This window comes from Mustela erminea, chromosome 7 (genome assembly GCF_009829155.1).
Source record: "Mustela erminea isolate mMusErm1 chromosome 7, mMusErm1.Pri, whole genome shotgun sequence".
Taxonomy (NCBI): Eukaryota; Metazoa; Chordata; class Mammalia; order Carnivora; family Mustelidae; genus Mustela; species Mustela erminea.
The window spans coordinates 20,888,540-20,996,581 of NC_045620.1; the positions used below are offsets into that span (position 1 = coordinate 20,888,540).

General features: G+C 44.8%; 2 protein-coding genes and 1 long non-coding RNA gene across 6 annotated transcripts; 2 read left to right on the forward strand and 1 right to left on the reverse strand.

Moving 5' to 3' along the window:
- Positions 1-1,358: 1,358 nt before the first annotated feature.
- RPRD1B (regulation of nuclear pre-mRNA domain containing 1B) lies at positions 1,359-52,346 on the reverse strand. The gene is made up of 7 exons (XM_032350702.1): positions 51,782-52,346; positions 46,782-46,911; positions 39,421-39,554; positions 31,030-31,142; positions 29,101-29,227; positions 23,332-23,507; positions 1,359-4,011 (listed from the first exon to the last, which is right to left on the reverse strand). The coding sequence occupies exons 1-7, from the start codon at positions 51,930-51,932 to the stop codon at positions 3,862-3,864; spliced, it is 981 nt and encodes a 326-aa protein (XP_032206593.1). The 5' UTR covers positions 51,933-52,346; the 3' UTR covers positions 1,359-3,861.
- On the forward strand, positions 14,012-16,406 carry LOC116594978. The gene is made up of 2 exons (XR_004287495.1): positions 14,012-14,085; positions 14,930-16,406. It is a non-coding gene; the product is annotated as an uncharacterized LOC116594978 (long non-coding RNA).
- Positions 52,347-52,367: 21 nt separating the features above from the next.
- Positions 52,368-99,581, forward strand: TTI1 (TELO2 interacting protein 1). Of its 4 annotated transcripts, none has more exons than XR_004287493.1 (9): positions 52,368-52,469; positions 68,802-71,125; positions 76,496-76,693; positions 80,862-81,010; positions 83,826-83,966; positions 85,916-86,120; positions 86,413-86,500; positions 87,687-88,805; positions 98,858-98,940. XR_004287493.1 is itself a non-coding variant. In XM_032350700.1 (8 exons), exons 2-8 carry the CDS (start codon positions 68,836-68,838, stop codon positions 99,039-99,041), a joined length of 3,255 nt encoding a protein of 1,084 aa, XP_032206591.1. In that variant the 5' UTR covers positions 52,368-52,469; positions 68,802-68,835; the 3' UTR covers positions 99,042-99,581. The 4 variants fall into 4 exon arrangements, 2 of the variants coding, with proteins under 2 accessions (XP_032206591.1, XP_032206592.1); XR_004287494.1 differs by having other exon boundaries at positions 87,769-88,805; XM_032350700.1 differs by lacking the exon at positions 87,687-88,805 and having other exon boundaries at positions 98,858-99,581.
- Positions 99,582-108,042: the final 8,461 nt, after the last annotated feature.

A 108,042-nucleotide genomic window follows, 5' to 3' on the forward strand; every position in this document is an offset into this window, starting at 1 on the left:
CAGTGTTTTATTCCCATCTTCCTAGTCCCGGTCCTGTCTTATGTTCTGATCCTTATAGACGGCAGTCTCCAGGGTTCCGCATATGCACCCCTCTTTTTTTTTAAAGCAACTGTATATAGCACAGTGGTGGTATTAACCTATCTAACGAATGCTCCTGGGAACCTAGGATTTGCCGTTCAGTGTTCTCAGACTTCGGTCCTGCGCTTTTCTCCTGCAACACAACCACCCCAAGATTTTAGAGCTGGCAGAGAACCCAGAAATAATTTAGTGCAATACCGTGTTTCAGAGATAAGAAAACGGAGACCCAGGGAGGGAAGCACGTGGCCCGGGAAGGTCACAGGGAGAGTTAACGACTCTAATCACAAAAGTTAAGCATTTTGACAGATTCATGAACTCTTAGGCAGTTCCATCTTCAGCTGAGAATCTTTCAGTCATATTTTGTAGCCTGAAGTGCTAATTAAACCCGAGGAATTATGGACTTACTATTTATAGGTAGGAGTGGAGGCATTAAGTAGGCCATGAAACCTGCGGACACAGGAGATTCTGTCTCCTGAGACTCATGTGTCACAGTCAACCTTTATATTTTAAGGCAGAACTTCAGCAATGCACGGTTTCAACTCCCCTGATTCTGGACTTGGCCTTGAACCGCACTTTAGTCTTGAAGGACCACAGCTACTGCAGCCTTCTTGCATTCCCAGATGGGGAACCCCACTTTTTCTGGCCAATATTGCCATCACCCAGTGGAGAGGTTAAAATCAGCCTTTCAAACCGATCAGTTATTTAGAAAGGCTGTATTTTCAAACTGTTTTTCATTATTTCAAGTTCTTGCCAACGATGCTCAGCCAATGTGCTTTCACTGAGAGTGAAAGGAAAAGAGAAAGGAACATACCACCTGGATTAATGATTACCTCACATTTCTTCTTCTTTTTTTAACTGTTCAGAGCAGCTTTCATTGGATTGCCAAAATCAAATCTCTCTCTGGAGGCCCAGCAATGTGAACAAAAGTGCTGAAATCAAAGAACTTCCAAGTCTGAATCTGTCAGACTCTGGTACTGGGGAAAAAGTCATTTAACCTCTCTCTATCGGTTCCCACTTCTGTACAATGAGGATAAAACTATGGAGGTACCTCTCCGGGGCACTGTGTAGATTGGCTAATTAAAGCTAATTAAGCCCCTGGAAAGAACTAGAAAATACTATGTAAGTGCCGAGTATTTATGGGCCACTAACAGTCACAAAACTCCTAAGGGACAAGATTCTGTGCAGACGGCGCTATCCCTATTGGTGGATCCTAATTACTGGCTGCTTAGGAGGAAAGCAGCGGGTGTTCTATAACAAGGCAGGGAAAAGAAACATCACACAATGTCGTTCAACAACACCATCTTTATTCAAAAATATATATCTATGAGACATTTCAGAATATACTGCTGCCGCCAATGACAGCCTATACTTCTAAATAAAGTCCTAAATTAATATACAAATTTAAGCTTTAAAAATATTCTTTAAGAAAAAAAACAAAACAAAACAAAGAAGAATGAAGACTTTCTGAGGAATATGACCTAAAGGAAAGGTCCTTTGAGGCCTATGGATGCCCTAAAGAAAGAAAAAACACAAAACAAAACCACCCACCCCACCCCACCAGATCACCTCATACATACAAGGAGAAGAAAGGTTCATTTAAATTAAAAGAAGTAATAAGCACACTTGGGGAGGATAAGGGGAGAATTAAGATTTAAAAAACAAAAGTATTTCATTAAAAAACAAAACAAAGCCCCAAACTAACTTCCTCATAGGAAGTCCACTAGTAACAGGTGTTAGGAGGCCAACACATTCATTTACATAATTGCTACAGTTTCATTTTTTGCTCTTGCTGTATTCATTATGCACCAATTGCTGGTCAAACTCAATCAGATAAAACATAGCAGTGGGTGAAATCCATCACGTTACGACACTTTCATCTAGCTGATCAGAGCAAATATCTACTATACCCTTTTGATTCATGGCTAGTAAAATTTCGCTTCCTCGGCGAAAGCCAGAGAATGTCCGAGATGGGTCCGTTCCAAAGCAAGCTCACACGCGGGACTAAAGCAGCGCACCAGATGGGGAGCGGGGCGCATGTGCACACACAGCGAAGACTAGACTTGATCTTGCGATTTTAGTAAGGTCACCTACTGCCCTATGGCCTCTGGGAAGAAAATCTTTATAGTTATAGAGACTCATTAATTTAATAATGACAGGACAACAGGCAGTGTCAATAAGCAAACAACACACAGTCCATATTCAAATCCAAAACACAGCTTAAATGCTACTATGTTCTACACAGAGTTAAACTGAACACCTGCTACGACTTTCCTTCGTTCTCACTTCATGGCAGGCGGGAGAGCTTCTTAAAGGAAAGCCTGCCACACGTTTAAAACACAGGCTATGTTTCAACATGTTTAACATGTAAAACCACAAGTAATTGGCTTTTTGGTAATCCTGAAAATAGCAACTCAAAATAATGGAGATTCTGCGGCCCCCACCACTGAATTCCTTCTTACAGCTTCTGGATTTCAGCCTCTGGGCTCTACTCCTATTATACTACTGGGGCAAATTGTTTTCTGCCCTTTCCAATGTCAAAAATAAGCCTGCCAAATCAGAATGATTTACAGCTAGCAGGCCTAACCTTCACTAAAAGCAAGGTAAAAATCCTCTCTGACTACGATATATAGTCATAATGTCAGCTGGCATGATAATGGAATTAAAACCCCAAATTAAAAATCCCTGACTTGCCCCCTTCCTCTGCCCGAGATGAGCTATCCCGTGACAGCCCATCAGAGGACCCCTCCCTCTTCCGGGCACAGGGGCGTGCGGTGGCCAGGGGCACGCGCACACACACACAAACAGGCACAGTGTCGTATTTGCAAGGGACATACTCAAGTTTACTCACCATACTGCAGACACGCGCCCAGCGAAGTAAATGTTAGTGTGAGCCCTGCTCCCCGAAAGACATGGGTTGAAAAAGCAACACCACCTGTGCAGAGCCCAGACTCTTAATAAGTCTTAAGCTTTTGGGGCCCACCAGTGCCATTTCTAATAATTGCCTTCACAACCAATCAGGGCCAAAAGATCAGGTTTTTAGGAACGTTTTCTCTGACAGTGGGTGGCTGGGAAGGTTGTTTGTAGGAACCTGGAGCAAATAACTTATTTTTAACTCATGCTTGTGATCCCTGTTACTCTTGTTTCTGAACTGTGGCTGTGTTCCAGATCAGCTTTAACTCTTACCGCTAGATGCCCTAGTCTGCTCACAAAACAAGCGCACCTCACTTCTGACTACCCATCACTAGAAGGAAGGGAAAGGAAGGATGAGATTTGGCAAACTCTTTATGGCAAAGCTACTTGACGGTTGTGCCTCCAACCTTTGGGGTAGATGGTAGCCAGGAAAAGTCCATGACTCCAGCGCGAGTCCTTCAGTGGAGGCCCGGACTGAACTTGAACAAGCCCAGCTCAGAAAAGAGAAGTTGCTTTCATGACACAATGCTGTCATGAGCGACAAGATTCTTCTGAACGCTTCCAGAAGGACACATGATTTTCGTAACTTCTTGGGTGTAAAGAGAGAGCTAAGAATGGAAACCCAACAGGGGCATGAAAACATGAAGTGGGAGAGCTTGTACTCCTTGCCCACACGAATCTAAACTGGACTCCACTCGCCACTGTTCTGAATTGTGCTCGAGAGAGGACGGAGAGGAGGATCAGAGTCTGTGGTTCTTGAGGCTGCGGGACCGGGATGGAGGGACAGAACCAGGGGCCACAAGGTTATTTCCAGCCATGACTTGCCCTCTTCTTTCTGCTGGTCGAGATGGGATCTGGGGCATGACACCTGTCCTAGTCAGTTGAAAACAGGTCACCAGCAGAGGGCAGCGGGGCCAAGCCTCCCGTGACGTTGGGCAGCAATGAGAGGTCTGGCAAACTCTGAATATGGGACTTCAGTTCCTTGCGGACCTGGGTGACCCGAGCAAGCTTCTGTTTATATTCCTAAGGAGGCAAAGAGAAACAATGCGGTTAAGTCCGTGTGTGCTTACGGCCCGGCTTGGGGAGCCAACAGAGATACTCTCAGCTTCTTGCTCTACGTTCCTCCCAGCAGACCACCCCTCCCCGCTTCAGCCAAACTACAGTGTTTGGGTTCTAAAAAGGAAAAATACTCGACATAAAAAAGGAAAGCAGAATTCAATACCGGCAACAGTGAATTAAATGGTATTTAGCTTCACACTTGATATTTGGAAGGAAAAACAGTGACACTTTGTATTTGCATTCTCTTAATTGGTTCTTATCTATTTCAAAACACCTTATAAAATAAAATACAGATTCTCAGGCTTTCCAATTATCTTGAGGGCTCCACCTAGACATCCCTAGAAAACTCGATATAAAGCAATACTTAGCGTTAAACTGAGAGAGTAATCCAGTATCAGCGAGCACCACAGAAGCTCGAATCCCCACTGCCACTGCCTGCGTCCAGGACTTCGTCATTCCACGCCTGAGCAACTGCAGCGAGGCCCAGAGGAGGCCTTCTGCGAGGCTCCCCCAAACATGCCAGGCTTATCTTCTGGAAGGCCAGCTTTCATCAAGCTACTTCCTTAAGAAAGAGAAGTGGGGCACCATACTCTCTCTGTGACTGCTCAGAGCTCCAGATCTGCTAAGAATAGCTCCCGCCTGCATGTATTTCCTGTAGCTTCCCAATCCCCTGTGCACAGGCCGCTGCCTGCGTGCGCCATTGGTTTGGGGTTCCCCTCAAGCCTGGAGGGGGATCTTTCTTCTCCTGGTCTCAGGGAAGTTCTGCCTCCCTGTCTCCCCAGGAAAAGCTTTCCTCCTCATCCAGAAGACTGGTCCCCACGTCCACCAGTCCTGGAGCCCTCCCACGCGCAGCGGTGCGTCTGAGCCCCGAACAGGCTGCTCTGAGGTGCTCTCTTCACACAGGTTAGACTCCTCGGCTCCTCTAAAACAGGACTTCCCTGATGACAGGAACCTGGTGCACTATTTTCTTTCCTCCCAGCGAAAGGCACCCTTGGTAAATCTGGCTGCAGTAACAACTCTGAGCCTTGTGAGGTGTTTATGGCCCCTCTTGGGGCTGGTTTTTTCCCTTAAGAACAGCTGTGTCACCCTCCTCAGTCTTTCCGCAGAGACAGAAAGTTCCTGAGAATGGATCCCTGTGGACTAAAGCCTCTCCTGCAGGAATGTAACAAAAGCCCACAGAACAGGCTATGAGGCAAAGACTGGGTTAGTTTTGGCTCTGGCTGTAACTTGCTCTGTGATTGTAGGTGTGGCCTTCCGCTTCCTTTGTCCTCACCTTCCTTATCTGAAAGTGAAGGAACTGGCCCACTTACAAGATTGTTCTTCAAGTTCTAGATTTCTTTGTACCAGATATGTTCTACACACTTACAGAGGCAGAGAGTTTGAGGGCATATGCTTAAGCACTCCTGGGAAGAGTGATAAGACAGGAAACAGGTTAAATGAAGAGGTCAATCTGTAGACAAAGTCCAGGCGAGGACAGGGAAAAGAGATATGGAAGCACAGGCAGGGAGGCTCTGTGGCTACATTAGTGCCAGCAGTCAAGGCTTCCACCTAAAATGAGAGCTGCTCACACAGCCATGGGATGAAGAGACAGGGGCAGAAAGTGAGCTCTCCTGGCATCCCATTTCTTTCCTTTGTAGACCTAACGCAACTAAAATAATGGCTGACATAAATTATGATGACACCCCCATCAAATTAGTGAGCTTCAGGAGGCTAAGACCAAACCCATCTGCTTTACCCATCATCCACCATGACCAGCAGTACCCTGGAAACAGCAGGTGTCCAACAGTTGCCCAATAAATTAACAATACATGAAACATAGCATTCCAAGCACGTCACATTAAGTAATCAGCTTTCATTCTTGAAACTGGTAACCACTTTCAGGTCTGAGGATCTAAAATGTCAAGATTTCCTTGCTCTTCCCTCTGCAAACATTTTTTTCCTTTGGTTTTTTATACTTCAAGGGAAATTAACAGAGAAGACTAATTCTCTATTACTGAACATGGATTCACTTAATAAACTTCTCCTGATTCTATGTACAAAAAAGGAAAAATAGTTACTAAATAGTTATCCCTTGCTCTCTACCCAAATCCTCTGACCAAATGTGAGAGACAAAAACCACCCTGACTTGGAGCCATCACTCCTGGCAGCTACACAGGACTTCAAGTGAAGGCATTCCTTAAGAACAGTCTGAAGATCATGAATGGACCGGGGATCAGAATCCAAGGCTCTGGACTCTGGAGTTACGCTCACACTAACTTAGCAAGTCCATCTGAGTTTAAAAGGGAAGGCAGGTGATCTCATTAGATACCACCTTAAGTTCAAATAATCTTCTCCTAGGCAATCTTTTAAAAACAAACAAACAAACAAACAAACAAACACCATTTGTTCCTGTCTGGAGGTCAGGAGGTTGGGAAGAGGGAGGCTGCAATTATATCCTAAATATCATCAAAGAAACTTCATTTTAATTTTAAAGGAAACATGTTCCCCATCAAAGTCCCCTCTCTGGGCCAGTCTAAACGCTGATAAATCCCGTACACACCTCCTCATGCCACTGGGCTACTCTTTCCACAGGGATTTCTACTTTCAGAGCAGGTGCATGAGCCTAGGAGGAGGACATCACTACAGAAAGGACGAAAGTAGGACTGTCAATGAAAAAGACTAAAAAGCAGGGAGTTTACATTAGTAGACAAGACAATGAAATACTAATCAGGTGTAAATCTAACAAAATATGTACAAGACCCATATGAGGAAAACTACAAGACTCTGATACAAACAAGAACTAAATAAATGGGAGATATTCCATGTTCATGAATAGGAAGCCTCAATATTATAAAGACGTCAGTTCTTTCCAACTTGATCTACAGATTCAGTGTAGTCACAGTCAAAAGCACAGCAAGCCATTTTGTGAATACAGACAAAGTGCTTCTGAAATTTACATGGAGAGGCAAAAGACTCAAAATTGTCAACACAATATTGAAAGAGAAGAACAAAGTCTGACAACATTCAACTTCAAGACTTACTATGACGCTACAGTAATCAAGACAATGTGATACTGCCCAGAGAACAAATAGATCAATGCAACAGAACACAGAGTCCAGAAATGCACCCACATCAATACAGTCAACTGATCTCTGACAAAGGAGACAAAGGCAATACAGCAGAGCGTTTTCAACAAAAAAGTTGGAACAACTGGACACTCACATGCAAAACACCAAATCTAGACACATCTTATACCTTTACAAAAATTAACTCAAAATGAATCACTGGCCTAAATGGAAAACACAAAACTATAAAACTCCTAGAGAACAGGAGAAGTCAATCTAGATGATCTTTGGTCTGGTGATGACTTTTAAGATACAACACCAAAGGCCTGACCCATGAAGGAACACACCAAAGCTAGACGGTACTAAAATTTTCTGCTTTGCAAAAGACACTGTCAACAGAATGAAAATGACAAGACACAAACCAGGAGAGAATGTTTTTATAAAAGACAACATGTGTTATCAGAGGAATGCAAATTAAAACCAGATACCACCACACATCTATTAGGATGACCAAAACCCGAACACTGATGCCACCAAATGCCAACAAGAAGTGGTGCAAGAGGGACTCTCATACATTCTGGTGGGGATACGAAATGGTACAACTGTTCTGGAAGACAGTCTGGTGGTTTCTTACAAAACTAAACCTACTCTTACCATACAATCCAGCAATCATGCTCATTGGTGTTTAACTCCAAAGGACTTAAAAACCTGCACCACACAAAAACCACCACTTAAATGTTTGTAGCGACATTTTCCATAATTGCCAAAACTAAGAAGCACCCGAAGCTCTTTAGTAGGTGAACCGATTAATAAACTCCAGTACATCCAAACAACAATTTTGTGGCATTAAAAAGGAGGGCTTTATCAAGTCATGAAAAGACATGGATAAATGTTAAATGCATATTCCTAAGTGAAAGAGGCTAATCTGAGAAGGCCACATACTGTATGAGCCCAACTATATGACATTCTGCAGAAGGCAAAACTATGGAGATAGGGGTTGTGGGGATGCACAGGCCAAGCACACAGAATTTTTAGGGTAGTGAAAATACTATAATGATGGACACATACCGTCATACATTTGTCCAAACCCACAGAACATATGACACCAAGAGTGAGCCCTACAGTATGGACACTGGGTGATTAGGACGTATCAGCAGAGGTTCATCAATGGCAGCAAATGCACCACACTGGTGGGGGGCTGGGGGGATGGGGGGGAGTATATGGGAAATCTCTGTACCTTCCTCTTATTTTGCTGTGAACCTAAAACTGCCCTAAAATATAAGCCAAGAGGTCTAAATGCATCAGCAAGGGTAATTCTGAACATCCAAATACAGGTGAAGATCGGCTTGAAAACTGTTAAAACATGCAGCTGGCTTAGCTGAGATAGCTGAATGACCTAGTTTAATGCTTTGAGGAGAAACAAGTAGGTAAGAATTCATGGCAAACGGACTAGGTCAAACTGAATAATGATAGTAATTTTAAAGTCCCCTAAATAGATCAGGTAGTAACAGACTCTGATCTCCAACCCGTCTTTTTTTTTTTTTTTAATATATTAATATTTTTTTTCCCAAAGTCATCTATAAACGTCACCACAGACAAACAAGAAAAATCAAGATTGAATCCAAACAAAACTATCCCCCAACACAAATCCAGCTCTCACTTGCCTTCCACCTCTCCCGCTCCCAGACCCTCACTGGTCAGGCAGTGGCACTTCCTTCCCCACAAGCTGCCTTCCCAGTTTTTCTCTTTGGTTCAGGACAGGCAGGGGAGAGAGATCATGAGAACCCAAGAATCTTTCTTCTCAACCTACCAGTCTGTCTTCTAACAAAAGTTTGGTCCACAAGCTCTGCTGGTACAAGGTTATAAACTGTGCCCTCAGCAGAAATCCAGCTTCTTTTCATGGTATCACTAAAATCAACGTGATGAGACCTGTTCAAAGTCTTCTGACTCATTTAAGTACACTATATCCCACAACCTCTTTAGTACATCGAGTACCACTCAGCTAGAGAAATGATGTGGCAAGGCGGTCACATGCTCCTTGTTTAAAATACCTGACACTTGTGTGCAATAGAGGACTAAGCCTTTACTCTAACAGTCAACGCTACCCCGCCTGGGAGAGGAATGCGCAAGATCGGGACCTGCACGATTTCTATCAGTAGGATGGCGGGGCTGCCCGGCCTTCTCCCTCTTTCTTCCTCTCCATCACAATTCACCATGGCTCCTCTTTGTACTCTTGTCTTCAGATACTTGCCGTTCCCCCACTACCTATCTTCAGCAAGAGGAGAGAAGGCAAATCCAAGTGGTCCTGTGGCTAGCCCTTTCCTGCTCGTGCATAATCTATACCAGGCTGGTGGCAGAGACGAGGGGCCGGGCTACCACTCGGCTGCACGCACCTACCGCAGCAAACCCTACCTCTCCCACGAGAGACTGCAGGGAGCCGTGAAACAGGCGAGAGTTCTATCAGACTTGCTGCTGCTACCTTCTGTGTCAGGATCCTTGAGAAGGGGAGAGGGAAGTGGGCACCTGTGATAAACTGCCTGGGTTTATGTGACTGCCAAGAAATGTTTAAAACGCAGAGGGTGAGGCCCAGTGTGCAGTTCTGAGATAATGCCTAGGATTTATGGTCCTGGCAAAGCTCTGGAATCCTGCCCCACAGACTCTCTGAACTTGCAGCAGAAAACGCGTCCAACACCCCCTGCTTCCTGTGGATCCAGCTGACACTGTGCGAACACAGAGCATCATGGAGCACTGAGACAACCGGCTGAAGGGAGCAAGCCCTCCACATTCTTTGCCTTTTTTGGTTAAGAGCAGCAGGCCAGACCTGACATGCTGCAGATGAGCTCTGAGATAAGAGGGTTAGAAATGACAGGGACTGACACTGCGGTGACCTTTCTACAGGAATTTCATTTTCAAAACAAAATTATAAGCTTCTCCTCTAACCAACTCCTATAAGAAATACTGATCAAAATGTAAACATTGTCAGATCTATTTTTTTTCTGGCCAGGAAGTATTTATGTAAGAAAAATTAAGTTAGAAAGAACATCACAGGCAAGGGCTTGATTTGATGAGACAAGATTTCCAGTATCAAGACCAATGTTTTCCTTTATCTGGCCCTGTTGAGCTATAGGACATATGGTATATAAAAACCACCCACTGCTCAGCTACTCCCAATTAAGAGTCATAAAGGGTTATTATGCACGAAGAAGTTTATGAAGGGCCCTGTTTTAAAGGTGACCCGCCATACCGAATTTAAGTCAAAGAACTGCTTCATCACATGAAGACTGAGAGCCATGCAGAAAGGGGAAGCTGCCCCTCACCCTAAAATGATTTCACACCCTGAAGTCAGACCTCTTCATCCAGCCAGGAGGCTTATTACTTCTCGCCAATAAAGCTCAGAGGAGCTACACTCAGAAATCACAGCCTCTACTTAAACTACAACACTTCTCTTTCTTTCCGTCATTTTTTTAGGGAAAACACAGACATCTTCAGACTGAAAATGAGAATGCCGCTCTTAACCTCTCTTCAAGAATCTACGCAGGAAGAAAAAGCCGTAAGTGATCTGCACCTCTCCCCCAGCCAGCTCCCTGCTCCCACATGACTCAGTGGCAGCTGCAACATTTCAAAATGATACATTCTAGGGTGTCACAGCAGGGTTGGAGCTGCGGAGTAAGATGCTGGGGAAGACAAGAAAAGGAGGAAGTTGTGGCTCCAGCTCCAGTGCTCACGGCCTCTCGTCTCCATGACTAAACCCATAAAAAAGGTAAACACAAAGTATTTCCCAGAAGGGAAAATGACAAAATGGCTACAATTAGAGGAATGTTCTCTGAGCGATCCAACCCATCCATTGGAGAAGTCAAATGGGAAGGGGCTTCACAAACTTAGAACTATACCACAATGTGTCTTCAGGGTATTTCTTTCTCCCCAGCAGACCCTCTCTACACAAAAGGTTCAAGGGAGCTTCTACTGCTACAGCAAAATCTCCCCTTTTTTTTTTTTCTTTAAAGATTTTATTTATTTATTTGAGAGAGAGAGAGCATGAGAAAGGAGAGGGTCAAAGGGAGAAGCAGACTCCTGCCGAGCAAGGGGCCTTGATGCAGGACTCCATCCTGGGACTCCAGGCTTATGACCTGAGGCAAAGGCAGTCGCTTAACCAACTGAGCCACCCATGTGCCCCAGAAACTCCCTTCTGACAGGGATTTGCAGAAGCAAGAGAAGAAGAATAAAAAGACAGTGTCTATATATAATTAAAATTAATAAAAATGAAACAAAAAAAGTGAATTTTAGGACTGGGCAAATTTCCCAACTTTAATGTAATCATAAAGCTAAATATTTACGGTTTAACGGATGTCCACAAAATGCTTTAAAAAGGATTTATTTTGGGGCATCTGAGTGGCTCAGTCAGTTTAGTGTCCGACTCTTTTTTTTTTTTTTTAAGATTTTTATTTATTTATTTGATAGAGAGAGATCACAAGTAGGCAGAGAGGCAGGCAGAGAGAGAGGGGGAAGCAGGCTTCCTGCTGAGCGGAGAGCCCGATGTGGGGTTCGATCCCAGGACCCTGAGATCAGGGCCTGAGCTGAAGGCAGAGGCTTAAACCACTGAGCCACCCAGGCGCCCCTAGTGTCTGACTCTTGATCTCGGCTCAGGTCTTGATCTCAGTCATGAGTCTGAGCCCCGCAAGGGAAAGATTTAAGAATGCACCTGGGTCCTCCAAAGAGAGAGAGAGAGAGAGAGATTTATTTTAAAAATGTACCTGGGTCCTCCAAAAATGCTTACATGCATACCATGGGTCCCTCATTACATAAAACCAGGTAAAACCATGATACTAGTACAAGAACTATTTACTATTTATAGTTAAGTATTTTTCTTCGGGGCGCCTGGGTGGCTCAGCTAGTTAAGCGTCCGGCTTTTGATTTCAGCTCAGGTCATGATCTCAGGGTTGTGCGACTGAGCCCCACATCTGGCTCCAAATGGAGCGTGGAGCCTGCTTAGGATTCTTTCTCTCCCTCTCCCTCTGCCCCTCCCCTCCATTCGTGCTCTCTTTCAAAAAAATAAATGAGTTTTGGGTTTGTTTTTTTTTTAAGTCAAATGTCAAAAAAATCTAAGTTTTATGCAAATAACAAAGCCCCCACAAGCTGGCCTTCTTAACAACCATTTCTATGGAAAACCACGTTACCGATGTTGTGCAAACATCAGATATGCAGGCCTTCCAATCGTTTCTCCTTCTGAGCCAAATGCTGACAGAATCAAGTCTTCCTGGAGGGCAGCTAAGAAGCAAAGGGTAGAAAGGCAAAGGACAGTTTCCACATGGAATAATTTTACGCAACATTTATTATAATTTTAAGTGCTAGTGGGTCTGCCTGGGGCAAGGCAGTGTGTAGATTACTGCACTGCAACTGGATATAGTTTTCTCTACAAGGAATGAAAAGAGCAATTTCTTTCCATAAGCAAAAAAAAGAAAGAAAGAAAGAAAGAAAAAAAGGAGGGAAATAACGTTTCCTGGCTCCTCCAAAAGACTAAGGGTATATCGCCTCTCTCCCACCAGGAGGTTGCTGTGATGGAAAATATGGAATCAGAAAATCCAAGTTCAAATCCTATTCTACCACTTGCCTGTGGTGCACCACAGAACACCTTGCTGAACGAGGCATCCTTACATTTAGGATGGGAACGGACACCCTGCCTGCACCAGAGGCGATGCCAGATCTGAATGAGACCAGGTACACGCTAAACTGTTCAGTGTGAATCACCACATCTCAGGGGGAAAAGAACCACCACCACTCCCACGTTTTTGTGTTATAAGCAGTCCTTAGTCTTCCTGACCTACATATTCAGAAAAGTCATGCAGAACGGAAGAAAAAGAAAAGTGCCAATGGGATACAAAGATCCATCCTCTTACAAGCCATCTGAGTATGTCTTGAAAATTTGGCACCTTTACTAGAAGTTGGTTTGAGCCAATGAAAGAGCCTCTGGGGGCACCTGGGTAGCTCAGTCTGTTAAGCGTCTGACTTCGGCTCAGGCCATCGTCTTGCGGAGCCCCACACTGGGCTACTCTGTGCTCAGCAGGACCCTTTCTTCCTCACTGTGCTCTAATAAATAAAATCTTAAAATTAAAAAAAAAAATTGAGCCTTCAACCTCCAAGCCCATGGGTAGAAAAGTAACATACTTTTCTGTCTGGGTAATACTGAAGTCCAGTCCCATCACTCTAAAGGCTGAGAGAGAGGAAGAAATGTGTCTAAGCAATAAAATCTAGATCTCACAGGAGCATCATCAATGTGAAAGGAATCCCCCTAGCAAAGACACAGCGTCTGACCTAGCCTAGAGATGAACTCAGTCGCAACCGTACCTGCCACCTGAGATGAAGACACTGTGTCGAGCGTGAGGAGAGGGATGGGGATGACACAGTGACAATCCAGACAGGATTTTATGGTCTGGTCAGGGAAATAACGAAATCATCCATAAACAGAGTAACAAACCATGTGGTGCTCTGTAGGAAGAAGACAGGGAGAAAAGACAGTATTTATGGGAGGAGGGAGGGAGAAACCTGGTGTTACAGGGTAGGGTCTCGGGGAAATATCGTTTGACATGGAATATAAATGATGAAACAGGAATCAACAAGGTAAAGAGCAGGAAGGAAAGCGGGCAGAAGGTTCTAAACAGGGGGAGCAGCACATATAAAGTCGGAGACCAGATAGGCCAGCACAGACAAAACGCAGTGGAATGTGTTAAGAGATCGAGCTGATGAGGTCAGCAGGGGCAAACCATGCGGGGGGGGGGGGGGGGGGGGGGAGCGCGGGGAGGGGCATGGAGCATGCGGCAGGAACGGGCAAGGATTTGAGCTTATATTCCCGGAGCCAGGGGCAGCCATTTAAATGTCTATACAGGGGAATGACCTGCTCAGAGCTCCATTTTGGAAAAGAATCACAGGGCTGCCATGTGAAGAATGAGTCACAGAACACAGAACAAACACAGGCGGGTCTGCAACGAGGCTACTACAGGTGAGCAGGGGAGGAGTGGTGGCAGTGGGGGCTAAGGTGGTGGGTGTGGAGACACACAGGAAGAGAAGGGGACAGATTCAAGAAAAACAGAAATGAAAATCAAAGAGGCTGTCAGGCAGCGGTGCAGCACAGGGGCTGAGGGAAAGACTGGGACAAGAAGAGGCTGAACTGACCCATCTTGGAGGCTGGACGGACAGGGAGTGACACTGGATGAGCTCCGGTGTCCACTTTTGACAAATGGCCATGCCATTCTCCAAGAAAGGGAGAGAAGGAAAGGAAAGGTTAGAAGAAGAGGACAGTCTGTCTTGGCCATATGACATCTGAGGGGGTCTGGGCTAAAGATCTAGATTTAAGCCATCTGTCTTGGCCATATGACATCTGAGGGGGTCTGGGCTAAAGATCTAGATTTAAGCCATCGGCACGCAGGTGGGAGCTGAAGCCACTTTGTGTGTCACGCAAGGACAGAATGAGAAAAAGGCTAAAGGAATACCAACATATATAGGGCGGGGTTGGAGAAAAGCTTACTAACACACAAAAAAATAAAGACTGGAACAGAACCCAGAGAAGGAAAACACATAAAGGGTAATGAACAGTTCCAGAGCTCCAGAGAGGCCCCAAAAGAGCAAAGGAAACAAAAGACAGTGAGGGGTGGGGATAGGTATCTTGGCATCTGAGTCTGGACCCAGTGGTGGCAGACTCTGAAGGTGGCCACTTGAGCAGAATGTAGATATGCATGCCAGGCTGCAGTGGGTTCAGAAGTAAAGGCAGCGAGGGAAAATCAGCTAGGTGGAAAGGGACAGTAAGAGTGTGCCCATGTGAATGTTGTTGTTCTGTTTAATATTAGAGAAGCAAAGCATGCTACCTGTGGAGAAGAGCACCTGTAGCCACTCTACTGGAGAATTCTTTGCCAGAAAGGAAAATAAAGTGCCCCTGAAGGCTCCATGTGATAAGGAAAGGCAGGTTCCAACAGCTTCAGTGTAGACGTGTTAGTAGAGCCCATCTGCCGCAGGTGAGGGTAACGTCGCAGTTTTATAAATGACAAACCACCCCAAAGATTATAGGCTTCGAGGACCACTGGCCTCAACAGAGAATGCCAGAGAAAGCCTGGAATGGTGACTACAGATCCTCATCACTGCTCTGTAACTGGGGTAAAGGATACCCACGGGAATAACTCCCAGCAAGTCTATGCAAGTCTATGCCTCACAGAACAGAAACATGATGAGCAAAATAAAAGGACCCAGAAAAGCACCAAATACATCATCCCAGACATTTTGAAGAAAAAGTGGACCGAGTCCATTAATCACATCCAAACCCCAAGAATGCTCAGAAGGCTGCTGGTAAATTTTTGTTGAGTGTAAAATTGCAAAGTTACCCTGCTTAAAGTTCTCCAAGTACTTAATGAATGGATTAAGCAAGAGAGTTGTCCACACTTTTTCCTGAAGGTATTTAAGGAATCTGAATAAGGGCAAAAAAAAAGGAAGCTTGCAAAGTCGTAATGACAGCTGGTATCTTCCCCTCTTCACAGGAAGCACGTCACACCTTTGGGAGCTCATGGGCTTCATTTGCAAAGGTTTCATTCTGCCTCCTGATTACAACCACGAACACTTTTAGCTGTAATCGTAGGAAAAGACTTTCTAATCTTAATTCAAGCCCTGTATCTTACAGAGATAAAAACAGAAGTCAGAAATGGAACTTCCAAGATTGCAAAGTATGACACAATCCAATTTTATTTTCTACAAAAATTGCGACTTGAAGTGGGTGAAGGCCTACCTTAACAGTAGTAGGAACATTCCTAAAGACTAAAATAGATCTCTGCTCAAAAAAGATACGCATCCATTGAGTCAGACATTTAGACACTAGGGCTCAAATTTCTGTAATCTGAACCTGCTCTCAAAACGATGCTCCCTCATGTCAGTGTTATAATAAGAAGTAGCTGTTATTTCTCACGGCTGTTTCGTATGTAAACATAACTTAAAACCCAGAAGAGAGCCCCATTTGTCTAACTAAACTATTCAATGCTCATTTCTTCACAGAACAATGATTAATGCTTAACTTGGGGATGGATATCTGTACGTCCTATCTATCTATCTCTACAGCTCTATGAAGTGCCAGGCTGCCACAGATGCTTTGGAAGAGCACGAACTCCTAAGGCAGGAAAGCATATTAGTGGCAAAGACCTTGAAATATATAAACTTAAGCATACTTAAAAGACAAGCAGGCATCCACACATACACACATAATCCATTTTTTGAAACTTACAGGAAGCAAATACTCCCATACTGGAAGTTAGCCCAAAGTAAAAACAAAAACAAAAACAAAAAAACCAGAAAACCAAAAAACATACTCAATAAAAATAATCACTAATTATCTAACTATAGTGTTCAAGCAACCATTTAAAATGTTTACATGAGTTTCTGTTAATAAGTTTAAAAAAAAAAAAAATGACAGAAAATTGTCCATGTATTATGATCACTTTAATTTTAAAATTGTAGAAAAAGGGTGCCAGGAGGGCTCAGTTGGTTGAGCATCTGGCTCTTGGTCTTGGCTTGGGGGCCACTGGGTCACGGTCTCAGGGTTGTGGGATCAGGCCCCGTGTCAGGCTCTACACTTAGCTCGGAGTCTGCTTGGCCCTCTCCCTCTGCTCCTCTCTTGGCTCACTCTCTCTTCCTCTCAAATAAATAAATACAATCTTTAAAAATATATATAAATACATATATATGGAAAAATAAAGGAAATATACCAAAATCAAAAGTTCTCTGGGTAGTGAGATTATAATTTTTTTATACTTATTTTCTAAGCTTCTCTGTGATGTGCTTGTAATAAGAAAAACAGAAATAAAGAACCAATAGTTGAATAAGAATGAATGTTCTAGCAGGCAAGCAGTGACTAGGGGCCCAGATGCTGTTTTGACTTAACATGTATATGTACTTTGTAAATACAAAGAAGTAGTGCTACACACACCAGCTGAAACTCAGCAGAGCTATTTTGGAAAACAGGAGGAATCGCCAAAAGTTGGGCTATAAGTATGGAAATGATGCTATGACTAAATGTATAGAATTCCAGCTGGGAGAGCTTTGAAATCATGTCACTTCTTTAAAGAAGTGTGAAGCCTCAAGTGTTGGCGAACCATGCCCTTAGGTCGCCAAGTATAGTGACGTACATTAGAACGGTTATAATGAGGCATTCTCCGCCCCACTTCACAAGATAACATTTAAAAAAAATACACACATGAGCACCTACCCACTCCCCTACCCATGTGAGTGCGTGGGTGCATGCAACCTCACAGATAAAAGCTCCAGCTACAAATCTAACCTGAGTCTAAGGGTTGGCAGCAACTGAAAAGAACGAAAGGACTTCGAGGACACAGCCTCTAAACTCCAAATTACTTGCAGAACCACAAAATTCAAGGAAAGTCCCCACTTGTTGGAAGGAAACTTTGTAGGGGGAGGCTCCCATCTCAAAGCAGGGGTGAAAAAGCAGGGGGCGAGCCACGAGCTGCTGTGTGGGGAAGGATGTGAGCCCAAACCCTCTGTGGGGGTCCCTGGAGCAGCGTAAGCAGACTGACCTTTTCAACAATGGCTGGAACAGCCCCTGGTGTTGACAACACTGCGACTCTAGGGAGGAAAAGAATCATCTGCTAAGGAAGGGCAGCGAGTGTAGAGGGCTGCGAGCAGGTGGGGCCAGGCTAGGCAGGGCTGTGAGAGGCAGTCTAGGTGGGGGCCTCTCGGCTCCCAGGGGAACACTGCAGGTGATGACTAGGGTCAGGAGTCAGGAGATTAGGGTTTTGGTTCTCACTGACTTCCTTTGTGACCCTGAACTCCTCATAGACATTCTGAGCTTTGTTTTCTCATCTAAAATGAGGATTAGATCAGCGGCTCCCATCTGCCCTTACTGGAATGGACAATGAGACACTGGCTTTGAATATCGTGAGAAAAAGAATTTACTCCATAGTTGACAAAAAATGGATTTATCTCCACCTATTGCCTATCCCATTATTGAAATAAATGCTTTTAACCATATGTACCCTGCAGGGAGGGGGCCGATGCTGCCAAAAACAACAGATGGCCATCAGTTTGGTTTAGTACCTTCTCAGCTGCAGCCAAAGAATTTCTCAAGTTGTTATAACCAAACTGCAAACAGAAATACGAAGAGTCACAAGGCAATGTTAGATCCTGGGCCATTTCCCCCTTCCCAGCTGTGCTGTCTGAAGTAGAAGGCTCTACTCCCGAGTATTCGTTATGGCTAAGGGGGAGGTGCCAAGCTGGGGAGAAGCAGCAGCTCCAAGTTCAATGAGCCAATCACCCTCACGCCCCCACAGCATGTACAGTCAGTCACAGCCAGAAGGGTATGTAGAATCTTGGTGGCAGAGCTGGCTCTCTCAAACCTTAAAAAGGTCTTCTCAGAGGCCACTCGGAAATGCTTCATTCAACTATTTTAATTCCCCTACAGAAGATGGCATTCTTCTAAAACAAGGTTCTTGGGGATTATTGCAATGATTCAACTTTGGTTGCTCTTCTGTGTAGGATGCCTTCCGGTTGCTGACCTGATGGAATCAAATTTAAAATAAACAAAACAACAACAAAGGAAAACACAAACCTGGTGGAAAGTTACCAGATGTCTGCTTTGGATTCTATTCCTGGTCTGTGGCAAACTCCCTTCTCTGAGTCTGAATTTCTTCACCAATTCAGATGTCAGATTCCACGATGTCTAAGGTTCCATCCAGCTCAACAGTTCTGTTAACGACTTATATCCAGGCCTCAATGTGCCACTTCATTTTGAGCAAAGAGTGAGGCTGTCTGTCATGGCTGTGCCTTGGTGGCTTTGCTGAGCACACATGCATCTGTATGCACGCTCCGTAAACATTGGGGTACACATACCTACTAAAAGGCGGCACACACTAATGCCCTCTCCTGTGGTCCCTGGTATTCGTGGCACCTAAATGGAGCCTTTGTATTGGCAAATGCACCAGTTAGCGGGCCTCCTGCATGCTTTCTTAAATTCTGCAGCAGAAATTTTAAAAGATCTAAGTAAACAGAAAGAAATCTTGTGTTCATGGATTGGAAGTTAAAAATGTTAAAATGGCAATAGTTCCCAAAACAATCTAGAGATACAGTGCGATTCCTATGAAAGTTCCAATTACTTTTTTTTTTTTTTCCCCCAGAAATGACAACCAAAGACTAAAATGTGAATGAAAATAGCCGATATATTATGGTAGTAAAACAGCGAGTACCTGCTCCTTTTCGATTATTTCCTCCATTGTTTGTACAAATAGATCTCTGTTCCCTCCCTCTGTTCATTCCCCTTCTCCACACATGCCCTGATCACTCAGACGAACACACCCACATCGTGCTTTTATCCAAACTGACAAGACAGGAAGTCCATCCGACCCATTCTGACATGGTTTATGAGCTTCTAACACACAACTGGAGTAACAGTCACCTCTGTCTACCAGAAACAAACTTTCCCTTTGCTCTAAGATCTGAAGTCTGAAGGCTTTTCTGGTGCCTTTGGCCTCACCTTTTTGATTTAGCTTTCTTCTGTACCCTCCAAACTTCTCAACCACTTCGAGGCGAGCATTTGTGCTTCCTTCCACATGCCCTCCTTCCCATTTCTAGATCTTCTCACATTCGTGACAAAAGTGTTGCAATAGATTTGAAGCGGCCCCCTTCTAACCCTGCCTGGAGTTTAAGGGGAAGGCTGAAGGCCAACGTCACTATACGTCCAGAAACAGAGGCAAAAAAACCCAAAAGAATGGGTAAAAAACAAAACCCCGTCATCTCAAAATGAACCATGGTTCTACTTAAAGGGGGAAAAAGCACAAACGAGAAAAGCCATAGGAGTTTCTATCAAAAAGTCACCTTTCTTTACCACAAATTAAATCAGACTTGTCAAACCTTTTCACCCAACCACAATAAATAAATAAATAACCACCAAAAACAAAGAAAAAGAGTACATTGACTGATGGAAATTCCACACACAAATATTTATTGAGAAAAATTCTGTTCCTGGCACTCCAAGAGCCTAAGACCACAAAGGCCAGCAGACTTCAGAAGATCTGCTGAAGGGTATTACAGGGTTCAGAAACTGCCCATGTGTTTAATAATTCTCTCATATTGTAAATAAACTTCTGACCAAATTAGTGTTGTTATTACTCAGACAGTGAGCTATGATATTCCCCTTACTTCTCACATTCTAACTCTCCATTCACTGCTGTTTCTCCCCCAGCAGAGTGTGAGCTCCTTGAGGGAAGACAGCACACCTTGCTCATCTTTGGACATCTGGCTGGGGCTGGCTGTGTGGACTTTATTCAGGAATAAGCAGCTCCTTAAATAGTACAGAGCCTGGTTCCCATTGGAGCACTGGGGCACTTCCCTCCCACTGCTTCTGGTTGTTTTTTTTTTTTTTTTTCTTCACACATTTGTCTGCTCCGGTCTGGCTTTCCCATTTATAAACATATTTCTCTTCTTCACTTGCGATTTCCTTTTACGAAAAGCCTTTTATTACCTTCCAGGAAGTTAGGATTTGACCTTAAACCACAATCAGAGTGGCCCACTGCCTCCTTAATCTACATTATGTATAATCCCCTGGTTTGCTTTTATGTTCACTGAAGCTGTTCATGACTTCCTTGAGGGCAGAAACACAATCTCTCTCTGTGAGCCGTAACTGCCCCCTCCTACATGCCAGCACCTAAATCATCCTTGGCTCCAAATCATCACATTCCCTATTCCAAAGCTTAGGAGTCACCCAGAAATCAAACATAAGATTCTTAAGTGAAAGACAAAAAGGTATGCTTGTTACATGAAGGAAGAGATGAACTTCAAAAGGGGAGTGAAGAGGGGGAGGAGGCAAACTTATCTGTTAACAAATTAGAACTCTGGGAAGAAAACAAGCTCTCAAGCAAATCATTACATTTCCAGAGTTCTAAGAATTCCATGTTCATACATTAAAGGTAATGACAGGATTAAAAAAACAAAAGATTTGATTTACATTCTGATATGGCAATTTTAAAACAAGGACTACGAGTGTTACAGTGAATGTTAAAAGGACAAGCATACTTCACGACAGCGCTCCTCAACAAGAGACTGCGAGGCCTGAAAATGATTCATAGTGGTATCGCATCACCTTTCAAGCGGCACATACTTTTCAAGTTTTGCCATTGCCATAAGGGTATGGTAGAGTGAGACCAGTCTGTTCCCGAATAGGAGAGAAAAATCATAAATTCTAGAGAGCAGCCAGCAAACATGGTTAAAGAAAAAAACAAGCCAGGGGCACCTGGGTGGCTCAGTGGGTTAAAGCCTCTGCCTTCAGCTCAGGTCATGATCCCAGGGTCCTGGAATCGAGCCCCGCATTGGGCTCTCTGCTCAGTGGGGAGCCTGCTTCCTCTGCTCTCTGCCTGCCTCTCGCCTACTTGTGATCTCTGTCTGTTAAGTAAATAAAATCTTAAAAAAAAGAAAAAGAAAAAGAAAAAAGAAAAAAACTAGCCAGATCTCAACATCTTACATTGTATCTAGTCTTTTGTTTTTAAACAAGCAAATTTAGCTTCATTTTTACAGTGAATGGTTTTATTCAAGTGGCTAAGTGACATGGTTTGAGAAAAGAAAGGACCTTTAGCTCAGAATCTGTACTTTCCAGCAATGGCAGACTCCTGTTCTGATTCTTTTTTTTTTTTTTTCTGTTCTGATTCTTAAGCAATGGAACCCCCAATGCCCAGATGAGCACAGGAATTTGGACTGTAGCTACAGAACAGACCCAAATCTCTAATCCATCTCCGTGCTTAATGACCTTTCATAGCATCTCACAAACCACTAGTTCCAAAGAAACCAGAATGATCCCCCAAGAAAACACAGGGAGCCAAGGGCAACTGTGAGGAAGGGAAATAAAGAGTTAATCCACTCTACCAACCCAATCTCCTTCTCAAAGACTCTGTCCTCTATGGTAGCTTGCCCCGTTCCACCCAACAACAGCTGCTCATGATAATCAATGTCTGACAGATCAGAGAAAGCCCTTAATGTGTCGCCAAGGGGCAGTTCAACAGATGGCATGGTGACTTACAACCAGAATCATTAATTACACTCTCTTATTAGTCCCGGGGCACAGTGCTGAAAATGCTTCCTCAGTGAAAGATGAGCATTTCAGATAAATGACCGTCTGGTATTGCCTGTGAAACTCCCTTTAGGATTTCTGGTCAGTGTCGATTTCTAAATCTAAGCCATACTACTTTCACAACCATTTCCCATCTTCCACTTCCAGACTGGCTCATGAAGTTCCCCCAACCACTACCCCGCCCTGCTCTCGAAATCACTGCAGGTAAGGATAGGGTCAAAAGTGCCCGTCGACGCTTGCCCTCCTCAAGTCGCTAACTGCGTGGAAAGGCAAAGACGGTAATCTCAGCCACAGGACTAGCTCCGTTTCCCTCCCTCTGTGTCAGAGAACATGTTTCTTGAGTACCGGGGTGGGTGGGGAAGGGGGGACTATCCCCTCCCCCGGTACCTACTCTGGGGCTTCCTGTGATATAGAACAGATTCTCTGACTGAAAACTGTCCTGACCCCTGAAACCGCTAGCAGCTTGGGGCAAGCAAAGGTTCCCAAATGTCCACACCGCTGGCTGTGTTACGCAAGTACTGATGTAAAACCACCATGTACTTAATTAAGAAGCCAAATAAATACAGGTTAAGGAACTAGTTCTAAAGCCCCTCCCCAAGGGCATTCAGGCTAATGTCAACTCAGGGTAGAAAGTAGCACCTTCTCAGCAGTTTGAGAACTGGACTCCATAAGCACTACTGTGAAGTTTTGGAACTGACTGCAGACAGAGCTGACAGGCAGACTACTTTCTGGCTTTAACCACGGCTTACGGGTCAGAAATTTCAATATAACCTAAAAGGAAGACAATTTTAAGTATTTTCCAAATCCTAACAAAACACATGCTTCGGTTTTGCCAACCACCTGTTCGTTTTGTACCTCGGTCTACAATTTTCAATGTGAGTTCAAACTAAAGTAGTATTAAGATCCTAAATGCTTTAAGGTTTCAATGCTTCTTGCATTCCGGTTTGTTCTTTCTTGGACACACAAAAACAGGACTTGTTTTCAACTTGGTTCAAATGACTACAATATCTGGTGGATCTTCTCAACTCATTAGTTTTTAAAAGACAAAAAAAAAAATGTTAACGAAAGCACAAAGAAACCTCTTGCTGTGGACTATAGGAAGGGAAACTTGGGCAGTCTGGGTCTGCCTCGGCAGGTACTCACTTCTAGTTTTTTCTCCTTTTCTGACAGAACATCTTTCTGGTTCTGGGTGTACTCCACCAGCATCCGAGCCAGCTGGCGCCGGTCTTCCAGTTCTGCCGCCAGACGCCCGTTATATTCTGCTAGTAACAGACATGCTTCATCTACCGTTTTTGAAAGACGTTCAGCTGCCTCTTTGTCTATGTACAAATGAGACCAAAAAACAGAGACAATATAGAAATCACACAGGCATGATTGCAAACATTTCTGGGGGAGGCTAACAGTTTCTCTCCCAATATAGAGAGTCCAAGAATAAGCCAGAACCTGTAGACAAACAATGGATGGGCTGACAGAGAAATCCAAAGGCACTCACTCCTGTTAACAAGACAGGACATCTCTGAATTACCCGATGTGAGGCAACTGTAAAAGGAGGGGAATCTTGCAAAGGATTTCTAAATGCCTATTCCTGAAAAAGCTCTACAGACAAAACAAACAGAAAGAAATATTTAAGGTCATAGTCATACATGAAATAATTTTTCCTTGCCTCTGAGAGTCTCGAAAGCGTTTTCATACTATTTTGTTAAGAATCCTTCACATGTTCTTCTGAACCACAAAAGCAAGCACTCATTTCTTGGGTGTGGAAACTAAGACCAAATAAAAGCTATAGGACAGGTTTGATACCATGTGGTTAACAGAGGATTTGGGACTCAAAACCATGTCTGTAAAATGGATCTAAAATGTCTCTAAAATAGGACTCTGCCCCTTATACCATGTAGGTCTTGAACCTGGGCAGGAGCTCTCTTCTTCCATTCCAGAAAATATGGGGTCTGATAAGAACTGACATTCTTTCAAATTCTTTAAACACGACCCACAGAAACACTCTTTATGCAAACACATAAAAAGAAACAAAAGTTTCATAAAACAATACTTATCCTTACTATGTGCAAAGTGTTCCATCTTCTACTCTGCGTTTGTCTGTTTTAATTTTCATCATTACTTACCAGGCTTATTTCACATCCAATTAACGAGTTGTAACTCACTGTTTGGGAAAAAACTGTGCTGAAGTATCAAAGTACAAGAGAAGATATCCTTGGAAAAGAGGTGAACAAAACTCAACATTAGGAAATGAGAGGAAGTGACCAAAAAAATGATCTATATTAGAAAAGTAATGAAAAAATTAATTTCAGGGGCGCCTGGGTGGCTCAGTGGGTTAAGCCGCTGCCTTCGGCTCAGGTCATGATCTCGGGGTCCTAGGATCCAGTCCCATGTCGGGCTCTCTGCTCAGCGGGGAGCCTGCTTCTCTCTCTCTCTGCCTGCCTCTCTGCCTACTTGTGATCTCTCTATCAAATAAATAAATAAATAAATCTTTTTTAAAAAATTAATTTCATGTGGATCTGGTGAAATTAGAGCTCTAATAATATGTACATATATATGTACATATTATATATAGACATACACACAGACATACACACATATATAGTATTTTTAGAAAGGCTTTTAAGGGTCAAAAGAGTAGATCAGTGCTTTGAAACGAAGAGCAAGGGCATCCCGTTCCCTCTTGCTCACTCCAAGATTCTGCTGCTGTGACTGTCCCTTGTGACTCCCCACACCTCTCAACTTCCTTCTCTTCCTCCACCAGCACTATCATCAGCATACAAATACGCTGCTCTACCTTCTGTCCACATGTCACTCTCTAGCTACTGCCCATTTCCCTGCCTCCTTTTCCTGGTACCCACCTGGTACCCTGGTATCCACCTACTCTCCTACCACTGTCACTTAACCCACTCCAATCTGACTGCTATGCCCCAAACCATCTAATTAGCTGAATAAATATGTGGGCTTCTATTATGCCCAACATCATTCTAGGCTCTCAGAGCAAAAGGGGACACAAAGGACAAAAACTCTCTGTCCCAAGGAGTTTACATTCTCAGATAAGAAGAGAAACAATATACTACATTTTACTTGTTCATCAGCTGAAGATCAGAATTCTAGAGAGAAAAAAAAAAAAGGCAGAGGAGAAAGCATGGGGCATTCAGAGGGAGAACTGGACTTTTAAATGTGGTGGTCAGGATAAGCTTCCCTGAGATGATATGTAAACCAAGGCCTGGAAAAAGTGAGAACAAGCCACATGAATGTGACTATCTGGGGAAGATCATTCCAAGCACAGGAAACAGCAAGTACAAAGCCCTAGAAGGGGAAAGTGCCTGGCAAGGAGCCCATATAACTGGAGTGCTCTGAGTACTGACTTCCATATGAACAGATCATTCTGGTTATCCTAGTTATGTGAAGAACAGAGTGATGGCTAGGGGTCATTTGGGGAAATAAGGAGGAAATAAGGGGAAATAAGGAGGAAGCAGGGAGACCAAAGAGGAAACGACTGCAATAATCCCAGTGAAGATGTTGGTGACTTGCGCCAGGCAGTAGCAGTGGAAGTGGTGACCATATCAGACACTGGGGTCAGACACTGGTTTGGGTCCTGATCAACAGGAATGATGAGAGGCTCATCTACCGATAAGGGGAAGACCGTGAGAGCAATGGATTTTGGAGAGAAGATGACAAGTTTGGTTTCAGACAGGGCGAGTATGAAATGTTTTTTGAGACAACCAACTATTAACACTGAGCAGAAAGCTAGATGTAGGAGCCTCAAGTTCAAATGACAAGTCAACAACAGAGATATAAATGAGGGAATGATTAGCCTAAAAATTATTTAAAGTTATCAACCTAGATAAGAGGAACTGTCAGTGAAACTAACTACAGAAGAGCGCTGAATACTAAACATTAAGAGGTAACAGAGGAGTGAAGAAACTAGCCAAGGAGACTACAGAGCCATAGCCAGAGGGCGGTGAGGAAAGCTAGGAAAGAGTCCTACTTTCCTGCTGCTGCCGCTGCTGCAACAGATTTATCACGAGTAAAGTGGCTGAAAATAACACAAATGTATTATCTTAGTATTTATTATCATGGCCTCTTCCTCCACCTTCAAAATGCATCTCAGCAAAGACTGTTTCCAGGGTTCTATCTCCTTCTCTACTACTGCCTTTTGGCCTCCCTCTCAGAAGGACTCTGTGACTAGACGGGACCCTCCTGAATCATCCAGGATACTCCTCCCCACCTCAAGATCCGTAACTTCATCACACCTGTAAGGACACTATTGCCATGGAAGATTACGCACTAACGGGTTCTGGGGATTAGGACACAGATGTCTGGGTCGATCGGGGTGTTTTTATTCTGTCTCCTGCACCAAATCAGAAGAAATGACCAACTGGGCCAAACGCTACTAAGATCAAGCCAAGACAACCACAAGTAAATACTGGGTAAAATTCACCCCCGGACTGGCAACATGGAAGGAAATCATCAACAACACTGATCAGAGCAGCTTCAGTGAAGTGGAACCAAAAGAGGATGGGAGGAGGGGAAAGGGAGACAAATAATAAGCACAGGCAATCTATTTAGAATGTTTTATTACAAAGAACAGAGAAATAAGGCAGTAACTAGAGGAACATACGGGTCAAGAAAAAAAGTTTTTCCCATGTGGGAAGAAAAGTACGTGTTTTTGTGCTGTGCAGCAGGAGCCAGTAGAGGGAAAACATGGACAACTGCTGGAGCACTGTCCTTGAGCAATGAGAAGGAAAAGGGCTGACAAACAGGCAGGGGGCTGGTTTAGAAAATGGCACGTTCACCCACAGAAGTGGGAAAAAAAGTCAGCTTATGGGTGGTTACTTGTTTTCCCAGCCACACCCACCTGTGCGGGTCCGGGAAAGAACAGAGGCAAAGCTGGATTTAGGAAAGGTGGCCAAGAGAGGAAACTAAGTTGTTACTAAATGGGTATAAAGTTTTAGTTTTGCAAGACAAAAAGAGTTCTGGAAATTGGCTGCATAATAATGTTAATGTGCTTAGAGCTTCTAAAGTGTACACTTAAAAATGGTTAAAGATTGTAAATTAGGTGTATTTTATTGCAATTAAAAATCAAAATAAATTTCTTTATTAATTTAAAAAAAGTGGGGCGCCTGTGTGGCTCAGTTGGTTAAGGTCCAACTCCTGATACAGGTTATCATCTCAGGGTCATGGATAGAGCCTTACATCGGGCTCATTAGGGAGTTTGCTTGAAATCCTCTCTCCCTCTTCCTCTGCCCCAGACCCCCCATGCCTCCCCCTGCACTTACTCTCTCACTCGCAAATAAATAAGTAGACCTTAAAAAAAAAGAAAAAAGCCTATAAGACATGAGACCTTTAGGTCAGTGAAAACAGATAAATAAAATCACATACATTACTAGCTTTTTGTAAATTTGCTCCCAACTTTTACAGACTATAATTCTGATAGTAAGAATAAATGAGTTGATCACTATAATAACCTCAAAAGTTGGACTTAGCCAAGAGAAAAGCTGGAGTTTTGCCAGAAGACTAAAGTGAAGAGGAAAGAGGAAAACCAGAGACTGAGGGCATATGTAAGGGAGCGATTATAAAGACTGTGCTAAGCAGAGAAGAAAGTAAGGCCGGAGGGGAGTGGAGGCTGAGAAAAGGTGGAAGGACTGACAGACAGTAGGGTACAGCTGCCAGAGCTGGGGAAGGAAGAGTGAGCCCAGACGCTGCCTGTAGGATCTAGACTGCCTCCGAGTTGTGTCCTGCAGCTAAGCATGCTCCTGACCTGAAGTCTTTACTCGGCCTGTACCCTCTGTCTGGGTGGCACTTGCTTCCCTCAGATATCCTCACGGCTTGCTTCCTAATCTTGGGGGCCTCTGATCAAAGGTCATCTCATCAGAAAGGTTTTCCCCAACCACCTTTAAAATACAGGTGTGCCTCGGAGGTATTGCAGGTTCAGTTCCAGACCACTGCAATAAAACAAATGTCACAATAAAGGAGTCAAATGAGTTTTTTGGTTTCCCAATGCACACAGAAGTTATGGTTACACTATACCGTTCTACTAAGTGTGCTAGAGCACTATGTTTTAAAAAAAAAAAGTATACACTGTAATCAAAAAATACTTTGTTGCTAAAAGATGCTAACTATCACCTGAACTTTCAGTGAGTCCTAATCACTTATCACAGACCACTGTAAGGAATACAGTAGAAAAGTCTGAAATATTGCAAGAATTACCAAAATGGGACACAGAAACATGAAGTGATCAAATGCCGTGAAGAAAATGGAGACGACAATCTTGCCTAAAGACACCTAACCTCTCAAAAGCCTCAATTTCCTTCTATGAAATATGGGGATATACAGTCAGGGACCTCAAAAGGTCATCACAAAGAGAAATATCTGACACAGAGCATTCTCTAGGAATACTAGCTCGTGCTTCACTCCTTCCTTTCAATCTCCCATGCACATAGCGGGAATAATGTCACGTGTCCCTCCCTGTTTAACTGGCAGTGATCATCAAGAGGGCAAAATGACATGACTAACACTATACACCTGGCATTCTTGGCATTAAATACACTGTCATCTATGAGGTGTGTCTGTGTGCAGTGTATAAATCACAAAGCACTGAACCGTAAGTTTTGTTAGTAAGAGGATCATGAATTTAATGTCTTCTCTCCTGTCCCCCAAATCACATACACAGTTTGCCCTGTGTTTTCAACAGACCTTACTTAAGAGTGCCACAGGTTGTGGCATGCTGCATTCTGCTTAGTTCCTAGAATCACTACTCAAGCATGGACTGTTTCAACAGCTACGCTGTTTGCAAAACCCAATACCACATTGAAGAAATCTGTATCTGCAGATACAAGCATGACCTAGGGTTTGATGCATTAGAGAAATGTCCCTCTTCCTTCACCTTTCGACCAAACTCTACCTTCTCACCTGTTATTTTTTCCAACAGAGAAACATCCTGCACTTCCTGAGGCAAAGACGCAATCTTCTGCCGGACAGTAGCATCCCCTGATGCAGCATTTTCCAGGTCCTGCAAAGCTTTGATCAGTTCCTCAGTCTGTACAATAAAAGCACAAACAACACTGTTCATTAAGACATACGGGATTTAAAGAAAGGTAGACAGAATTAAACAGAAAAAAAAATAACTGTTCCTGACATTTACAAAAACACTGTGCTCGGTACCAGTCTATAATGAGGTCAGTGGTAGACTGGACAATGGATTCTAAGAGAATGTACAGTTAATTTTTCTAAGTCGATAGCAGAGCATGAAGAAATTCTACATAACCTGGAAAAAACCCCAAAAAACAAAAAATCCAAGCTTTTTAAAGAAGCATGTTTTTGGCAACTTTAAAAAAAAAAAAAAGGAGCCTGGTTCATACTGCTTAGTTTCAAATAATGTTATGATTCCTAATACAGAATGGTCTGGTCTCCAGTATAGCATAAAGGCGTGTGTACCAGATGTTGAACAACTGTGTGCTGATTAAATGAAATGACAATGCCTACTTCAATTCTTTCTTGGATTTGTTTTACAAAATGAGTGTCACAAAGATGACAGTTTCCATTTTTGGCAGCCACTCCCCAAATTAAATGTGTCAAACTCATTAATTACAAACAAAGGGGAAAAAGACGAAGAAAAGAGCAAACCAAGAACGCATACTTTGTACACTAAAAGGATAATTTTAAATCATCAGAAAACAGGATGCCTGGATGGCTCAGTTGGTTAAGCATCTGACTTCAGCTCATCATGATCCCAGGGTCCTGAGATCAAGTTCCACAGAGGACTCCCTGGTCAGCAGGGAATCTGCTTCTTGCTCTCCCACTGCCTGCCACTCCCCCTGCTTGTGCTTGCTCACTTTCTCTGACAAAGAAATAAATATAAAATTTTACAAAAATCAGAAAACAATGAGTGCTGACAGGTTTGCCAGTTGATCATGACCCAGGAGTAAATAAGTGGCAATGTAGACAGTAGTCCAATTACTCTAAAAGTTAATAATTCAGGCTGGCCCCCTCGGAGGTTTTTAAATGCAAAGCTATATGGCCTAACACTGTTTTCACTTAACCCTCCATCTCATTCAACATTTTAACATAACACAAACCAGAAATGCTTCCTATTTACATAGGTCTTAGCCACACCTATGTTTGATAAAGTAAAACTTTTAGCCAAAATGAGAGGCCATGTAACTCAGTAAAGAGCACGGTCTCTGAGGTCAGTCACACCCAGCGTCAAATTAAGACACTGGGCAAGTTATTTAATATCTTCTTGAGTCTCACTTTCTTTGACAGTAAGTAAAATAAGTTAAGTAAATAAGTAAATAAATAAGTAACAAAAATTAACCAATCACACAGAGGTCATAAGCCAATTTATATGAAGGGCTAAACAATGCAAATATATAATCAAAAACTCATCTCTATTTTAATACTTAAATAGCTGATTGTGTAGCAAATTTGTTATAGCCACACAGACTATCCTAGAAACTAATGAGCTGTCTACTTATATAAAATAACCATGCTACAGGAGAAAAGCCATGGCAGAGGGCATTCAAATATCTTTGTAGCATTATCTACCCTTTCACAAATATCTACTTTTTTGAAAGTATTTTCAAGTCCTAGGAGTAAAACAAAACCAAGTCCAAATACTGTGAAACACATAAATCCATCCAGACTCATGGCATGCAAAGACAAAGGCGAGCCTGCTGTCTGGCAAGCTTTACTGGGTGGATCTTGAGCCCAGTTGCCCTAAGAACTGCCCTCTGGTGGTTCCCTACTGTTGGTCCCTGGCGCCACCCTGTGGCCGTAATCTTCAATGAGCGGTCCCTCCACCAAGCCACTGTGTCCTCCTCTCTGGGAGTTCTGACATACCAAGAGGGGTCCTGCAGAAGGATCTTGGGGAGAGTAGCTTCCAGGGTAGTCATCATCCTCCTCGTCTTGTATCTGCTGAAAAGTTCGCTTCAGAGATTTCTTCTCCTCTGTTGCTAGAGGGAAGGAAAAGGGCACAAAATTTGGGTTAAGAGGGCCCGTGCAGGGAGGAGTCAAATGCTATGCACAATGGGCCACATGCAAAAAAAAGGGCAAAGGGGTGTACATTTCCAAAGATGGCTTAATGTTAACCTAGATGTTCGTTATTTTATATTGATCGTAGTTCCCTACATTACTGAAGAGTCAAAAAATGGTCTCAGGTCTGTCATCTCGGATTGACTCACTGGAAAAATACTACCAAAAACCATCATCTAAAAATGAAACTTAATACAAACTTAATACATTTAAGTAAAAAGCTTATCTCTTGAAAATATAAGTTAACAAGAGACTCGAAGTGGTAAGAAACCCATGAGACAATATAATGAAGCAAGCCAATGTAGGGAAGGTGCATAGAAAATACACTGCATATAAAATAAAACACTATACACTCTGCGAGATAGGTCAAAAAGTAAAAACAGGTATTCCTCACTTTTCTAAAGCTTGCTTTTATGAAAGACCTACAGTAATAGTACCGGTTTTCACTAACCAAAAGAAATTCAAAGAGGATTTTCGCTTTCACAAAGAAAGGCACAAAGTGCAAACAGTGGTCAGCATGTGTGCTGCAGGGAGTGGCTATGGAGGCAGCAGGCACCCCACTGAGCTCCTTCCCAGCGACTACACTCAGCGTCTCAGCATCAAGCCACCAGAGCTCTGAGCTGTATCCATGAGCATCTATGCTTTATCTTGATTTATTTTGTGCATCTGTTAGAAAGATGTGGCCTAAGGTATCAGAAAAGCCTGAGAGAGGTTATTTTGGGGTCTGGGAATGCTCAAAAATTTTTCCATATAAATTAATGGTAACTGCTTCTTCACTTTATGCCATTTCAGCTTAGGAGAGGTTTCATAGGAATGGTCTGATTTCAGATAGCAGGGAAAACCTGAGGTAGAGAGAAATCTATCAATAAAATTACATCAGAAATTCCACACATTGTTTCCTTTAAACTCTCCCTTTAAAAATAAAACTAACCTTATTTTATCTTAAAATTAAAGATAACCATTGCTGAGAAATATGACTGATACAATTCAGAGAAGTTACTTAAGTCGCTATTTTAAAATTAACCGTTCTGAGGCAAACCGTTTACATTAATTATTTGTATTTTATGTTTTTAAATGGCTATGAAAATGTGCCCATTCCAAAACCGTTCCTTTTGTATCAAATTGGACAATACAGGGGCACCTAGGTGGCTCAGTTGTTAAGCATCTGCCTTCGGCTTAGGTCCTGATACTCCTGGGATCGAGGCCTGCATGGGCTCTCTGTTCAGATGGAAACCTGCTTCTCCCTCTCCCACTCCCCCTGCTTGTGTTCCCTCTCTAGCTGTGTATCTCTCTGTGATAAAAATAAAATCTTAAAAAAAAAAAAAACTGGCCAATACAAAATAAATGCCAAACATCTGTGGGATATAAGTCTAAATGACAGAGTTAGGCTTAGGAAGTAAAGAAACGAAGGTAACGTGTGGCAGGCACGGCAACAGTTTCTGTGCAACTGAGATACGGCATCTCCAGCTTGCAGGTGAGAAAATGGAGGCCCGAGAAGTTCAAAACTCATCTAAAGGCAGGACTTTCAAAATCTGTACTCTTTCCACTGTAGTCAAATTCTTTAGCAGCACACACTCTCTCATCTGTCAAAGGAGGAGTCACCATGCACCTGCCTCTGAAACTCTGAGTTATAAACAGAATAACGTACACTTCTTAATTAAACATTTTCTCCTGGAACCAAGGATGTAGTTCCTGTTCCTACCTTACACATTAACTGACCAAACTGCTTGACGTGAAAGCCAAGTCAGTACTTCGGGTCTTATTTTTTCTTAGTGCTTTATTCCTCTGTTCCACTAAATAAAGGAAAACGGCAACATTTGCATCAAGGCAGCCCTCACTTTGCGAGATTCTCGTATGCACAGATTTTTCACCAAGGTTGAAACAACACCAGTCCCCCAACACCTTGGTTCAAATTGCAGTTACGGTGGCATATTCACCCTGAGTAACCGCATGAAGGACAAACTTTGCTGCTAACTTCACTCCACAAATCACTGCGTAAATAATAGAAATGCATCACGATCAGTGACGACATCGCGCCGTTCAGGTCACTGGATGGTCACTGCACAGCTGTTATTTCAGTTCACAAATAAACAGCAAAGTGGTTGTGTTTTCTCCCAGGGATCAAATTCACATGACATTTCATTAAAATGAATAATCAGAACAGGGAATTGAGTGAAAATGACAAAGATGAAAGAGGAGCCCAGAAACTAAAACGAAAGCTTGTGTTAGAAGTGAACGGAATATAAAGGGAGCTGCAGAAGACTTGGGGGGCTGCGGGGACACCGGCTTGCCACCCATTCCCAGAAACTCTAGGTCCCCAGACAGAATCACCTGGTGAAAGCCAACTTATCAACATAAGAAATTGGTTGTGATGACAAGGACTACCGTGTCCCGAGGAAGTGATACTGACAAAACTCTTCACATTATAGGAACTCTCCAACATACCTCCTGACACGGAGAGCACGAAGGGTAAACCACTGAAAGCCGATCCAAACATCCAGGATGCTTGCTCTGTACCATGGATTACACCAGAAGGCAAGCTCTGGTCACTCCTATCGTGCAGTTCATTTCAAAGAATAAAGCACTTTAATTCTCAAAGTTTCTAACGTTTTATGTTCTAGCATGCTAGGTAATGATCAGTGTTGCTATCTTTTTTGTTCCCTATGGATTTGTAATCAACCATGAGTTTTCAATTCTTTGATAAAAAAATTTTTAAAGTCATGGAACAATCGTAACTCTTCCCCTTGATTATTAAGATCATTTTGCATGGTTTCGGCCTACATAGTCATTTTTACAGTCCTGCACTATGCAAAACAAGGACTGCTATATTTGTACAACAGAAAATCTAACAGTATATAATTTGCATATGAAATATCTAACAGTACTTAGCACCACACTAGCTGCCTAATTAATGTGCAGTGTGTGTGGTATGACCCTCACTGACACTTAACCACCATAAAGCATCAGAGTGGCAATGTGTTAGGAGTAGCCACTAAAATATAAGCATGTAAGTGAAAACAATTTTTTAATATTTTTTGTCCATTTCCAAGCACCCAGAACAATGCTCATGAAATAATTGTTAAATACACTAAAGAAGGTAGAAAATTACAAAACATGAATCCTTCAGTTTCAAACTCTCACACAGAAGCTATTATATATAAAAACCGCACAGCACTTAACACCTCAGGACCCGCAGAATCACTGAATTTGGGCAGTTGAAGGCCTTAGACAGACCTACGTTGTTGCTTTCCTTTATGAGCATATATCCAGGCCCACAAGCTGCAGTCTGTCCAAAGTCAAGGAGCTCATCAGTCTCCGTCTGGGCCCTATAGCCAAAGTCACCCACCCCCTAAACGGGAGTACTTTTTACCACTTCCTACTGGCACTCACTCATGGCATTACAAGACTGAAATCAAACTAATGAAAATAATGCGGGCCCATTTCTGTCTTGGCCATCCTGATGGAAGTGGGTGTAATAAGAGATAACCACCATCATCCTACTTCAGTTCTCTCCTATTTCCACTGGAAATGAATTATTCATCATTTTCTTCATAAGGCTTCTCCTTTCCTGAGCTACCTACTTACACTATGAACACTTCCACTGGACCCATCTTCCAAATACAATGCCTTGGAGACCACCAGAATCTCTCCTGAAGTTCCAACTTCCAGCAGATTCTACACTTCTGAGATGTAGCTTACAGATCTCTCCTCTCTGTTCCTTCCCATCACCTCTTACCAGAAATGTGCCCTTTTCCATGCCTTATGCAGACCACTGTCCCAACCGGTCTCCCTGACGCTAGTCACTCCTTTTCCCACTTAGCCTACACTCTTAAGAAATGAATTGCCTGCAGGCCTCTACTCAAAAACCCAGAATGGCCTCTCATGATTTACAATGTCCAGCTATGCTCAAAGCCCACCCATAGTTAACAGCAGCAGTATCTTGAGCCAGCATCTTCCTCTACTCCTGCAGCACCTGGCCCTGTTATGCTGTATGGCGCCGGCAGGCACATGCCTTACCTCTCCGATTGAAACATTAAGTATCTTATTTCTTTGTATCCTTAGAATACCTAGAAAAGTGTCATTAGGCCTAAGTTGGAAACTTCTTGAAAGCAGAGGTGGCACAGAGTCTGGAAAATACCAGCCCTATACCAAAAATGACCATATGCCTCCATTTACACAAACAGGACAGCCTGCTCTGTTAACTGTCCCCTGACTCATTTGTACAAAGTCAACAATTATAATGGCCAGCATTCTCAATCTAGTCAGGCAGCTATTAAAAATAGCCGAGGAAGTCTGTCAATCCCACTTCTATCACTCAATTTAAGATAAGGTACCTCCCACTATCATTTCAGCTTCTGACCATACCATTTAAACTTGCTTCTGGACTCAACCACTCTGTTTATAGTCTGTTTATAAATTACAGGTGGCCCCAGTCTGCCTGTCCTCATATTGTACACTCTCTACTCTATCCTCCAACCTATTCCTGTGTCTCTAGCGGTCTTATACTCGGCTAACATGCAAGTAATCCTGGTTCCCTAAGCATTTCTAATATGCCTCTTGGATACCTTGGAATTTCAGACACTACAGCAGACTACAAAATTAACTTTGAGGCAAAAAGTTGGCCTGAAGGTTCCTGAACACTTTATAAAATGCAGCCATCTACTTGTAAAGCTAGGTCTTTCAAGAAATCCACTTGAAATTTTCTGGGATTAAAAAACGAACAAACAAACAAAATAAAACAAATAAATAAAAATTAAAAAAAAAAAAAAAGAAAAACCCCAATACCCACAGGTTTTATATTACTTTTATTAACGAGAAACGAATCAGGAAATATTGTTTGCAATAGCTCCTGCATTCTTTGTTCTCTCTCTACCAAATAAAGGCAACTGTAAAACAGAACACATTAAACTTTACTCACGGAAAGAGAGAGCCCTGCAGCCAAGGTCTGATGCTGGATGTACTGTTCTGAAAGCATTCCACCAGTATCATCTCAAACTGAGTGCCCAGCACCAGCACCAGAATTAAACCTGGGGAAGCTGGGCCTAGAGCTTGTGCACTTAACCACTATGTGAGCTAATCTTGCACAAAATCTGGGGGACTAAAAATTCTAACAACCCTCCTCCTACATTTGCCACTGGATCATTGGAGAAACTCAGAATACTGAATATCAGAAACAGGCAATAGGGCTCCAATAAAAGTCGTATCATCACTTCATTATTAACATTTACCCATGTTACCTCAAGTAATCTCAGGACAACACTGTGAGGTGTTATTACTAATAGCCATATGGCACAGTGAAGAACCTGAAGCTCAGGGAGATCTAATGCTATGCCCAAGGTCACACAGCTTAGAAGTGACAGAGCTGGGAGTCATCCTGTGAGACTTGGTTTCAAACCCCTGCTTGGAAGAGTTAAACTAAGTATACTAAGGCCCAGGAAAGCTGGGTGACCTGCTCATGAATTCATACCCTAATTCAAATCTACTGAATCCATGTGCTTCCAGGAAAAAAATACGGTGTGAGGAGCACAGGCTTTAAAGTCATATAGACCAGAACATGAATTCTCCACTTATTAATTGCATCTGTTTGGACAAAATTAACTATACCTTTTTGAGCCTTAGTATCTTCATCTGAAATACGAAAATAATACCAAATTCATAGAGGAGTTGTAAGAATCTAAAATAAATTAACATGAAAAGCAGCCAACAGGCAGGCTGGAACATAATAGGTGCTCAATAATTGCTATTTCCTTTGCATCTACCTTTCTTTTCTAAATCCTTCTACAACGTAGGATACTACGTTGTCACTCACGTATGACTTAAGTAAATAATGAAATTCCATTCAGTCCAGTGACAGCACGAGTATGCCCAAGAACAGACAACTTAGGAATCCTGGGTCGTATACAAGGGGAAATGGGTACGTACACCCAAGTTCCAGTTTTCTAAAACGGTATTTTTAAGCTCGTTTATTCTCTACTGTCAAAGTTCCACAAAAAAATTTTTATTTCAAAGGTAAATTCTAGAGTTGTCTCAAGACAAAGAAATATCCATGAGTCAAACCTGAAATATAAAAGGACTATATAATTTTAGAAATAAACTTCTGGAGAACTCATCAATATTGTCAAAGGTCTGACGTAAAATATTATGGTAATTCAGGTCCAAAGAAGATGGCGAGGAGACAGATGGAATTAGCTCAGACTAACACACATGTTGGAACCTTTGGTATATGTTTCCATCTTTACTGCACAAGGATAGAGAGATCACCTTAGATCAGCTTTATCCTCCACACGGAGGAATACTGCCTCAATGGCTGTTAATGTCTAGGTGCTCAAAAAAATCAGAAACCCAATGGAGCTATTTTCAAATCTACCACTGCTACAAACTCCCCAAATTGCCGGACTGCTCCCGAGGGGCGAAACTATTTCCCTACCCTCTGCTCAGTCCTATAGCATCCAGCATAGCCATTTACTCAAAGCACATGTCTGGCAAATGCTTGTCGAATTGAAATTCAACACTTAGCTTCCAACATTGTCTTTCAGAGTTCCCCTACCTGCCCAAAGGTGTTTTAAAAAATCAGCACTGTTTACCAATGAAGTCTCAGAGTAGAGAATACTGAATAATTCTCCAACACTGTCCAGAACACCTCCAAAAGATACAATACAAACACAACCAGAATCCAAAGTAGGGAACACCTTGCTTTTCAGAAGCTACATCCAGAGTGACTTCAAAACTGTTTCCCATCAACTCTAAGTAAAACAATGACCTACAGGAGCACCTGAGTGGCTCAGTGGTTTAAGCCACTGCCTTTGGCTCAGGTCATGATTTCAGGGTCCTGGGATCGAGCCCTGCATCGGGCTTCTCTGCTCAGCAGGGAGCCTGCCTCCCCCTGCCTCTCTGCCTACTTGTGATCTCTCTCTCTCTGTCAAATAAATAAATAAAATCTTTAAAAACAAAAACAAAAAAAACAATGACCTACCGTTGAAAGCACTTATGTCCTTCTTACAAAGCCTCTAACTTGTAGTTTTACGGGAAAGTTGCCCCATCTTAAAATGCATGTAAACTCAGACCTGGAAGATCTCATGAAAGGTACAAAATAAAGGGTTGCTGAATGAGTGATATTATCAGGTAAACTAACCATGGTTAAATGCCATAGCAGAGGCATATACAAAGTACCAGAGGAACATGGAGGGAAGGGCTACATGTGCCTAGACAAGGGAAAACGACAAAATGAGAAGAGCATTCCTAAAGACTGAGTTCACCACGCAGTGAAAACAGCAGAGGACACTTTAGGCAGAGGTAACACCAGATGCAAAAGAAGAGGTACCCTGAGAGCACCCAGAAAGGAAACTGCTGGGTATGGCCAAAGACCATAGCATATGTGAAGAAATGGAAGAAGAATCTGGAAAAGTATATGAGTTCAGATTACAGATGATCCTAAGTACTACCTTAGTACTTAAACTTATCCTTCCAGACAATGAGTTCGTGTGCAGTCAGATCAAATCTGTAGCTCAGAAACACATCATGCCAACTAGAATTAAACCGCGCCAACTAACCACAAACCCACAAACCAAATAATGTTTGATTTGACTCCTCTTTAAAGAAAAAGCAGCTTTTAAGAGGACTCCGTGAGGTTCACACACATACATACATGTACATACTTCTAGGACTCCGTGAGGTTCACACACACACATACATGTACATACTTCTAGAGGATATTCTGGGTTCAGTAAAGACCAAAATCAATTACAGACAGCAAGCTGACAAACATCAAAAGCATGTTCCAAAACCACACCGATATTTATTGAAACCAAGCTCTAAAAGGGCTAAGGGACATATTCAAGACCCCAGAGTGGTCAGTGGTAGGGCCAGGGCAAAATCTTAGTCCAAGGTGCCTCCTACCTCCCCAAAACTAAACAATGTTGTTGTTCCTTTCCCTTGTGCAAGGAAACTCTCTGCCAAGGCAGAAGAGAGCCACAGAGAATACACAGCAAAGTTAAGGGTGTGAGATGATGGATAGCATGAATACTAGAACCAGGCTTACACGCTGCGAGCACTACATAAATTCTCACCATCATTTATGATCATCTCTCTGAAGAATCATACAATCGCTGGTGGTTCACAGCAACCCCCACTGCAGCTTTTCATATGTGATTCGAAAGTAGGCAAAGACCAAGAGCTGTAAACATGTGGTGATGTTTCTACCTTTGGGGGGAGGGCTCTTGGAGTCCTCCATAGACAGCTTCAGCTGCTGTATGAACTCGCCGCCATACACACTTCTTTCTTGCCAGATGTTCAGCAATCTTTCTAAAGGTTTTTTACAGCCTTCATCTGCCTCTCTGCCCAGAAAAGACGAAAAGATAGATATAAGCTTAAGATTTTTTGTGTTTAATTAGGACAGACCTACTTTAAAAATAACAACTGACTAAATGAGTTACATATTTAAACACAGATGGAAGAGTACGACACATTGTGATAAACAGATACCCAAAATTTGACCAAAAACTACATTCTTCTTGTGGTGTATAGGGAAGACAGAGGGAGTATGTTATAGAAGTAATCTGTCCATATCTCCTTTGAAAGATGGGGCAAATAGGGCAAAAAGCCAATCGCTGATTGTTATAGAGAATTATCAAAAAATCGATCATTTCAAATGTGACAGCTTGCTTTATAAGAAGACATTAATCGAAATGTAGGGCCAGACATTCTGCTGGAAATTAAAGGGGGCCAAAACCTTTAAAGGTAGGAAAAAAAATGATTAAAAAAAATGGGGAATAAATTCACCATGACCCATCAATGCTAGCACATCAACACCTCTACATGTCTTATAAATACAATCATACACACATACCAAGACTGATCTCAACTGAAATTAACTACTTCATCATTATTTTAATTCTGGGTTAGGTATGTAGTCCCACAAAGGTGTCTCACAAAGGTGTCTAGTTGGTAATCTTAGAACACACTGAGCATAACATAGCCCTTTGTAATTTATATCTGAGAGAAGCTATACCGTTTTTTTTTTCTGACATACTGTACTCTGAAAACAGTATTTTCAATGAAATAACTAGCACTAGCACTCAGTGTGCAACAGCTGCTTACCAGAAAACAACAGACACCAAGTGGAAGAGGGTGGGAAGACTTTCTGAAAGGAAAACAAATTCTCTCACCATCCATGGTGTTACTATGACTTGTTCAGGTTTATAAAGCTGTCTGGATGTCAGTGATCTTACTCTGAGTGACTTCCAACAAGAAGGGATACACTGACACCTTAGTTTCTAAGCCAAGATCTTTAACAGGAACTTCAAGAAGAAAGAGGTACAAAGGAAATATGCCCTGATGGCACTTTTCTAAAATTTACAGTAACACTCAAGGTAACCTAAGGGTTCAGCTTGAGCTGGTCAGATGCATCATTTAGGAAATAGTAGTGGCAAATTTTACTGCATTGGAGTCAAAGTACTAAATCGGAGTACAAAAAAAAAAATTTTTTTTTTTTGGTCATACTTTTTTTTAGTCAGAGGTGAAGGGGGAAAAAAGGGAAAAAAATATCAATGGTAATTTATAAAACTTAGAGCTAAGACTGAATCATTTGGTACTGTTGATAAAAACACTCCACCTCCAAAATATATCTAGAAACAAACTGCTTCTCACCCCTTCCTCTCTGTCAAGCTGGTCCAAGCCACTATTTTCTCTTGCCTGATTTCTGGTCTCCCTGCTTCCACCCCTATCCTCCTACAAACTAATCTCAAGCTTCAAAAATTCTGTTGCATCAAGGCAAATTATGTCACCCTTTGGCTCAAAACTTGCAATGGTTCTTCTCATTCTCCCCCAAAATAAAAGTGAAAGTTCTCATAAAGCCTACAAAGCCATTCCCAACATTATTTCTCTGGCCTCACCTAACCTCTCCCTTCTTCACTCCCTAATAGCTACTATGGCCCTCTTGACTCCGGGCCTTTGCCTGGAACCACATTTCCTTACAGGGCAGCATGGCTCAAGCACCCCTTCCTAATTTCCCTATTTAAAATTAATGCTCCCCACCCCTACGCTTAATTTTTCTCCATGCAATTTAGCTTCTGATATGCTATTCAGTTTACTCGTTGTTTAGATTCTGTCTATCTGAATGCAGCTTCCGCAAGGGTAGTGATCTGTCCTTTCCCCCCGACACACACACGGCTACCCACCCTAGAATAGGCATAATATTGGCCTCTTTGTAATCTTTCTAGAAAATTTTTAGTTAGATTTCGATAGGCCATAAAATTAGTTACCTTTCAAGAATCATCTTCCCACAATAAAGCCATTTGTATCATGCATCAGCTAAACATTCATCTGCTCATTCAATGAGGTTTATGAAACACTGTGCTTGTAATACAAAGAACAAGGCCTAGAGCCTGACCCAACAGCCCCTTCCTTTTCCACACCTCAACCAGGGCATTCAAACATATTTATCCTTTGCTCAGAACTTGCTCTCTCTCACACATGTGCCTTTGCTCATACTATCTCCTCTCCTTTGAATGGAACCCCTAAAGGAGAACAAGATGAAGAGGGAGAAGTTGGGAGCAATGCAAGTGGCTTAAGTAGATACGGGGTATGTGGAAATAGCAGAAGAATCTGGAGGGACAGAGTGGAATTAGATTATGAGGGCCCTGAACACCATATTTAAGTATGTGGCCTTTATCCTGAAGGAAACGGGAAGTCTCAAATGTATGTCTTAGAAAATAACTAGTATAGCCAAATAACAACTTACCAGAACTTAACTGGTTGATACTTTTAATATATAACCTGTTCTCTGCAAATTCTCTGTTCACTTAATATAAAGAGAAACCTATCATGAAAGGGTGGGGGACATAATGCAGACTAAATATTTGGGACTCGATTTAGACCAAGACTGGTTTGGAGTAAAGATTCAGCCACATTACTGTATGCGATGGAAACATACACAAACTGATAACAAATGACACAAAGTCATTTTCAAAAGGCTTTTACCACGTAAGGCAAAAGTCAAATAGGAGCTCGAGTTTAACTGGTGAATGTAATTAGTCAGGATAGGCTAATTCCTGGAGCAATATCATAAAAGTCAAAGTTTTGCCAGGTAAGTTTCAAAGCTACAGATAGAACAGTCTAGAAGTCTTTGTTTACTCATGAGGTTTTGCCTAAAGTAGCTCCAACGAAATGAAATCCCATTAGCACTTGGAAGTGGGTACAACTAAAGCAATAAAGTAGTTTTATAACAGATGGAATTATCTTTCCAGGTTGCACTAACTCCATCCTGAACTGAAAAATCTTTAAGCGATAAAACACCAAAAAATCCTTGCCATTAATCAGTGAGTAAACAGAAAATGATAAGTATATCTTAAACACAATATAATTAATTTAATTATAAATTCAATCACTGCAAAACTGATCTGAAAAGTATAAACTGCATATTATACACATAGAATTGCTGCTTGAAGTGCCAGCTGAGGCCTCACCAAGCTTACTTGGGGGCCTTTTCTTCCTCTCTAGTTCTAATGGCATTTCCTTGGAATACCCACTATAATTTGTGTGTTTCTGTCTTATCCCATGCACAGTAGCCCTGTGATAAGCCTATTAAAAGTAGGAATTCTTTCTAAATATCCCCAGCACTTCCAACAGAGCCTCCTGTGAAACTGAAGCAGAAATGGTCCGTTGCCAACCATGTAGAAAAGAGTGTAGCAAGCCTGAGACTGCCACCCTTAGAAAGAAAGTGCCACCCTGCTCACTGCACTGGCCCTTGGCTGGCATCTGGAAACTTGGGTTTCAGAAGTGTTCCTCCAGTTTCCTAAGTGATAATCAGGGTGGTTTACTGTGCCTAGACTGTTTGTGCAAACAATATAATTTATGCTGAATACTTGCTTTCTTTCTGAGAGTTGGGAATTTTGGCAGAGGGTACCTGTGGCCAACGCCAATAAAAACCCTGGGCACTGAGACTCTAATGAGCTTCCCAGGTATACAACACTTCACCCATGTTGTCACTACTCAAAAATGGAGGAATTTAGTACGTTTTGTGTAACTCCACTGTGAGAGGACTCTTGGAAGCTTATATGTGGTTTCCTCTAGACTGCGCCGATTCAACTTTTTCCTTTGCTGATTTTGCTTTGTATCCTTTCACTGTAATAAATCGCAGCCACAGACACAACCATATGGTGAGTCTTGTGAGTCCTCCTAACAAGTCACCAAACCTGGAAGTGGTCTTGGGAATCCATGACACAATAGTAAATAAGTGTGTATATGGTGATAACTCCAAATTTATGTCTCCAGAAATTAATTTCCTACTGAGCTTCAGACTATCTATCTACACCTACCTACCTGGCATCAGCCCCTTGGGAGATCTACTGGCCGCCTCAGACTCAGTTAGCACATGGTCAAAACGAAACTCCTGACTTCCTCTCCCACATCTTTTCCCCAAACTTCATCTCAGCATATATCACCAGCAACCATCCACTTAGTCATGTCAAAAACCTAGAAATAATCTGATTTCTCTTTTCCTTCATTACCAGTTCCACTAAGCTCTCCCAACTCCTATCAGTTTTAGTGGGGAGGTGAAGCAAACCCATTCACAAAGTAAACATTTCATAATCTGGCAGCTATTACTATCTTCTCACTGCCCTGAGTCCTATCCAATGTCATCTCTAGGTTGTAGTAGAGCAATACCCTTCACATTCCCTTGGCCTTTATAATTTATTCTCCATACCAAGCCACAGGGACCTCTTAGCAATGTGATGGAATATATTGTTCGCCCGCTTAAAACCTGTCACTGACATCCCTTCAGAATAAAATTCTCTCCCATGGCTTTTAAGACACATTTGACTGGCACCTGCCTACTTCTCTGATCTTACCCAGATACAGCTTTTCCCTTTGCTCAACACATCTGTTTTAACCACGCTGGCCTTCATTCTGATCCTCTTAACATGCCAAGATTATCTCTACCTTAGGTTCTTTTTAATAGCTGTTTGTTCCTACTTCGCATGATTACCTCAAATGTCATTTCCTTAGAGAGGCCGTCCTTCACCACACTAGAAGAGATCCAACTCCAGAATGTCCTTCTATTTCATTATGTTCATATTATCACCCTCTGAAAGTATCTTGCTCCTTTATTTGTCCTTGCCTGCCTTGTTCACGGCTGCTACTCTAGTGTCCGCATCAGTTCTTGGCACATGGAAGGCACTCAAATATATGTTGAATAAAAAACAAAGTGCACACAACTATCTCCAAACTCAGGAGAAAGTAAGAAGGCATCTGCGTGGAAAAAAAGTTCAAAGTCGAGGTAATTAAACTACTATTCAAATTAAATCTAACCTATGAGCTTGGTGGCTTCCTCTGACTTGAGAGGTTTGGTTTGGGTTTTTTTTGGGGGGGGGGCGGTGAGGGAGGAGGTAGAAAGTTATCATAAAAAGATTCCTCATCAACTTTGGTCAATATTAATGGGTCCACTACCTTTGTTCATCAACTGGGCACAGAAAACCAGAGAGAATACTTCTTACTATGGAGAGGGTACATCAGGATTGAAGTCAAGTAGCTGGCTTTTCTTACAATGGCAGGAGGAAAGGGCTTAGAAACATGGGGATCCTGAATCTAATACCAAAAAAGGACCTTGAGAGAACAAGAAGAATGCAAAATATTTAAAAAAAAAAAAAGGGAATTAGAGCTTTTTTTTTTCCCTTCATTGAAAAGGACCAGGTTTACTTTCCACATTAATGCCATACACAGAATCTGCCAAGACATTTTTACAGCGCCTCCTAGATAGGCTTTAAGATGTTAGACCAAACAGAAAATGAATTTTCAATCCCAGTACTGCCCATTCACATTCCCCTTCTCCTATTCCTTCCTACTTACCCTTTCTGGTTTGGTGGGCAGTTAACGATTATTGTTCAATTTTAAATAAAAATGTTATGTGTACTATTCCTACAGGAAATTATTTTAGTCAATTTCCTATACCCTAATTAATTCATTTAACAAATATTTACTGAATCCTTACTATACCAGGGTGGACCACTCCTATACCCTAATTAATTCATTTAACAAATATTTACTGAATCCTTACTATACCAGGGTGGACCACAATGTTGCCCAATTCCTGGAACACCAATCACATCAAGGCTACATAAATGGTATTCCCTAAAGCTTGAAACCTGACAGCTCTATGCCAGACACTTTACTAGGTGCCTGGGATACTGTGAAGAACAAAAAAGAAACGGTCCTTCTTGTCACAAAGTTTACAATTTAGCATAGTTCTATAACTGAGCAAAGACTGGGGACTGGGCACCATACTACAAGTTTTCAAACAGACTGGTGTACTTCTGCCCTACAACAACTTTAGTGAGGTAAGTGGTGTTGTCCCCTTCTAACCAGTTAGGAGACTTGTAACTGAACTGTTAGTAAAAGCTAAGTAACACGTCCAAGGTCACTGAGACAGTGCTGGAGGCAGAGCTACAGCCTAAGAAACTGAACCACATCTCCTCAAAACAAGAAAATGCCCAGCTCCAATTTAAGATGGCTATCCTAGCAGTCTGTTCAGGGTTCAGGACTGTTTCCAGCTCATAATGCATTCTGCTTCTTCAGTGTCCATGTTCATCTCAAGTTAGGGCCAGCTACACCGCTGACAAACAAAAATCTTTTTCCCATCTTTAGAAAATTAGGTATCATTTCTTTCTTTCAGATTTTTCATTTTATCCTTCAAACTTCCCAAATCTTTCATGGAATGCTGGGCTCATTTATACATTTGAGGCCTTTCACGTGGACTTCAGATCTTAGAACAACTTTGTTTAACGAACTGGTTTCATTTTTTTGGCCTTCCCAATTTCCTTCTGCAAAGATGTTTATTATGTGTTTACTAAGTAATATTCTAGTGGAAAATAGTTTTTCTTTGCTCCTCCTGGGCAACTAACTTGTGTCTACAGAAAAGCAGTTTGTTTTTAAATAAATAAAAGTGATTTATAGAAGTTTTAATCAAATGAATTTCATGTGATATTAGTTACATGTGTGCTCTATACTCTGGTCTTCTTGTTCACAAAACACAATAGTGACAGAGATTTAGTATCTACTTTCCACACTGGCAATTATTATCTTTGCAGTTACAGTAATGACCACTATTTTTAGTAAACGAGACATCTAGACATCTAGAAGGAAACAAGTAAAAATGAAGGCATAACCAACTAATATCTTGCTATTAAGGTTTTGTTACTGGAATGTTTCCTGGTACTATTTAGCTTTGTGTTCCGACCATAAGCTAATGAGACAACTCAGCCAAAACAAGGAAAACACCATATTCAAGAAATGAATTCGATAAGTGAATACAGCTAGGAAAAAAGAGGTTCTACAAGTGCTAGACACAACCCCTTCAATACATCAAAATGTTTACACGTCTGAGACAGCTAAAGGGCTCAGCAGAACATAAAACTGTAATTTGGCCTTTCCAACACTCTGTAAAGCACACCCCTGTAAAATATGAAGTTGTCAATTTGCAAAGGCTCTCCCAGAAAAGGAAAGAACAGTAAGGAAGAAAGGGTAATGCATTTAAATACCAAACCAAACAAAAAATCCAAACATACCTGGCAACATGAGAAAAAGCATCCACAAGGACAGATTCAAATTCTCTAGTGAATTCAGGTCCTTTCCTTTTACTGTTTTGGATGACATCATTGGCTAAGTACAGAAAAGTAAGCTTTCTATTTGATTTGGCTGGAAAAAAAGAAAAAAAAAGATAATTTAATTTACACCAAGGAAATTCTCAATGCACAATTCTTCTGCCCTAAGCTACTCCTAAAGAATATTAAGACAAGTATTATTTACTTGAGACCAGGCTTCCTTTACAATTGAAACAACAACTTAAATAACTTGTTGACATCACTAACAAAAAAGGTTTGAGAATACAAGTTTGAAAAACAAAATAAAACAAGAATGGGCCATCTTCATTTCTGTAATATTTTAACCAGAATAACTGATGGTAAAATAAAATAATCCAAAGAAAACTCGTAAAGGATAAGCAGTCAATATCCTCAAGAAGACATAATAAAACCAAGGTTTATTCTATTGCAAAGATGAGCATTTAATTACCAAATACTGCAGAATGAAGACTGAGCCAGGTTTCAGTTTTAAAATAGATTCTTGTAATTTATGTTCCTACACTGAGAATTTCTCTGAACATTCCTATAACAATCACCAATGATAGTAACTCTACGATCCAGAGAAATCTCTAAATGCACCAATGGACGTTTATCTCAAATACAAATATATATTAATGCTACATTATTATTGAAAATTTAAAGATGTCTGAATTCTGGATATGCAAAATTATGGCTCCCACAGAAACCATAATTCTTCTCTCTTATACATACTAAATGTAGTATTTCCTATTACTCTGTATGGCATCATATATTAAACCATAAAAACCTCATGTACTATGTCTGAGTTACAGTTGCTTGGGGGAACATTACTGAATTTCCTGGCTTCTATGCACATAACTTCTCAACCATAAAGTTACATCACTATCATTTTTGGTCCCAGTTTTCTTTTAAAAGAAATAAATAACACAATCAGACAGTCCAAAACACTAAGTTTTCTCCAATGCTAAAATACCTGAAAAACTCAAGCAAGCCTTATATCAACCTTTACATACCTGAAAAACTAGTCCTTAACTCTATTCCTCTCAGAAACCACTTGTTTCTTTTGATATGCACACAGCATGTATAAATTCTGACACAGCAGGCATAAGATGTGACATTTTTAAAGGTAGCTACAGAAGAATAACCCAAGTTAAAAACAAGATTTTTAAAAGCATTTAATAGTTTAAAATGATGACTTAAAGTACTCATAAAATTAAATATGGATATCTTGAGCTGTATTAACCTTCTGGTAATAACCTAGTTTACATGGCTAACTGACGATAATATTTAATCTTTAACTATTTTAATTATTATTCAAAAGCAGATCAAAAGTGTCAATAGTTACAATATTCTACCATTGCTACAAAGGTATCTTATAGCAAAGGCTTTTCTTTTTTTTTAAGTAAACCTTGTCTGGGATGTTGCAACAAGTAAAACTACTTGTCTATAATGTTATGAGTTAACAGTTTCCAAAGGACAACAGAACTTCAACAAAGGTAATTTGACTGAGTGATGCTTTACAAATGCCATATATTTCATGTTTAAAAACCCAGACTCCATTGTATAAAATGTCAATTTCGACAATTAAGACATGATACGTTTTTTTCAGTGCTGCAAACATGATAGCCAAGAGGCCAGAGAGCCAAAGTTTTCACTATTTACAATGCCAATTAATTTTCATCATCCTCAAACTTTGCAATGGGGTTTTAGTTAAAATTTATCCCTCTACATCCAGCATCCTGAAGCCAACATGAGTACCATGTGTGTAAAGGTGATAAGACAAAGCCCAGAGCACTTAAATACTCATACCCTCTACTCTAGTCCCAGGTGACAACTCACTTAGTCAGATGTCTTTCCAATATGACACAGTAGATCCTTTCACTCCCTATCTACGCCCATTCCAAATGGGATGGAATAGTTGCTGGGTAAAATTTATATAACTAGCTGACAAAAAAAACTCAATTTGTTTAGCTGGTTTTGACATCTAAAAAAGCTGGGGGTCGGGGGGTAGGGGGGAAGGCCTATTTAACTGCATTCAGGCCAACATACAAAAACATTACTAAAGGGGCGCCTGGGTGGCTCAGTGGGTTAAGCCGCTGCCTTCGGCTCAGGTCATGATCTCAGGGTCCTGGGATCGAGTCCCGCATCGGGCTCTCTGCTCAGCAGGGAGCCTGCTTCCCTCTCTCTCTCTCTCTCTCTCTCTCTGCCTGCCTCTCCATCTACTTGTGATTTCTCTCTGTCAAATAAATAAATAAAATCTTTTAAAAAAAAATTACTAAAAAACACTCATCTAAGGAGCATTTTACATCAAACTTCCCCATAAAGAAAGGAAGTTCTACCTAAAACAGAGCCCAAAGCGATAAATTAAGAATTATTCCTAGTGGAAAGACAGTAACCCATCAAGAATAAAAGTAGCACTGAATAAAAGTAGCATTTAAGCAAAAAATAGTCATTTCTGTAAACCCCGTAAATATTTTCAAGGCGATTCAGACAGAGTCTGTAAACATCTTAGGGAAATGACTTGACCAGATAGAAATGTCCACTTCTAAAGACTCAGGGTGGGCCAGAATCTAAGGGGCTAGTCAATTTGAACATAATGGCACAAAATCTTTTCCCACTTCTGTGTGGGAGCATTCTCTATTCATCAATGAAGACTGGGTTATAAGGAAGCTGTATCCTGATGCTTGGAAGAGCATCTCTACCTTGGCACTATCCAATATGGTAGCCACTAGCCACATATGGCTATTGAACACTTGAACTAACACAATCATTTAAAACTTTTGTTCCTTAGTCACACATTTCAAGTGCTCAACAGCTACATGTGGCAAGTGGCTACCTTGTTGGGCATTACGGATATAAAACATTTCACAGAAAGCTGTAGGTAGTGCTGTTTGGATCCTCTACTCAACCATGAAAATAACACTGGAAACCACAATCAAACTCCTAACCTATTTTTAATCTGTGTTAAAAGGTACCATGCTAAATGCTATGGGCATTACAAAGAAACAAGAACACTCAGTTTCTCACACAAAACACAAATCTAGTGAAAAAACAGAACTACTAAGAATGAATAAATGCTAAATTACTGTGGGATAGGGTGGGATACAGTGATTAATTCTCACCAACAAAAGTGCTATGGGTTTGGTTGGAGTCAGACAATCACTTTCACTTATTAAAGGGGACTGATGCACTGGGTACTTGAAAGCACAAATTTTGGCATTGGAGGGCGCTGGGCTGATACTCCAGCCATACACCCTAAACAAAGCACTTAATCTCTCCTTATCTTTACATTCTCATCTATAAAATGGGAGATAATAATGCTGGTCTCCTTAAAACATAAGGTTTCAGGAAACTAGGATCATGAGATTAGGGTTAAAGGAGCTTCACAGATGAATGCAGTCTCTGAACTGTTATTTTCCATAACTCAAATAGGGTACAAGGAGGAGGATTTGTGGGCTCTAGGCTCTATTCCCCAACTGCCCAGAAGGGATCCCTATCTCAGAATGGCACATACTTGTGGAAAGGGGAGTCTGTGCTAAAAGGCTAGAACCAGGTCTCCTCAAAGAATCTTGGATTTTCGTGTCTGACAGCCTGATGTAGTCTAGCCTCACTAGCTGTAAGGCAATGAAAATACCACTTAACCATTCAGGTGGGAGTCTCCATCTCACAGATGGTAGAAAACACACGTAAAGTTACTTCCTATATTATAAAGGGCCTACTACACAGAGGCTGCCCAAAGTGGTTCTAAGCTCCATTTCCTCAGCTTTCTGCTATGGAATCATTAGGGGAACAGCTGTGAAGGTGCCTACCTTCCCTAACTTGAAGGCAAAGACCATGCCTCATATTGAGTAATCAGTAGTCCCATTTCACCATTATTTATGAAACGCCTATACTGTGCTTGACACCATGCTGGATGTTCGTTTGGATTATCCTGTTTACTCCTTACCACAGCAAGTTGTTTGAGCCTCAGTTTTTCCTCATCTGCAAAGTTCCTACTCCAGAGAACTCTGAGAATTTAAAAAATGACAATGTATGTAAAGATATCAGTACTGCACCTGGCACATAATTAAAGGCACAGTAAATACCAGTTTTCATCACCTCCATTTTATAGGTAAGGAAACTGAGGGTCAGAGAGGCTAGGCTGCTGGGGTCAGTGAATGGCAAAGCCAGGCTTAAATTCCAGGCAGATGGCCTCTGGAGTCAACGTATTATCAAGCACCCAACCCAGTGCCTGGCACATAACCGGCTGAGCTCAATGAACGCCTGTCAGATCCCAAGCAGGGTCTCGAATCAATGAAGGCTGCACTAGAAGAGGAGCCTGAGAGGTAAGGTCTAGGTAGTGTGGCCCTTTAACCTCTCCATAATGGAGGGTAACCGTATCCACTTCACAGAGCCATTTTGAGGACTAAAATGTGAGGATATTCATAGTGACTGGCACAGAATAAAGGCTCTGTAAGTGGCAGCCATCCTTGTCTCGTTTTACAGATGAGAAAACAGAAGCACAGAGAGATGAAGAAACTAGCCCAGTATCACTCAGCTAAATAAGTGGCTAAGCCAGGACTCGATCTAGGCAGTCTTACTCCAGAGTCCTTTGGCTCTCATTCCAAATGCCCAGCAAAGTGCCTGGCACACAACAGCCTAGGGCCAATGCCCTCTGCAAAGCTGTCCAGATAATAATAGTCACAAGTGTCTGGAGTAGTCTGCGGGGGGAAAAGGGCTGGCTGAACTGGGAGTCTGGGAACCGCAGACAAGTATCCTAAACCTTCCCAGGCCTCAGTTTCCTTTTCCGAGAAATGGGGATAACACTGTCACCAACCTCAGAAGCGCAATCAGAGGCCCGGGCTTGGAAAGCGGGCTTCAACTAAGAAGCTAGAGGAGCCTCGGGAATGGGCTGGGGAGAGGTCAATCCAGGGGAGGGCCCAAGGGGCTGCACTGGGGGTGTTTACCTTTGCGGAGCTCGCGGTGCCACACAGAGACGATGGGTCCCGCGTGCTTGCGGTGGTGGATGAGCCACAAGGACAGGGTCTGCACGCTCTGTTGAGAGTTGCTCAGCTCCGAGAGCTTCTTCTCCAACGCCGACTCGGAGAAGGAGGACATGGTGGCGGCGATGGGGCCCTGCAGGGAGCGGCCTGGGCCGCCCAGTGCGGCGGGAAGAGCGACGGCACGAGGCCGGGGCCTCACCTGACTGCCTGCGAGGCTCTTTACAGACTGACAGACTGCCAGGGGGGTAAGGAGGGGGAGGGGATGGGTCTCCGCAGTAACAGCCGCCCGCGCCGCCGCCACAAGATGGCCACCGACCTCTCACCCCGCCGAGAGCAGGGTCAAAGGGGAAGGGCCGGAGTAGCTGGGCACCCGGAGGTGTCAGAGCTAGAGAAAAACGCCCCTCCAGTGGCGGTGGCCTCCCTGAATCTCGCTCAGGGTACTTCGAAAGGGACAGACCGGGAGGGAAACGCAGTTCGGCGGCCTCCGGAAGGCGCTTTGACCGCTCGCGCCCGCACGCAGGCGCAGTGAGGCTCACCGGAACCGTTTCTCCCGCTCCGGCAGAACCTTTCTGGCGCTGTACGGCGCGCTAGTTAGCACGCCACTTCCGGCGGGGTGGAGGAGGCGGGAGAGAGGGAAAGGCTGGAAAACGAGGTAAGGGAAGAGTGGCGGGAGCAAGAGGGAACCCAACAACCGGGACCCCCTAAAGGGGAATCTCGAGGGGACGCTGATGCTGCGTGATCAGGATATACGGGAGGGGGGGCTTTCTCCCTCATCTGGCAGACCCCAGTCCGAACTCTTCTCTGTACACGTCCTGCTCTCTGGCTGTCCCCCCGCCCATCCCCCGCCCGCCAAAGCTTCCTTTTGGTTGTGCCGAGCCACCCACGTGCACTTTTCACGCCTTGGCTCTTGCTCTGTTTTTTCTCCAAAGGTGAGGCCTTCCTCCCCGCCCCCCCCCCCCCCCACTTCTCACCTGGTGTGCTCCCACTCAGCCTCCAGGACCACCCTTTAATATCCTGTACTGACGTTTAGTCGGCGACAGCACTGCCATAAAACACACCTTTGTGCCCTTAATTTGGTTGTTTCGTTCAGGGAATTACATGCTGCCCTTGCCCTCTGGGGAGTCCATTTAATCGTTCTGAAATTTAAGCAATATGTTAACTTTTTTGAGAGTTGGGGCAGGGAAGTCAAACGCCGTTTGAGACTGCGACCTTTTTACCTATGTTTAATAAAAAGTTTTAAATTCCAGTTATCAAATCAGAGAAATTTGTCTTTCCAGCTGCTGTGGGGTTGGTAGTAGGGAGTTAGGTTATTGTAGACAGCAGTTTTAAAATTTCCCGATTATCATGGCATTTACCAGTTAGGGGCAAACTCCAGTTAAGAGACATTTTCCTAGTTGATGACTATTTTTTCTCTCACTGCACCATATTGTAGTTCTTTGCCTTGATGCTTTCACTCCTCTTCCAGACTAGAATCATCATAATCAATATCGTAGCCAATATAGTGAGCAGTTTCTAAGGGCTAGACATTGTTTTCACATAGTAACACATTTAATCCTCATGACAAAGCTATAAGGTAGTTACTATGTTATTCTCATTTGAGAATAACTCTCTATGTTATTCTCAATGAGGAAATGGCACAGAGAAGTTAGGTGACCTACCCAAGATCACATAACTAAGATTAGAGGGAAAGGACTGCATCTTAAGCATTTTTCTCATCCCACCACATTATTCATAGCTGATGGAGTGAATTAATATTAAAAAGGTAAATGCCCTAAAATTACACAGTCAATATCTAGTCATAATTTTAACCGAGGGCCTTTGAGCCCCAATCTTGACCATGTTTCTATATTAAGTAGCACTGTCATGTACTGAACACTTAACACCAAGTCACTCTGTATTAAGCACATTACGTACTTTGTTTTATTTAATCCTTAAAATAGTTTTGTGTGATGAGGATTATTATCACTATTTGAAAGACGAGAAAACATAAAACATAGGTGAGTAATCTGTCCAATATCACTTGGATATAGAAAATGACCGAGCTAGGAGTCAAATCAAGGTTATCTGATGTCTGATCCCAAAGTCTTCACTTCTGAGCCACAGATTGATTCTTTCAGCTAATAATTTTTGAGCACTATGTCTCAAGCACTATTTTAAGCAAAAAGAATGTGTCCCCAGAAGCTTACCTCCTACAAGAAGAGGTAGATTTAAAAAAAAAAAAAATCACGTATAAAACAAGTTAGAAAATGATACCTAATTTAAATAAAAATCAAGGAGGATGAGGAATGCATTTGTGGGAGAATAGGAGTCTATTAAATATGCTGGTTAGAAAAGGCCTCATTGGCAGGGTGACATTTGATTAGAGCCCTGAAAGAAACGAGAGAACAAGCCATATGCCGTATGGTAGAATGTTGTTCAAGGCAGAGGGAAAACTAAATGCAACTGTTAGACCATTGTTGGCATTTTTAAGGAACAGCAAGAAGGATGGTAAGGCTGGAGTGATATGAACCAGAAGCCTGGAAATGAGCTCAGAAAAGTAGTCAGGCACCACATAATATGGACCATATCACATGGGGACTTGTAAGCCATAGGAAGAATTTTGGATAATACTCTGAACAAAATGAGAGTTTACTGGATGCTCTTGAGCAAAAGAGGAGCATTGTTGGCTCTTAGGCCGAGAACAGTAAGGCTTCAAGGGTGGAAGCAGGAAGAGCAGTTGAGCAGCTGTTGTAATAACCCAGGTGAAAGGATGATTCAGACCAGGGTTGAGGTGGTGAGAGGGGGTCGGATTCCGGGAATAGGAATCCCAGGATTCTGTCTTTAAGAGGTAGGATAGTATTTGCTGACAAATTAGGTAGGAGATGTAAAACTCTAGGTGGCCCCAAAGATTTCAGCCTGAGCAACCATAAAAATGGGACTGTGCTTTTTCTGAATTGCAGAAAGAGCTGGTTTAGGGAGTAAAACAGGAGTTTAGGTTTGTACATGTCCATGTGGAAATAACCTATCCAGGTAAAGGCTTCTCTCATAAGCGGGTGGATTTATGGGTCTGGAGTTCAAGGAAGAGACATGATAGAGTTAAACATATAAATGTGGGCATCATAAGGGGGAATAGCTGTAGAAAGAAGATAGTTTGGGGCGCCTGGATGGCTCAGGTGGTTAAGCGTCTGCCTGGCTCAGGTCTTGATCCCAGGGTCCTGGGATCGAGCTTCTCCCCCCACCACCACATAGGGCTTCCTTCTCAGCAAGGAGCCTGCTTCTCTCCCTCTCCCTCTGCCCCTTCTCTCTGCTTTTATACGTGCAAACATGCCCATGTGAGCTCTCTCAAATAAATAAATGAAAAAAAAAAGAAGAGAGGCCCAGTGACTGAGTGCTAAAACACTTCAACATCTAGAAGTCTGAAAGATAAGATGATGACAATCTGACTTTTCTTCTTCAGCCCATTAATATTAATTACACTGATTCATTTTCAAATATCGAGTTAGCCTTCCATCCCTAGCATAAACTCTGCTTTCCATGGCATATAATTCTTTTTACATGCCGCCAAATTTTATTTTATAATCTTTGTTTAGGATTTTTGTATCTGTGTTCAGGAAGGAAATTGGTGTGTAGCTTTTTTATTTACATATTGTCTTTGGTAGGTTTGGTATCAGGGTAATACTAGCTTCATAAAACAGGTTGAAAAGATTTCCTCCTTTTTCTAGAAGGTTGGGTAGGATTGGGCTAATTCCTTAAATGGTTGGTAGAAGTTCCCAGTGAAACCTTCTGGGCCTGTGGATTTGTTTTCTTTTTCTTTTTTGAGTTTTTAAATGACAAATTCAGGTTTTAAAAGTTGTAAGGCTGGTCAAAGGTTAAATAATTTTTCTCATATTACGTAAGCTGTAGTAGTTTTTGAGGAATATGCCATTTGGTCTAAGTTATCAACTATATGTGTGAAGTTGTTTGTGTTGTTCCTGTATTATCCCTCTTGTCTGTCTTTCCCTCTTGTCAGTCTTGCCAGAAGTTTGTCAATTCTACTATCTTTTCGAAGAACCAGTGCTTTGTTTCATTGATCTTTCTCTATTTTCTCTTTCCAATTTCATTGATTTCTACTCTGCTCTTTATTATTTTCTTCCTTCTGCTTCCTTTGGTTTTATTTTGCTCCTCTTTTTCTAGGATCTTAAAGTGAGAGTTTAGATTATTGATTTGAGACCTTCCTCTTTTCTGACATGCATATTAACTACTATATAAATTTTCCCTCTCAGCATGGCTGTAACTGTGTCCCCCAAATTTTGATATGTTGTATTTTTACTTTCATTTCTGTGTATCTTTTTTAAAATTTCCCTTGAGATTTCCTCTTTGATCCATGAATTATTTAGAAATGTGTTGCTTTGGGGCTCCTGGGTGGCTCAGACATTAAGCGGCTACCTTAGCTTCAGGTTATGACCCTGGGGCCCTGGGATCGAGTCCTGCATTTTGGGGGGGGGGTTCCTACTCAGTGGGAGCCTGGTTCTCCCTCTCCCACTCCACCTGCTTATGTTCCCTATCTAATAAATAAAAATTCTAAAAAAAAGAAAAGAAAGAAGGCAGGAAAGAAAGAAACATGTTGCTTAGTTTCCAGGTCTTTGGAGATTTTCCTGTTATCTCTCTGTTGTGAGATTTCTAGTTTGATTCCATTGTGGTTGAGGAAGCTGCTGTATTCACTGTGTCATGGCCTGAGATATGATCTATTTTAGTATAATACTCTGTAGGCACCTGAAAATGTATTCTCCTGTTGGGGGTTGGAGTGTTCTTTAAATGTTGATTAGATCCTGTAGACATAGGGCGCTGTTGAGTCCTGTTATCCTTGTTGATTTTCTACTTGTTTTATCAATTGTTGGGAGAAGAATGTTGTAGTCACTACCTGTATTTGTGGTGACCACCCCTGCTTCTCCTTTCAGTTTTAATGAATTTTTGCATTACACATTTTGGGGCTATTTTGTATTTGTATTTTGTATTTGTATTTTGTGGTTGATTTGTGTATAACATAATCCATTTAGTATTGCTATGTCTTCTTCTTTTTTTTTTTATAAGATTTATTTATTTATTTATTTGACAGACAGAAATCACAAGTAGGCAGAGAAGCAGGCGGGGGAGGGGACGAAGCAGAGAGCCCGATGTGGGGCTCGATCCCAGGACACAAGGATCAGGACCTATGCCGAAGGCAGAGAGCCCGATGTGGGGCTCGATCCCAGGACACAAGGATCAGGACCTATGCCGAAGGCAGAGGCTTTAACCCACTGAGCCACCCAGGCCACCCTACTATGTCTTCTTGATGGGTTTACCCGTTCATGGTTATAGAATGTCCTTCTCTATCTCTGGTAATCATTGATTTTTCAATTCTAAAATTTCCATGTGATTTTTCTTTACATCTCCTGTTTCTTTGTTGAGGCTTCCTATTCTTTCATTTACTTCAAGCAAGCACATAATTGCTCCTGGAAGCATTTTAATCATGGATGCTTTAATAACTTTATCAGATAATTCTCACATCTCTGTCATCTCAGTGTTTGATGTATTGATTTTTTTTTCTTTCAGTTTGAGACCTTCCTGTCTCTTGTTATGATGAATGGTTTTTGATTGGACATTTTTTTTTTAAGATTTTATTTATTTATCAGAGAGAGAGAGGGGGAGAGAGCGAGCACAGGCAGACAGAATGGCAGGCAGAGGCAGAGAGAGAAGCAGGCTCCCTGCCGAACAAGGAGCCTGATGTGGGACTCGATCCCAGGACGCTGGGATCATGACCTGAGCCGAAGGCAGCTACTTAACCAACTGAGCCACCCAGGCGTCCCTGATTGGACATTTTTGCATTATGTTCTGACACTCTGAATCTTATTTAAGTTCTCTGTTTTAGCTGGCTTTCTCTGATACCACTTTGGCAGGAGAACCAAGTGTAGGTAGAAGTTTAAAGTCTTCACTCAGTCTCCTTTGACACCCAAGGTGAAGGGCTCCTCATTAGTTCCCAGTAGAAGTGAGAGTTCCAGTACCCTATTTGGTATCTACTGTGCTACACTAAGGGTGGCCTCGTTGCAAAAGGGTGGACAGTAGCAAAAGTCCTGACTGGCCATAAGCCTCCTCTGATACTACCCTGAGGGTGAGGGAAAGGAGTGTATATTCTTTTTTTTTTTTTTTTTAAGATTTTGTTTATTTATCTGACAGACAGAGATCACAAGTAGGCAGAGAGGCAGGCAGAGAGAGAGGGGGAAGCAGGCTCCCCGCTGAGCAGAGAGCCCGATGCGGGGCTCGATCCCAGAACTCTGAGATCATGACCTGAGCTGAAGGCAGAGGCCTTAACCCACTGAGCCACCCAGGCGCCCCTATATTCTTGATATACACTCTTTTCTAAGTTAAGAACCACTTTTCTAGGATGTACTGTCTACCAAAAAACTTCCTGTCTGGTAGAAAGTATAGGCTCATAAATATTAGTATAATACAGGGCACCATTTAACAAATATTCTATAGAGGACAGCTAGAAATGAAATGAGCCTAAAGTAATTTGGGGAAGGATTTTTGGGAAGTCTCCTTGATTCCTTTCCTCCACTTCTATTTTGTATATTCCTTTGTGTTTTTTGTTTGCTTGTTTTTAAGATTTTATTTTTTTTTTAATTTGATGGAGAAAGAGATCACAAGTAGGTAGAGAGGCAAGCAGAGAGAGAGGGAAGCAGGCTTCCTGCCGAGCAGGGCTCGATCTCAGGACCCTGAGACCATGACGTGAGCCGAAGGCAGAGGCTTAACCCACTGAGCCACCCAGGCACCTCTCTCCTTACTGTTCTGTTGTATACTCCTTCCTTGCAGTGTTAGACCCTCTAGGTAACTTTGTATCTCCCTTTCCTTGTCCAGAACTTAGCCTGGTGCATGACACATAGTATATGCTAAGGGAACATTTCTAGGTAGAAAAAAGAATGAGTAGGAAGCTACAAAATTTCACGTGTACTGGAGGTTTAAGGTTTATCCAGCTTCTCTTACTCATTTATTAAACAAACAGTGAGTGGGAACTGCTTGGCAGACACTGTACCAGATACTGGGAAAAATCACAAGGAAAGCTGTAACACTAAAAAGTATCCTGTTGGGTTGAAGAGGTACACAAATAAACCAGTCACTTTAACCCAAGGCAGCAGCCCTCCAGTGCACTCTGCACACTACTGCCAGATGGATCCTGAGTGAATACTCCTTTCATCACCTGGTGCTTCAGAAGACAGAGTTTGTGTAGAATGTGTACAGTGTGGGATTTCCATACTGTGGGGGGGGAGGGGCATCAGACTGACCTTGCAAACATTTATTTATTTATTTATTTAAGATTTTATTTATTTATGTGACATAGAGAGAGAGATCACAAGCAGGCAGAGAGGCGGGGGGTGGGGGGGGTGGCACAGGGAAGCAAGCTCCCTGCCGAGCAGAGAGCCCAATGTGGGGCTTGATCCCAAGACCCTGAGATCATGACCTGAGCCAAAGACAGAGGCTTAACCCACTGAGCCACCCAGGCGCCCCAGCCTTGCAAACTTTTAAAAGAGATTCACAAGCATACCTACCATCTCCCCTACCCCCCCCCCCCCACCCATAGATTCTGATTCAGTAACTCTGGTGTAGGGCCCAGGAATCTCTGCTTCCATTGATTCCCCCTTGATTCTGATAAACAGACTGAGGGTAGCCTCTGGTCTAGGGGAAAGTGTGCATTCAGCCTTTGAGATGAATTCCAGGTCTGACATCACTTGCTGTGTGACCAGGCGTCACTTCACCTCTCTGAGCCTTGAGTTACTCAGCTGGTGGATGAGGAACTTTTATTACATAAAATACCTAGTACATGCTTGTCATTTGGTGGGTTTTTTTCCCAGCAAGTATTAATTCTCTTCCTTCTGTTCAAGAACCTGTATTAGCAATTCTTATGTCTAAATGCTTGTCTGTGGAATCTATGCCCAGTTTTTTTTATCCATATGCTGGTTATTCAGAGTTAGAACTTTCGGGAAAAAGTCTTATGAACCAAATTTATGTTAGGTTGAAGAAATTGAAATTCATGGAAATCGTACTGCCAGGTGTAGAGCGAGGACTCGAATCCAGATAGTCACATTTGTGTTCTTATTCTGTCCCTGTCCTAGAAACAGCCTAAAAGTAGCCCAGCCAAAGTCTAGAGCTATGATTGCCCCTTAAGAATGAATCTAGGGACACATGGGTGGCTCAGAGGGTTAAGCTTCTGCCTTCACCTCAGGTCATGGTCTCAGGGTCCTGGGATCAAGCCCCGCATCAGACTCTCTGCTCAGCAGGGAGCCTGCTTCCCCCTCTCTCTCTGCCTGCCTCTCTGCCTCTGCTTGTGATCTCTCTCTCTCTCTGTCAAATAAATAAATAAAATCTTTAAAAAAGAGAGAGAGAGAGGGAGACTCTAACAGGATCCTCCCATAAAGGATGATGTTGGCTACCTGTAGGAATTACCCAAGAGAAGAAGAGTATGGCAGTTTTTACCCAGAATCCAGTTCAGGCACAGCTGATCTTAAAGCTCTACCAACAAGAGAACCAGAGCTTGGAATATGGCTGTTGACTCAACAGGCATTTATTCAATATTTGCTGTGTGCCTGAAGCAATAAACAAACCTGTCAATTATCACTCTTCTAGAGCCTATATTCTCCTGAGAGGAGGGAGACAATAAATAAACAGATAATCTGGTTTTATGGATGGCGCTAAGTGCTCTGGAGGAAAACTTTAAGGTCAGGACGAGGAGATAGTGCAGGGCTGGGGAAGAGGGAGGATAGATTATAGTTTTAAACAGCAGTGATCAGAGAAGGCTCACTCAGAATTCACGTTTGAGCAAGCCCTAAAAGTGATGAGAGAGCAAGTCATGAGGAAATAATGGTAGAAGAGCAAGAGCAAAGGCCCAGGGTTGAGCATGTCCGCCCTGGATGAAGAGTGGCTCACTTGCTGTGATGGCATCTCTATCTTGTCTCTACATTTACAAGGTGCTTTGATTTTTCTTCTTCCTGGCCTTTGCTTGTAACAGCTGTTTTACCTTGAGCAGCCTTCCTGCACAGCTCTAAACACGGAATCCTCAAATTCCAACACAAGTCCCCCTCCCTCCGTGAATACTTCCCTGTTGAAGTTCATTCTTTTTCCAAATGTCTTTTGTACTTCTTTCCTTTTTTCTCCCTTTTCCACTTCTTGATTGTGTGATATAGTAAGTGCCTTGTGGTCTACCATCTTATCCTTTTAAGTGTCTGTAAGGTATAGCATCTTTTCCGGTGCCGATTACCCCATTTGTCTTCACCACCTATATGCCATGGCCCAGGGATGGTCTCTAGCCCATCGAGTGACAAGGCAGAGAGAGAAGGGGAAGACAGGGAGTGGCTATGGGTTCACCCATGGGCTACGATTGTGGATCTCTTCCCTTGCCTCTCAGTGACGCTTTCCGTGACCACAGCTTGGGTGTGCTGAGCTAGAAAAGACATAGTTGCCATCAGCAATCAAGAACTGGTTATTCAGGCTTATGTTTATTCAGTCACTGTCTGCCACAGTTGAACTCTGGGTGGTTTTCTCTACTCAGCCAGAGAATCCACCCTTTCTGAATGCCTCATCCCCAGCGGGCCAGAACGCCCCTGGAACCATCAGTTACAGAAACATCGAACTTTGCAGCACCACTTTCAGTAATCAGGGCTGCATTTTATAGGAATAGAATCTGAGACTCCTCAGTCTCTAAATCTCTAAACAATTTCTTTTGTAATTGACATATTGTCACACAAGTGTGATTTCATGGCCAACCCATAAAGGTATATGATTGCCTTTTATAGTCATGTCAAGCAGCAATTTGGTATACTCTCTTCCCTGCAAAAATCTGGTTTATATATTTCTGAGTCTATAACCTGTTCTTTTAAAGATCTCCAATTACGGTAAATCTTCATCTGTATAATACTCCATTGAGAGATTATACTACAATTTATCCATGCTCCTGGAGATGGGCATTCAGGGGCAATTGTGGATAGTATATTCTTGAACACACCTTTTGGTATGTTTATGTATGTATTTCTGTTGGGGATTTATCGAAGAGTAGATACTAGGTCATAGAGCATGCATGTGTTTACCTTTAGACTATTAGATCCTGCTGAAGAGTTTTCCAAAGTAGTTGTACCAGTTTACATGCCTACCAGCCTTGAATAAGAGTTCTACTTGCTTCATTTCCTTACTAACAACTAGTATTTTCTTTGTCTTTTTTTTTTTTTTTTAAGATTTTCTTTATTTATTTGACAGAGATCACAAGTAGGCAGAGAGGCAGGCGGGGGGGTGGGGAATGGGGGTGGGGGCGGAAAGCAAGCTCCCTGCCAAGCAGAGAGCCAGATATGGGGCTCAATCCCAAGACCCTGGTATCATGACCTGATAAAAGGCAGAGGCTTTTAACCCACTGAGCCACCCAGGCGCCCCTCTATCTTTTTTTTCCCCCCCCTTTTTTCAGCTTAGCCCTTCTGGTGGATGCATAATGACATTTTATTGAAGTTTTGAATTGCATTTTCCTGACTTAATGATGTGGAGTCTTTTTTCATACGTTGATTAAGCATTGGATATCCTCTTTTTTTGATATGTCTGCTCAAGTCCTTTCCCATGTTTTTCCTGGGTTGTTAATGATTTATGAAAAATATTATCAATATGAGTGTTTTGTCAGATATATAGCAAACACCTTTCCTCCCTTTACAGGTTGTCCTTTCACTGTCTTAATGGTGTCTTTTGAGGAACAGAAGTTCTTAATCATAATGTAATCCAATTTATCCTTTTCTTTCTTTTTTTTTTTTTTAATGGTTGGCCCTTTTCTATATCCTGTTTAAGAAATCTTTGCCTACCTCAAGATCACAAAGATGCTCTTTTCTGTTTTCTTACATTTTCTTTACATTTCACATTTAAACCCAGTGTCAGATGGAATCAAGACATACATATTTTTTCCTATGGATAACCAGATGACACAGCACCTTCTGTTAAAAAGACTGTTCTTTCCACCAGGTCATTTCAGCTTTTGCCTTTGTGAGGTATGTGGATCTCTTGCATTTGAGGGGGCTATTCTGTTCCATTAGTCTGTTTTTCGATCTTTATGCTAATAATGCACTGATTTTACTTATTGTACATGTACCGTAAATCAGATAGTGAAATCAGATAGTGAAAGAACTTAACACTACCACAACTTACCAATCTAATTTCTCTTGAAGATTGTCTTTGCTGGAGTGCCTGGATGGCTCTCTGTCAGTTAGGCGTCCACCTTCAGCTTAGCTCATGGTCCCAGAGTCCCAGGATCGAGTTCCACATCAGGCTCCCTGAACAGCGGGGAGCCTTTTTCTCCCTGTGCCTCTCACCCCACTTGTGCTCTTTCTCTCTCTCTCTCTTTCAAATAACTAAAATCTTTTTTAAAGCGGCTGGGGGCGGGGGAGTACCTGGGTGGCTCAGTAGATTAAAGCCTCTACCTTCGGCTTGGGTCATGGTCTCAGGGTCCTGGGATTGAGCTCCGCATTGGGCTCTCTGCTCAGCAGGGAGCCTGTTTTCCCCCCCCACCCCCTGCCTGCCTCTCTGCCTACTTGTGATCTCTCTGTCAAATAAATAAATAAAATCTTTAAAAAAAAAAAAAAAGGTTGTCTTTGCTATTTGAGGCACTTTGCATTCCCATATCAACTTTAGAGTCATCTTGTTACTTTCTACAAAAATCCTACTGGGATTTTGATGGCTACACCAATGATTTTCACCCAAGGGCCATTTTTACTTTCCATGGGGCATTTGTCAGTGCCTGGAGAAATTTTTGGTTGTTGCACTTGGAGGAATGCTACTGGCACCTGGGGACAGAGGCCTAAGATGTTAGTAAATATCTTACAATGGATAAGACAGCCAGCCACTAACAAATGATTATCAAACCTAAAATATCAAAGGTGCCACTGTTGAGAATATCTGCATTAATGTAATCATTGTTTCAGGGAGCTCTCTACCATTTTATATTTGTTTCCTATATGACCACTGGTTTTGCTTCTCTTTTTCTCATTTTTTACCTTTTTTTGGATAAATTTAAAAATACTTATTGTCCTGCTGTCTGAACTTATTAAGTATATATTCTTTTACAATACTTTTGGCGCTTATCCTACAAATTTCAGATTATTGTACGACCTCCTCCAACTACTAGACTTTTAATACATGTAGCTCCTTTTACATCCCTCCCATGCACCTTTGTTTCTACATTATTGTCTTGCACTTTGGTTTTATGTCTATACTTAAATTGCAACAGACATAATCATTTTGTATAGTTAGCATTATTTTATACTGGTATATTCCATTGTTCTTCAGTCCCTCCTACAAAGCCGTGCTTCTGTCTAGGATCATTTTTCCCTTTATTTTTTTCCTTTAGTGCAGACCTGATAGCAATGAATTCCCTTGGTTTGTTTTATTGTTGTGTTTTTAAAGATTTTATTTATTTATTTGACAGACAGGGATCACAAGTAGGCAGAGAGGTAGGCAGAGAGAAAGGAAGGGAAGCAGGCTCCCCGCTGAGCAGAGAGCCCGATGTAGGGCCAGATCCCAGGACCCTGGAATCATGACCTGAGCCGAAAGCAGAGGCTTTAACCCACTGCCTATAACCCCATTCGGCGCCCCAAATTCGCTTAGTTTTTATCCAAAACCATCTTTATTTCACCACGTTCAATTGAACGCTGGCTTCATAGGATATAAAATGCAAGCCTCATAGTTACTTCCTCTTAGCCCTTTAAAGATGTCCCTCTCCTTCTCGTGTCTTCCAGATTTCATCGTTTCTGTGGAGAAGTATCTGTCAGTCTTACTGCTCCGTTACTTTTAAGATTTTTCTTTTTAGTTTCAGTTTACAACAGTTCAGCTGTGATCTGTGTGTGTATCTGTGTCTTTGTACCGCCAACCTGGGTTTGCTGAGCTTGAATCCGTGGGGTTGATCTCTTTCATGTGTTTGGACATTTCTCAGCTGTCCGTCCCCCAGCAGCAGCCGTCTCCCAGAAGCCATGTATTTTGAGAGCTCTAAAAACTGCAGGTTTCTCCCCCTCCACCCCACATAACAACATTTTAAAAGTGTTGTGGTTTCTCTTTCCTAAGTGACAGCCTTTGGCCTGGGCCACACTGTAATCCTGAGCTCATGTCAAGGGTCGGCAAATGCAGCAAGGGCAATAAAATAAAATGAAGTGAAATGAAAAAACAGAAAAGTAAAGAGAAACAGCTATCAACCGTTGACTCACTGAACATTCCCCCCTGGCGAGAGTATCCATCCACCTAGTCCCTGTTGCTTCCACAACTACTTATGTTTTAAGAAATTGTTTTTGTAATTTATCTGGCTTTTTGTAGTTGTCAGCAGGAGTATTAGCCTGCCAGGACCCTACCAAATCCAACTTCAAGGCAGAAGGGGCCCGATGTTTGTCTTGTGCCAGTTGCCTTTCTGGGTTCGATGTACAGGATTGCCCCGTCTAAAGCAGCTAAGACAGAGGGATAAATCCTGCAGCAGACAGAATTCCATAGTAGCAGTGTGCATGGAGGGGACTGAAACGGGACAGAGGAGGCGAATGTGAAGGCGTGCCACCTGCTCGGGAAATTGCAAGTTTTGTCATTTCATGTGGCTGCAGTTCCAGCTGGAAGGGTTGAAGCTGAGGTTGCTGAGCTAGGCAGGAGCCCGATGGCCAGGGGCCCCATGTGCCATGGTGAATAGGTGGGCTAGGGAGCGCAGTTGAATTCTAAGCAGCAAAGAGTGATCAGATTTTTGTTTTGAAAGATTACGTACCTGTCATTGTGAAATGTGGACCCAAGAAGGGCGAGCCTGCGAGGCCAGGGGCCCTGGAGGAAACAGTTCCAGGCAGTCCAACGTTCAATAGATGGTTATCATCAGCAACAGATTTGAAAGATGTTGAAGGGGTAGCATTGATGAAATTGAAGAGAATGGGGGCATTAAGAGGGAGGCGGGAGAAAGAGAGGCTAAGCTTTCCAGCTCAGGGGAAGGCCGTAAATCACCAGGGGGGCACCGACAGTCGAGCTGAGTTCAGTTTGGGATGTACTGTGTCTTCCCACTTCATTAGCTCTATAGTTGTTTGTGTCATAGAATCTGAGAGCGTAGTTCCGGGGGGCCCCAGGTGGTGTTCTTGAAACTCCTGAGCTAGATAAGAGAGATGTAGAGCCCCAGGCCATTGCCTTCGCTCCAGCTTCAACCAGACCCTCTGATTTATTCTACCTTGTGTGGGCTTCCACTTCAGCATTCTTTTTGAAATAAGTTTTCCACGCTAAGAGAATGCTAACAGTATTAGGTCTCTGTTTTGAGTTGTTCATTTGAATGGAATCCATTCTCAAGTACTTTCCTTCAGAGGGTGTGTGGGTCGTGCCCTCTCTGCATCCTTGCTCTTGTTCATACAGTCTGACTGGTGTCTCTCTTGGCTGTGTATAGGACTTGGGGGCCACAGGCCTTCCTTTGCAGTCAGTAGATGCTATTCGTTGTCTTTTGATGTCCCTTGTTGCAGATGAGAAAGCCAGGCCTGGTCTTCTTCTAAGTTATTTGTTTGTTTCTTCCTGAAAGTATGTATAATTTTCTTCCGTCTCTTTTAGCATAGAGGAATTTTACCAGAGTGTGATTAGGTGTGTGTCCTTCTGTCTTTTCAGTCTCCAGGTAAATCTTTCTGCAGCTCAGGGAAATGTTTCATTTGTTTATTTGTTCTGGCTCCTCCATCTGGTCCTTTCTCTCCTTCCAGAATTCCCTGCTATTTATTTACGTGTTGGTTCTCCAAGTCTCATGAGTTCCGTCTCTTTGTATTTCTGCTCTGAGTTTTAAAGTAGCTGTCCTTGGTCTTCCAGGCCGCTGATTGGATCTCGGTAATTAACCGTCTTTTTTTAAAAAATACCATCACTTGAGCTTTTTCGGTGTGGAAAATTATGTTTTTAAAATCCTAAAAGATATCATTTGCCTTGTGATCAGACTTTTTTTTATTGCTCTTATTATTTTTTCCAATTCTTGTCTGTCTCCCTTAGTGGTTCTGTTAGTCTAAAACTCACCACCTCAGACAGTGCTCTGCTTGCTTTTCCTGCCCCCGACTCCTGGGTTGCGTTAACTGGCTATCTTCCTTCCCTTCTGGTGTTCCAACTACAGGACCTCAAGCAGGGGACGGCACAGTGGCCTCCAGGTCACGTGTGTGTGAGCTGGTGCCAGTGGGATGACAGTAATCCCTGGCCAAGCCTTCTGCCATCAGTAGCCTGAGATAGGGCAGATTTGAGTTTTCTCCCTTGGTGGGGGTCACAGAGACCAAGAGATATCCCCTAGCAAGCTTCACAGTGACCAGTATTGCCCTCCCTTGCAGAATACCATGAGGCTCTGTGGACCAGACTCTCTCCAGGGTTTTAGAGCCTGATTGTTGCCCTGGAGCCCTCTCCTGACCCAGGAGGAAAATCCGGCACTGACTCTCGCTGGGCTGAGCAGGTCTTGCCCACACCCACCAGGCACCACTTGCCCGTCAGCCCTGTAGTCATTGGGGCTCTGGAGGGTTCATCTGGAGGAAGGGGCATCATCTGTTCAGAAGCCCCCAGTAAGTTGAGCCAAAAGAGAGAGAAAGAGATTGGGAGACACAGACGGACTGACAGACTCCACCAGACTAGACAATCTCTAACCTCCCTCCAGTGCAAGCATTTTACAGTTGTACTCGTTTATGGTCTCCAGCTTTAGCTCAGTCCTCAGTACCCTTGGGCCACACTTTTATGTTTTCCCAGCATGCTCTGCTTCCCCAAAGGGAAATATTGGAGACTTTTATTTCTCTCCTCAAACCCTCTGTTTACCCCGCCCTCCCCCTTCTTGTTCACTGTCAGCCTATGACACAAAGGAAAGAGACTCTCCGGTATTAAGTTGCTCAGTTGCTCACCTATAAACCTATCTCCTTCCACTGCCTGCCTGCTGGCCCATCTTTCCATCCTGCTGGGTTCTGTCTTCACCCATGATTTCTGTGATGGTGTGTGCTCCCGGTTTTCCCCTTTCTCTGGCCACTCCCTCCTGTCTTGTTCTGCTCTTGGTCTCACCCAGCTCTGACTCTTCTCCCATATCGTTGGCTGCCAGGGGGCCTTCTCAGTGCATAAAGCTGATCCTGTAACTTCCACTGAAAACCTCTCCATGACAGGAGCAGACAAAATGAACCCGTGGTCATAGAAGTCAGAGTAGAGGTTACCACTGGGCAGGGGAAATCAGAATCAACTGTAAAAGGGCTTGGGGGAGCCTTCCAGGGTGCTGGAAATATTCTGTCTTGTTTTGGATGATGGTTGTATAGATCTCTACCTCGCAAGAATCCACTGAGCTGTACATTAAGACTAGTGCATTTTACTCTATGAATCATATACCTCAACTTGAAAAAGAGAAAACTGGGATGCCTGGGTGGGTCAGTCGGTTAAAAGTCATGATCATGAGTTAAAGGTCATGATTCCAGGGTCCTTGTCTAGAGTCCCACACGGGCTCCCTGCTCAGTGGGGAGTCTGCTTCTCCCTCTGCTGCTCCCCGCACTCTTGTGTGCACATGCACTCTCTCTCTCATAAATAAAATCTTTAAAAAAAAAAAAAAAAGTCAAAACTTTCAGTGGCTCTCCACTCCTACCACAGGTTACGATCCAGACTCTGTTAGCGTAGCCTACAGATTGCTATTGTTCCTCCCTCAAGTCTAGCTTAAGCATCTTCTTCCTGTGACCCCTCCCCTGGCTTTCGCAGACTTCTGACGCATGCGTCCCCCGCACTCACCCAGGACCGTGAGCACCGGCTGGTCCCAGTTCTTAGCAGCCTGTGTCGTAACCGTCAAGCTGCTTCCCTCCCTGGACTGGCCCCCACCCCCACCCCGAGAAGAGCAGCCAGCCACCTCTCTCAGTTCTGCTGCTCCCCAGGCGCCTCGTGCACTGCCTGGCCCAGAGGCCCCCACGAAGTGTCTGTGGTTGAATGAAAGCAAGTTCGCCTTGTCTTTGCTCTGAGCTTGACCTTCACTGAAAAGCCTTCTTCCTCCGGCCTGCAGGATGCTTCCGCAGTGAGAAGGAGGCTGCTGCGCGATGGCCGTTTTCGACACTCCCGAGGAGGCCTTCGGGGCCTTGCGCCCCGTCTGTGTTCAGCTCACCAAGACGCAGACGGTGGAGACGGTGGAGCGCCTGCGCGCGCAACTGCAGGCGGTGAGCGACTCGGCCCTTCAGGAGCTCCAGCAGTACGTCCTCTTCCCGCTGCGGTTCGCGCTGAAGACGCCGGGTCCCAAGAGAGAGCGCTTGATCCAGAGCGTGGTGGAATGCCTCACGTTCGTCCTCTCTTCCACCTGCGTGAGGGAACGAGAGCTCCTCCAGGAGCTCTTCTCCGAGCTCTCCGCGTGCCTGTATTCGCCCAGCGCCCGGCAGCCCGCGGCTGTGTCCGAGGAGCTGAAGCTGGCCGTGATCCAGGGCCTCAGCACGCTGATGCACTCGGCTTACGGGGACACCATCCTGGCTTTTTACGAGCCCTCCATCCTGCCTCGGTTAGGATTTGCCGTATCTTTACTGTTGGACCTCGCAGAACAGGAGAAATCCAAGCAAATTAAAGTGGCTGCCTTAAAATGTCTGCAGGTTCTCCTCTTCCAGTGCGACTGTCAGGACCACCCGAGGTCCCTGGATGAGCTTGAACAGAAACAGCTGGGGGATTTGTTTGCTTCTTTTTTACCTGGAATCTCAATGGCACTGACCCGGGTGATCACGGGAGACTTTAAGCAAGGGCACAGCATTGTCGTGTCTTCCCTAAAGATCTTTTACGAGACAGTGAGTTTCATTATGGCTGACAAACATCTCGAAAGGACCTCCGACGCCCAACCGAAGCCTGCCTCTGTGGAGCCCAGAGTCGCAGAGCTGATGGTTCACAGGGAAGCCAAGTGGGTAAAAAACACCAGCGACAAACTGACCATCCTTATTAAAAAGATAACTGAGTGTGTTTCCATCCATCCACACTGGAAGGTGAGGCTAGCCCTGACAGAACTCATCGAGGCCCTTCTCTTGAAGTGCAGTCAGTCCCTGGTCGACTCGGCCGGACCCCTTCTGAAGGCTTTGGTGGGTCTAGTAAATGATGAGAGTCCCGAGGTCCAAACCCAGTGCAGTAAAGTTCTGAGACATTTCGCAGATCGGAAAGTAGTGGTCGGCAACAGAGCCTTTGCGGACATCTTGTCAGAAAACCTCCATTCCCTCGCCACGTCACTGCCCCGCCTCATGAACTCCCAGGACGATCAAGGCAAATTCTCTACTCTCTCCCTGTTACTCGGTTATCTGAAACTCCTGGGCCCCGAAGTGAACTTCGTCCTCCGCTCTGCGGCCCATCTTCAGCGCCTTTCCAAAGCGCTCATCCAAGTGCTGGAATTGGACGTGGCCGACATCAAGGTCGTCGAAGAGCGGCGCCGGCCTTCTGGTGGTCTGAGCTCGTCTCCAGAGAGCGCGGCTCTGCTGCAGAGGAGGTACTTCCGCTTCTTCACCGACGAGAGGCTTTTCCTGCTTTTGCAGCAGCTGTGTCAGCTCCTCGGGTTTTATGGCGACCTCTGTCTGCTCGTCGATCACTTTATGGAGCTCTACCACGAGTCCGTGGTTTACCGGAAGCAAGCTGCCATGATCCTGAATGAGCTGGTTGTGGGGGCTGCTGGGCTGGAGGTGGAGAATCTTCACGAAAACCACATTAAAACAAGCCCGGAGGAACTGAAAGAGATCGTGACCACTGTACTTGAAGAATACACGAGCCAAGAAAACTGGTATTTGGTCACCTGTATCGAATCTGAGGAAGGGGGAGAGGAGCTAACAATGAAGCAGTCAGGCCTCCAGGCCATCACATCTGCTGCACACACCTGCCAAGTCACATCTTTCCCAGCCTTCTCAAAGCCAGGTCCCACTATCTGCTCCATGAACAGCAACATCTGGCAAATATGCATCCAGTTGGAAGGGATCGGCCGCTTTGCGTATGCACTGGGAAAAGACTTCCGTCTGCTCTTGATGTCAGCCCTCTATCCAGTCCTGGAGAAGGCTGGGGACCAAACCCTGCTCATTAGTCAGGCAGCCACAGGCGCCATGCTGGACATTTGCCACGCCTGTGGCTACGACTCTCCGCAGCACCTAATCAGTCAAAATTCGGACTATTTGGTGAATGGGATCTCTTTAAATCTGCGTCATCTGTCTCTGCACCCCCATACCCCAAAGGTCTTGGAAGTCATGCTGTGGAACTCGGATGCTAGCCTGCTTCCTTTGGTGGCAGATGTGGTTCAGGATGTCTTGGCCACTCTGGACCAATTTTATGATAAGAGAGCTACTTCCTTTGTGGGTGTCCTCCATGCCTTGCTGGCAGCATTAGGTACAGTCAGAGCCCTTTTTAATGCTAATCTAGGGGAAGGCCTGGTATCCTTGTTTGCCTAATCTTCTTTTTTGTTTGTGTGTGGTTATGCTATGGAGGACATTATTTGAATAGTTGTTGGTCCAGCCCTACAGGTTATGCCAGGGTTCTACTGCCTTTTTTTTTTTTTTAAATGTGTGTGTATAACACACACTTTTAATAACCTCTGCCATATATTGAGCTGCTTCTCTATGTCAGGGTCATAAACCCTGCAGACTAAATGTAAACATTCTTTTTATGTTAACCAAAAGGAAGAACTAAGGCACAGTGAGATCGACTTAACCAGGGTCACACAGGTAATAAGGAGTAAAGTCAGGAATTGTGACAGTCTTGTTCTTTTCAGTATCCCAAACTGCTTCTGACAATACGTGGTGTTGGAAGTATCTGTACTAATGGAGAACAGGAATAACAGGAATTACTCAGTCCACAGATGAGCTAGAGTGTTACGGCCCACTAGAACTTTCTGTGATGATGGAAATATTCTGTATATGTTCTGTCCATTGTAGTAGCCACTAGGTACACGTGGCTAGTGTAGCTGAGGCACTGAATTCTTTATTTTAACTTAAATAGCCACATGTAGCTAGTGACTACCATACTAGACAGAGGTCTAGAAACATTTTTTTTCTTTTTTTTTTCTTTTTTTTTTTTCTTTTTTTTTTAAGGATTTTATTTATTTATTTGACAGAGAGAGATCACAAGTAGGCAGAGAGGCAGGCAGAGAGAGAGAGAGAGGAGGAAGCAGGCTCCCCGCTGAGCAGAGAGCCCGATGTGGGACTCGATCCCAGGACCCTGAGATCATGACCTGAGCCGAAGGCAGCGGCTTAACCCACTGAGCCACCCAGGCGCTCCAAAACATTTTTTTTCTTAAAGATTTATTTATTTATTTGACAGACAGAGATCACAAGTAGGCAGAGAAGCAGGCACGGGGGCGGGAGGGCAGCAGGCTCCCTGAGCAGAGAGCTGATGTGGGGCTCCATCCCAGGACCCTGAGACTGTGACTCGAGCTGAAGGCAGAGGCTTAACCCACTGAGCCGTCCAGGCGCCCGTAGAAACGTTTTTAACCTTTTAATTGTATGAGGTGGTTTGAGTTTCTCTCCTTCCTTTTGATCCTGTTGGGTGTCTGTTGGAGGTGTTAAAAACCATTAAAATGGCAAAGTTTTGGACAATAAGAAAAAGAATCTCTCAATTAGATAGTCGGTCTTTGAATGAAAAAAATAACGAGCTATCCAAAGACCGTATCTCTAGTATTTACTCCAGTACTAGGAGCCTCAAAGATACATAGAAATGTTACTGACCTCATTTTGTCAGTCAAGAAAGCCAAGATCATGTAAGAAAGTTTGTCACAGCAAGGATGGGCGGCTGGAACAGAGACCGTCATGTACCCTATACTCAAACCATTTCCAGTGTTCATTCATTTATTCGTAAATACTCTCCATGCCATCTAAATGTTCTTTTATTCATTCCTTTGCTAAAGCATGGCTGCCATGTGCCAGACATTGTGCTTCGGCATCAGGATATAGCAGTGAGCAAGGCAAATACAGTCATGCAGTTTTCTTGCTCCTGCAAAAGAGATGGCAAGTAAATTATTAAACACGTTCATTTCAGAGTCTAATAAGCACTATGAAGAAAACAGACAACCTGATGCCAGAGGAACAGGGCTAGGATACTTTCAGTCGCGTGGTCAGGGAAGGCTTCCCTGAGGAAGCAACAGTGGAGCTGAGACCTGAAGGCTGAGAGGGGCCTCCCGGTACATGTGGAGCTGTCCTATCCTTTTTATGTTTCTTAAGAACCTTCAGGTCAAAGAAGCAGGTGCAAAGATGTGGAGGAAAGAAAGGACTTCAGAGCCTGGGAGAGAGGCCACTGTGGAGAGAGTGATACGAGATAAAGCTGGCAGGTGAGGCGAGGCAAGGATAAGCCCCGCGTGGCCTTTTAGACCAAGGGAAGGAGTTTGGATTTTATTTTGCAACGACTTGGAAGTCTCTGGACTGGCCTAGTCACTGAGACGTCAGCAGTGACTGAGAAGGATTGGGTATTGCCCTCGCAGCAGCGCTGCTGAGACTGGCTAACAGCTTCCATGGTCTGAAGCTAGCGCAGACTTCCACTTTTAGTGCTTTGGAGAACTAGACGACGTGTCTGTTTGAAATTTAAAACTATATTAAGAGGGGCACCTGGGTGGCTCAGTGGGTTAAAGCCTCTTCCTTCGGCTCGGATCATGATCCTGGGGTCCTGGGATAGAGCCCTACATTGGGCTCTCTGCTCAGCAGGGAGCCTGCTTCCCCTCCTCTCTCTCTGCCTGCCTCTCTGCCTCCTTGTGATCTCTGTCAAACAAATAAATAAAATCTTTTAAAAAAAAAAAGCTATATTGAGAAAAGGCTTATTAAGTATATGCTCTCAGGAGGTAACTCAGTTGGGGCCTTGAAAATTGAATTGTCTTGGGTTGCTGATGTCTTTGGTCACCTCGAAAGAAGAAACCCTGTGTAGCACTTTATTTTTATTATTATTTTTTAATTGAAGCGAAAGGGGAAGGATCTCCACTGTAGAGAAAAAAGGAAGATGGTTAACATTGACTTGAGGACATCCTAGGGAAAGAAGCAAGATGGAAGATGGCTTTCCTGAAAGCGTTGAAATCACCCCAAATATACTTGCATTTGGAATGGTGAGCAGTGCTGAAGGAGAGTTGGTCAGTTGCACGTGAATCACTCTGTTGCTGTTTCTTTTTGCCTTCAAGTTGTCTAACTGATAGCCACTCTCTTCTTTTTTTATTTTATTTTGAGAGAGAGAGAGAAGAGGGGAGGGGCTAAGGGAGAGGGAGAGAGAATCTCAAGCAGACTCCCTGCAGACATGGGGCTCCATCTGACGACCCTGAGATTTTTTTTTTTTTAATATTTTATTTATTTGACAGAGAGAGAGAGAATACAGCAGGGGGAGTAGCAGGCAGAGGAAGAGGGAAAAGCAGACTCTCCACCAAGCAGGGAGCCCAATGCAGGGCTTGATCCCAGGGCCCTGGGATCATGACCTGAGCCACCCAGGCGCCCCAACCCTGAGATCTTGACTTAACTGCTGGCTACTCTTTTAAAATGGGAATGGAAGTGTGGTCTCAGAGACTGTCTAGAAAGTCTTCAGAGGACCCAGCACATGTTTCAGGAAATGGAGTCACCCTAATTAGCAGTGTTCCCTGGCTAGAAAACATTAAGTGCCACAGTGAGGGCAGGAATGATCAGCGTGGTTACCGCCGAGCACCTCCGGCCAGTTGCTGAGGACCCACAGCAACGAGAACAGGGTAGCTTTGAAAGCAAGGAAGAGTCTGTGCCACGCACCTTGGCACTGAGAGCCTGTGCCACAGCCACATGTGGACGGCTGCCACCTGGTTTTCGTGGCTGCCTAGGATACTGTTGTGCAGCTGTGCACAGTTGGCTTAAATGGTCCTTTCTGGGTGGAGATTTCCACAAAAAAAAAAAAAAAAAAAGAAAATGCTGTAGTGATTATCTTTAGAGGTCATTTTGAACATGTCAGAGTATATCAATAGAGTAACTTCCTAGGAAGGAGTACTGGCTTAGAGGACAGTACATTTAATCTGGTTTTGTTTTGTTTTGTTTTTTTGTTTTGTTTTGTTTTTGTAATCTCTGTACCCAGTGGGGCTCAAACTCACAACCCTGAGATCAAGAGTCATGTGCTCCAGACTGAGCCAGCCAGGAACCCCACATTTCAGTTTTGGATGGAGACTTTCAGGGTGCTCTCCAAAGAACTTGCACCCATTTAAACTCCTGTCAGCAGTGGAGCAGAGAGCTGATTTTTCCACACCCTCCTCTCGACTGTATTCCTGAGTCTTTTGCTAATCCTTGCTTATCCAATAGGACAAAAATAGCACCTTATTATAGTTTAATTTGCACTAAGAGTGAGGCTGAGCTGCTTTTCATATGTTTAAAAGCCATTCATAAGCAAAGACTTCAGTGTCTGGTACTAGCCTCAATGTAGAAATCTTTGCAGCGTATCTACTTTGATCATGGTAAATGCTAAGTCCTGATTTTAACAGGTCAGGAATGCAATCCCTTGGAGTCTGCTAGGGCCCGACCTACATGCGGGGGTGGTGCATTGAGGAAATGGCCTAAGTGGTCCCCTCCATGTAGAACCTCTAGGCTCCGGAGTCAAGACTCTCACCCAGCATTCGCTCTCTGTGGTTCCCCTTTGCCTGGTCCTGGCATCTCCCGTCTGCTGTTGCTCTGTGCACGCGCTCCTTGACAGAAATGAGATTAGCGGGGGCTAAAGGTTATCGGAGGCATTTTTCCTGCTGTCTGTGAAAGGGTGAAAATTCACACTGGGGTTTTCTGGGGTTTTGTGGTGGTTGTTGTTGTTTCTTTTAAGTGTTTAGAGCCTTTTTTAAAATGAAGCCCTAGGGGAAGCCCAGTACATAAAAAGAGTTGAAATCAGAGCTGCTGGGTTAGAGGGGAGTCAGACGCCCTGGGCCCACCCCCTTTAGCATGCTGTCTCTCAGGGCCCTCCCTGTTGTGGCCCCGAGACTTTCCTGCAGAACCCTTAGGGCTCCTCAAGGCACAGTTCGAAAACCACTGACTGGTTCAGTGATGTTTAAACCTTATTCTGTGATGACACGTCAGAAGTATTGGAGCAGCCTGAAGAAGGAAAAGCTTTGGAGAGAACATGTATCAGAAATACAGATGAGGGGCTGTGTCTATTCCAAGACTATAGAGCCGGTCTTCTGCTAATGAGGAGTGCACCCTGTACTCAGAATTCTGTCGCTTGTATGTATTCTCTTGCATATTTTCTCATTCATCATATATATTTGGGCACACCCACTCCATGCTGGGCATGTTGGATTCCAGTGGCAATCAGTGGAGTGTAGAGTCTAGAGGGAGATGCAGACACTAAACAGTATACTCAAGATAAAGGTAATTATACATCATGATGAGTTAATATGAAAGGAGAGAAGATAGTACTCTATAAGAGAGCCTTTAGGGACCTATATTGGATTGGGAAGCCAAGGGATGGCTTTTCTAGGCAAGTTCTATGTATATTGAGACATGAAAGGTGAATTGGAATTAGCCAAATGTGACGTCGTAGGGAAAGTAGTCCAGACAGCAAGAAGAGTATATGCAAAACATTCTGGGGTCGGAAAACACCTGCCCCGTTAGAGGAATGGGAAGATGCTCGGTTCACGGGCAACTGGGAGGAGCTGGAAGATGAGGTTGGAGAGATGGACGGAGGGACTGCATCGTGTGGGGACACGCAGGCCATGGCAAAGAGCTTATTCTGCTGCTAGAGTGCTAATGCCTATTGTCAATGACCGTGGTGATCATTATAACACTTTATTTTCAGCCCAGTGGTTCCCAGACACAGGTGATCTCGGGCAACCCCAAGAGCAGAGTGCAGGGGAGGAGGGAAGTCATTTGAGCCAAAAACCAGCAGCTCCTGAGAATACCGCCACAGCAGAAGACATTGAACAATTTTTGCTGAACTACCTCAAAGAAAAGGATGTGGCAGATGGCAATGTCTCAGATTTTGATAATGAAGAAGGTAACTGTTTATTTTGGCTTAGCCAGTTTTTTCTTTTTGAAGCAGATTATTATAAGAATGAGATCGCATTACAAAACGTTTGGAAATCAGAAAAGTCGCTCCTAACCCCACCATGCTCAGCAGAATCACCCTCATTTTTTTTTTTTTCATTTGAAAAGTATATTTCATTTATTTGAACGTATAAATAAAAGTCTGGGCTATTGTCATCTTTCAAGAATCATGCCCTAGGTGGTGCCCAATTTGGGGATGCATAATTTTCAGCTGCAGGCCTACCTCTGTCTCTCACTTAAACCAAGCTACCTTTTCCCTCGACTGTATGCTGAGTCCTTTTACTTCCGATTTCCTGACTCCCCTGTGGGCCCCTAGCAAATCACTGTTAACTTGTGTCAGATCAGTCCTGAGCTGATCTGATACATACTCCTCCCTGAAACCAAGGTAATCCTTCTAAAATGCAAGTCAAGGATAAACTAATGATCAGGACTGATTTTGCTACCATCCTGCTTCATTCAGTTCAATGACTTCCTTTCTTTTTAAAAACAAGGTCCCTCCTCTGGTGACCTAAAGATCCTTCAGAGAGACACTGAGGATTCCTTTACCTTCTTTCCTATCTCATCTCTCGTCACTTCTTCTTCTTTATTTTTTTTATTTTTTTTATTTTTTCAGTGTAACAGTATTCATTATTTTTGCACCACACCCAGTGCTCCATGCAATCCGTGCCCTCTCTAATACCCACCACCTGGTACCCCGACCTCTCACCCCCCACCCCTTCAAAACCCTCAGATTGTTTCTCAGAGTCCGTAGTCTCTCATGGTTCACCTCCCCTTCCAATTTCCCTCAACTCCCTTCTCCTCTCCATCTCCCCATGTCCTCCATGCTATTTGTTATGCTCCACAAATAAGTGAAACCATATGATAATTGACTCTCTCTGCTTGACTGATTTCACTCAGCATAATCTCTTCCCGTCCATGTTGCTCCAAAAGTTGGGTATTCGTCCTTTCTGATGGCGGCATAATACTCCATAGTGTATATAGACCACATCTTCCTTATCCATTCGTCCATTGAGGGGCATCTTGGTTCTTTCCACAGTTTGGCCATTGCTGCTATAAACATTGGGGTACAGATGGCCCTTCTTTTCATTACATCTGTATCTTTGGGGTAAATACCCAGTAAGCACCCTCATTTTTTGTGCCATCTTACCCCATTCTTTTTTGTTGCAGATCTATTGCTCTGTGGTTCCAGCTACAGTTTAAATACATTTTACCCTTTTTGCACTTACTTATATAATCAGCAACTCTCCCACGTTGCTATAGAGTTTTCATAATTAATGTTTTAATAGCTGCTACTAAGTACCCATTCCCCTGTGGGAAGTTCCAGTTGCTTCTAGCTTTTCACTCGAATAAACAGTGCGGCAGTGGATGATTCTGTGCACGTGACATTTTCCCTATTTTTTTTTTTTTTTTGCATATTTCTTTATAAATCCCAGAAGTGGGATTTCTGGGTCAAGGATATGAACATTATTTTATGCTTGCCAAATTGCCTTCCAGAAAGGTTGTGTCAATTTATACCTTCCCTTAGCAGCGCGGGATTAACACTGGTGGTACCACAGCCTTGCCAATGCCAACGTTGGCCATTCTGACTTTCACTTCTTGGTGAATTAATAGATGGAAAATGGTTCTCGATATTTGACTTTGCATTTCTTTCGATTACAGGCAAGGTCAAACATTTTCCTATATGTTCCTTTCCCGACGATTTTTTCTCTTGTGCCCATTGTCTGTTCATATGCTTTGTCCATTTATTTATTGGCGGGAGGAGATTTCAGTGTTTTTCTTCCCTATTTATATGATAAAGGAGAAGGGAGTTCAGGCTAGTCGAAGCTCGGGCCTGTTGTTTTATTCACAAGCTCAATCTGGAGCTTCAGGTCACGGAAGGATTAATAAATTGTTAGAATCTCCTCTGCAAATATAAAATGCCAAGTCATAATGAGCTTGGTGGTCTCAGAACTATCCTAAATCGCACTGAGTCCCAAATTAGTTTGTTAGGGTGGAATGGAGCAGGATTCTTTCTCTTTTTTGGTGGTCTCCACTCCGAGACTCTGGTGAACTGAAACCAGTACTTCCAGGATAATAGGAAATAGTCTGTTCGATGCATCTAACTACCGCCAGTTCCTTTAGTGTGTCAGGGAATTATCACAGGGCCCGGGGAATGATTTATGCGGAGTGGAGTTGTTGCCCTCCCCGAGGACAGTTTTCTGATCAGATGTCTATTGCGAGGCCTTTTCTTCTCGGTTTTATTTCTTAAGCCAACCCAGTCTTTCTTTTCCTGACCTGCACCCCACACCAAAACCCAGAAACTCGGAGGGAGGGGAGGCATCATGATCCCTCGTAATCCGGATTTGCCATTCTTGTTTGAAATTCTAGTATTGTCTGTGAATCCATTCTTTCACGATTAGGATCTTCTGGTTCTAGTTGATGTTGGCTAGGAGCAGACTGAATGAATCAACCTTTCTCCCAGTAACGGAAAAATCCACATCCCTCAAATAACATTGTGCAATAGGTGAATTTCAAACAACAAATCCTCCTCTGGGAAGAAAAGCACAGCCTTATCATTCTTATAATTATCATTCATCAAGTTCACACCACAGACCTGGCATTATAAAGAATGTTTGGCTTGATGTTGGTCTGACATGTGTTTTTTGTTTTAGCCACAATGAAAGCACCTCGTGTATCTGAGGACCCTTTCTTCAAGAAGTCCAAGCATTCTACAAATGCATTTTCATTTATCTTTTCAGCATCTGGTAGAGACAGGTGTGGCCTCTGCTATAAGATTCTGTTTTTTCCAGTAGAGGAAACAGAAATGGAAAAAAGTGAAGGACACAACGTTCAGCTCAGGGGAAATGAGCACGGCTAGTAATGGGAGCTCGGTGGAGGGGCTGCAGAGCTGGGGGCTGTATGTACATAGAGGAAAATTTTCCAGGGTAGGGATTTTGGCCTGGGTTTCATGCAATTCTCAGGTCTTTTCATTGTTGTTTTAATTTACAAACTTAGGCCTTTCGTGTGCAACACAGCACTCTAGGCAATGGAAGAATGCTGATAGCTGGTGGCATTCATCTTACTCAGCTCTCAAGCAAATGAGGTGTGCGTGCTTTATACCTTTTTTCCGGATGAAGTAATGTAGGACGAGAAGGTTGCTAATAGGGGTGCAGTCAGGACTTGAACTGACCTCCTTTAACCAAACCCCCTCCCTGGGTATTGTACCAGGCTGCCGCGCTGGGATCTCTCATGCAGACATCAGTAAGGCCTGATCTTGGCCATCGAAAGATCCTACAGGCTGGTGGAGGAGACAAACGAGCCTCTTAGTCAAAGAATGAACCAAGAAGAAAGAAAGGGTAAAGGTCAGAGCAGAGGCCAGCTGGGGAGCTGCCAGTCTTGGGTATCCAAATTAAAATGTTGCCCTCTTACATTTTTATTTGAAATACTTATTAATGGAAATTTAGAAAAGACAGAAGGTATAGGAAGAAAATCAAAATCCTACATGATCTCATGGCCCCATCTCTGTTAGTATTTCATGGTCCTTCCTGCTATGCGAGAAATTTACATAATAATCTCCACCTGTGTATGCAATTGTATATACTGCTTTTCTCTTTTCAACATAATATTCTTTCATAAACATTCTCCCCTGTTGTTAAAGCCCTCGGTAAACACAAATTTGGGGGCCCCCATGATAACATTATTGTATGGACGTAGCATGACTTAAGTAATTATTCCCCCTTAGGTGGCAATGGAGGGGTTCTCCCCACCCCCCACCCCCAGTTTATATAGTTAATGCTCTGGTGAATATCCTCTTTTTATTTTTTTTAAAGATTTTATTTATTTGACAGAGAGAGATCACGAGTAGGCAGAGAGGCAGGCAGAGAGAGAGGGAGAAGCCGACTCCCTGCTGAGCAGAGAACCCGATGCAGGGCTGCATCCCAGAACCCTGGGATCATGACCTGAGCGGAAGGCAGAGGCTTTAACCCACTGAGCCACCCAGGCACTCTTACCCAAATTTTATATGGTTTCCTTAGGATCAGTTCCTTGTAAACGCCATTCCTTGCGTCTGAGGTTGGGAGAGCACATCGAAGTGGGGCATCTCTCATAAAACACTGTCCCCAGTTATGCTTTTTCTCCAGAGGAGCAGTCAGAGCCTCCGAAGGTGGACGACAGTGACACTGGTCCCGATGTGGAGCCCCCGCTGCCAGTGCACATCCAGATAGCCAAAGATGTGATGGAGCGCTGCATCCACCTGCTGTCCGATAAGAACCTGATGATCCGCTTGAAGGTCAGTGTGCAGCCCTCTCCCCGCGTTTGCATGGCAGCAGGACCCCGGGTCGCTCTGGCTGCCAGGGACGGCATGGATGAGCAAGAGGCTGCCCTTATCTCCCGGTCCATGTGTTGTGGCCAAGGGAAGGCATCAGGAAGAATTTATCTGTGGGATGACAGCCTTATGGCCTTCTGTATCAGCTCAGATGCCAAAAGGGAGCCAAGTCCCCTTTGTGGAACTAAAAAAACACAAAGTTTTGGACATCCGTTGACTCTCCAAGGGAAAGAAGGCCCTATGCTTTGGAAGGGATATCATTTTCTAAAGTGACTTCATGTGGGAGGCGGGTTTTAATCCTTGGGAGCAGTCATTCTTGCACGCCTGACTCTGGCCCCTACCTCTGTGTCTGTTTCCATGTTCATCCCCGGAAAAACACTCACATTTCTTAATCGTACTTCCTCGTTTGCCGGCAGTTTCCCAAGTAGCATCCCCATCAGCAAGGACTTAAACGATGCGATCGTGAAACTGGACAGTGGGGCGACTGGGCGTGGGGACAGGGCTTTCAGACTCACCTGGGAGAAGCTTTCACAGGGAGGGGTCTGGCCCTTCCCAGCCCCGAGCAGATGTGAGAAACACAGCTACCTTGGTGAGTTACTGTTAGCAATGAGAGCACACTGCCCGGCCAAGGGTGGTGGGCTCAGAAACCCCACTCCAGGATCATCTCAGATCCCGGGGTCTGTGCTTTGTGGAACTCAGCTTCTTAGCAGTCATCTCTCGTTCCATGCAGCAAGTACTGTTTGAGTGCCGGCTGTATGCAAGGCTTGATGGTAGGTGTCTAGGCAATACATTAGCCCGAGTGTCTTCCCTTTCACGGAGGCTCTGTAGCAGCCGTGTCCACACCATGTTATTGAGATCACCGGCGTTGGAGTCAGACCTGCATATCTGAGTTCACATCCTAGCTCTGCCTCTGTGACTGTGAGCAAGTACTTCACCTGTTTACGCCTCTGCTTCTTCTGTAAAATGGGCTTGATGGGACCTGCCTCACTGTGTTGTTGATTATAAATACGAAGCACTGAGCCTCGGCTGCGGCTGAGTGTGTGTTGCGCACTACTGCAGGTCAGGCAGAGGCTGTACAGACTAAAGTGAAGCAGGCGTCCCTGTCCTCATGGAACTTCCTGTCTCTCGCGGGGAAATACACAAATACACACCTAGAAGGCGAAGAAATCTCTGCAGAGAATAAGCAGGTTCTGTGATAGAAAATAGTAAACCCCCATCCGTGAATGTGCATTAGGAGCCTTCTCTGTGCCAAACCCTGTTGCAGAAGACAGAGCTTCGGCCCCGGCTTCGGCCAGGTCATCGGGGAAGGCCTCTCCCGAGGTGGTGATATTTGAGCCAAGACTTAAAGGCTCAAGAGAAGGAGCCAGCCATGAGAAGGGGCCAAGGCAAAGAGATGAGCGTTTTAGGCAGAAGGAGAAATGTCTGACTTGGAATCAGGAGTGTCTGACGTAACTTGCCCAGTTAGTGACAGAACTCACTCGAAGCCCACAGTAGCAGCACCTTTTCTGCTGGGCTGCCTTGCTGTGCGGTACACGCCCAGGCTTCTCTTCCTGCCCTGCCTGCCTCTTTCCCCTCACATGCGGGCCCTCTTTTGTTCTTTGTTGCTGTTCCGGCCTCCGTGTGACCAGCACGTAGCTGACATCCAGCGGGGTTTACTGCTCTGTTAGCAGACCTCAGTCTCTCTGACTCAGCCGTGCACCCTCCCCTCTGCTCTGTGAAGGCCAGCCCATCTCTGGGAGGAAAGGCCACACTGCTCATCGTCGTGACCCCTGCTGGGGATACTGAGGCAGGCCAGTAGTAGTCTCCCTCTGAGCTCCAGGTCAGGACCTGTATTCTCGGGGAGGGTAAACAATCCAGTTTACGTCTAGGCCACCCCGAACCCTTCTTCTGAGGTGGACCTATACCTCGGCTGCCTACTTGGCTTCTCCATGTAGAAGCAAGGGAACATGCCCTCACCCAGCCTCTCAGCCCCTCAGCGTCCTCCCCTGCCTGCTCCTGTCTCAGCCAGCGGTGCCTGCATCCGTTCAGTCGCTAAGCCTGACTCCAGGCAGTCCCTGTCAACACCTCTCTTTATTTTTATTTTTTTTTTTTAAAGATTTTATTTATTTATTTGACAGAGAGAGATCACAAGCAGGCAGAGAGGCAGGCAGAGAGAGAGGAGGAAGCAGGCTCCCTGCTGAGCAGAGAGCCTGATGCGGGGCTCGATTCCAGGACCCTGAGATCATGACCTGAGCCGAAGGCAGCAGCTTAACCCACTGAGCCACCCAGGCGCCCCAAAACCTCTCTTTATAACCCCGATGTCAGGGGCCGTCAGCGTCTACACAGCTCGTGTACACATTCAGTACACACACACCTCCAGGACAGACCTCAGACCCCTTCATGCTGCCACCACCCCGAAGCCACATTCCTGCCCTCTCCTGCGGGCATGTGCCTGCTTCCTGGGGGGCCCACTCGTATCTCTCCTGCCCCTCCCCCGCTCAGCAGCCAGAGTGACTTTTTTCAAACATGAATTGTGTCATGGCCCTTTGCTGCTTAACCCATTCTGATGGCTCCCCACTGCACTCGGTACGAACTAAAAAATTCTAACGTGACACCTTCACGGCTGGGCCCCTCTTACTCCTCCTGTGTCGCGCTGCCCACGGCCCTGCCTTAGTGCCCTGAGCCCTGCTCTGGGTCTTCCTTGCTGCCATCTCCACCTCTAGGAACTTCCAGGAACGCTCTTCCACGCTTCCCGCGACGAACTCCCGCCCTGCTGAAATCACATCCCCTCTTCTTTCAGATCTTGGATGTGCTGGATTTGTGCGTGGTTGTGCTGCAGTCCCACAAGAACCAGCTCCTTCCCTTGGCTCATCGGGCCTGGCCCTCGCTCGTGCGCCGACTCACCAGTGACGACCCCCTGGTGGTGCTCAGAGCCTTCAAGGTACTGTGCTGATGTCCCACCGCGGTCAGCCGGGCGGGTGGGGGTCGCCGGCGCAGAGCGCGGCCGCGTCTTTGGGGATCCCCGCTCGTTTTAGCTGGTCCTCGAAGGAAGCAGAGCAAAATAAGGAAGGCACAAAGAAGAAAGTAAAAGTCAGTCCCCTCTTGAGTTAGGAGCAGAAGGAACTAGCAGATGAAAAGGACTGCCAGTATTTACCGAGCACCGTGTGGGCTTGGCGCTGCCTCCCACACGAACCCATCTCCTCACAACAGCTTTCCAAGGTAGTTTCTGCTCTCCTCATTTTTGACAGAGGAGGAAATAAGCTCAGAGAAGTCAGGGATTTTCTCAGCATCACACAGCGGGTAGGTGATACAACCCAAATCTTTGTTTGTGCCCAGGTTCTTTGCACTGCACAGGAGTCAAGATGAAGGGGCCTGGGTTCTAGCAGTGAGCATCCTCTGCCCATCCAGGTGACTCTGGGCAAAGCCCACAGCCACCCTTTTTCAAGTTGGCCTTAGGAGCCTGTCTTCTATCTTCCTCATAGTATTGTTGTCAAGGCTACAATGGGACTGTTTGGTGAAATGCTTTGAAAAGTTAAAAGCCATATATATGTGTGTGTGTCAGGTTTCATTCTCCCCGACTTAGTTTGGCTTATATCAGCACATGTATTTTGGCTTATTTATTTATATTCTTCCTTATTCTGAAAAGCACATAAGGCAACCTACAGAGATATATTTCCCAGGGCAAGCTAACATAAATTAGGAGTAGGCGAGCAAGATGAAGCAAAGCAAAAAGATGTGTAGGGACATAAAATGAAACCAGGAATGCAACCAGTACACTTGGCAAAAGTATCTTGGTTTTCTGCAAGATTCTTCAGCATATACTGGACCAAAGTAGGAACTTATGTTTAAAACATAGAAAATTGTTAATGTTTTTTTTTCTAAAGCAAAATATACAAAACCACACACATACACACACACAGGGGAGGAGGGAGACTTAGGAAGAAAGACAGGGGGGTCTTGCCAAATCTTATTCAGATATGCTGCCTTCCTTTGTGGAAATTAATAGGTAATCTGAAATGACAGCAGGAGTAGAAAAAGGGAGAAATAGAAACATGTTTGCACTGTAACTGAGGCCGCTTTTCCACCCTCAGAGATGCTGGGGACATCCGAGGCCTGGAGGGCCTTGTGCAAGCCAGCTGAGGGCCCTGTGGAAAGGACCTTATTCTCTGCAAAGTCGGCAAACACTCTCTGTGCTGGTTATGCCTTGCTTACCAATTTTTAAAGAAATTCCTATTATCCTGTATATTCAGCCTTGTGCAACGGGGCAAAACATTTCAATATGTTCTGCTAGAGAAAGTTTAAAACAAGACATGTAAAGAAACCGCCCGTGGTGGAAGATGGGACGAGGGTGACGTACATGCGAGATGGTGTGGTGGGACAGGCAAGGCTCTGCTGGGGCCCTGACCACCGGGCCCGTGCCTGGACCCAGGCGAGGGACCACAGCCAGCCACTTGCCCCCCCAGGGCCTTCGCACAGCAGCCGCTGGGCCTCACTGTGTTTGTTCAGCTAGCTGGAGTTCAAAGCACAAGCCTTCTCTCAAGGGATGTTAGGAAGAGTCAAGAGATGATCTATGTGAACTGCTTTAAGCTCTTTTTTTTTTTTAAACCAAAAAAGGGAGGAAAATCAAGGTATTAATCATATTATCCATCCAACCCTAGATTCCTTTGAATTATTCCCCGTGTAATCTGTATTTATGGATAGAAGCAGCCATGCCTTGGGAGCAGAGACCTCCGAATTCATAACTGTCAGAATCACAAACCATGGGCAAGGAATTAACAGCAGTAATTCTATTTTTTTTTTTCCCCCAAGAAGAAATTGAATTACCACACATTCCTTAGCTCTGTGCTGCCTGGCAATATGCAGTCACCAGAGCCGGGGCTGTTTCTACAGGTCTTGCGTACCCTGGGAGGCAAGTGTGGCGACTTTCTGAGGAGCCGATTCTGCAAAGACATCCTGCCCCAGCTGGCCGGCTCCTTAGTCACCCAGGCTCCCGTCAGCGCCCGGGCCGGACCGGTGTACACGCACACGCTGGCCTTCAAGCTACAGCTGGCCGTTCTGCAGGGCCTGGGCCCCCTCTGCGAGAGACTGGACCTCGGTAGGTACCGGCCACCCTCCCCTCAGGACACACAGCCTGCGTGCGATCTGGCCAGCACCGTGGCACCCAGCACCCAGTCGTGCTCCCATCTCTCCCCTCGTGGGTACCTCCCTCAGTTTTACTTTGCTCTCATTTTCCCTCCTATCTTGATGTGCTTTTCTGACTCACGGGATGGAGTCAAGAGCCCGGGGCCTCTCGCCTCACTGTTCCAAATCCAGCAGACGGCAGTCGGTTCTGCTTGTCCCAGATGAAGTCTGAGCCCCGATGCTTGTTTTGTTTCTCCCCTCCGCAGGTGAGGGTGACCTGAATAAAGTGGCTGATGCCTGCTTGATTTACCTCAGCGCCAAACAGCCCGTGAAATTACAAGAGGCTGCCAGGAGGTACGTCTGCTTGATCACCCGCATCTCTTTACGTTTGCTCTAAATTATAGATGATTTGCTAATGGCGAGCAGAGTCAAGGCATCTCCGCTCTTTTCTCTCCTCACTCTTTTCGCCGGGTTAAGATGGTTTCTTTAACTGGGCCAACTCTAGAGATGGTATTTTTACTAGACGCATTTCTCTTTGCAAGTAACCTTTTCCTCTGCTGCAGTGTCAGCAGCAATTCCAAAGGGGCAAAAAGCAGAAGGATGGTGTGCAAACGGGACAAAGCAGTTCTCCTGGGAGGAGAGAGATCTGGTTCTAGGCCCTATTCTAGTGACTGAGTGACTCTGGCACCTGTCTGGACCGCGGCTCCTTCTTCTGCAAAGCATAAGCATTGGGTTACTGATCGAGCACACCTTGACGCCCCAGAGCATCTCAGTGGACATCAGGTGTTCTGAACCCTTGCACATTGCACACAAAATGGGGCGTGTACAAGCAGACCCTTAAACATTCCTTTTTCTGGATCAAGTCCATGGCATTTATCAGATGAGAGTAGGCATCTGTGAACTGAGGGACATAAAGAATCACTAGACTAATGGTCTAAAGGGCCTTTTCCAACTCTGAAGCGAGGTGATTGTGATTTCTAAGAGTTTTACTTATTCTCAAGTAGCTGTGCCACCGCTAATGGGAGAAACTATGTCTGGTTCCTTGAGCCCCAAAGGATTTTTCTCAAAAGCTAAAATTCTGAGTACAGCAGCATTCCCCAGACTTGAGACCAAAAATGCACTGTGGCCCCCTTGCTCCAGCTGGATGGAGAGCTGGGGCAGGGGGCCAGAGTGGGCCTGCCATCCCCCAGTGTCTGCTACTGGAACAGAAGTTAGCTTCCCTGGCCTGGCCCTGTGTACTCCCCTGGGTGCTGTTGCTCCCGTGTCCCAGGGCAAATCAACAATCCCTCCCACCTCTCAGGCTTCTAGAAACGAGTCCCCGTTCTTCCGTGGTGAGGTAGGAATCCTCCCATTTCCTGAAGGCCTGCAAGGCCGCCCAGACTCTGAAATGAGGAAGCTACTTGCTCCCTTATAAACCTTGCACTCTCTGGGAGTGATGGAAATATCCTTTTGGATTGATTTATTGTCCCTTGCAATTTTTTGCTCTTGATTTCCCCAGTTCCCTTTTTTCTTTCTGTCACTTTCCCGTCACTTCCCCTAGGCCCAGAATCAGTCATGGTTTCTTGAGCACAGGGGCGCATCCCAACCAGCTTCTTACCCTCAGACATTCTTGTTCCTTCAAGAACCAACTTCGGGTGAAAATAGCCCTCCCCCTCCGGGTGGTGTTCCGGAAACTGCTCTCACACTGATTTCAGGTACAACTCAAGAAGGTAATGAATTCATCTTGAAGTAAATTCTCTGTGTGCCTGTTAACAACCAAGAGTCACAAATATCTGACTTTCCCATTCTCTGTCCCATTCTTCTTTTCCTCCACCCACCCCATACCCGTCCTTCCAGTTCAGACCCATCAAACAAGCTAATATTCGCCATTCATTATCTTTTCATTTCTAATTTTCTTTTGTGCCGCTAAAAGCAATTAAACCTGGAATTGGACCTTGCTGAGTCTTGAGTTGGTATTCAGGGTGCCTCTGGAGGAGGAAAATGCAGCCAGACCACTTGACTGCTGCGCCTTTGTTTGCTCTAGCGCATTCCATTCGGGGTTGAGTCAGATGACCTCCCTCTTGCCAGCCTGGGAGGGGAGGAAGTGCAGGGTTGATTGGTTCACAAACACATCATCTGCAAACTTATTTTGAAGCCAAGGGAAAAAAAAAACCAGCGTTGTCCTTGATCAGGAGCTGATTTGGCATCTTGATTCAGAAATTAATAAGCTCCGTAAATAGGAGAAGAATCCGGAGACAATGGGAAACCTGGTCTCTTTGTGAGCCTCGTTATTGAAGGAAGGGAGGGCGGTGAGGTGGGGGTGGTTTGGTACTGAAACACTGCGTGCCTGGTCCCCTGGCTCAGGGAGCGCTTACACCCCATATCCATTCCAGAAGGGAAGCCTGTCCACCTGACTTACAGACTCTCTCTTCAGACTATCCGCATCTCCTCGCCGGCCCCCTCCCCCCACTCCTGCCCCTGTGTATCCCCCACGCAGCAGGCACTGACGCCCGCTACACACTCATGGGAGAAGGGAAGGTTGTTGTGTTTGTTGTTTGTTGCCAGGGCCCAAGAGGGAGCCCCGTGGCTTAGTGTTCAGCCTCCGGCCTCGGCTAAGTGTTCAAAAGAACCAGTGAGAGAGCCAGAGCCGTCCACAGATGCCCTGGCTTCCTCGGAGCTAGTGAGTTGCCAATGCAGGAGGGATGTCTTTTCCGCGTGACAGGGATGGCCAGGGAGGGCCAGTGGCTGCTCTGAAAGGAGATGGGGGAGCAGCCGTAGGAGGGTGGACGAAGTTGCCTTCCATCTTACCCTTCTAGGTTCTTTGGCAGACAGATTAACGGGAGGAAAACACATTTTTTATTTCATACCTGAGGGCACCTTATAAGAACATGAGACCCAAAGTCAAGTGGAGCAGTTGAGGCCTTTTTGCCACCCTGAGCTGAGGAATGGCCTAGGGGTCTGGGGCTTTAAGAGGGTGATTCACAGGACCTAGGAAGAGCAGGTATTTGGTGATTAGAGGCTGGCCTAGCCATCCACATAGGTTAATCAGATGGAAAGTTATCTCTGGTAATAGCTCTTTCTGGGCGAGGCCCTCTCTTCAGATTGTTCCAGGCAGTTAAAGGAGAAGTAAGAGTTTTTCTTGAATCTGCCGGGTCTTGATTGCCTCCAGCTCAATCCACACGCCGAAGTGGCACTCTGCTCCCCTTCACGTCTCTTGGGTCCGGCGAGTGGGGGCTGGAGCCTCCGAGGGGCAGCCTCCCTGGCTAGGGCACAGAGACACTCACTCAGCAGCTCCGTGAAAGTTCCTCTTTGTGTGCATTACCGCTGGCTTTTTCCTCCCTCCTGTTTGCTTCTCCTGGCTCCAAAGAATGACCAAGACTGTGTTTGCTTTTTTAATTTGTCATATTAAATAGAGCCTTTGTGGCAGGCTTTTACATCCAGGCTGTAAACTCTAGAAATGGAAATTGATCAGGGGGTGGTTGATATAACCAAGGCTGTAAATGCTAAGAACAGAAATGCCATTCCAGTTTAATGCTTTTATCTAGCGAATGTGCCTTGTAAGGAGGGGCATAAATCTTGCAACTTGGGGGAGGGGCGGGGGGGGATAGGGGTAGAACCTCGCCGTATGTCACCACTAGGTGTCACTGTTAACTGAGTATGCAAGAAAATACCAGCTCCCCCAAAGTCCATCTAGTTAAATAACTTCAATGGATAACAAACGAGAAAATCCAATTTGGCATGTGGGAGGAGGGGTCAGCATATCACATGCTGTAAACCAGGCTGGGTCCCTGAGGGTAAGCATTAGCTTACAAAGAACAGGTCAGCCATGCCCCCCACCTCAACCATGGCAGAGGCCCACTCAACTGATTGAAATTCCCCAGTAGCCCTGGATGCCTCCGAGATCTCTCCCAGCATGCAGTGGGCCTCCACACTTCTGTGCCTTTCTGACCATGGAGCTCTTCCTTCTCACACATGAAAGGAATCCGAGATGAGAGCACATACCCCAAATTTCTGTGTTTTTCCTTAAAGCCAGTAAAGTCTGTCAGCTTGATTCAACTCAACTCCGTTGAAACCACGCTCCTTGGGCCTATCTCTGAGCAGCGTCTGAGGCTCCCTGTCTTTTGCAGGGAGGTCTTAAATCATCCAGTAAGCCTTCCATCCTGGGGCTAAAGGGAACAGACGAGGCAATACCTGTTTTGAGAAGATGAAGTCCATGCTCCACGGGTCTCACGATGGAAGAATAAGGCTTTCAGGCCCCTTGGTCTCTACCCCCAGGCCTGCCACCACCTGCCAACCCCAGGACCCAGGCGGGGATGCAGGGTACCAGCAGGTAGTGACTGACCGGTGCCCCTTTGGGTTGTGTGGCTGCTGATTGCTGCAGTCCTTGGCATGGTGGTGGCCGGGGAGGGCATGCTGTGACCAGGGGGCTCTCTCCCAGCTTCTGCTGCCTAGCTGTTGTACACGAGGACAGAGGGCACCAGCCGTGGAGGTGAACAGACCTAGGTTCAGACCTTACTGGCCCTGGGACTTTGAGCAAATGACTTCCTTATGTCTCGTTTCCCTGCTCTGTAAACTAAGGGTGGTGGGAATGAATTGCATTTCTCTGTGAGGGAGGCCAATCCGCAAGTCCATTCATTCTCCTGGCCAGCCGAGGAGCTGCGGCCTGCCAGGCACCGTTGTAGGCACTGAAATGAGAGGAAGCAAGAGAGAGGAGGCGTCTGCCCTCACCGGGCTTGCACTCTGGAAGTGTATTTGTGTGTGTGTGCACGCCCCGGTGAGGGATATATATATATATATATATATATACATATATATATACATATATATATATATATGGCAAATAGGAGATACAGCATATACACATCCTCTGAACATCTAGGCACTTGGGCGTGGTGTGTCCTACTGTAAGTCTGCCCCATCTTCGCCGAACTCTGAAGAGAGTTTTTTACCACGGAAAGATCTTTTCATGTTAATTGTGCCACCTCCCCCTACAACCCTCTACGTGAGAAGTCAGGCCCAGGTTTCAAGGTTCACTTACTGGCTGACTGCCCCGCTTTCTTTCTAGCAGTAGGATCCCAGCCCATCAAAGAACCAGACGGTGCCTTCAAACCCTGGACGAACGCGCGCTGGCACGGGCTCGTTCATTTCATCCCCGTCAGAGCCCGGGCTCCTCTCTTTACCCACACGTGGGCCTATTATATTTGAACAGATCAGGAGCCACAGAGGTGATCCGTTAGTTCAGCTGAGCTTGAAATTAGTAGCTCATCCCCTCAAATGTTGTGGGCAGTGTGTTTGAGCTTGGGCTGCAAAGCTGTTTCCCCCTCAGATCACACCCAGCATGGAAATGAAGGCGCTCCTAATATTTTTCCTTTTGACATTTGATTAATAGTTGACAAATCCAGACCCAAGTAGTTAGCTTTCCTATTATCCATCTTTTGACAGGCATTGCTGCTTTTCTTTTCCAGGCTCATTGTTCTAAAAATACACTCAGATCTGAAGCTGTTCACCGTGCATATACAGGCATGATTTCCTGGTGTCAAAGATAAGAGACATCTGCCATGCAGATTATAAACAAAGTGGGCTGCTGGGTTTCAGATCTGAAGGCAGGGACCTCCGTGCTACTTAAGCCAAATGTTCCCTGTCCTTCCCCTGCTTCCTTGGCGCTGTCTTGTGATTGATAATCTGCCGGGGTCTAGCGTTTTACCACCCAGTGGAAAGGCAGGTGCGGGGCGTGCCTGCGTGTCTGCACACCGCACTGGGTTGGGAAGCAGGATGCACTTGATGCTCCAGGGGGCAGGACCACCTGCACAAAGTGGATTTCACATGTCAAAAGCCTTGGCAGACCACAGGGCACCTGCTTCATCACTTCGCAGGGTCCGTGGTCTATCCTGAGCATCTAAGAGGCCGCCGTCAATGTCGTGACCTCAGTACCGAGTAAGGCAGCCAGGAAAATGGCCTTGATTATCTTATTATATGTGTGTTTATTCACAAGATTTTTTTTTTTTTTTTAAATTAAGAAGCCAAGTAACTGTGTTGAGAGTTGAAAGATTGCAAAGATGTCAACCAAGTTAGAGGGGGCCTCGCGTGGCTACTCGGTGGCGGCATCACCAGTGAGCCAACCAGCTTACGTCTCTTAAGTCTTCACTCCCTCATCTGCAAGACTAGAGGGAGCGTATCTGTTATCTTCCACCTAATCAAATTATTGCCAGGATTCGGTAAACTCATGCTTATTATTCTTCAGCACAGAATGTCAGCACAGAGGAAAAAGTAAGTAGTCGTTGTTAGCATTATTACCTTCCTCCTGATTCCAAAAAAAGACCCAGGTCATCTTATCAGTTAAGTGTATGCAACAACAACAACAAAAGTAACAAGAACGGAAAAAAAAAACAAGGTGAAGGCAAAGCAGAGGTTGCGCTATAAAGTGCGCACTGAGAACTCCGCGCCCTTGCTGGAGATGGGCCTTCAGTGCGGCCCTCGTCTTCCTCACAGGCAGAGCGTCTAGTGCACACCTTCCCGGCATCCCCGAAATAAGAAAAGAGAGCTTCGCAGAAAGAGGCACAGCTTTTCTTGGTTCTGAACCCTAAGAAAATTTCTTCAGGGGTCATCTTAGAACACGGGGGACTGTTGTGACTAATGTCTCTAACGTCCTTGCAGTGAATGCACAAGTACACTTCCTCGAGCGGCCGCTTTCCTGCATCCATCAGCAGAGGCTGCTGGCTTAGTGCCAAAGCGTGGGTTCCAGGAAAACAGACTGGGGGGAGGGGGACCAAATAGGTAGGTTGCTACAAAGATGTCTTTATCTTCAAGGGTATGCACCTTTGGGGCAAAAGGGTGGATGTGGAGCAGGAATCACGGTATGGGGCCTGGGCCAGACACCCCCACCCCCAACCCAGTGCTCTGGCACAGGGCCGCTTTGAAATCTGCACCTAGCAGAGGCCTGGCCAGGGGTGGGGATGTTGCGGGTAGATCTAGGCCTGCGGGGGGCCTGGAGGCAGGAGAGGCAGCCAGATGGAAGGGGCTGCTTTTAAATCCTGCCCCAGTGGGATTTAAACCCTTCTAGGTTCTGGCTTATTTTTGAATTGTCTGTGACAGATTGGTCCTCTCAGTGCCATATCTTTTTAAATATGCACAAAGCAATGGAGTCATTCCGCTGCATTTATGATACTTTGTCTTGTGGTACTTTGGGGGTGCGATTAGCAGCGTAAGCTGCTACTGGTGTTTATGGTTTTAAATTCTGTCCCCGTTGCACTTAAATATTTTTATTATCAGTCTCTGTGTGAGTATGCGAGGTGGAGCCAGATGGATAGATGGATGGTTTTGAACAGGTAAATGTAGTTAAGTCTAACGAGTACATATAGCCGCAGAGGCAATTGGTAGTATTTATTTGGAAAGTAAATCGTTGCTCCAAGTCATAATCCTCCATTTCCAACATTTAGAAACAAAAAAACGACCTCCTCGCAGGAGAAGATAGCTAAATTGAATAGCAAGAAAGGACAGGCTTGAAATACTGGTTAACCAATGAACCGAGACCTATTAGAGTAAATTACCAAGATAGAAACATCACCCCACTGCTCGCTGGCTGGGACACGTCGACACCCCCAAGCATCCATTTGTTTAAAAGGAAACACACAGCCTCATTTGTAGCATCGGCGCGCACCGCGTCGCGGGAGATGGCCAGAGAGGAAAAGACTGTACAAGTTCGGCCAGGAAGGGAATAGCAGGGAAGCCAGAATAACTTTGTGGGTGTGCCTGCTTTCCAACAAGTGAGTTTGTTTCCCGATTACATTTCGTCATGGCCGTGTAGAGACAGCCTGTATCGCGTTCCTAAGGAGACATCGCCGAATAACTTCTTTAGAAGCCCAAAATAAATAAATAAACAGATCACAAGGCCACAAGTCCTTTACCACTGGCACTTGTGCAGACAGCTCATGAGAGCGTTTTATAAATCCAGAAAGAGACAAGGAGCAGCACATCCCTCCAGCAAGTAATTGACAGAGAAAGAGTAGCCTGTCACCCAGGAGAGCTGGAAGCCTGCATTTCACTTACGGTTTATTTAGCCTCCCTGGGCCCGGATTGGCTGGCGGTTTTCTAGATCTGCGTTTGAGCAGATGCCGGCTAGACGGAGGTGGTGAGGACGCGCTCTGGAACATTTGCATCTGCAGCAGAGCGGTTTCTGGGGGTGTTGCCACATTTCAGGGCGTGAAGGAGCTGTGCTCCAGTGCCCGTGCGTGGGGATCCCTGTGGACCGTGGACGCAGGAAGGGGCCTTAGAACTGGTATTTGCAGAGAAGCAACTTGCCGGGCCCCTTCCTCAGGCGTCCTTCCCCAGCCCCACCCAACATGTGCACCGTGGGCCTCTCTGCTTGGTCCCTTCTCCCTACCAGAGGCGGAGCCCAGAGGCCGGAACCTTCCTCCGTCCGTCTTTGTATCCCACACACCCGGCTCAGTGCCTGGGCTGGAGCAGGTGAACCACAGCGAGGTGGGACCCAAGCCCTGCTGACCGCATTCTAGGAGCACATTTCCTCCTGCCCCACCCCACCCCACCCCCCACCGCCAGCCTTGTCACTCGGGGCAGGCCACGATTGACCATGAAGGGATGAGCGGCTTCCATTGGTTTGGTGTCTGGAGTTTATTAGGGACTTGCTGATGCCCGTCAATTGTAGATAGGGCTGGAGTGCAGGGAAATGGCTGCCTGCACGGAGCGAAATTCAATAAAACCGCATTTTAAGTGAAAAATCAGTATAAACACCAGGCTTCTTTGCCATGGAAACAGAGGTTGCTTAGAAACTGCCTAACGGCGAGTTCTAAATTTTTTAAAGTCAAGTTATCATTTAAGCTACACGGCCCTACAGGTTATTGAGAGATAATCACTCGCCTCAGGACACTCGGAGGCATGAGGCACAGCCGAGTGCCTCCCGAAACTCTGGGGACCAGATAATCTCTTGATAACTGTGCTCCCCGGAGCCACTGATTTGGGCCTGGGGGAAGGAGAGAGAAATTTTTGTTCAGAACTTAAATGGTGTACATATATATATTTTTTTAAGTGTCTCTCTTTGGTTTGAGAAAACATGGAGCCGGCCATTTGGTATGTTCAACAACCATCTCTGCCATGTCTCGTGATGTATTAGGAACATTTTCCAGGCAGTTACCCCGATTCTTTCAAAGCGGAGGTCCTCTCTTTGTCTTCTGGTTTTGGATTATGCAAAAGGGCTTTTAAGGTCTTCAGCCTCGGGCTCTTCACGTTGGGAACCGCCCCTTCCCAGCTCAGGGTGGGCAAGAACTGGCCGCAGGACAAAGTGGCAGCCGAGTTTGGAGCAAAGCTGGGCCTCTGAGCTCTCAGACAAGACCTCCCGGGCCTCCATTCCCCTCGCTGGAGGGCTTAAAGCGAACAAGGGCTCGGGTTCAGAATGTGTCCGTGTTCAGAGTTCAGCGGGCTGCGTGCCTTTTGCCAAGCCAGAGCACGGGTTACACCTGCCAGCACCTGGTTGCCCAGCATGGCATCCACTGCCAGCCTCGAGCACGCAGAGGACGAAGAATATTGCCTTTGTTTCTTCCCGAAAATAACAGGCGAAAGGAGAGCAGCATTTGCGGAGGACTGGGACCCCCACCAAGTCAGTATGAGGGAAATTGCGAGTGAAACAAAAGACAAATGTTTTGCCCTTTTCCGAGTGTCTAAGAAGTTTCCGTGGTGTGGCGGCGCTGCAGAGGTTGGTAGTGATAATTATTCCTTAGACACACACTTACCCTCTGGAAGGACCAGTGTTTTCATTATGCACTTCAAAGTGTTTTCCTGCACCTCATCTCCTTAGAGCCTCGCCACAAACTTGGGAGGAGGGCGGGGCGGGTGTGATCCTCTTCCTTTGGAGAAAAAGGAAACAGGTTCACGGAGGCAAGATAATTTGCTCCAAGCCCCAGAGGCAGGAGAGGGAACATGGATGGCTGCCTGCCGTTCTGGGGAGTCTGCCCCTTTAAGAGCTAAGAAAGGAGACCCAAAATAATTCTTGCAAGAGTTTGGCTCTCACTTAATACAAGAAGGTGGGCTTCGTACACACATTCTTTCTTGGCCTCCCTGTGAGCACTGTATTTGGAGCTCTCACAGGGTGGGGCGCCTGGGGGGCTCAGTTGCTTAATAGACTGCCTCCGGCTCAGGTCATGATCCTGGAGTCCCAGGATGAGTCCAGCATCTCATTCCCTGCTCAGCGGGGAGTCTGCTACTCCCTCTGACCCTCCCCGACTCTCATGCTCTCTTTCCTTGTCATTTCTCTCTCTCTCAAATAAATAAATAAAATCTTTAAAAAAAAAAAAAAAAAAAAAACTAGTTCTCACAGGGCAAGGAGAGTGGCTTCTTCCCTTTTCCTTTCCTGCCGGCGAGTACAACATCTGCATTTAGCATGTTAAAAAGGACTCAGAGTGAACATTGCAACATGTTCTTGCTGAGTTAAGTCAGAGCGGAACCGTGACTGAGGTGGGCCACAGCCTCACTTCGCTGTTGCCCAGATCAAAATATTCCTTAGTGCGCCAGGCTGTAGCCTGAGAAACCGTTCCAGTTCTGGAAGGGGGAAAAAAAAAAATCAAATGAAACGATTTGCATTCTAACCGTCTTTGGCACCAGGGAAAACTGTCAACTGTGTCACATGTAAATAGAAATCAGCTTCCCATTTTTGGTGTGTTTTTTTTCATAATTTCCCTTGCCACTCTAATTATCAAAGATATTTTTGTTTTTAAACAAAAATTGTCTCCCACGCAGGCCCCATCTCCTTTCTGCGGCGAAGTGGAAAGGATGAATTAGAATATTCTAATCACTTCTCCGGCAACCACCGCTGAGATTATAAGCACAAGATTATCCTAAGTAAAGAAAACTTAAATTGTTTAGGCACAAACCAGGCCAGGAAAATTTTCAAAGGGCCCCCTCCCACCTGCCTCCCTTGCCTTCTTAGCAGATGTCTATTAAACCCAAGGAAGAAAGCAAAACTAGCTTCCCCCCCAGGTAAGACCCAAATCTCCGAAGGGCACAGGGTTTTCAGATTAACAAAAATAAAAACAGAATTTCGCTCCATTCAGCAAGCATTTAAATTCCTGATGGTTGTCCAGCAATATGAGAGAGGCTTCTCGGTCATCAAGAATAAAATGTGATTCATCAGATACGTACCGTCCACCCTCTTACTTGGTACATACGGATCGCCTGGGCTAGACACTGTAGGGCTGGATCTGTGTTTCCTCATTTAAACCACAGCAAAACTGCGAATGAAGTACATCCCTTGTCTCTAGAATGAGGAGACTGAAATCTCCTTGATTTCAGGACTCGAAATCATCTCCCACAGCTACCGAGCAGAGATGGCCGAGATAACGTGAATCCCGTGGGGAGCCTGCACTAGACTGTTCTTGGGAATGAACAGTCGACCTCTCCTTCAGATCCTTTCATAGGGTGTAATTTTCTAGCTGTCTTAAGCTATTACCATGTAGTGTCGTAAATCACTTGTTAAATATAAGAACCAAGGGCGTCTGGGTGGCTCAGTGGGTTAAGCGTCTGCCTTCGGCTCAGGTCACAATCTCCACGATCTTGGGATCAAGTCCCGTGTCGGGCTCCCTGCTCGGTGGGGAGTCTGCTTCTCCCCCACCCTCCAACTCCTGCTCTTTCCCTTTCTCACTCTCAAATAAATAAAATCTTTACCAAAAATATAAATAGATAAATAAATAAATAAATGAACCAGTTAGGTCAGGTGTTCGTTGAGAGCTTACCATGTGTCATCCCAGGTGCAGCAGCAAAGCAGAAAGGCGTGGTCACAGCCCTCAGGAGCTATTTCGTGAGAAAGGAAGGTGGTCAGTAGACAGTAGGTGCTGGACAGGTATCCTAGAAGAGAGAAATAAGGGGCAGCTGCCTAAGCAAAATGGTTCAGGAAGGTCAGCCTCTCCGAACAGGTGATATGTGCCAACAGGGAGCTGCCCATCCAGGGGAGGGCCTCCTCCTTCCTGGGATGGAAAAGCCGGACTCTGAATCACTGAGTCAGCCAGGTGCATGAAATTTGTGGTGGCCCTCGGCACGTGGTTGGTCATTCAGAAATGGCATATGGGCAGAGGAGAGTGACCCCAGAGTTCAGGCTAGGTTGAAGAACCTCACCCTTAGTGGGGCGTATGGTGTCGGGTGACCCAGGCCCTTCAGCTCTGTCCCTGACGTGTGTAGGACACCAGTGCACTGGCTCAGTCGGTTCCTGCTGCAGGAGAGTAACTGGGTCTGATCCTGGCGTGAGCATGTCCAGACCATCAGGAACCCAGGGCTCTTGGTGGCCAAAAGGGGCTGAGCTACAGAGCTACAGAGTTCAGCCACAAGCTAGTGGGACTCGGAACCTGGGGACTCGGGAGTGCGGGCTTATTACCCTGTGAGCCTGGAATGAGGGGTGGTTCCTGTCAGTTTTCTTTGAAAACTCTTGCTCGACACCCCAGAACTTGACTGGTTTCTTTGCCAAGAGCTTGTTTGATGTCAGTGTTGTTCTGCTCGGACTTTCTCCTCGACATCAATGAATATGAAACTCCTTATATGCTGTGGGACCATCCTCGTGGCCCTGTCTTAGGAACGACAGTGGGTTTGCTCTGCTGTTTGAAGGGATTTGATGTTATTATCAGGTTCTCCCCCCAAATAACCCACTAAGCAGCTTCTTCGGGAGAACAGTGGCCACTCTCCCCTCTTTCTGCTCCCTTGAGACGCCAGCCCACCCTCCCTTCCGTCTCTCCACAGGGTTTTCCTCCACCTGATGAAGGTGGACCCCGACTGCATCTGGTTTCTCCTGAATGAACTTTACTGCCCCGAGCAGCTCACACCTCCCCACCCGAGCCTCCACCCTGTGCAGCTGCGGGGGACCGCCGGGCAGGGGAACCCCTACGCAGCCAATGTGCTCCACCTGCTCCAGGAGCTGCAGTGACCCCCCCACTGCAGTGACCTGGGTGCAGCAGGTTGGTACCTCCGTCCTGCAGGCGGGGGAAGACCCCACCCTGGCCCCAGGCGGTGGCGGAGAAGACTGCGACAGTGGATCCGACAGCCAATCGATTAATAAATTGATCGATCACACAACTGCTTAGAAACTGGATGGAAGGAAAGTGGCTGACTGTTATTTATACTTCATACCTGGTGTTTTCAAATGACATTGCCTGGCAGCTCTAAGGGTTTAACTCCTTCCCTTACCATCTCCTCGCCCCTGGCTGCCCTACAGGCCATCCCCACCACATACGCCCCCGCACAGTGAAAAGCCTAGGGGCACACGGAGGGAGGCCTCTACTAGGCACCGAGTGAGTCTCCTGAGCACCCGAGGGCCATGTGGAAGTACCACGACTCAGGGGTCTTCAGGATGCAGCCCCGCGCACTCCCTCTCCTGGAACAATAAGCTGGAGCTGTTACCGGAAGAAACCTGTCAGTTTGGAAGAAAATGAAATAAAGGTTCTTCTTGGATGAAAACTATGATCAACAGCTCACTTTAAAGTTTGTTATTTAAATCGGGTGCTTTTTAAGAAATGCGTTTATGTGCTTGAATGGGTAACAGAGAGCCATGGCCTAAAAATCCAAGCAGGACAAAACAGAAACGGTGAAAAGTTAGTCTCCCCAACCTTGCTCCGCAGACATCTGGTTTCCCTCCCCAAAGACAACACATGACAATTTTTTGCGTACCTGTTAAGTGAGAGATTGATTCGTTTTTACTTTTTATTATGGGCAGTAGTACACAGCAAGCCCCCTGTACCTGTGAACCAGCGCCCCAGGTACCAGCACATGGCGAGCTTTGCTTCATTCTGCCTCATGCGTTTACCTCCGCAGCTCACCCATCCCCCGAGTATTTTGAAGCACATCCCAGATGTCCTGTCTAAACCTTTTTTTAAAAACGTACAACCACAGGGCACCTGGGTGGCTCGAGTCAATTAAGTGTCTGCCTTTGGCTTGGGTCATTATCTTAGGGCCCTGGGATCGCGCCCCGTGTCGGGCTCCACACCTTGTGGGGAGTCTGCTTGAGATCCTCTCCCTCTGCCCCTCTTCCCCCTGCTTGTGCACTCTCTCTCCCTCTCAAATAAATCTTTTTTAAAAAATAAATAAAATGTACAACCACAATAGCATTATCACACCTAAACAAATTAGCAGCTGTCCTTTCATATTGTTCGCAGGGAGTGTTTAAATTTCCCCAGCGCATTGACTCAGGATCCAAATACGGTATATACATTGCTGTTATCTCTATGTCCCTTAATAAATCTCTTGTAATTTCTAGATTCCCTCTCCACCTCTCTTTTTCTCTCCCTGTATGTTTTTGTTGAGGAAACAAGGTCATTTATCCCACAGCAGTTCCCACAGTCTGGATCTACTGATTACATCCCTGTGGGGGTCATTTCATGGGCTTCTCCTGTCACCTGTATTTCCTGTAAATGGGGAGGCAGAACAAGAGGCGTGATCTGGTTTGGGTTTTTTGTTCTTGTTGTTTTTGGACACACTCCTCCGTAAGTGGTATTACTTACTTCCATCAGGAGGTGTATAATATCTGCTCTCTTATGAGAGCAGCGGTCCTTGGCGATCTTCACCTGGACCCACTCCCTCATTAGGACACGCGGAGTAGAGCAGTTTGGTCCCACTGCGCCGGCGGCTTGCTGTTCGCGAGAGTACTTACGTGAAGGGAACATTCCTTCCATCAGCTATGCAGTAACCTTGAAGGAGTTTGTGTAGAAAAGGCAGGATAAATACTTGATTTTTTTTTCAGCTAAGGGATTTAAAGCACAGATTATGTAAATGTGGGTCTACCCACCCACCCCCCCACACACACACACACGCTAAAGGATCCTAGGAGTGACGAATTTCCTCACCATATGCATGGTGAGACTCCATCCGGAGAACTCCTCCTGTGCTGTAGATAACCCCACGCTCTATAAAACCGAGAAGGCAGCTGGCATGGGGATATACTGGCGCCCCCAGCCAGTTCTGGAGAGGCCCACTCATCTCCTACTAGGGTCTTCTCTGCAAGGGCATAAGATGTCTAGCTGGGACCGCTGGTGGCAGCAGCCTGCCACTGAGTCATCGGAGGCCTTCCCTCTCCTTGGGCCTCAGTTCTCCTCCCTGTGAAGTGGAAACCATGCACCAGAGAGACAGCTTAATCTGGGGGATCCTGGGTCTCTCCAGGAATCTGATGACATGACCTGCTCCCCCAGAAACGTTCCTCCTCTTCCCCACCCCCCAAGACTGCAGTCATCCACTATCTCATCTCCCACTGGGTGGGTCTGCTTAGCTGACCTCACAAATTCTATGGACAATTCTAGAGCCTTCATCTATGAGCCTGCAGGGACCCCAAGTTACGAACCCCTGGAAGAGAGATAATCACTTACCTCTCTTCTAGTTTTAAGATTCTGGGATGATTTCCTTTGGGAAAAGGGGGGAAATGCCTTCTAATTGAGAGGACTGTAAGAAGATTCACGGCATTGTTCCCAATTCCACGGGGGACACAAAGTGCTAGGCTAATTGAATCTCTAGGTCCGGACAAATGAAAAACAGGTCAGAGAGGTGGTGGGACGTACCGAGTATTACCTGGCTTCCAGGGCAATTCAAGTAGTCTGCCTTCCCAGGGTGCCTGGGCATGGCAGGCCGTAATGGTGTACCAAGAGGCAAGGAAACACACACACACATCCTGCACCGTGATGCAACTTGGGCCCTTGGGAGGCTCTCTGGGAGATAATCCATGTGGGAGGATTTGCCACAGTCTTCCAAAAACCCATCTCGTCCTCAAAGAGTAAAGTTGCTTTTGGATTCCTGCAGGCAGATTGTTGCGCTTGATTTAAAAAAAAAAAAAGAAAAAAAAAACTAATTAGAGTGCCTCTCCAGTCATTATTATATCCAGGCAACTTTAATTTGAACCCATCCAGCTGACTCATTCTAGTCCTTGTTTACGTGGGCTTCTCAAAGCGATCATTTCCCCCCTGTTCAACCCAGCTGGTGCAAGTGAGGGTTTCTCTTTTCTTTCAGGGTTTCTGAGTGTTGGTTCGGCTGGAGTTAAGGGTAGGTACTGAAAGGCCTTGAGTTTGAGGTTCAGACATTGAGCTCCGACCTGCAGGCAGTGGATGCCTCCTGGGGGATTCAGGAAAGCACAGATATGGAACTGGGGTTCCTGCACAGGGTTGGGCGTGGTCCTCAGGAGGCTCGTATTGTAGAAAGAGCTCAGGTGACTCAGAGCTCCATCGGCACTGGGCTTGGTTTCGGACTCTGCCCCTTAGTGCCTGTGTGACCTTGGGCAAGTTACTTTCCTTTGTTTTCCCTTCTCTAAAATGGAACCGCTGCCTTTGCCTCTTTGAATGGCTTCAGAGGGAAGAGTGAGTGCTGTTGTGTACACAGAGCCCAAGGTTTCGACGCTCTGCATCCCTTCCCTCCGTCCAAACCTACTGCTCACGGCTTTGGCAGGATACAATACATTGTCCTCTGGACAGTCATCGCTGAGGGAAGAGATGGTTAAATCTCGGAGCATAAGCCCCCCTAGAAACTAAGGAGGACCCTGATGGAAGATGGTAAGATCCTGGTAGGACAGGCAGACTGTTGGCAGGAAGAGAGGAGGAAGGGCAGTCCAGGCAAGGAAAATGACATGACGAAGGTATCCGGGCATCCCTGCCAATATCTGCATTCATCAGAACTCCTTTGGTTGCAACTGACAGGAGACCCGACTGAAACTGGCTTGAGCAGAAAGAAATGTCCGGGCTCACGTAAGCAGCAGCACACCACCACCACCCCCTGCTCCAGATCCCACAGCCAGGCTCCGCATTTTAGCAGCCTTTCTTTATCAAGTGTCAAGGTCGACCACTAGTTCTAGGCTGAGGTTCTCTGAGTTGAACAAGTCTAGGAGAGTGTGCACCTCCTTCTGGCAGCTCCAAGCTCAAATCCTAGGATTAGTGCCTCCCGCTTGCTCAGCAAGTCCTTCGCCCCAACCCAAACCAATCCTTGTGCATCCAAGCAGCTTTCGGGAAAGTTTCTCTGCACAGAGCCAGGTGGTAAATATTTTAGGCTTTGCAGGCCACAGGATCTCTGTGCCATCTTCTTGGATTTTTTTTTTACAAGTTTTAAATGTGTAAAATCCTTCAAAAATAGGCCGTGGGCCATTCTTTTGCCCTTGGACCTTAGTTTGCTGGTTCCTGATCATTGCATTCTGCTGGCAGGCCTAGAGACAGGTGCTCAGATCTGCTCACCCAAAGCATATGGAGGCAGAGCTGGGGTGGAGTGGTTTCCTCCAAAAGGAAGCACTGCATTTGGTGGCCAGGCAGTGGGCAATGGTAATAGACAGCCACCACCCCATGCCTGTGGCAGGTGACCAGTGTGGCTCAGCAGCCTGGGAGGGTATGTGTGAGCAGGTTGTACTCACTGAGGCCACATTTATGAAGGGCATTGAATGCCAACCTAGGGATTCCAGCCTTAACAGATCAAGTGGCCTTGGAAGGTTCTTGAACAGGTGAGTAATGCTCTGAAAGCAGCATTTTAGGAATATTCATCTCGCGGCAGCATCCAGGAGCAATCGGAAGGAGGAGAGACCAGCGATGAGATTGTGTTTTCGAAAGTCCCAGGACGAGAAAATGTACCTCTTCCATCAACCCCAAACTGTTTGACATGCCGTGGTTCATGGGCAACTTGAGGCACATAAATATGTGCTTTAAAGTTTAAAAGTAAGAAGTGAGATGAATGGAGACTCTGATGACTCTGATGAGTCTTCCTCCAGCTCGTGCCGGAGAGTTGAGAAGCCCTAGAAATGATTTTCCGCAGCTCCAGCCGTGATGAACAGCGCGGGGGCCCCTCTCCCTTTGTGTGACTTACCCCAGCCTCTGTGTCAGGCTTGATTGGAAGCGAAGTGCCCATACTGCCTTTCCTCCAGAGTACGGAACAGAGGCCAAATTTCGGAAAATAATTCTGAGTGATGGCTGACTCTGTCGAAGCGTTGATTGCTTTATAAATGGCATTCTCCTCTCTGTGCCCACCCCCGCCCCCCGCCACCACTGAAGTTTTGGAGGCAGCGGCTTTTCAAATTACGCTTGAAAAGCAGCCTGATTTCCCACAGGAATCATCTCCTAGATTAGGAGCTGTTCTACCTTTTCCGACAGTTTTACCCAGAGTACAAAGCCTGTCGGCAAAGGGCGAGGAGGGAGCGATGCTGTCCTCCCTTCAAAGCCTTCAGCACAAACCATTTATGAAAATGTCTCTCACTGCAGCCATCTCCGAGCCCTCTGTCCGGAGCTGCCTGCTTCTGCAGCAGGAAAGGGTTAAAAAGCACTGATGAATGGCTGCCTCCACACCCCCCCACCCTTCCGCTTTCCCTCCTTATATAATTTACCATTCTTTTTGCACAACAGCTCCTGGGTCTCAACCTGCTCTCTCAATCAGTACCCTCACGTCCTCAGCTTCCTCCCACACAGGCAGGCTCAGAAGTAAGGAAAGCACCTTTCAGAATCTCTGAGGCCGTTTCCAAGGGAGAAGATGTTGGTGGGGGGAGAGGTAGAGAGAAGTAGTGGAGAAGAGTCAGAAGTTCGTTCATGAAATAAAAATGTGGCATTCCCCAAGGCAGAGGGGTGGAGTAGACGCAGATCTCTGCCCACCCACCTCCCCTTTGCCCCATCTCCGTGTCCTCTCTCACCTCGTGGAACCTTTCCAGTGCACCCACACATTCCACCCAGGACACTGCCCAGTTCCCTAGAAAGGGGCAGAGAGGCCCCAAATGCTAATTGAACCATGCTATAGCTCACAGGTGACCTTGGGCATTCCCTCCCCATCCCTGGGCCTCAGTGTCTCTGTCTGCTCCATAAAAGGTTTGAACCAGTCACTGTCCAAGCATTGTTCCCCTCCCTAAAACATCTGTGACTTGATAATAAAGTGTTGGCAAGTATGTAGGGAAACGGGCATGTAAGGTGGTATAAGCTCTTTGGAGGTCAGTCTGGCAGTATTACCAAATTTGAATGCGCGCACCTTTTGACCAGCAATTCTGCTTCTAAGAATTTAATGCTCACACATGTGCACAAAGATGTACGTGCATAGGCAATTCACTGCAACATTGTAATTTACAGAAACTCACAAATACCGAATGCCGGGTATGTGCCAAGCATTATGCCTAATGCTTTGCATTAATATCTCGAGAGACTGGGTGCAGAAGATAGAAAAAAAAAAACCCTAATCATAGGATAGAAACATCCATCCAAAAGAGGCCAAAACACCCCCATTCCACCGCCGCCTCACATCACAGAAAATTCTGGCGAACTGTACGTACTGTAGGATGATCCATCACAAGTCATGAAATGTTAGTGTTCACTATTTCCTAAAAGTAAATATAGAAATTGAAAAGAAAGCAGGAGAAGAGCTTGGGGAGGGAGGGATGGATTGGTTAAATAAACTATGGTACAACCCTATAAAAGAATGAATAAAACAGCAATAGCTATCTAAATGCAGAATCTAAAATGCACATCCCCTTTGATTCAGCAATCCTGCTATTAGGAATTTCCTTTTCCATGTGCAAAAACGACAAAGTGTTCGTTGAAGCATTGTTTGCATTAACAAAATGTTGGAAATAACTTAAAAGTCCATCCAGAGAGGCCTGGCTTAGTGGGTCTGTGACTAACATGTAGTTTGCCATGTGGCCTTTAAAGGAAAGAGCTAGTTTTCTGTGTGTATCTCCGGGATACATATTAAAGAAAACGGCAAGTGGAGCAATGCAACTGTTTATGGGGGACGAGAGTACCTTAAGTGTGGAATTTCTCTTAAAGAACACCCAAGTGACAGGCTCTGGGAAGGGTACAGGATCAGCAATAAGAAGTCTTTTCACATTATACCCTTTATGCTCTTCACATCTTTAAAAAATATACATGTGTAACTTATCCACTCACAAAAAATTTATTATTAGGGGTGCCTGGGTGGCTCAGTCGTTCAGCATCTGTCTTCGGCTCGGGTCATGGTCCCAGGGTCCTGGGATCGAGGCCCGTATTGGGCTCCCTGCTCGGCAGGAAGCCTGCTTCTCCCTCTCCCGCTACCCCTGCTGTGTTCCCTCTCTTGCTGTGTCTCTCTCTGTCAAATAAATAAAATCTTTAAAAATTTTTTGTTATTAAAATAGACATCTGTGAGTCCATAATGCTATGATAAACTTACATTTTGGTGACAGGAGTCTGATATCATCGGGATTTCCTCTCCTGTGCTTTGCATTTCTCAAGTAGAACCAGGGCTGGAGGAGGAGGAGGCATTGCTTAATCCAAAAATGCAAAGGGATCTCGGAGAGGATCTCTTGAGGGAATGGGCAGGCACTGGGCAGGCAGCCCCTATCTCCACCCCCACGACTCCTGTGTGCATGTAGGAAAACCATTTCCCCTCTATGCCCTAGCTACCTGAGTCGCTTAGAACCCCAAGAGAAGCAGGTCGAGCCTCAGAGACTTTTGTGACTGCCCAGACAGAAATTAGGGCTCATGCTTAGTGCTTTCAAGGCATTGCATGATGCCCTGTGTCCTCCCATAGCTCTGTCTGGGGCTTGCCGCCTTTTCCCCATGGAAGGGTCACCTTTCTTACCGCATCTTCAGTACCTTGGACAGGACTGGGGTTTTCACCGTCCTCTCAACATTAGAATGACTGAGCTCTCCAGCGCTGGGCCCCAAAGCATCAAGTAAAGGGCAAACATAGGATTCGAACCTGAGGCTACTAACATCACATGATCAGTTATATCAGAGTTATGCAACAGGATCCAAACTCTGCAGGTTGGAAACCAATTCAATTCAAAAAGCATTTGCCAAGGCTTTCTACGGACCAGGCCCAGAGACGAAAAGACATAAATGCTGCCTCCTAGGGGCTAGGCTCAAAGGAGAGCTAAACAAGACATGTCATGAGGAGGCAGCTATCTGCTGTATTAGGAGGAGGTCAGGAGCAGCTGTTAAGAGCATGGGCTGCCTGGGGGGCTCAGTGGATTAAGCCCCTGCCTTTGGCTCAGGTCATGATCTCAGAGTCCCGGGATCAAGCTCTCCGCTCAATGGGGAGCCTGCTCCCCCCACCCCCTGCCTCTCTGCCTACTTGTGATCTCTGTCAAATAAATAAAATCTTTAAATTAAAAAAAAAAAAAAAAAAAAAAAAAAAGCATGGCCTCTGGAGATGGACAGCCTGGCTTTGAATCCTCACCCTGCTGCTTTGGGCAAGTCTCTTCATCACTCTAAGAATGGAATGGAATGAAATGGGAATAAAAATAATACCTTGATGAAATGATAATAAAAATAATACCTCCCAAGGCACCTGGATGACTCAATAGGTTAAGCATATGATTTCAGCTCAGATCATGATCTCAGGGTCCTGGGATCACACCCAACATCAGGCTCTATACTCAGTGGGGTGTCTGCTTCTCCCTCTTCCTTTCCCTCTGCCCCTGCCTCTGCTCATGCACCCTCTCTCTTTCTCAAATAAGTAACTAAATAAATAAAACCTTTAATGAAATATATATGTATACATATATATTTCAATATATATATATTTCATTAAAGATATACATATGTATATGTATACATATATATTTCATTAAAGATTTTATTTATTTATATATACATTATAGATAGATAGATAGATAGATAGATAGATAGATACCTCCCTGAGAGCATGTTGAGAAGTCAGCCAGTAAAGTGCTGGACTCAGGGCCTCGCCACTGAGCAGTGTGCTATAGGAGCTGGTGATCATGATGCAGACGATGGTACCTTAAAGGTATAAATAGCATCACAAAGGTTGAACTGAAAGGAAACTGGGAGGCTTCGTGGATGAGAAGCCAACCAAGCTAGCTTGCAGTATTTGCCTGTCAGACACAGAGGAGAAGGACCCCTCTGGGTAGAGGAAGCAGCACCCGTACAGAGGCTCACAAGCACTTTCAGGGCGTTGCTCATGTCAATGGGAGGTAAGAACCATTAACAGTGAGACTGAAGAAA

Coding starts and splice junctions, on each gene's coding strand:
- TTI1 (XM_032350700.1), top strand. CDS start 68,836: ATGGCCGTTTTCGACACTCCCGAGGAGGCCTTCGGGGCCTTGCGCCCC. Junction 71,126..76,495: donor TGCCTTGCTGGCAGCATTAG/GTACAGTCAGAG, acceptor CTTTATTTTCAG/CCCAGTGGTTCCCAGACACA. Junction 76,694..80,861: donor AGATTTTGATAATGAAGAAG/GTAACTGTTTAT, acceptor CTTTTTCTCCAG/AGGAGCAGTCAGAGCCTCCG.
- RPRD1B (XM_032350702.1), bottom strand. CDS start 51,932: ATGTCCTCCTTCTCCGAGTCGGCGTTGGAGAAGAAGCTCTCGGAGCTG. Junction 39,555..46,781: donor GCTTTTTCTCATGTTGCCAG/GTATGTTTGGAT, acceptor TTTTCTGGGCAG/AGAGGCAGATGAAGGCTGTA. Junction 29,228..31,029: donor CTTCTGCAGGACCCCTCTTG/GTATGTCAGAAC, acceptor TTTATTGTACAG/ACTGAGGAACTGATCAAAGC.